At 38.3% G+C, this 102,732-nt stretch overlaps 4 protein-coding genes and 1 long non-coding RNA gene across 17 annotated transcripts in view; 3 read left to right on the top strand and 2 right to left on the bottom strand.

The window, feature by feature from the left end:
• The window catches only part of prim2 (DNA primase subunit 2), a 19,507-nt gene extending 4,700 nt beyond the window's left edge, over positions 1-14,807 (top strand). For both annotated transcript variants that reach the window (XM_077495310.1, XM_077495309.1), the window contains exons 6-14: positions 230-325; positions 761-898; positions 5,161-5,228; positions 6,907-6,979; positions 7,065-7,250; positions 13,774-13,900; positions 14,062-14,144; positions 14,302-14,370; positions 14,467-14,807. In XM_077495310.1, coding sequence (XP_077351436.1) covers positions 230-325; positions 761-898; positions 5,161-5,228; positions 6,907-6,979; positions 7,065-7,250; positions 13,774-13,900; positions 14,062-14,144; positions 14,302-14,370; positions 14,467-14,709 — 1,083 coding nt within the window. In that variant the 3' untranslated portion in view covers positions 14,710-14,807. The remainder of the gene's footprint in view (positions 1-229; positions 326-760; positions 899-5,160; positions 5,229-6,906; positions 6,980-7,064; positions 7,251-13,773; positions 13,901-14,061; positions 14,145-14,301; positions 14,371-14,466) is intronic.
• Positions 14,808-27,733: 12,926 nt separating this feature from the next.
• On the bottom strand, positions 27,734-78,823 carry khdrbs2 (KH domain containing, RNA binding, signal transduction associated 2). 2 transcript variants are annotated; one of them, XM_077494922.1, is made up of 10 exons: positions 78,420-78,823; positions 66,685-66,812; positions 58,355-58,471; positions 53,220-53,366; positions 45,280-45,407; positions 41,273-41,462; positions 31,397-31,479; positions 31,120-31,175; positions 29,430-29,526; positions 27,734-27,780 (listed from the first exon to the last, which is right to left on the bottom strand). In XM_077494922.1, exons 1-9 carry the CDS (start codon positions 78,523-78,525, stop codon positions 29,432-29,434), a joined length of 1,050 nt encoding a protein of 349 aa, XP_077351048.1. In that variant the 5' UTR covers positions 78,526-78,823; the 3' UTR covers positions 27,734-27,780; positions 29,430-29,431. The 2 variants fall into 2 exon arrangements, with proteins under 2 accessions (XP_077351048.1, XP_077351047.1); XM_077494921.1 differs by lacking the exon at positions 27,734-27,780 and having other exon boundaries at positions 28,546-29,526.
• LOC144001015 (isoaspartyl peptidase/L-asparaginase) lies at positions 78,665-86,185 on the top strand. 11 transcript variants are annotated; one of them, XM_077494933.1, is made up of 9 exons: positions 78,672-78,899; positions 80,805-80,839; positions 82,637-82,694; positions 82,840-83,036; positions 83,287-83,429; positions 85,130-85,293; positions 85,402-85,520; positions 85,630-85,740; positions 85,820-86,185. In XM_077494933.1, the coding sequence occupies exons 4-9, from the start codon at positions 82,850-82,852 to the stop codon at positions 86,023-86,025; spliced, it is 930 nt and encodes a 309-aa protein (XP_077351059.1). In that variant the 5' UTR covers positions 78,672-78,899; positions 80,805-80,839; positions 82,637-82,694; positions 82,840-82,849; the 3' UTR covers positions 86,026-86,185. The 11 variants fall into 11 exon arrangements, with proteins under 11 accessions (XP_077351050.1, XP_077351059.1, XP_077351058.1 ...); XM_077494931.1 differs by lacking the exon at positions 78,672-78,899 and adding an exon at positions 80,027-80,067; XM_077494930.1 differs by lacking the exon at positions 78,672-78,899 and adding an exon at positions 80,113-80,419.
• On the bottom strand, positions 84,870-88,204 carry LOC144001017 (uncharacterized). Its single transcript, XR_013278353.1, has 2 exons — positions 88,059-88,204; positions 84,870-85,993 (listed from the first exon to the last, which is right to left on the bottom strand). It is a non-coding gene; the product is annotated as an uncharacterized LOC144001017 (long non-coding RNA).
• Positions 87,278-99,328, top strand: phf3 (PHD finger protein 3). The gene is made up of 16 exons (XM_077494920.1): positions 87,278-87,450; positions 88,359-88,609; positions 88,856-88,978; positions 89,057-90,359; positions 91,479-91,749; positions 92,566-92,617; positions 92,927-93,047; positions 93,149-93,305; positions 93,398-93,514; positions 95,063-95,191; positions 95,278-95,422; positions 95,500-95,686; positions 95,767-95,914; positions 96,359-96,448; positions 96,537-96,732; positions 96,814-99,328. The coding sequence occupies exons 2-16, from the start codon at positions 88,375-88,377 to the stop codon at positions 98,403-98,405; spliced, it is 4,866 nt and encodes a 1,621-aa protein (XP_077351046.1). The 5' UTR covers positions 87,278-87,450; positions 88,359-88,374; the 3' UTR covers positions 98,406-99,328.
• The last annotated feature ends 3,404 nt before the right edge of the window (positions 99,329-102,732 follow it).

Raw genomic sequence — 102,732 nt, 5'->3', positions numbered from 1 at the left:
ATAATAGCAAATGTATCCATCATGTTTTCAATAACATGCCCAATTTGCATTAGTGATTCCCATGCTTCCAGTAAGGTAAAGTTACACTACTTGAAATGTATCAACTGAATTATGCTTGTAACATGACTATAGAAAACATGATGTGAGCCACTCCTTGTGTACAACCACAACCACTTATTTTATACATTAAAGTGACAATCGCCTTCATAACTGACTATATTTATTTCAGATTTCTATCGAAGAGAAGCGAGCTCTGCAAGATAAACTTGTCAACTCCAGCTATGGCGTTAGTGGAATCACTGTGGAGGATCAAGATTTCTACAAAGTGAGTTCTCAACTCTGCACTACTGACAATACAACATATTGTTTTTCCTTCTCAGAATTTTATATAGCCTGTCAAACCTTTGACGCTACTTCAGGGCAGGAAAGTGACCTTTCTTGTAGCTCTTTTGTTCAACTTTCTTAACTTCTGCTAGAGTTTGTCAGAGGCAGTGCATGATACTGAAATGAACAAGGAACCCAGTCACCCACCAATGAAATTGAATTTATATTTGAAGCCTTAGCTGTGTTTATATAGGGATTTCTGTAAATGTTACCTGACTAAATAAATCCTTGGATCCAAATACAATTTTAAGCGGTGAATGCTACACAGGGATTAATGTTTTGACATATGCGTTCAAATGTTGAAATAAGCTGTGTGTTTTTCTTTTAAAAGGTAATAACGTTTTAAAATATTGTCTCTCTGTTTCCTATCGACAAGGTTCCTTTCCAAGATGCTTTAGATCTGGTACGAACAAGGAAAGTCTACCTCAAAGCGGGCTACGTGTACATCCCTCACCAGGACATCGTCACCATTGTGCTCAACGATTTTCGCACAAGGTTGTCTAAAGCTCTTGCGGTAAGTGTCTTAAGCTTTGCCATGTTTGGGAACGGCACAAGCTTTGAAGTTCTCTAATGCTGTTGAACAGCAGTCACAAACCTTTTTTTGTACAAGGCACCAGCTTCATGTAGAAAGATTTTCCACAGACAAGATGTAGAGGTACAGGCGGTTTCTATAACAAAAACTTTTGTCAGTTCAGAGCATGTAATCTGAAATAATATAATTACAGTACATTAATTCCACAGTATTTTATCAACCAACTCTCCATCTTCTAGAATCTGTGGAAGTACCAGGCTTGTTTCTCTGTAACTAATGTTGTTGGTCTCATCTGGAGGTGTCGAAAAATAGGGACACTCCATAGTCTTGTCTTGGTGGCTAATCTCAGGCTGGAAATAGGACTTTCACGGTTGTTGTGGTGATGTTGTGGAAGTACCAGGCTTGTTTCTCTGTAACTAATGTTGGTCTCATCTGGAGGTGTCGAAAAATAGGGACACTCCATAGTCTTGTCCTGGTGGCTAATCTCAGGCTGGAAATAGGACTTTCACGGTTGTTGTGGTGATATTTGGATATTATGCTTCGACCTTAATCTAGAATGCCAAGAGGGCAACATCATTTGTAACCTTGAAGGGGAGTTTGCAATAAAATTGTCATAGTTGTTAAAACTGTCAAGTGTCAACTGACCTGACAGTATAGTTAGTACATGAGCAAAATAATCTGAAAAAAATCAGTCCAGAAAAGCACCTCATTCGTAATGGAGTGTTATTCTAATTAAATTTTATCTTTTTATCTTTTGTTGCTTCTTTCATCTGTTTCTGTTTGCTAGTACCATGCCCAGTTAGCAAACGAGAGTTGGGTTCCCACCCGGAGGTGGATATTACACCTTAATTTCACAGGAAATAAAATCTGAAACCCAAGTTAGTAGCAGTGCGCAATAAATCACGTCTCGTCAGTCATCTTCTCTGTTTGACTATTTTTTTCCTCGGATGCCTAGCAAATCAAATTAGACGCACAAGATGTGATTAGAGAGGACAGGTGCAAAAACCAGAGATATTTTTTCTCGTGTACTCTTGTCATTTGTACTGACAGTTTTAACAAATGAAACAACAAATAACAAATTAAAACTGCAAATTCTTCCAGTCTCAACAGTTGTGGCTCTTCAAGTAGTGCTAGGCTTGATTCCCATGTCTTGTTCACAAAGGGCTTACAGATCCATTTACTTCCCATCCCAGAGTCTTTTGTGATTCTCTTTTGTGATGCTCAAACTCCGCTCAAACCCTTTTGAAAGCTGCGACAGGTGGTCATGCACCAGCTGGGAGACTGAAGGTGCGACTTCAGTCTCTTTTATAATCCCTGCTAGTCTGTAAAACATGTCAAAAATCCATGTGTTCGCTCTCCATCTCCATAATTCCAGTTTGCCTTTGAAAGGAGCAATCTTATCTGACAATTTGCAAACTGTTGTCTTTTTCCTTTGAAGTGAGAAATCGAGTTTGTTGAGCAAGTTAAAAATGTCACAGAGTGTTAAGTAAGTTTCAAGAACCAATCAGTGCTGCTGGAAAACTCTGCCAGTGGCGGCATTTTTTCTTGAAGAACTCTGCAGGGACTCGTAACCTGAAAACTAGCCAGTGATTTGTCTTGAGAACGTTGCCTACTTCTGTGTACAAGACAGAAGATATCTTATGTTCAGCATCCATCTCTTCAGAGAGCTGTTCAAACATGTAAATTAAGTGCAGTGCTTTGGTGTGGTTAATACCTTTAAACACATATGGCAAAACACCATTAAGCTCAGGTGACAGTTTTCAACTCGCCAGCATTTCCCTACGGATTGCACAATGTGGAGATTCACATTCAAAAGTGACTACCTTGACATATGTTATCAGACCAGAAAGTTGTCCAGTCTTTAAGTCTTCCCGTTATGTCATCGTTCAAGGACCTCAGTCGTTTGGCAGCGGTGGTGTTGGTTGGCAAAAATAGTGCACGTAACAAATCCTAATGCGCATCCTGTTGAAAAATATATAACAAAAACGAGCAGTATTGACTTTTTGTCAAAATCAGTAAATGATTCACCTGATATGGCATCCGGTGGTGACTCATTTATCGTGTGTAAAAACTACGCCCTGAGCTATTTCATCAGTTCTTATGCTTTTTTTCACCATTGCTTCTCGAAAAAGTGTCCTTGGTAGCAAGCAGAATCTATTCTTCCCTTATAGTGAGACTTCTAAGCTTTAGCAATGCAGTCAGCAACTGAGAATGATGACAAATTTGCAGAAATGGCTTCCCCCAATAACTGTTTTTGTCCTTCATGTTGATGGTTTTTCTTTTATACGAAATTCCAAGGTCTTATCTTTTTAAAGTGAGTGTTTATTTTTTTTCTCAATGTGCCAAAGCAGTTTTAAGGGTGTCATGACTTCTTTAGCTAGTCAGGCACTGCAAACAGTGCAAGGTTGGTGTGGAGCTTGTGTTTCAACTGTCATGATGAACCCGTAAGATAACGTAGGTAACCGTCTTGGTACTTTTCTTTTAATTGCAACTTTATTTTTTTACAGAAAGTCCATGAGCCTTCTATTAAAGAGTTTATTTGCGTAGCATGTGGCTACATTCCTACAATAGCTTGTACAGTTTTGTTTGCTTCTGTGCCCCCAGTGCTGGTGAAGAAACACAAGGGTTCAAGTGAGGGAAACACATGTGCACATATGACACAAGATGTCTGCAGGGTAGATTGGGCAAGGCAAGCTGTATCCGTCCCCCACACATGGATACTGTGGGCATGGAATGTTGAGACACGCACTGCATTGAACGCCCTCAGGCTCATGCAACATCATGCAATATGATGTTTTGGGGAAGAGCTGGAGGCATTTTCTGTAAAATACTGTATGTGACGAGACAACCGAGGTCCAGTTTTGTAGTGATGAGAGTTTGCAACTAGAGTGAGAGTATTATTGTTCGGAATAGATATACAGGTTCCTAGCCTGGGGTGTAGTTGTTCTGCTAGAAAGGACATTATTATTTATGTCAAGAAGGTTGTATTTTCAGCCTTTAAGCCACTGTGACCTGTTGGTTTACAGAATGAATACTTTCCCTTTATATGAGGACATTATATTGCATACACAAGTCAGCAATAATAAATTACCTCGATTAGTCTACTTGACTATTAAAAAAAAAGTGCTTACTCACAAGTGGAACTTTATATTAGCACCGTCAAGGAGGTTGTTTTCATCTGCCTGGTTTGTCTGTGTGAAAAGCTCATTACATTTGAGAGGAATTTTTCACTTTTTACATTGAGATTTATTTATTTTTTCTCAATTTTATGGTAAATAACAAATATTCTACTTCCTGTATTGGGTGTAACAAAAAATAAATGAGAAACACTGCTGTAGAGCAAAAATTAATTTCTTATGAATTTGACATGATGGAAGAAAAATACAAAATTGACTGATTATAAATGCCAAATTTATAAAATTGTATTCTGCCGCACTCTGAGAGAAACGAATAAACCTTGTTCCTCTCAGTCCGAAGCAGAATAGTACCGGTAATATTTTCTTCCTTCCATATATTAGCAATATGTATTCGTCTAGAAGTGTTGAATGGCGACTCAACTCTGGTTTGTTCCCAGTGAATGCTAAACACAACAGGGTGGATAATGTCATTGTTATTTTGTTAAACTGGGACTCACGTCTGTCAAGGGACTGGCCGTTGTCTTTTTCAAATTGGAAAAGCAAATGAGAAACTAATGTAACTGCACAATTAAGTGTAATGGCTCATGTCGTCCACTGGGGACACAGGGTGGCTGCTTTAATGTACTTGTAAAATGATGTGACTCTGCTCTTGGTTGCATCTTAGATTTTATGCTATATGAAGCTTTACGTGTCTGTGTAAGACTGACTGACTGTGCAAAATGACACTGTAGTTGATTAGACATATTCATTAAATTGTAACCATGTTTACGAGGAGAACAATCCATAAACCAAAGGGTGTTTTGAAGCAGACGTAAGGGGTTAGAATGCCAATTAATTACAAGCCAAGCACGGTGAAATCCAGATTGTGTGTTGGCTATTTTGTCAAATTGCTTGATTCTCATTTTGTTGACTCATATTTTCTTTACCCCCATCCAACCAAAAACAAAACAAAAGAAAATCAGCCAAGCTACAAATCCATGTCGTTGTGTTCCAATTAATTCTCTCCACGGTACTTAATCTTTATCCTCAACCTGCCGTGTTGGGCTCTTCTCATCCTTCGACCCACCCTGTTTACCATTACTCAAACGATGCCAATCTCTCCCGCAGCTGACGGCGCGTTCGCTACCGGCGGTGCATTCTGATGAACGGCTCCAGCCGCTCCTTAACCACCTCAGGTAAGCGACGGGATTCATAACTTTTAGCTGCCCCTAGAGGACCCGCTGCGGAATAGACTTTTGGCGCCAAGGGCCATTTGCGGTCCAGATGTTTTACACATATGCGTGTAAACAGAGAGCCCTGTTAACTATTTGCATGATAAACACAACAAAAGTTCGATAAATCACGCAGTATAAACAAACTCAGTATGATTGTGTCACTTTATTTTCTCAAAGAAATCCTGCAATCTTTAATGAGTCCCCCCTTGCTGTTGATTAAATCCATTAAAAAGCAATCTAATTGTTCGTTTAATCATTGCCTTGTATCAGTCTAACAAACTCATTTGTCTGTTCATACTGATCAAGACCACCCACTTGAAAGCAGAACAGCATCGCAAAATCAATGCCAAAGTAAGCAGCTCAGAACATGGCGAGGGTGTCATCTTTGGGATAAAGGGAAGCACATTATTAATCTGGTGGGGGACGCCATGTTGGCTCATTGTTGTGATGAGAATTAGTGGGCAGCTTGTTGCGATTAGTAGGCAGCCCCCTAATCTGTGTTGGCGGTGCACAATCTAATGAAAAGCACTGCCACTTGAGACTGCCTAAATCTACTGATAAGATTCACTGCCTTCAAAGTTGGAGTCCTTTCTCGGGTTTCTGGCAAGGTCATTGTGGCAATTCATGCCGTTCCCACCATGTTTAGCTTACTATCGCACCTGTCGGAATTTTCAAGACCACTTTATCACCCAAACTTCACACGTTTATGATTTTTTTTCTTTAATATTTAGGATTCAATATGTTGTATATTAAATTGGTCAGTCAGTATTAATCTTTTTACTCCACTACAGTACACCCATTTTTGTGTGTCAGGTTAAACACTTCCATAAAGACGAGCTTGAACAAGCTATAAAGGCCTGAAAATGTCAATTTTTGTATTAAATATATTCAATTAGTTATTATACTGCAAGAAATTAGCCACATAGAACTTTCTTAAAAGCTTTCATAATGCGGTACAAATATGCTAAAAATGTGAAATAATCCTTGAAACCTATTGTATTGTATCATGAATATCCTACCACCCAAAAATTATTTTAGTATCCCGTTGAATGCTATTTTGAATGCTATTTCTCATTTCCTCCCAAAAATGTATAAATACGTTCTATTTTAAATATTACCAGTCTTCCAAAGATGTATTTATATGTTGTTGTTTTTTTTTTCTTTACTTTTTTTTTTTTTTTAAACGCTGGAACATACTTTGATGCAGTCTCTTAACTGAAGAGAGCAGTTGAAGCAATGGGAGTTATTACAAAAACGGCCAGCAGCAGAGTATAAGAGATCAACCAGGGCCAAGCTTATTTCCCCACATTTTTAAACAGATTTGTGAATAATAATGAAACTTAGCTATATTCTAATGCTAATTGCTGCAAAACGGAAACAGATAGAAATATACTTTTTTTTTCCTGATGAAAGAATAGACTGTAATCTTTCTTTTTGTATGTTTTTATAACAATAGAACACAATTTTCTGTGGGCCTTGCAAAATCAGTCAAAATCCAGTAAAACAGTCCGGACTGAAGGGGGTTGCTTCAATGAAAATGGCTGAGAGTGAATGAGTTAATATGAAGGTTTCAGTAGCAGTAACTTTTGACATTTTTCCCAGTTAATACCTACTGTTTACATCGTGTTTCCTTTATTAGCCATTCCTATTTGGGACAGGACTACAGCATCCAGAAGAATGTTGGTAAAATCTCCTTGGAACAAATTGATTCAGTAAGTCCCTTGGAATCTCAATTTGCTTGTGTAGTCTAAGTGATCCTAGTGCGTTCGTTAACCAGTTCTTATTGTTCACCTGCAGCTGTCAGGCAAATCCTTCCCTCTATGCATGAGGCAGCTCCATCACTCCTTAAGAGAGAACCACCATCTCCGCCATGGCGGCCGCATGCAGTACGGCCTCTTCCTCAAGGGCATCGGCCTCTCCCTGGAGCAGGCTCTGCAGTTCTGGAGGTCAGAATTCATCAGAGGCAAAGTGGACGCAGACAAGGTTAATGGTTTTTCGTTTTTGTGTTGTTTACACTCCCCAGTCAAAGTCTATATCAGTTGTTATGGATGAGGCATCGTGATTTTAATAGCTGCTATGACCGCCTTCAGCTGGACTGGCCAGATACACAAAAATTCCTCTTCTTCGTCTTCATCTTTGTCCTCTTCTTCTTCTTCTTCTTCTTCTTCTTCTTCGTCTTCTTCTTCTTCTTCTTCTTCTTCTTCTTCTTCTTCTTCTTCTTCTTCTTCTTCTTCTTCTTCATCTTCTTCTTCATCTTCTTCTTTGTCTTCTTCTTCTTCTTATTTTTCTTCTTCATCTTCTCCTTTTTCTTCTTCTCCTTTTTCTTCTTCTTTTTCTTTGTCTTCTTTTTCTTCGTCTTCTTCTTCATCTTCTCCTTTTTCTTCTTCTTTTTCTTCTTCTTATTCTTCTTCTTCTTCGTCTTCGTCTTCTTCTTCTCAAGCAGCACTTATTATTATTAACAACCAATCACAGCTCACCAGTTTTCTATATCTGAGCCTATTAACTGGTTCCTGAGCAAATGTGACGTAATTTTAGGTCGCCAGCAAGTGGCAAAATGGCTGCCCCCCTGAGATGTATAATAATGGGTACACACTTTTAATCAGAATGCCATGTTTCGACTAGTCAGGCTACATAGAACATGTTACTGTAAAGAAGATTTTTGGGTTGATTTTCCCTTTAGGACATTTTGTTGATGCTGATAGTTTGTTAGTTTGTTTTACATCAACCTTCATTGACTTCGCTTTAACTCCTGGCGATGTCTTTGCTGGTTAACAAATGCTCTTTCTTTTACTGCTATTGTTTCTATTTACCTCAATGGCTTAAAAGTAAATTACACTTCACAACTGTAGGAAAGAGCCATAAAAAAAACCCTCCTTTAAACAAGATGCAGTGTGTTCTGTCTAGGCTGCGATGCATGAAAATATTGCTCGTTCTTCATTTATATTGGCAAAGAATGGGGTCTGCTCTTCTAATGTTATTTGCAGCCTGCACCTGTATTGCAGTCTAATGTAATACCTTTGGGGGAAAATAATCCCGTTGCGGTTCCATAGCTCATTTCTGATTCCATGTCAAGGAATTTCAATAGTAGTTATTTTTTGCATTTACTAAACAACACTAATTATTTTTGGATTCATGCCGCTGTGTGGCCTACTATCTCTTGTTCCAAAAGCACACCAGCAGAATAATTCGCAACTTGCTCATCAGTTTTCTTTTGCCGTCCCTCGTGTCTTCCACCATCTGGTCGTGTGACTACTTGAGTGCAGCACATTTATAGCCGTCTTAGCTCAATGCTGAATTCCCGGGGCTGCTTTTCCCCTACAAGACAGCACTGACCCGCTCGCCGTACTCACACCGTATGTGTTGTGTCAGAGGTTGGTCTTCGCGGTGGGCAGCTCAAAGCCGCCTCATTAGTATGCGACACGCGCATCGCAAGCAATGGGAGCCAACCATGCCGAAAGGGGGGGACCTGAGGGAGAGGTGATGGAATATCAGAAAAAAAAATGGATGAAATCTGTACCCGCTGTGCATTGCCGTGTCTCACAATTTGATTGTTGGATGTGCTGTGTAAAGACTGCTGTACGTTTCACATCTGCTAATATAATTGACTTAATTGATTTACACAACTCGGTAGCAATATTCATTTTACAAGCAGCATTTCCTCCAAGGTCTCTTTCCAACAGCACTTGTAAATATGCATTACACTCTCCCATAACTGCTCCCTAATGCTTTATGACCAGTGTGTTTGCATTTTTTTTTGTATTACCAGTGAGTTTGAGCACACAAGCAGCCCTTAAAAACTCATTTTCTTTCATTTATAGGACTACAACCATCTTATTATTGAAGGCCCCTTCATCTTTAAAAAGAAATATGTAAGGATGGTTGATACCACTTTCTTTCAGACCGATACAAGTACGGGTACTCAAATCTTGAGTAGTCACCCATGCTGATACCAAGTACCAGTACCACTTGTACTTTCGATACATAAGGTTTCCCCAAAAAAACAATGACAGACAATTTTAAATAAAGACTTCTTCCTTAACTGAAAAGTAGCTATTAATTTAGTGCTGTCATTAGTGAATATTTTTAGAATCGATTAATCTATTGATTATTCAAATCACAACCATCCCCATGGGCGGGCCATAGTGGTCCGTGCCAGCCCACCCAGTTGATTTGCCCGCCCATTCGAGTCATGGATCTCTAAAATGGTTCTTTTTTGTTTTTTTTTGTTTTTGTAATTATTATGTTTTTCTATTAATTTTGTTTAGCACTCTTATGTCCGAGTGTCAGTAAACGCAACACAGGTCTCGTGGTGTAGGAGGCACGTTATGTTTGTGTTGGCTGCTTCTGTTCACTGCGTCACGTGAATTGTTCTTGTTTTCGGCGTCGGCTACGGCTAACGGTACCCGTTTGTTCAAGACCAATAAAAAGGGTGACATTCCCAAGCAACGTTTTCTGGCGGCATTCTTGCAAGACGTCACAATATGAAGAAATAGTGGTATGGTTTTGTTTGATGGCCAGTGTTATCTGCAACAGCCATCACAGCCTGACTTATACGCGTACGCGACAAATATGTCAATGTTGGTGCGCAATGCGAGAGTCATGTACATTTTGTACAAGTGAAACTGCAAGTTTCTGAGGTGAGGAGGGACATACTACAAACTACATTCGTGTCGGCAACTAAAAAGCCACTTGAAAAAAAGAAACCACGGGACCCACATATCTTTTGGGCATCTAAAATGAGGTCGGATTTTGCTTTCCTTTTTTCTTTTTAATTCTGCTGCAGACACCGTTCAAACAGGTAGCCCATTCGCAGCAATATGTCAGCGCATCCGCCATATTGGATGTGGCAATTGTATTTGCCATTAGATCGGCAAATAATTAGTGAGATTGAATTTGAATGGGATAATATAATGAAAGGTAATAGTTCCTTATTAATCCAATGAGTTGTGTCTTGATGATACAAGGAGAAACTGAACAAGGCATCTTTACAAATGGTTTCACTTTGCCTCATCCAATATGGTTGCGGCGTCAACATATTCACGCCGCTGCTGCAGTCTACTGTATGTGTATGTACTGTAAATGCGGTCTATGATAATACTGTCAGTGGGCGCCATTCAATGGATAGAGGCACGGCAGTGCTACATAAATGTATCCAAATATACTGGGCAAGTTAATGCTGTCTGTAGGGTATTCATAATAATTGGGCCCATCCTTGCATTTCATGTGCCCCCGTTAAGCCTGGGCTGTGGTGATGGGTCTGATTCAGTTGATTAATCGACTAATTGGGTTCATTTTAATACTGCTTAATTAAAAGTGTATTACAAATACATTTCCCCACGATTACTGTTTATTTACCAGTGATTAGTGTTTATTTCGTACTTCATATTTGTATAGTGATTAAAAAAAAAAGAAAAAAGGTGGGCGGGGAGGTGGGGTGATGTACTATGGGATCGGTCATTGTTTTCCAAAGTAAAGACAGATGTTTGCAAATGTCGTCTTTTGATTAAACTCTGAAGATAATCAGTCTTCTTTCATGAAGGACTACAGAAATCAGTGAACAATTACTGTTCATATGCTAAAATCAGTGGATTTTGACATTTTTAATTTAAAAAATAGCTCCAAACAATTACTCGATTATTAAAATAGTTGTCACATAATCGATTACTTGTCAATTAATTTTGACAGCTCTAAATTGATTTAACAGTAAATGGTAATCAATATTAATGTTATGATATGTGGTATTTGAACAGAACAAATAATGCATGTCATGCCCCCTCTTGTGAAACAAGCGCAATATATTGAGAGGAGAGAAATATGTTTTTGTGATTCTTTCTTATAGGATAAGATATAAATTTGAGCTCGGGAGTCAGTGGCTTGCACCACGTGTAGTTGGAAATTCAACTTTGTAAATAGTGCAACTTGTTAGCAGTATGTTACTCTCGGACCTTCTGTTCTTCCTTCTATCTTCTATTAGAAATGGGAGTATTTTAATGAAATTACACCCAAGACGGATTGGACCTCGAGGGAGATCAGTCACTATGGACTGTGCCTAAGAAGCCATGCCAAGTGTACTGGATACACACACGCACATACACATACACATGCACATGCACTTGCACATAATCCCTTTGATTGTGTCCTATTTTTTTCTGTCTGAGGCGCCGGAGGATTTTGTGAACGCGTCCTCTTGGTTCGGATGATCAAGAGCTCATGAGCCAAGATGCGCACAAGCTACGGCTCTGCTCTTTAAATACGGCTTGTGTGCTTGTGTTTTTATTTGCTTCTGCCTCTGAGATCTTCTTAACGCTGCCAGTTTGGAGGTCAGCTATACATCCAGGATTATCAAGAACACAGATGGAGACTAAATGACAAACTTTAAGGCTGGGCGTTGAAATTTGTTTTTGGCCCGTGTCACATCAACTTGAAAACCACAGTATTCACATTTTGGGGTAGAACCTCGTCACATAGTTTTTAAAGCATGTTGACATTATGAACAGAAACCACTAACTCATAATTTTTAGGTAGTTGTTATTGTGTGCTAGAATGGTCGGAAAACTTACTAAATACAGCAACAAAATCCCTAACTTGGCAACACTGATGTTGCTTTTGTTCACTTGCACCACAACAAAATAAAAGCAGCACAAGCCGTACTTTCCATTTTATTTCAACTTGATAAAGGATGCAGAGACTTGGACATGGTATGTGGCTTTTACCATTTTTATTTTTGTGTTTATCACTAAAAAGATAATTTCAGTTGAGGAGCATCTCATTAATTGTTATTGAAACACAATGATTTTGTTCATTATCAAAGATGTTAGTTGAGGGCCGCTGTGGGATGGATAATTTGCATTGCCTAGTGGTATAGTACATTTGATGAGCACTTGGTTTTCCTTTTGGGTTTTTGTAAGGGATACTATTACTAGTCATGGCAAAGATGAAACTTATTGATGATAAAATAATATAGGAAACTACAACATAAAAAAAAGGTACACATGCTTCTCTCATGCTGTTCAGTACACTATTGCTAAAGTCTGTCTTTTGGTTTGTACTAATTTGTTACACTTGAAAGGTAGCAATATTAAATGTTACTCAAGACACTGCCATACTATACAGTTAATGAAGGTTTTATGCTGGCAACAACTTCCATCATTTCTTATGCAAAATTGCTTTTTCTGAAATCCCACCAAATCGAACATCATTGGACTTCCCATTGCTGTACAAAAATGGGAAATCAACCTCAATTTTTTTCTTTATATGTTCTATGCAAGTCTAAAGATGACATTCTAGTTTATATATTGTGTTTGTGAAATATGAGTTAAGCATGAAAATCAACATGTTTTTATCAATTTTTAGGGGGGTTGCTGCTGTCAATTGACAATGACATAACAGTTGCTCAGATAACAACCAATCAAGGCCCACCTGTTTTCTGGGTTTGGTTATGTGACACTCGTAAGCTGAGCCGTGATTGGTCATTACTTTATTGAGCTACAGTGATGTCATTTTCAGTCGACAGCAAGTGACAAAATGGCCACCCCGAGATAATAAAAAGGGTGAATTTTGCTGCTTAAGTTAATATTAATTGAGACAAGTGGGACTGCATAGAGTACATATTAGTGCACGGGAAATTTTGGGGTTGACTTCAGCTTTAAAAATCAAAGCGGTTGTCGGTCAAACTGACTTGGTGGAGAAGATTTAAAGAGACCATAGAAAAGGCAAAATGTAATTTACACAGTCATTTTATTTGGTCTCGTTTGAGGGTCTTTCCTGCAAAAAAAAAAAAAAAAGTTACTTTTCACATGATAGTTAACTCGCTGTTTTTAGGGCGTTAAATAATACACCCTAATGATTCCGCCTAATAGCCATTAAACACACTTAAGTGGGAGCAGAGTGTCAGTGTTCGTCTTCATAAAGGAGGTGGGGTGCCTCAACACTGGAGATTACCTCATGAATCCTGGGCCTTTCAATAATTAATAAGAGATTTATTGTACTTGGAGAAGACTTGATGTCTTTTAAATTGCTATGCCGGATTGTTACATTAGCAAGTTCAGGGATTTTATTGCAGCGTGAATGTGTTATCGCGTGCGCGAAGGTAGGCGCGCGCCGGGTGTTTTACTGGTTGAGTTTTAGAAGCAGGCAACCTTAATTCACTTTTAATGTCTGTACATTGCTGCGTGGTGTTTGAAAGTGATCCATTGTGTGGCGCTTGAGTGAACCCCGCTCCTGTCCCCGCATGTTTTTTAATTTTTTTTATTTATTTATTTATTTTTTTATGCATTTTATGCATCTAAATTCTTTGGGCAGACAAAAAAAAAGCATTGAAAGGCAACTATGTCCTTGTTAGCCATAATTCAACTAACGTCACTTCCACCACAGGTTTTCTCTAATAGCGCCATATTTCTTTGAGGGAAAACAAAGTGTCAACAGTGGCATGATGTATAACAACGTCTCTTTTCACCCCAACCTTGCTCCGCCCAACACGACCCTCCTTTCACTCTCTGTTTCGTAGTTTGACAAAGCCTACGCTTACAGCATCCGCCACATGTTTGGCAAAGAAGGCAAGAGGACGGACTACACCCCATATAGCTGCATGAAGGTGATTATGTCGAACCCGCCCAGCCAAGGCGACCATCACGGTGAGTTGACAGCCGTTAGATGGAAGGTTCACATAAGCAGCGTACCCGAGACACGATGAAATAACAGCAAGATGTCCCAATACATTTGTCCAGATCGGCTTTTCTTTGTCACGCTCCACATAATGTTTTTGGAAGAGCTCATGTTCATTTTGTATTTGTAGGGTGTCCGTTTCGTCACAGTGACCCGGAGTTACTGAAACAGAAGCTTCAGTTCTACAAGGTGTCCCCCAGTGGGATCAGTCAGGTGGGTCCTCAGGCCAACATCGTCACTTCTGTGCTGCCATTATAATCACTATGAGGCAATCCGTCCTTCCCATGGTGTTTCATGTGTCTTTCAGCAAAAATAAAATGGTTAAAGTTAATTTTAGAACATTCCAACGTCCTTCTACCTTTCCCTGCAGATATTGGACCTGGTCAAAGGGATGCACTACCAGCTGGCCTGCCAGAAGTACTTTGAGCTGACTCACAATGTAAGTAGACTTTTTGGGAAGCTGGAATTTCCTGTTCTATTGTATGAATGGAAAATTTCCATCCATTTTCTATTTTTTATTTTTTTTACATACCAGGTGGAGGATGCCAATTTCTCCCTCAGCCACCCCAACCAATATTTTGTGGAGAGCCAGAAGGTTTTGGGGGGAGGCAAAGATGCCAAGCGCGAGACGGTGGACACCCAGCAAAGGTCACAGGGAAATTCTGCGTTTAAAAACTCAGCTGCAACTCGAGAGAAGGCGGTAGCGGCGAACACAAATGCATCGCAAGATGTGGCCGAGATGACGGAAGATCTGGACTCGTACTTCCAAGACTCCTGATTTGTTCTTTGTAGTAAATACAAGTCTGGTTTTATATGTAAAAATGTTTTTTTTCCCCCCTTAACTACAGTACATTCACCTTCACAGTTGCTCCTCATTAAACGTCTTTTTCAATATGTTGACTCTGCATTGTCCTTGTTCCAAGTTGACTTGATGGTGCTTTGGCGTGTGTCCTGGTTCTAGTGGTGCTAACTAGAACATTTCCCAGCTGCCTCAGTGATATCATTGTTTTTACTGGCAAGAATGCGAATGAACGGTGGCAGCTGGTTGGATGAAAATAAACAATTCCCCCAATTGTATTATACTGCCTGCCACAGGAATATCGCTTCACAGTGCAAAATATTTTCCGAGCATTTTCCTGCCCACAATTTTTTTTTTTTTTTTTTCCTCTTTCCTAATAAGATGTGAAAAATGGTGGCTGTCTAAAAGTCAGAACCTTTTGTCCTGCTTGAATATTTGGCAATTCAGCCTTAGCTCGCTTTTTTTAGAAAGTGCAGTTTGTTCTCATCATTTTTTATTAAAAAAAAAAAAAAAAGATTAATAATGTGAGATCCAATTAGCAGCTGAGACTAGTCAGTCCTTGATTATATGAATATAAATATGCTCCCCCAAAGGAAGAATGGTGCCTTGAATGGTTAAAGGGCCTGTCAGTAGGTTTGACAGTTTCTGTTAGTAAACGAACCGTTTCTGTTTGTAAACAAACAATTCAAAATGGGCGCCTCCCATGGCTCAACCCACACGAGATCAACGTTCACACCCCCTGCCTCTGCCCACCGCCCCCCTGCCTCTGATCACTCTAATCACTCGACTCGTAAGCAAACAACCCGTCTCCAGCCACGCCCACTCCCAACCCCCGCTCTGCGATTGGGTGGAAGGGGAAACAACTGTCTGTCCACAGACACCACCCAGAAACGTCCCGTTGTTGACAAAACAAACACAAAATGGTAAAATATAGGCTGGAGGTTGGGGGTAAATTAAAAAAAATCACAACCATACATTAACTTAAGCCTAGAGGAGTAGACTGAGAAGGAGTTAGTGTGTGCATCCTGTATTTAAAAAGTGCCTTTTCCAGAGTGAAATTGGCAGACAGCGCCTTTAAGTGAAACCTTATATAGTTATTTTATTTTTTATTTTTTTATTTTATTTTTTTGTGTGATTAATTTAGTAACTCCTGATGGTGCATAAAATTCAATATGTTGTTGCTGGCCACAATATTGTTAGTATTCCTTTTTTTTTTTTTTTTTTTTTAAAGAAAAATAATAAACATGAAAGAAATACATCTAATAAAGAAAATTTGTCAACTGACACACTGACTAATCCCACTAGTACTTTTACATCAAATTAAAAAACAAAACTGAGATAACTTTCAAGGTTGAACTATACACGGATGTTTTAAGTAACATTTTAACCTCCATGACAGTTATGCATGGATAAGAAGAAGTTAACAAAATAAGAAAAAAAGTAATTTTGAATTTGAAATGAACAGTCCAAGCAGCCAAACACTTTCCTAGGTCATACTTAATTCCAATTTCTGGATAAATCGTTATCATCGCTTCTCTGTTGCCATCACTGACATACGGTACCATCTGTGCTGGCTGAATCAAAAGCCACAAAAATCCAAAGAAAAAGCAAAATACATTTGAAGCTCTTGCTCATATGATATCTTACAAGACCTGTTGATAAGTATGAATTAACACTGTCTAACGGAACATTTAATTCAGATTTTAGTGTAATATAAATGGGAAGTGGAATAAGTTTGCAGTTCAATGGTTTTCTCACTTTGTCACAGTGGAGAGGTTAAATGCAAACTCACTTGTCATTGGAGGGACGCACATGTGTATGTCACGGGTGGGCATACAGTAATGGCCCCAAAAGTGTAGCAGCTGAATGCATGTGCTGATTCCCTCCAGGGGTTGTCAGGTAGACAGAGCACAAGAGCTTGCTGATGCGTCATGAATTGACACAAGAGTTAGTGGCCGAAACAGACAGCAAATAAGAATCTGTGTGATAGCCTGAGGGGGGAACCTATGTTGAAAACAATTCCCTGGATTTCCCGTTTGACATTGATAGATTGATGAGCTCAAGCTCAAAGCCGTCCACCAGATTGCCACCTGGAGATTGATGGATGAAAAAAAGGAAGTTTTCATTTCTCTGTATTTCCAGGTTAGATGTCTTCATAGGGGGTTGCTTCCTTACATTTTAATTAAATATAGATGTAATAAAATTATATTTAAAAGAATTAATTCTAATAATTGTAATTGTTAGTGATAATAGGCCTAAATATCAACAATATTGAATTGAGTATATTCCAGTTTTTCAAAAAAAAAAAAGAAAAAAAAAGTGCACAACGAAAAGGAGTGTAGCAGTTAGTATTATAGTTAATTATTGTCAATCAATCCCCACAAAGCATCCTTCCCAATAATATGTCTTAAGTCTGGCCCTTCACGCAATGCTCAATTTGTACACAGCTGAAAAATGAAATTGTTTTCAGAGCTTCACACTTTCCAAAACACTGAATTTATCATGGCGAGAATGGCCGGCCTTTCCACACAATTTATTCGCGCCATTAAACCCCACCTGACACTGGACATGTATTGAAGAATGAACAGTTGCAGGAATGATAGCTGGGAGACGCAGCGTTGAGAAGGGAGGCCTCGTCTCTCACACAGCTGCGCTGGGTAATCTCTTTCTTGTGGTCCGTAGATTCGCTCCCTCGTGAGGACGTTTTTTTTTTTTTCTCTCTCTCTACTGCTCACATACATTTTTCATCTTCACAGCTCCACCAGTAGCTTGCACAAAAGAAGTGCAATTTTCCCTTTCCTCGTGATTGTCAGTAGCTTGCCAGTGCAGGTAGCTTGTGCACGTGGGCAGATTTTGTGGCTGCAGCGCAAGCTACAAAAGCACTGACACCACGGGATTTGAACTGAATAGGTTTAAAAAGTACATACTGACTGATGACTCAATATTTTAATAATCGTGGTCCGTGGAGGGATACAGCCTCAAATATTTTAATTTCATTCTTTGCAGGAGACAGTTCATACGAATATAAAATCAGATAAAAAATAGCGATAAAAGAATCTGATGAATGAAATTCCGCATCATCCTTGTCTAAGACTCTTCCATATAAATACATAGGCCTATATTTGAGCCTTTTTTTTCCCCCATCCCAAAAAAGAAACACTAATGCAACCCTGCGGGCTGCCACTCTGATAAGATGAGGTAAACTTGAGCTCATAATTGACTTCAACAGTTTACTGCTGCAGCCCTCCAGGGCACTTTACCACCGCAACAAAAGCAGCAGCCTAGAAATAATCCACTCATGTCTCAACTATAGCCTGTAGAATGCTTTTGCTGTTCGGATTTTGTCAAGGTTATGATGACAATACTGTATTGCATCAAAATTACTGCACTGAAACCAAATCTATATTTTTATCTAAATCTAATTCTAACGAGGCACGTTCGTAAATATGCTCTGAATGAGCATGCATATTTTCGGAGAGGTAAAGTATGCTCCGCTTTCGGCCATTATCTTCCGAACAACACATGATTGTGTTGTGTTAGCAACACTACTACTTGTGTTTCATTGTAGTTACAGTGGCTGCTCCGTAGCAACAGCTGTTCGCCTGTTAAATTAGCTATAATAGCTGGTAGGCTATATTTAATAGCGTTTAAAGTTAACCAACAACAACTCGGCTCAGTAGTAATAAACTTGCTAGCCCACATAGCTAGCTAACACTAACAACCGTCTTGTATTATGTTAGTCCCGTAACATTTCCAAATCTGCGTTTCCGAATGGCAAATTCGAGCAACGCATCAAGTTTCTGAATGATCGGAGTGAACCAGTGTGCGCTTGGTGCGTATTTCCGAATGCGTCCGAGGTCAAACAATATTTAAAGCTGTTAAACCCAGGTGATCTTTATAATTGGTGGACCAGCCCAGACATGGCATAAAATGTATGAGCTAGGGTTGCCAACTTTCTCATCCTGAAATAAGGGACAGGTGCACGGCACGGTGCCATGGTGGTGTGAGCATGATGTGTGAAATCAGTGTATATTCTGATTAGATTCGAAATGCACAAAGTTTGTACATTTCCTTTAATCCTTACTGCAGGCCATCATTATGTAACCTCATAGAAAACCTCAAAGAAACCACAATATGCCGCTGTACCTAAAAAAAAAAAAAAACAGGTGCAAAAAAAAGAAATGCAAAACAGTAGCGTGACTCACCAAATTTACTTTTTCCATGGAGACTTTTCTTTCTTTTCTTTCTTACAGGTTTATCCATTCTCTCTTCCTAACCCACCGGACAACACTACACATTATTATTACATATTATTATTTTCTAGCCACTTACACAGTGTAAACCGCTACAACAAATGAACGTGACGATGCCTGATGCCTGTGATTGGCTGACAAGTGCTTCGTGACATTGCCGTTTTAGCTGATCTAGGACTTGTAGAGTGCGGTTTGCTGTGTTAAGCGCTGATTGCGAAACTTGCCAGCAAGCTAAATTCTTGCAGTATTTGTTCATAAATAGTACGAGAATACATCTTGTATTGCTCCCGCTGATACGTTCGCAGCCGACCTATTAAGATCGGCGTTTAGCGTGTAGTCGACATGAAGCTGTGACGAAACCAGGAAGTTCCTCTCTCTCTCTCTCTCTCTAGTTGCCTCTCTTACCTTGCAAGATCTCCACATAACGTCACACCCAGCGACTCATTTTATTGGCTACGAGCAACTTCCTTGTCACTTGTCAACCTACGGGAGCAGCCGTGGTCCAAAAATGGCAAAGATTCCGTTTGCTGCATTTCATGTAAGAATTGAGAATTATTTTATGGGACTTTTGAAGTCCCATAGGGGACATAACAATTTAGCCCAAAATACGAGGCGTCCCGGCTAATTCGGGACAGTTGGCAACCCTAGTATGAGCATTAGCAAAGGTGCTAATTGAAGTAAGAATTTTTGGAACCAGTTAGACTTAGACTTTTTTTTGGGGAGGGGGGTTGACTTCCCCTTTAATAACACTAAATTGCTTTACCATTGAAATGGAGCCTTGGAGGAAAATCTACTCCACACTCAGCATTAGCTGTGCCTGCAAAGTCTAATAATGCCTAAATGCAGCAAATTCCAAAAGCTTCTTTAACTATAGAAAAAGATGGCTTCTATCAAATTTGGCACTGGTTGTTAAGTAACATGGATTTAACATTCTAACATGACCTTGATCATCTGCTGGTGCTGAATGGATTATTATTGTTACAAATGTGGGCTGAATGGCTTATCTAAACTATTCAAATATCATTTCAAGTAGTTTCTTTCATTGTCTCATTTGAATCCAACAACTCAGACACGAAAGGAAATAAACAATTTGTGCTAAACCAGTAAAAACATCTCATTGAGGACATTGGTGATGCTGAACTTGACACCCCCATCACAATTGCTGTCGTCTGAGGCGTTTATCTGACATGTCATTGTGCTGACCTCAGAGGGGGTGCGCAGATGAAAGAAATGAAAAACAACATTGAAGCCCGCCGCGCCTTCATTGTCTGCCTTGTATACGCCACATGTAAGCTGATTGGACTTGCACGATTGTAGCGCCTCACCTGAAATAATGACTGGGATTTAATTTGCTTTGTGAGGAGGCTGGGAAGATGATCAATGAGGTGCCAGTGAATGAGATGGAAGCAGCATACATAAGTGAAGAGCGACGCATGTGGTAAACAACTGCAGAGAAGTGATGAGAGACTTATTTTCCATCTTGGTATGCCGTGCGTTAGCGAAGGCATGGAAATTTAACAGGTTATGACGATATAATGAGAGGACAAATCGTCTTGTCAATTTTAGGTTGCTTGAAAATGAAATGAAATACAGTGATACAAGAGAAACCTGTTGCACTTAGCCTAAAAAAATGTCAGCAGAATTATATAGATTTTTTTTTATCATCATGAATTCACAACTATAACGTGGTTTATCGTTCTTTCTTTCTTTCTTTTTTTTAAGACACATTATAGTATACATACTTTTATGCTCTCACATGTGGGAATGGAGAGCTAAGGTCAGCAATGCACTTCTCAGCCATGTAGAACAGTAAATTGTTATAATTTACATGAGAGAAAATATAATGGGAAAGTATAAAGTTGATAAAGTAGTGAATGTAGGCCTACCAACATTTAGTGGAAGAGGTTAGAGTGAATAACGGCATGTATTTATTGTCTGTTAAAAAATGTGTTTAAAAAATGTCTATCTATTGTATATCGTAGATTCACACCGATTGCAGGTGGACCTCAATAAATTAAAATTTGTCTCCTTTTGTTCCCACCATTTGAATATTGCCTTATTTCACTCAACCACCACCCTTGAGTCTTTGACCAAAGCACATGTAGGCTTATGTGATTATAAAAGTGTGAAACTGTGATAAAATCACAAAGAATGCATATTCAGTTTAACAAATAGAAGTGCTCGCGATATTAAGCTAGCATTAGCACGGCAAAGCAGCCAACGTTAGCCACAGCTGCTATGTTGATAGAATGACTGGTTTGGGATGGAGTATCATGTTAAGCAATAAATGTTATAGGTTAAAGTGTTTTATTTTTTATTTTATTTTTTTAATGTGCAGTTAGTTAAAAATCCAAAAGCGGTAACAATCTTAACTTTAAACGAGAAATGTTGCTAATTCAGTGTCACTTATTCTGAATTCTCCCAGCTGCCTTAACGTACCTGTTTGCTGGCTAATTTGGTTGTTTTTCCGAGATGAGGCCAGAGAGGGCTGATTATTTATTTATTTTACACAGACCACTTTACACTTGACTTTTCTTACTTAACTTTACACTTACATGTACAGGTAGGCTATGTGTTATCGGCAATAGGCTACTAAATGTTTTTATAGCCAACCAACCAAGTGGCATATTCTTCTGGTTTTCAGTTTGTGGCTTTCAGGAAAACACTGCACATGATATTTTTTGTTGTTTTGTCCAAAAGCACACCATTTTAATGTCAATGTTGCAATATCTGTATTATGTATGAGAGGTCTTGTTTGAAGACATGAGGCAGAGAATCTATTTTCTTTTTTAAATGTATTTATTTACAGTTTAGTCCAGCATGAAGTCACAGCCTGGACCTTAAGTCTGAAGATTATTTCTTAAGTGGGAGTTTTGTACTGCATTGCATTGTTTCAACACCTACAACATTCTTAAACTGCATGAAAACCAGTGCTTTTTTTGTGACGAAATGTTGGCGCAGTGCTCTCACCGATTAGTCTATCCACGCACCAACAACACAACATGTCAAAGCTCATCATCACTGCAAAAATAGCTCTAATGAGCTCGGGGGGTGAGAAGGCTTTCATAGCAAATAGACTTTGAGATAGCAGACGGTCTGTGCGGTGGTGAACAACTTCCTAAAACAAATGTGCAGCTCAAGCTAAACACCCTTACCTTCTGTCACCTGGCTTAGATCCCAGCTTGCTGTCACAGCAAACAACATGAAAATCATCAGAAACCGCTATAAGTCTACACTCAGGTGATTATAAGCCCTTTTTTTGTGGGGTGTGGGGGGGGGGGGGGAATTCTGGCTCATTGTGCGGCTGCATAAGCAAATCTGCTAAAATAAAATTGTGATTGTCATTTGTGATAGTATTCCTAATATTCTGCAAACTCAACATCAGATGCCAAAAATACAATAATTGATCCACCTGTTGAAATGGAATAATGGGCAAAGACTATTTTCCGGGCATTTCTAATATTTCTGCAATACAACTCTTAATGCAAATGTTTTCTTTACACCGTGAAAACAACGTATTGTATTACTTTTGCCTGTGACTAGCATACAAACAAGACAGATTGTTATAAAGGTCAAATGACATTTAATCACATTTTGAAATCAAAATAATCCTCACAAATCAAATTCCAACAATCCAAAGTCCAATGCTTTTCAATGAACGGAGAGCTTCCTTTCACTTTCACCGCCAATTTGACAAGTTGTGACGTAAGCTGGAAATTGTCAATTGGTAATGCCAGTTAGCTCGTTTATTGGCTGAGAACTGGGGAAACTTGTGTGATTTGTCAAATTGGGCACCAAATATATATTTTTAGGTTAAAATAAAAAACATCAACAAGTTTTGTTATCTTATTAATTAGCTCCTTTGTGTTACATGACCAACAAATCTTACATTTAGCTTTTACATGACGTTTGACATGACTGGCATGAGTACATTTATGTTCATCTGTTCTTGTGGAAATAAGCTGTTATGTACATTGATAAAAAACAAAACAAAACTGTCATTTGTGCACAGTATGCACATACAGCAAGCCTCTGAGCTGCAATATTCTGAAATGTAGTCTTGCGCTGCTAATTCCCCTCAATCCACTGCGCGCCTCCGTGGATCCTGCAGTTACAATGTGTCAACACACATCTGACATCTCGCGTGATGCTCTTGATTGAGAGGCGGCCTGGAGAGCCAGAGACAATCAACTCGTCCTTGAGATCCTGATGGAAAGAAAATGACCTCCCTCGCTCGCTATCTCATCTAGCTATTTCCAAAGAATCATTTTGTCTCTTGTTAGGATAAAGTAGCTGTTTATTTGAGGAAATGCCATGGAACGTTATTACCCAAGATCAACGAGCCATCATTGGTTGTTAACACGTGCCCGCTTGCATGCATTATTAGCGAACAACCAAGTAACAGCATGCTGCGTATTGTGAAAACGTCTCCTGCTTTCTCAGCCAGTTTTAAACGCATAAGCAGATGGTATCATCATGCCGGTGCACAATGTTGCAAAGGAATATTTTGCAACCTTTGGTTTATTCCTGTTGACATTAATATTTCACATGTGCTATTTCTGTGTCACTGTTAAGCCAGCACCACAATACAAAACATCAAATTATGAAAGAAATACATGCAATTCTGGACACAGAGCTTCAAAATGTAAGCCAATATAAAAAATATATAGAAAAAAATGAATTTGGGATTTCAGCCATTGGTTTCATATCATACTTAATTGCATGTAAATTAGAGTCGTTCCGATACCGATACTGGTATCAGCAGAGGCGCTGATACTGCATTAAAACAGTGGTATCGGTATCGGTGAGTACTCACAAATAATATGCCAATACCATTAATTCCAACTCTAACATTGGATTTTAGATGCAGGATCTTGTGTATTGCTCGTGCACGACATTCACTGATATGTGACATGTTCACTGCATGCCGATCTAAGATATCCTATTGTCCCTTGAATGCTCTGAACCAATGGCATGACAGCTTTTTCATGTTGAGGAAAAAAAAACAAAAAAACATAGGTATCGTATCGGCCGATACTGCAAAGCTGGGTATCGGGATCGGTATCGGGGGCCAAAAAACGGTATCGGAACAACACTAATGTAAATACAAATCATACATTTTACTAAACAAACAAACAAACTAGGATTACCATCGACTTTGACCTTAAAATGCAAGGACAATATGGTGAAAAACAGGTTAAACAATCCTAATTGTTATATTTATTGCTTACGCATCGTCTCTATATATATATATATATATATATATATATATATATATATATATATATATATATATATATATATATATAACAAAAAAAGTCATCAAAAATAAGGTTCCCAACTGTTTTTAAAAAAAATTGTATTCAGGTACAACTAGTAACAACAGTTGCTTCTTTTTTCACTCACATGACAATTAACTATACTAAAATAGTATTTGAAAGTTGAAGGCGTTGCACAATTCATATTATCCATGGACCACGTGAAGTTTCCCAGGGCCCACCAATGGTCCTCTAACCACAACTTGAATGCCTTGCTTATGCCTGGCAAGCCACTGTCAGTCATTTCCATCTCATCCATACATCTACAAACCAAAAACGGTTGTTTGTGTCAACAGAAAGGCCCCGTCCACTTCTTTCATGCTGCATTCTGTGCCCGGCGCTGAATAATGGGGGAGAAAAAAAACAGTGACTCTTTGTGTGGACTGAAGGATAAAGAAATGTGATGACAGCTGCGAAGTCTTTAAGCACCTTAGACTCGAGTATTTCTGCAAAACAAGACAAATACACAGTGAGTAGAATGATCCTTTTGGAAAATCCTGCATGTAATCTGAATGGGAGTAGAGTTTCATCAGTTGCATTCACACCCCCATAAAACTGCAGTGACAATCTTGTTGTGAAAAGGATTTAGAAGGTATTTGCAAATGGATGCATGCATAACAAACGACATACAGTACGTATACTGTATACTCAGAGACTCCAGTCACACTTAGGAGGGACTAAAAACTGAAGTTATACGGTAACTTCAGCATATCGTTGCTGTCCTATGAAAAAACACTGATGCCCGTTTATTTATTTATTTCATCCATCCATTTTCTTAACCGCTTATTCCTCACAAGGGTTGCGGGGGTGCTGGAGCCTATCTTAGCCAGCTTCGGGCAGTAGGAGGGGTACACCCTGGACTGGTTGCCAGCCAATCGCAGGGCACACAGAGACGAACAACCATCCACACTCACAAGCGCACCTAGGGACAATTCGGCGCGCCCAATTAACCTCCCATGCATGTCTTTGGAATGTGGGAGGAGACCGGAGTACCCGGAGAAGACCCACGCAGGCACGGGAAGAACATGCAAATTCTACCCAGTACCCAGGAAGGCCAGAGTCTGGACTCGATCTTGCGTTTTTAGTACTGGGAGGCAGACGTGCTAACCAGTCAGACACCGTGCCATCCTATTTATTTATTTATTTATTTATTTATTTATTTATTTATCTATCTATCTATTTATTTGTAACATTTTTGGGAAGTCTGCATTCAGTTTAATCCCATAAACATAAAAAAAAAAAAAAAAAAAAAAAAAAAAATGGACATAAGCGTTTTTCACAGGAGATCGACGATATGTATACAAATTATGTTATCATCCTTTAACGTTTGACAATTTTGAAAAAAAATGACATTTTCCATCAAGGAGATGCTTGAGATCGCGGAAGCAGAAATTTATTAGTTGGGGAGATGCGATTGTCGCACGTAAAGTGCTTTTATACAGGTAAACTGCAAGCTCTCTTGTGGATGATGCAGCTCAAGTTACGCGTGCAGTTGGAGACCGCCCCCGATGGTCCATCTGTGTGCCACCCTCTAACCAGTTGTGACGCATGGTCAGGGGTGCTATTCAAAAATTTTTAACATAATGTTAATCATTTATTCAACATTTCTACGATTCAGAGGGATTGTCCCATGCTGTTGTCAAATTTCTGAATGAAATATAATTCACCACGCACGTCGCCACCTGCACCACTATTTACACCAGTGGTGTCCAAACTACGGCTCGGGGGCCATTTGCGACCCGCCGTCCATTTTTTAGTGGCCCGCGACATATGCTAAAAATGGCATTTGACTCAGTTCAAATAAAAATAAAAACAAAAATGTTTGTAGATGGTCAAAGTAAGAAGGGAGGGTGTCAAAAAACACAGGTGCTATTAAAGATTATTTTAGTTAACTAAAACTAACGAAATAAACTAAAATAAAAAAAATTATTAACAAAATAAAATAAAAATGAAAACTAACTGAAATTACATTTTATGTTTACAAAACTAACTTAAACTATAGCAAAAATGTCCTTCGTTTTAGTTTTTGGTGTGATTTTTAGTAGATTTATTTTGATATAAACGGGAATAATGACGTTTAAAATATACAACACAGAAATGACGTCATCTAGCAGCTGCCAATAGAAAAGCACCAAAAGATGGCGTCGCTCCCATGGCGTTGTTTAAATATTGTGCACAAGTAATACACTTAAAAAACAAAAACAAAATACTAATACTAATACTGAAACTAACTAATACTAAACTATAACTAAGCATTTATTAAAGAACTAAAACTAATAAAAACTAACAGAACGACACTGAAAACTAAAAATAAAAATAAAAAAAATAGCTAAAATGAAAAATTCCAAAACTATAATAACCCTACTGCCATATTACAACTAAATTGGTTTACATACTGTAGCATTTTTCTAAATATGCAAAAGCACAAATAAATTAGTTGTGTACTTTTTAGGACTAAACACAATTTCTCTTCATAACATTATGTGGCCCTTGCGTCCTTCTGATTTTCTCTATGTGGCCCTCAAATGAAAAAGTTTGGACACCCCTGATTTAGACACTTTTTACGAGTCTAAAATCAATCATTTTTAACATATGAAAATATGTCTACTATTTCTAGTTTTGTGTAAAATGTATTTGCATACATACCACACTGCTCTCTTGACCAATGATGAGCGCTGAACCCATCCACTTGCAGCAACTTCTGCAAACTACATTGCCCTAAAAGAAAGCAATTACAATACAAAACATCACTATACAATTAAGTATTATACACGTACAGGAAAAATGTTTAATGCTAATCTTGTATTGAAGCGGTATGAAAAAAAAAAATGTCTGCCTGAGTGTTTGTACAAAAGTGTTTTTCTAGGTGCACTGAACTGCTGGTGGTGAACTAATAGTGCTACAAAACATTGACACAATTTTAACTTCTGATTGATTAAGGTTCAGTGCTTCCAATCAAATTACAGTATTTATTTGCCCTTGTTTAAGCTGCTGTACTTTATTGCAGGCCGGGGTTCTATGGTCTTTTGATGGGCTGTCAGAGTTATAAAAGCAGCTCTTTGCAACCCTGTAGGAAGTTTCAAATGAGCTCATTTTTTGCAAAGTATATTTCAGTCCCGCAGCATGAAACACAAAATGGGCTCATTCTTTTGTAAATGTTGCTCAGAACATGCACCTTTTCAAATGCATTTAAAGGTTTGGTGCTGATTTTCAGCCCACTGTGAAGGAAAACAAATAGAAAACCTTAAAATCATTAATTGGAATATGATTTAACCTTCAAAAAAGATATGAGCCAAACCTGATAATGTCTGTTTATTACCTGTCCAGATAAATGTGAATAACCGCAATGTTGCACAATGATATGCCTGCAGAGTTGAGTTTTTATTGGTTTGTTTTATTGTTTTATATGGTCTGTGTAAATGCATCATCTCACCTGTTTTACAACCCATACGTCTTGACCACTACAGTGCTTTTTATACCTAAAAAGAAAGCAAACACATTTTAGGTTGTATCAAAAGTACTAATGTGGTAAATCCTTACATGCTTTTGAGTCCATCACTGTGAAAAAAGTAAACCAATTTAAGGTAAAGGTGAATGATTTATAGTTTTGAACTTAATTCATGTGACATTTAGAATATAATTTTAGTCTTGTTTATCACTGGTAACAATTTATAAGCATCTAATTAGAGGAACTTTTAAACCAGCAGGAATGTTTATTCTGGGCAGGTTTACTTTTTTGTTAGTGGATGTTAGATTTGAATATTAAATCAGTATTTTAGTTACCTGTTTAGAGTTAAACTGGTCAGCAGCGATGAGGTTTAAACGATGCATTGCAAGAGCTTAAATTCAATGACAAAAAAAAAAAAACGTTAGAGACAATGAAGAGTGGTTACGTAGAAATTAAAAGAAGTATGTTGGTTGTGCTCTTAATTCACAACGTGTATTAATATTTAATATAACACAATATAAGGGACGTCTTACCTCTTTAACAGCATATGATTCTCAGTGTCAATCAGTCTGTTTACTGATGTCAAACTTCACAAGATGGATTAAGGGGGAAAAAAATGTTAATTCCTACATAAGGAAGTTATCATATAAATGTCAAGGATGTTTACGCATAAATTTAAATGATAAATAGGACTGCTTTGTGGGCTCTTATTGTATAAACAGTATGACATTTTGTCAGCGTGAAAAGCCAAACAAATGTGCATAGCCATCTACTGTATTTAGAGTCTTACACATGGTGCAGGGGTTTATGTTAATTTTTATTAAATACTTTATGTACAAAGACAGATTGGACACACAAAATAAAAGCACTAATTATAAAGTACACACACTGTACATTGCTTGATTGCTTTCAACCACAGAGAAAAACTGTCGTAAATGAAAGAGATGTGATTAGACCTAATTAATCCTTTTTAACACGACATCTTCATATAGAGGGAAACACGGGGGTGATTTAGAACTGTATTTTATTCCGTGATTTACTTTCTCCTTCCTATTGCTTTTTTTTTTTTTTTTTTTTTTTTTTGTAAACCATGCTATACAATGAACACAAACCTGCAATTACAAAATGGCGACCTTTGCAAACTAAAAGTGGTGTACAGAAATCTTGTTTTTTTTTGTTTTTTTTTTGGTGACTCACAAAATGGCAGGTGGAAACAATTGTACCACATGTTGCATTGGTGGTGTTCGATTATCATCGGATTAGAGGTAATAAAGAAATGAAAGTAAGACACAAATCTAAAAAAAAAAAAAAATCCCCACTTATGACGCAAACAGACAATTTACAATATGAGCTAGAACAGGGGATTTCCAAAGTGTTTTCAATGTGTCACTTTACCAACAAAAACTTTTTTTTTTTTCTTACTAAATAATTCATACCTGCACACCGTACAGAGTACTACTTATCAGAAATAATACCTGATCTCTTTAATGCTTTTCCCCCAATTGAATGCATGCAGAGCCCTGCTCTCCCCAGTCTCACCGAGCTTGCCTTTGATATATTGCTTAAGTATCACACTTTGAAAAGCCACTGCTTTAAGGGCTTATCTGAATGAAATGGACAAACAATATTTGAAATCAATATAAATAATGAGACATAAATTGCAGGTCACGTGTGGAGCACCTTCAGTATCGACCATAGGGATGTTTTCTGTATCCACCTCTTGTCAGCTGTAGAACTGGAGCTTTGAGACTGGGACGGGAATTGGGCCACTCCTCTTCTGGAAAAGCAATAAAAGCATCTGAGTTAGTGTGCACAGGTACGCGTCCTGTCACAGTGACTGAATGCATGAACACATTTCATCTGAAGAGATTCTACACAAAATTAATTTTACAAGGACTTTGGCCTCTGTCGGAGCATTGATGTGCTTTGACAGCCAGCAGCTCCATCCTCCCTTAAAGCCACATTACAAAAAAGGCGGCCACCTCTTCTGCATGGCACATTGAGCAAGCTTCCAAATAGGAAAATGTTTATGGAGCAGAAAATCCAATCATTGCCCTCTTGGTTTTTGGTCATCATCGTCATCAACACTCCAGTGTGAATTTGGTTGTGCAAAAAAGCCTGCAGAGCCACAGAAACCAGCTGACAGTGACACAGCCATCATGTGACAAGCAAGTCAAGTTGGTGTTTTTGTTGTAAAAGGCTTGTTGCTAGCATCTTTTTTTTCTGGAATGAGCCATTGAGGGCCGACATCCAAGAAGCAAAACGCTCCACCTTCACAATGTGCAGCCGTCATTTCACGGAGCTCCTTTTGGCACACTGACTGCAGTTGGAGCCAAGAGGGAATCAGTAGTGGGTTCCAAACATGCCCCCGCCCAAGTACCCCAAAATACCAGTGCGTATTAAACATTTGATAACGATAATAGGATCCTCAGCAAAAGTAGTTTTTCAGAATTAATTAAAATTCCAAGAAATATTGTTCATAAAGATGATTGGATGTTTATCAGGGGTGTCAAAATTAACACGTTCATAATCAGTTAACGCATAGTCCCTTTAACAAAAAAAAAAAAAAAAAAAAAAAAAAAAATGCTGATTAACATACATCCCTTATTTGGGCTTATTTCCATTACAGCCCAGTAGGAGTTAAACTACCATCGGATACTGCACTGCACTGCAGCCAATCTACTTGTCTAAATAGGAGAAAGAAATATTAGAGTAGCTATTTTTTTCAACTATTTTTCAACATTAATTTGACAAGCATAATTTGCATCATGAATGTCTAACATGAAACACTAATGCCACCTAGTAGTTGAACAATTCGATTAATTTAGCTCAAAACATCCATCCATCATATTCACCATGCATCCCGATGGTCACTCCGCCCCTACCTATTTCATTACTTTGAAATAATGGTATCTTATTAAGCTTTCCTATACTTAGGAAATTTAATCATACTTAATATTAGTCTCTCTACTTCCAGTTGGAAGAAAAATATATATTAAAAGTGTCATTCGCACTAATAGGTGATGAGTGAATTTCTTTGAATTGCAATGAATTAAATTCCACTTCCTGTCATTCAAATTCAATTCAGCATCCTGTGGTGTGGAGTCAATTCAAATTCAAATTCACCCATTGAATTGAATTGAATTCTGAATTTTGCCCAGCTCTGGTATACATACAGTATTTGTATATTTATATTATTTAAATATTTAGATTTAAACACTATAAAAAGGTGGCATACACTAAACCAGTAAAAAATAAATAAAATAAATAAAAAAATAAAAAAATAATAAAATAATAAATAAAATAAATAAATAAATAAATAAACAATAAAAAGTGTCAAATAATTTATTAGTTACCGTAGTCCACTTACCATAGTTGTAGGATTCGTCATTTGTTCCTTGTCCATATTCATAATATTCTGAGATGCTAAATGAGAAAGACATCCACATTACCAAATGTATTGTACAAGTATGTTTATTAGCTGCATCAAGTTACGATAACAAAGCTTTTACTCCTTTTAAAATATTCGCTGCCTAAAAATAACATTTGGATATGTTTTGTGTACATGCTAAATGCTGTGCCAACTGGAGATGCACGTGAGTAAACAGCAGACAATGGCTGATTATTGAACAGCGTGTAAACGCCACCTTTTCGACTGATTGCTGTAGTTATCGTCATAGGCGTCATAGCTGTCATCATCGTATTCGCCGCCATATCCATCATCGTAGCCCTGTGAGAGGAGAGAGTTTTAGCAAAACAGTTGACTCATCTACTCATTTATTTGCACTCTAAGTGAAAACAATCAATGTTTAGTACCGCAGGCAGTGTCCGTAATGCGTGAGGAAACAGGAAAAATGCATGCCCAGTCGCAATTATTGATTAAGGTTTGCAGGAGAACATGTTTCTTTATTGGAGCAAAATGAACACCTTCCGAGGTTTCAATTTCAATGTGGAGCTCAACTACTGATAAGCGGCTATAAAGAGAACATGCACAAACATCCACTGACAACACTGCAAATGCCAAACATGAATGCCAGAAAACAAGCAATACGTTCTCTGATATGGTAGCTTTCATCTTTTGGTAATGACAAAGTTGTTCTGTGCTTGTAAAACAGTGGTGTCCAAAATACGGCCTGGGAGCCATTTGTGACCCACGGTCCAATTTTTAGCAGTCCACAGCAAATACAAAGTCAGATTTGTGAATATTACCATAATTTCTTCAAACTAACATTCATTTGTATCGTGTGGAAAATTATAGAGTCTATACAATGTGACAAAATTTCATAATTTCACATCTACAGAGTAAATTCTGTAGAGTCAATTTGACTCTATTTAGATAGGGACCAAATAGACTCGGTTTTAGAGTACCGTATTTTCCGCACTATAAGGCGCACCACATTATAAGGTGCACCTTCAATGAATGACATATTTTAAAACTTTTTCCATATATAAGGCGCTACAATAGAGGCTGGGGTTACGTTATGCATCCATTAGATGGTGCTGCGCTAAAGGGAATGTCAACAAAACAGATATGTCAGTCAAACTTACAAAATTACAAACCAGCTTTCTGAGAACTCCATTCACTCCTAAAATGAATAAACGGCTGTTTTATTATTTTCTCTGAAGTAAAGTATTAGTATTAGCTAGCGATCCAAGATGGCGGGATCTTCTGCGCATGCGCGTTACTGATCGTGCAGGGTCACCGATAGCGTCTTGACAGCGAGACCTGTTGTGGCTCAATATTGATCCATATATAAGGCGCACTGGATTATAAGGCGCATGGTCAGCTTTTGACAAAATTGAAGGCTTTTAGGTGCGCCTTATAGTGCGGAAAATACGGTAATTTTTACACTTGGAAGAGAGTAAAATAAAGAATTGGACAAAATTTAAAAAAATAAAAATAAAAGTGGACATCCAACTTTCACACATTAACTGCCATAGACGGTTTTAGATGTTAAAGATTTTTTTATTTTTATTTTTTCCTGGACTGGCAGTGAATGAGTTAATATACAAACATTATATATAAATAAGTATTTTCCAATCCACACAAAGCAATGCTGTTGGCCTTGGTACAAAGTGGAAAAACATTTTTAATACATTCAGAGGACACCTTTTGATTGCAAGGACGTAACTAGATCAAGCGTGGCAGCCAAAAGAGAGACGCACATTCACCACGATGGGCGATTTCTCTTCTCTTCAATTAGTTGAACAAGGCCAAAGCTGAGAATCAAGCCAGACCCTCCAGAACTGTGAGGCACACATGAATCACTAAAATTAGACAATGCTGCCCATTTTACCCAAAGATTTATGTTGAATTTTACTTTCATGGTTCCGCTGTTCAAGTCAATCCCTTTAAAAAAAAACACTATGAGGGGTGACAACGTGCCCTTGTGTCCTCTAATTAATGAGGCATGGCTTTTTAGTTTGACACTCATCCGTAAAAATAAAAGAAATAACACGGGCCCTTTTATGCAGGCAGGTAGGAATAAATCAAATGTTAACACAAAGGTGGAGGGTTCTTATTGGGCATAATTAGGACAGCAAGGAGCTGAAGGCCCGTAGCCATGTGCTTCATTATCAGTTGACAACCTGCATTTCCCCCGACAGTGACGGATCTTCACGCCGGGCTGCCTCTGAATGTGCCGCCGAAAAGCAGGATGGGAAGGAAAATGAGATTTGCGCCGTTTTTTTTGTTGTTGTTGTCCCAGTCAATAGTTGTCGCTCTTCACGCTTTCCACCTTTGCAAATGCACCTTTTGTTCAGGCAAATTCTCATTATTTATTCATACGGCCTGCTCAAATCAAACCCTTATTATCACCTCAAAACTGTGATATGCTGAATTTATTTCCACATGACTTTCTCGGTTCCATTGTTTGAGGCTTGGGTGAAAGAGGTTATAAATGCAAAACAAATCTGACTGAAGTTGAACAATTTGTTGTGATTAAGTTGTGCATTCAATTAAATAACCTTGCACATGAAGAGTACGTCATATGTGTTTGAATAAACAGAAAAGGGATACGCAGAGTTCTAAAGAGAACACATGAGCATGTTGTCCTCAGAAGTGGCCTGAGAAAGTGCTCGCCTCCTCGAAAAACACAAATCTGAAACATCTTTTCGAGAAAAGCTAAACTGGGAGGATTTTTCTTCTCATTTCAAAAGGGTGTCTTGCAGCTTCCACAGACGATGGAGTTTCTTTCTTTTTTTTTTCCCCCCTGAAAGCCTCCCAAAGCTCTGTGTTTAATCACATTAGCGTTTTTCAGCCCTGTTATGGTTGCAGGGCTCAGGTTTTGCAGAAGCAAGCAATGCATTTCAAATTTGACCAACAATTTCCACACTCACCACATTATAGATGTAGAATATAAGTATAATTATAACAAAACCACAAGCCAAATTGTTTACCCTAAACCAAAGTACTTTTGACTTGACTTTTTCTGTACACTTCAATGCTGTTTATCAAATATACAGCTTTGCTTTGTCGATCATTAAAAAAAAAAAAAAAAAAATGCATTAAATTTTCTTTACCATACGTCTTTGCTTTTGATCCTTTTTAAAACATCAGAATTAAAACATTTTCTATATTTTACTGGTGACTTTACTTTCCTTACTTGTTGATCAATTTTATAACCAAAGCTTATTGTACATTTCTTATCCTGTATACATTTTGCGTTTCTCCTAAAAATTTACATTTTCATAACATCGCAGCATATATTTTAACGCACAATTCTTTTTGATGCCTTTCATTGCCATTTGTCTTTCTGCATTTGTTTCTACTATATTATTTATAGTATATTTGACAGTATATTGTACTATTATCTTTCACATTGATTATATTGATTGAATAAATATTGAACATCCGCACACACTCAGCTTATCAAGATATAATTGATGCATAAATATGAATATAAATCTAAAGAATTCATTTCATACTCTTCATCCAGTGAGTTATGGTATATAAAAACAACATCATATTTATGATGTATTTATTTATTTTATTAATCGTAGTTATAGATACCAATACCAAGAAACAGTATTGGGCCGATATCCAGTCTTATTTCAAGGTAATGGGAAGGCGGCCAATACCAGTGTCGGCCACTCTCAAGTTTTATGGCAGTTTTACGATCAGGTACTAGAAATTTTAAATAAGGAGAATAGAAAATTGCCATTAAATCCATGCAATTTTTAAGGGAAAAAAATAAGATATTTGGATATCTTGGTCTTTGTTTAAAATTGTCTGTCTTTTAAAATAAAAATTAAAAAAAAGTCTCAAAAGTACTAGTGGTATCGGAGCTTGATCTCAGTATCGGTGACTACTCAAAAGTCGCATACTCGTACTTGTATCGGTCTGAGGCAAAAAGTGTTATTGAACATCCCTAATCATAGTGTTTGTCAGTACTATTGGCACACAATAATAATAATAATAATAATAATAATAATAATAATAATAGATTTTTCCGACTGATATCAGTACGAGTACTCAACTCTTGAGTATATCCCAATATAGTATATATTTTTCCTAAAATGGCATGAAATTAACGTCAATTTTATATTCTTCTAATTTCTAGTTCCTGATCACAAAACGGCCAGAAAGAGAGTCACGAGAAATAAACCTAGACATCGGCCCGATATTAATACCTTGTATCAGTACTCGCCCATCCCTCATAACAATACATAGTATTTATTATGTATGTTTTTTTTTTATGTTTATTGGTTTAATGCCTGTTTTTTGTTTTTTTAACTTGCTCGTATGCCATTGAATTGCCCCTCGGGGACAAATAAAGTGTTTTTGAATTGAATTGAATACATTAAGCAATTATAATCCATAATTGTTCAATACCTTGGTAGTCATAGAAAGACGCTATTGGCTCTTTCTTTGAATGTGCCTTTACTCTTCCTTTCATGCTGTTCTGCCACATTCAACAAAAAGAACACATATTTAAAGTACCAGTAAGTAGCCCCAAATTATCTCCCATGCTGTTGTAGCATAGTGTGATAGGGAAAAAAATATATTAATATTACATCTTAACAGCGGAAACATCAGCCGATTGCTGAAAAAGCAGATATGTTATCTCTGGAAAACAGTCCTCCTTTGACTGGATAAGAGATCTGCATTAGAAGCACTTTCATATCATAGCAAAAAAATTGAATTTTGCAGCTTAGTGAAGATGAGTGACTGATGTACAGAAGTAGGAAATGCCAGCCCACATCAAACTGTTTGAAAATTGAGCTTGAATACCAAAATACGAATGCAAATGCTGACTTTCTGTTGACCGTCAATATTTTGATTGTGTGCCAGGAAAATAGTATACAAAATGGATGGACAATATCTATGATGTTTGCTTGACAATATGAGTACAGTATGTATGTGGACAGTATACAGCTCTTAATTGATGACATCTTCCATGACTGTGTAAAGAATGTACTGCAAATAATGTTCGTCATTTTGACATATAGCCCTTAAACAACCCACCCGCACCCACTCCACTCATTGCATTAATGCCCTTCATTCCTGATGGTGTACTTTTAAGAGCTAGAATGATGCTCTCTGTCATTTAACTACATGGCGGAGCGACAGGGTTCATTAATCCCAAATAGTCTCTTGAGAGGTTTTGTGTTGACAACCACACTCACGCCACATAAAGTGGAAAACAACTATCACGTGATGAGTTATTCACAAAAGGGCGATGACTACTGTATAATTGCATGCATTTGTATGTACACTATGTGGGGGTTATGAATATGAAATATTTCTATCCACCAGTCACGTTTGCCTCTTGAATAATGAGTTTGTAGAATGGAAATTAACTACAGAGCCCCTGTTTTCATTCTGATCAATATTACAATTTTGGAATAAGAGTTATGAAGCAAAATCCAGCCATTTTTAATCCAATTCAGGGGGCGGCCATTTTGCCACTTGCTGTCGACTGATGATGACATCACAGTTGCTCAGGGCTCAGGCAATGACCAATCACAGCTCACCAGTTTTCTGAAGCTGAGCTGTGATTGATTGTTACCTAAGCCCTGAGCAACAATAGGTGCGATTCCATTACCCTTTTTCGCAAAAATAAAAGCGATATTGTACTATTTCGATAAAGTACAATTTCGAATTGTCGGTGTTTCCATTGAAGAGAGTTTCGCTTCTGAGGCGCAATTCTCGGAATGTCCCGTCTCGCGAGACCTCGCTGTTCTGTAGGAGGTGCTCATGATGTTTACGGAAGACTGACGCCCGGTGTAGTTATATTACTTTAAAAACACTCACCCCTCATCGCCATCGGCGGTTTCGGGCATTTAGTGTTGGTGTTGTTGTGTGTATCCCTCGGCAGTCGGCAAGCAGTTCTGACACGAAAGCGAGTGGCACCGTACTTCCTACTTCCTGTAATCCTAAAATGTTGTTGTTGTTCCCATGCAGAAGCTGGGTAAAAGGCGGGTTACAAATTGTTACAAGTTTATGATGTTTTCTGCTAAATTAGCCAGACATGGCAGGACAGGATTTCAAGCTCTCCTCTCCTTCAACTTTTCGAAGGCGGCTAGCTTGATTACACCTCTCTCTCTTTTATGCTCATGACGTGCAGTAACCGATACAAATCACTTCAGCATGTAAAACTAAAATACAAACCCGAAATTAATAATTCTCAAAACAAATAGTAATTGTAAGTTTAATAAAAATACACATAAACAACGTGTTACATTCCTTTCCTCCGTGACCGGGCGGGTGTCACATGACTACTAATGCACAAAAAGTGTTTCCATTACCCTTTTGCAAAATACTTCTTTTTCGATACGTCTCAAAAACCACCTCATGAGAGCGCAAAAACTTTTTTGCGATATTTGAGTTTTTTCGCAAATCCAGTGTTTCCATAATCAGCTTACTTTTGCGAAACATGCCTTTTGCGCAACACTGAGGGTAATGGAAACGCACCTATTGATGTCATCTTCAGTCGACAGCAGATGGCAAAATGGCCACCCCTGAGATGGATAAGTAAGGTTGGATTTTGCTGCTTAACTCATATTCCACTAACACAATAAAAAAAAAAAAAAATGTATTTAGACTGCATAGAACATATTATTGTTTTTTTTTAAAAAAAAGGGGTGACTTCCCCTTTAAGCTGTGCCGTGATTGGTTGTTATCTGAGCCCCTGAGCAACTTTGATGTCAGTCGACAGTAAGTAACAAAATGGCCTCCCAATCAGATAAAAATGGGTGGATTTTTCTATTTAATTTATAGTCCACAAATATAATATTAATAAATCAGCATAATGTGTTTCGACTATTGGGGCTACACAGAATATATTTTTTAAAGAAACACTTTGGTTGACTTCCCCTTAAGTCTTTTTGTCTGCAAAAACGAAAACATCAGCAATCACCTGCTCAGATATTACATCAGATCATCAATGAAATCAATATGGGAACTAAAAACATATAACAATGGAACTTGAAAACAACAATAGAAATATACACTTATGTTCACACCTTGGGACAATTTATAGTCATAAATGTGCCTTTGTAGCTTCCATCAGGCAGATGTAGTACTGCCAGAAAGGTTATAGCAAGGTGAGATTTGTGGTAAAAAGATATAGGGAAAGATTCATAAATTATGAAAAGGCTCAGAAACATGATAACCACCAGCTTGCTTGTACTTTCTGTTGAAGTTTTAAATCAATACCACCCTCAATAGGTGCCATTATGGACATGGTATCACTTTTAGGAGACAGCCTGACACTTTGACAGCGTCCATCAGTCATCGGCCTCTGGAGAAATTGACACAATATCCACACAGGGTGCATCTTTGTAAAGCCAAACCTGCTCCTGCTGAGCGATTATTCTTTCAAAAGCTCGGGTTTGGCATAGAGAGAAGCATTACACCGACCCGAAACTCAATCATTGGGGGAAAAATACACAACCCTTTTGTTTAAAATAAATAAATAAAATAAAAGCTCTTGCAGCCCTCGGAATACGCTCGAGGTAAACTGTGTAATGTAGCAGAAAAAAAATTCCCGCCAAAGTAAGATATGAGAGAAGAAAATGTTCAGGACAAACTCATCTTCTTCCTGTAATCCCCTCGTCTCTGTGCTCTCAACCTCCTTTCCAACCTCCAATTACAAAGAGAAGAAACGTTGCGCTTTTTCACTTTGCAGAAATACGCAGGCTCCAACATCAGAACTCAATTTGGTTTGGTAATGAGACTGTGCGTGTGCATCTCCCTGTGCAGACAGCCCAATCTTCACATGCCAGCACACAAGGGGGCCTCTGCTTAGCAGGGAGCCTCGGATGGGCTCGGCTGGTGAAAGGCTTCTTTTTATGTTTGGGTGGAACTTGGAGATCACCTTGAGATCTAAAACCACCTTGACAAAATCTCAAAATCGAAAGACAATCGCACTTTTGAATTGAAGTGTTTTTGATATGAATCTCTAGCGTGAGCGACTACGAGTACAAGGCAGTTGAGGTTTTTAAAGATGTTCATATTAAAACAGCAGTTCTGAACCTTGGTACGGCAAAGGTCAATATACACATGATGATACGCCCAGCTTGGCCTATCTTTGCTGCATGGAATTTGGTGCACCCAGTAGTCCATTTGTGACTGTTGTGATGTGAGTTCTTTATTGTTGGAATCATTTCATGCTATGTTGAGCAACAAAAGAAAGTGGTCGAACGAATATGTACAATATGGATTTACATGTGTAACGGAACGTATGGCGTTCCACAGGGTTCAATTGTGGGGGCTCTTCTGTTTTCACTGTCTTCCATCTTAACTCATTTGCTCCCAAAAACGTATAAATACATCCTGTTTTAAATATTACCACGCTCCCAATGACATATCTGTACGTTTTTTTTTTGTTGTGGTTGTTTTTTTAAATTCTAGAGCATACAGAAGGCTTTGATCCAGCCTCTGAACTGAGAATGCTTGAAGCAATGGTAGTTATTACAAAAACAGCCAGCAGGTGGCACGAGAGTATAAGAGATCAACCAGGGCCATGTTGCAAAAGGCTCTTTTCCCCACTGTTTTAAACAGATTTGTGAATAATGATGAAACTTTGCTATATTCTAGTGCTAATTGCTGCAAAATGGAAACAGATAGAAACAATTCTTTGGTAGGTTCCATGTGTTTATAGCAATAGAACACAATATTCTGTGGGCTTCACAAAATCAGTCAAATTCCAGTAAAACAGCCGGGAGTCAAAGGGGTTACTTCAGTGAAAACTTTAACAACTTTTTATAACAAAGTTGTAACTTTACAACTGTACCTCCAGCAAAGGTAAGAACCACTGTATTGTAAGAAGTTTTTTTTCGCAGGTCCACATTGTGCTTCCCTTTAAAAAAGCACAAGAGTGTGGCTTGTTTTTTTTTTTTTTTGTTTGTTTGTTTTTTGTTGTTGTTTTTTTTACATTCCCACCTTCCTCATGTTTTCTTTTGTTCCTTTTGTTTTTACATCTAAAAAACTTGGGGCACTAATTAGCGAACCACCAGGCTTCCTGCTCTGTTAGTCTGTTATTTTTCGTGGTTCTCGGACGAGTTGTGACTGCAAAGCCAAATTCCTTGTGTGTTTGTCCATTCTTGGCCAATAAATCTGATTCTGACATTCAACTAGTGTACATTGAACCTCTTTATCACAGATATATTCCAGACCCAAGTGAAAATCGAAAATACAGTATACAAAGACCATATAAATGGATTATTTTTGATAGTTTTATCTCCCTCACACTCTCTAAACATTTTTAAACTCAATAAAAATACACGTAAATGGATTAGAACACACTTTCGATACATTGTAAATGTATTTGAACACACACACACACAAAAAAATGTATAGAAAATATCATGTGTTAAAGTGTCTGGTTTTATGGGCAGCAGCAGCTCCTGCATGATTGTGTTTATGTCTTTTACTGTTACCCTGGAGACTCCTTTACCAAATGTTAGGACATTAGTACACTGTAAAAACCCATTTAAAAAAGATCAATTGAAAATCCATGAAATAGAATGGGCACAAATGATGAGCAGCAATATGGCGGGGAAACCTGATACATCTATTTTGACAAACTTTCATAGTAAGTAATGCTTTTTGTTCTAGCGTTGATTGTTTTGCAAACATCCATTTTCTGCCCCTAGCTGCTATTATGGATACGCAGACTCCACTAAAAATGTCCACGCTAGGAATTCCCTTTTACACATTAGCATTAGCAATACAGATTTTTCGTTATTGGACCTGATCAAAAATGAAATCCATTTTTCCTGGGCCTACCATGACACCATTTTCTGGGGAAGTAATTTATGCAATTCAATTGAAGTAATTACTGTAATGAAATGAATGAAAAATAATGAAAAAAGTTGCGGGAATTAATTGCCTGCTGGCTCCAATTTTTCCAAATCATGATTCATGCCTCAGTTTGCACTACCTCGCTACATGTAACATGTAAGACTCATCACATTAACGCTGGATTAAAGCAAGTCTGATTTACAGTTCAACAGCAATTAGGATCAGTTTTACTTTTTTTTTTTTTTTTACTTTAAGCAAAGAGGATTGGACTCACATAGTCGTCGTATGAGTCATGTGTGCCGGCTAACAGTGGAGGCCGGTACCCTCCAATTGCCGCTACTGCTGCTCCCCTGGTTCGCGGGCTTTGAGCTTCCCTCGTTAAAACGGATGCAGCCAGCTTGCTGTGTGTGGCGGTGGCCGCCCCCCGAGGTGTTACCGTGCTCCTTCCTGTGTTCCTGCGGGCCCTGCACAGAGCAAGCGAGTAAGCAGAAGAGCTTGACAGTGATTTGCCTTGGGAATCTACCCTGCGATTTCCGCGAACAGTCTGCAAATTGCTGTGAAATCAGTGAAATCGGTTTTAGCGCTGCTTGGGTCCAGGCAGCACCAGTCTGTGTATGCCTGAATGAAACCTGAAATGAGCACAAAATCTCAACTGGCATTGAGGCATTGTAGAGATCGCAGACTGAAATGTGTCACCATTGAGGGATTGCAACAAAAGATTGGGGCCTATTCACTAAAGGTTTGCGTCGCCTTTGCACCGTGCTAACCGGCAAAAATGGAGCTATCTGGGAGCGCCTAATTGACTAAACATGCGCAGGTGGGGAAATCACTAAGTCACTAAGTGCGCTGCCAAACAGATTGCGTCATGGTGCGCCGGTGTTATTTGCGCATATGTAAATTAGGTAATTTGCATACATTTGACGCAAAATATGCCCACCCCAATGCAAATGTGACTCAATAGGCGTTTTTCCACCATCGGAACTTTTGGAGAACTTTAAAGTTTACCTTAGTAAAATTCAGTTTGCGCGTTTTTCCACCAACAACAATTACCAGGGTAATTAAATTCTATCTCAGAAGCAGGGTCTTGCTGAGCCAGGCAGGCTGCAATCACCAAGGCTGATTGGTCAAATTTGGGGGCGTTGTTTTTACATCGGCTGGACTCAGTCAAAGTCATTTGAATTAATTACCGAGAACTGCAACCTAAAAATTTTTATTTACAACAAAATATGTCTGTTCAGCTATCTATGTCAGTGATGTATTTGTGACAGGCAATTACATAACAAGGTACATCATTAATGTGTGTAGCCACCAGTTGCCATTTATACATCAGAATAAGCAATAGCAAAGTCAATTTCTTGGTAAATTTTGTGGTGTGTCATGAGACTTATTAAATTTAAAGGAGCTGTCTGCCGGATTCACTCAGAAAAATGCACTTTTTAAAAACAGGATGTACACACTTGAACTTTCTCTCAGTCTACACATCTGTGTTTTTGTTAACCTTTTGTGGTAATTTCGTCCAGCCAATCGCATTTTATTTGATTTTTTTCACTCACTCACTCACTCACAGAAGCTTACGTGTGTGAATGAGTGAGTGGAGAAAAAAAATCCGTGCGTGCTTTCAGATTGCCGCGGGAGTGACGTCACGCAGCTGACACGTTCGCCCGGCCCCGTTTGCGACACGCCACCCCCCGCTCTGCGATTGGCTGGAGGGTTGTAAACACGGTCTTTCCACTGAAACGTCCCGCTGTTTACAAAACAAACACAGAATGGCAAAATACAGGCCTGGGAGGTGGGGGTTTAGGACGAAATCAACACCAAAGATTAACATAAACACAGATGTGTAGACTGAGAGAAAGTTAAAGTGTGTACATCCTTTATTTAAAAAGTGCATTTTCCTGAGTGAATCCTACAGACAGCCCCTTTAAAATATGTGCCTTTGCGTAATGTTGGTTGGAAAATACTGATGTAAGCAAATGTTTACACTACATGTGTGTATACATGGACACAATGATGCATGTGTGTAACTGAACATACGGTTCAAGTGTGGGAGTTTATGAATGGATGGACATACAACAGATGATTACAGTGTGTGTTCATGTGAATGGAAAGACAGTTGCTTATACCGTGATTGTATTTTGATCGACAAACACATGTTTAAATGATGAGTGTATAGACAGAGATGATTATTTCTATTTGGGTTAGTTAGCAGGGCGGATTCAACATTGCAAAATAAAATAGCCTTTATGTCCTCTAACTTACATTTGAACGTGATGTAGGGTGGGCTGGCTTCTTTGCTCTGGTGTGTTTTCCTCTAGGTAACGGCCTATTGTGAGCCAAAAAACAGCACCCCAAAGGGGTATTAGCGGTGCATATTTTTCATGGAGATTTACACTAATTGCTTATCAGTGTGCCATAAGCAGTAAATCTGAGAGGGGAAGTGCTGCTGGTGGTGCTGACTTTTTTGTTGGTGTTATGAGGATTCCTTGATACTGCTGGAATAAGCACGTCTCCGTGCGCTGCCAAAATTTCACAGACCGTGCCGGTTTACACAGACCACCATCTGTTATATTGTGGGCAATTTGCTCTAATGAATAAATAAATAAATTAGAAAGGGCGCCAAAAAAGGGGAAGAATTCCATACAAGTAACCACATGCATGGCTGAGCTAATTAAATGCTTTGTTTGATTTACATTTTATGCACCTATTAGGGTTAGTTGTTGTTTATTGTCCTCTTCAAACATGTTCTCGATCTAACGAGACCATAGATGGGTGCTTTGTTGGCAATGAGCACACAACTCATATTAACTGCAGGTTAGGGGCGTCAAGCGCACCTTGAGGAGGCTTGCGGCAATTTTAGGAGGGCTTAAATGATGCTTACAGTAGATAAACCTTTGATGACGAAGCCTTCACATTTTTCTCATGACGGTTGAAAAGCTTGTCCATTTCAGTTTTATCTCTCATCTTTTGATTAGTTTCTCAGAATCCAAAACGGATTAAAAAACATTTTTTACTATAGCAAACTGAGAGGTGTCTAGCTGTAGCTGAATAAAAAAAACTAGATGTATGGAATGGGATTGTGCAGATGCAAAATACAGTGGTGCCTTGACTTGAAAGTTTTTTTTTTCTTCAAGAATCCTTGTCTTATCAGCTATATGGCATTTCTTACTTAAAACGCATTAATTGCCTTTCCATTCAATGGGACAAGATGATTTGAGATTTCCACTGTACGACCGTGCTTGGCAAATACTAATGGATTTTGAATCTGGTAGCTGAATACTGTAATCAAACAATTGGATTTGATTCAGTTCTTCACACCTGCCAACCTCACATATTAATAATGAACACATATCAACTCGTGTTATGTTGTTATGCTATGATATTTATATGAAGTAGTTCTTGTATGCTGTGTGAGGGAAAAAATGAATAATAAATAAATGTTTTTTGTTTTTTTTTACCAATCAACAGACACAAAACGTTTTTCTTCTTCTTGGCATGGCTACTTAAAATTAGTCAGTATTAACATATGGTGCCTTTGAGACTTTCCCATTTCCCTTCAAAAGTTGAGATTTTCTACTGCACTCGAGTAGATGTTGCGCCATTAGAAATGCATATTTTTCCAGATCCCATACTTAAAAATAAATAGACAATGACAAGCAGACAATGTACATGCAAACAGCAAAACACATGCAGTATATGAGCTTGATGACAGGGTGGACACTAGACACGTTTGGCTAATGTTAGCGTTTAATGAACACATGGTTGATCTTCACTTAGCAGCATGACTCAGCAAGCTCTGCATTTTTTTTTTTTTTTAAAGCTTTTAAATGATGTCTTTTAAATCAATTGATATTTCACTATGACAGAGTGGACATGTGACTTAAACACACAATATGATGAAAATTAAGACATTATCAACTATTATGAAACAAGCATCCATTGTTTCAGCCTCAATGAAAGGTTGTGATGTCACTGTAAAGATTTGATGGTTACTTGAAGTGGCAATTATTCTATCATGACAGGGTGGACAGCATCATGGAGAGGAAAAAAAAGGTATACAATGCAAGAAACACATTTTGCGTTATCATCAAACTGGTATGTGTGCAAATCTTTGTCCAATTGCAATAAGACCTCAGAATTGAGTTATTCTACTATACGAGCACTAAAAGCATTTTATGGTGATATTGACTCAAACCATAAAATAAGATCTCCCACCCTCCCGACTGTATAACCTCAAACTGCAACCTAATACGCCTGTTTATGCATGAGTAATTACTGAGTTACCTGGTGGAAACTGTTGTTGTTGCCCGAATGCTTCTTCCTTGTGCATTCCTGCCTCTGCTGGACTCATCAGAACCGTTCAACAGCGAAAGCTCTCGTAGTTGCTCCTGTCTGATCTCGTCATTGTAGTCCTGTGGAAGCGAGAAAAGCAGCACGCTTGAAATATTAAAAGGAAACAAGCATTTGTGCTCGGACGCTCATAGAAATTGTCAACAGAAGCAGCTGTCATCAAATTAACATCGTATTGATGGATGTTTTCTTTGGGATGAATAAAAAAAGCAATTGTATCGCTTGTGCAATTTCCCCCCCTAAATTGTCCATCGCAGACCATCTTCCTATTTGTCTTGGAAAAAAACAACCTCTAATTGAAGGTTTCGACATTCTCTTTCACGTGAAAGATAGCTGAGAGCCATTTTAGTAACATGATATTAATAATTACAGCGAGAAACAACATTCATTAGCTTATCATTTCTGACAAAGCAGACATTTTATTTCAAAAGAAATGCCAAGCCGAGTCGACATGATTGCACATTTTCAGCTTCAATGTGTTATTGACAACAAAGAAGTGGCGACAACTGCTTCTGTTATTTTTGTGACAGACATGTTTTCGCACTTGTCCTTTTTAACTGGAAAAGTAAAAACCCCGCCAACGTAAATATAAGTGCTATGAATAAACAATACTGCGATTGGCTGGCAACCAGTCCAGGGTGTACCCCACCTACTGCCCAAAACCAGCTGAGATAGGCTCCAGCACCCCCCACGACCCTTGTGAGGAATTAGAGGTTAAGAAAATGGATGGATGGATGGATGGATGGATGGATGAATAATAGTAAAAACAACTTGAACTGTTACCTGCATACAATTATTAACATACTTCACTGCGTATAGATTAATTCACCACTCTGGCATTAAATATCACTAACCAAAAACAAATGACAGAATTCCTCCACCCAACATACATCAATTCTTTTAAGCTATTTCAGTGAAGTCACTGAAACATTTATTTGACTTCACAGACTGAAATCCTGAGCAATGTTTCATGGGATAACATCAAGATGAGATGGCAATTCACACATGAAAAATGTGCTGCCTTTACTCTTCATATCTTGCTTTTGTGCAGTTTTTATGATCACAACTATAAACCCACCAACGCTGCGCTTAGTCATCAGGATAGCACAGAGAAAATCTCCTCCTTACAATCATTTCTTTCAACCAAGAACAGATTTTCATAAAAAAAAAAGTATGCCTTAAACGATTCTTTATAAATATGCGTATTATGACTTACTTTTCAAATGTTTGGAAAACCCTTGCAGAATAATTACCTACCATTAAAAATACCATAATGATAACAATAAATCATGTTCACCTAGTCATCGTTTGGATTGGAAAATTATTTTCTGGGCGCACAATGCTCATTTTCAGGTTCAACAGAACATTTGCAATAAAGAATGAATAATGAAGGTAAAAGTTAAAATAACCGATAAAGAAACAGTATATTTCTTTCAGATACAAAGCATACTGAGCTCCTTTCAAAATCAATATTTTCTATGAAATCCAGACTTTGTAGTGGATCTCAGCACACAAACTACCGTGACAACCCCATGTTAAGTTGTCACATTATTATTATTATTTTTTGTATCTGATGCCCAATAACTCTGCATTGTTAGTCATGTTGTGTACAAGTTGAAATGAAGAGTGATTGCCATTATTTCCTGACCAGTCCAAGGCCCATTCGATACATTTCTCTCACAAATTGAGAAACGTGATCTCACACAACTGAATGTCATTTCCGAGTGCTCTTGGCAATGTGAGACATTTAGGATAAACTGATAACAACATGCTAAGAAGAATTGTTTTACTACGACCATAGAGGCACTGCTGATTTGGTTTCCATTAGATTGTGGTCCAAAGAAGAATTTCGGAAACTACATTTATGAAAACTGGTGTAAAAAAGATTAAATAATCATTGTGGAAAACACTAAAATAGGGTAGAATTACAATTTACACCGATCTGATGGACTTGATTGGGGTCGGACGATATTTAGCATTTTATGCACAATCCGCTGTAATTCTTAATTTGACTGATTAATCAATCATTCCATTGACAAAATAAGAATTTTTTTTCAATTGTAGTCAGTATATATGGGGTTTTATTTTCACTATTCACTATTCGTAGTAGGGCTGGATATTGCCGCAAACTTCACGATACGATACGTATCACAATACAGGGGTCACGATACGATACGTATCGCGATACATATGTATCCCTATACTTGATCTTCGAGGCGATACGTATCCTAATATACTACATTAATTTTCTTGCATTTTATAATAACAGTCATATGTATACCTAAAGGATATGTTTGTTATGCTTACTGACAAAAGTATTTTTGTTAGCAGCTCTTCTGGTTTACCACCTGGTCTAAATGTGCACGCACTGCAGAGCAAGAAGCAGTTTTCACAGACACACCGGGAACATTTATTAATAGGCATGAGCCGATATGAGCAAAAATATCAAAGTATTAAAATTACAGCTGTAAAATGTGCTTATTTGAAATATTTGGGGAAATAAAAACAGCATTTTTTTCATGTAACACATTCTATTTAGTTTTTTAAACAAAATATATGAAAATTGGTACATTACGAAATGTGCCATGTTAAGTTTATAAGTATATAAATGCTGATATTCTTCCTTGCTTTCATTTATCTTAGCAAGACACAGTGTCCAATCACTGGTGAGCTATTTTTGCATTAATTGAAATCAATTAACTTCAAAGACGCTGCTGGTTTTTATTTTTTAGGTACAATGCAAGCTGCAAAGGCAAACGTTAACTGCCTATTTAAAGTTAACGAGCAGTATCGATGACGCCTGCGTATCGATACGTGTATTGTAATGAGGCCCGTAATGATATATTTCCGTATCGATTTTTTGAGCACAACCCTAATTCGTAGGCGAGGCCAATCCATTTATATTTTGTAATGATCAAGATAAACGTTAGAGATGGTTGAGTACCAATACCAGGTATTGATATCGGGCCGATACTGGGCCCTGTTTGAAGGTTGCAGACCTCGTATCGGCTGTCCTTTTTGTGCCGTTTTACAACAGGAACAAGAAATTTGAGTTTATATGCAGTTGGAAAAATGCTATACTGTACAGTGTATTGGCAGATCGGCCATGTACGCCACTGTTGGCTTGCAAAAAAAAAAAAAATGAGAACAAAAAAAGGGACTTGAAGTCCACAGGTTTACTTTATTAATACTTAAAAATAGGCTCCTTGGCGCCACTACAAGTTATGATTAAGCGTACAAGTCCACGGCATCAAATACACTGATGACAAAAAAAAAGTGGCATGGTGCCATACTGCGGATTGTTACAATAGGGTATTGACATATACTGGAAGTCTTTCTTTAAAATGTGCTGTCATTTTTTTTTAGGAGAAATGTGATGTATCCAAAGTAACTATTAGTACTACTCGAGTTGAGCACTCGCACTGGTATCGGTCTGAAAAAAAAAGTAGTATTGATCATCCCTACTAAAAATGCATTAGCATCTGTTTTTCTTTTTTTTTTTTTTTTTTTGTCAGTCTTAAATGTGTGCTAGAGAGCCGTACAGAACGAGAGCAACATACAGTCTGAGCACATCAGTAGCTACTTGATGCACTTGTACAGTTTGAGTTAAAAATTTAAAAACGATACGTCTACAATAGGGCTAAATTTAAACATTATACAAAGTAAAAAGATCTCTTAAATCTTTCTTAAAGCTGGTAGGCCCTAAAAGACCGAACTTGTGCCACACCAGAACAGTTAAGCAAACGATCTACAGTACAAATTTTAAACCACATGCCAAGCAGAAGACACCTGCAATATGTTTCAGTCCAGCAATAAAGACTGTGTCCATTTTTCACACTAAAATTCTAGACATGAACATCACGCACGAACGAAAAAATCTTCATTTGACACGCCGCGCGCTTGTTCATGAATTAATATGGCCGACAGCATTCTGTTGGTTTGAACTCAGACTGGCAGGTCTTTTAATTGGAAAGCTGGCAGTTTATTCAAAGCGCTATAAATGTGCCAGACCTTGTAAATGTTGACTGTTGACAGAGGCGTTAGCGTGAGTACACAGAGATAAACCGCGGCGAGGCGCTTTGGGTCAGACTGTTTGCTCGCCGAGATTAATTTTGACCATGCGTGATGCGCCCAGCTCGAGACGGATGTTGAAGGGGTTAACACTGCAGGCGATGCCAGTCACGTTCAGTCAAGACAATCTGGGGCTTTTTGTCAACTGTTTAACCTGCCTGCTCCTCGGTGTGTTCTTTCATTTTGAGTTCAAACACAGCAATCTGCTCTCTCCTAGTATATTATAAGACTATACAAATGACGGACGTTCACTCCTTGCGTTCTGGGAACCAAAAAGCGTACCTCCTTGGCAGTTGTAATTAATGAGAAGCATATCACTGCAGTCCTTTAAAAAAAAAAAAAAAGTGGCCTTTGTTGTACTCTCTACAAATGCAGAAGAGTGACTAAACTCCTGTCAGCTCCATCGACAAGCTATCGCTGCTTTATGCACTGCAATTACTCTTCTTGATCTTATTATCACATTGACACTGGTTAAGACTCTTAAACATACTGCTTGGCGAACATAAATCTTCGCAGAGCACAGCAGGCATTGTTCATGAAGCTTATCAGCCAAAGGAGCTTTGCAAAAATCCCCACAATACGTGCCGTCCCGCATAACTTCCCGCTGAAAGATGCTCTCGGAAGCACTTTGCGACTGTTTATCTGCACGCACACGATTGCAGCAGAATTGTGTTGTCACTTGCCAAGCTGTTTGATATGATAAGTTCACTTCACAACAGTAGGTTGTCGATTTGATGGATACAGGTTCTTATGGTTGACTTTGTCCAATTGCTCACTTGATGCTGCTCAGGGGTGGCGAACGCTGGTCACGCTGGTGATATCAATGCAAACATTTGTATGCTGTTCCTATTTTAGTTTTGACTTTATCCTGGAACCTGGAACTTGAAGCGGTCTTTTGAAAATCATTTGTTGTACAGCTATTATTATTATTTTTTTTAATAATTCAGTTTTTCTGTGTACTGTGCAAGGTTATTTTATTTAACTAAAACTAACAAAAAACTAAAACTAAAAAAAAACAATTTCGTTGACAAAACAAAATAAAAATGAGAATGCTTTTTAAAAAACAACTAACTGAAACTACATTTTATGTTTACAAAACTAACTATAATTATAGCAAAAATGTCCTTCGTTTTAGTCTTTGGTAATTAATTTAATGCATGAGCCTTTAGGGATGATTTTAAATGTGATTTTAAGTCGATTTATTTTTATTTTAACCGGAATAAGGACATTTGAAAGCGTGTCACACAGAAGTAACGTCATAGCAGCAGCACTCCCATGGTGTTTTTTTTAAATATTGTGCACAAGTAATAGACAATAAAAAAAAAAAAAAAAAAACTAAAACTAATACCGAAACTAACTAAAACTAAACTAAAATGAAACATTTATTAAATAACCAAAACTAATAAAAACTAACAGAACCACCCTAAAAACTAATTAAAACTAACTAAATTAAAAAAAAAAAAAAAACTCAAAATGAAATAAAAACTAACTAAAAACTATAATAATGCTGGTACTTTGTTAGCTGTGTTGTCCTCTGGGCATTGTCGGATTTGAGTCAGTAACAATGAGAATCTTGTCCAATTTTGAAATTCAAATATTTCAGGCTCCAATATGTTTTTTTTCCCCTGAAAAATAAACTGTAAATGTCGTATTACAGTGTTCCACTTTCCCTGTTATAGACTCATCCTCAATTATAATTGAAGTCAGACATTGTAGTGTTATTTTTCCACCATCTGGCAAGAACAACAATAACTTGAAAGCAGGGGTTTCCTTTTTCTCTGGCCAAAAGAAAAGGCAGAGGTTCACTCTATTATAAGACAAATTGAACACAGGGAGCCAATTTGACACAGTGGTAAAAATCGTGTAATTACCCATGATGAACAATTTCTTTATTGCAGACTTCCATGACGGAATGGAGCCACAAATCTACAGACATATCGAATCGCCTTTGCACTGTACCTCCATCGAGTTTATTTTATATGTATAGGCTACTTTATACACTTATTAGAGATAGACCGATAAGGTTTTTTCGGGCCCGATACCGATACCAATTATTAGTAGTGAAGGATGCCGATAACCGATATTTGGAGCCGATATTAAATTTAAATGTAAAATATTTTAAAGTTTTGTTTTTTTGTTTTTCTTTTTAAATCTTAGTCAATAGACAAGTTCTGGGATCTCCCAGGCGCAGTAGCATGTTTTCAAAAGTTAAATAAAAACAAACAATTATTTTCTACACAAAATAAGTCTCCCAAAATTTCAAAATATCCAAATTATTAAATTTTTACTTATCTTAGTTTTAATTTCAATTAAAAACAGAAGGTGCAGAGAGTTCCCAGGGTCGACAAAAATGAAAAAACTAACTTTTTTTTTTTTAATTTACATTTAAATTAGTTCCCTGAAGTTAACACTTAAAAAAAAAAATGGCTCTATTATCGGCCATGTGATTCTTCAAAATGGCCGATGCCGATATTTCTCAAAATGCTGAATATCGGCGCCGATAATCGGCCCAGCCGATAATCGGTCTATCCCTAACACTTATGCTGCATTTTAGGAAGGTTGGAAGTTGGATTTATCCCAGTTGGCTTTTCCTAGTTCTGACCAGAAAGTGTTTGAGGCTAAAGTAAACAACCAAAATGGCGGATAGTGGTAAATTGCTTTTTGTTTTGGTCCTCAAAACACATTTTCACCTCCAGCAAACTTGCCTTCTCGCAATTTTGCCTCATATATGTATTTATCTTATTTCAGAAGCAATCCAGTTCAGTAGTTCACCGTATAATTTCATGCAAGGAGATAGCGGCATACTGTCACGTACGTTGTGTTACTTGAAGTTATGGCGAATATTTATGAATGAAGAAAGATATCTAGTTTTCTACTCGAGTAAATTGCGCTTTATCATTGACGGTATGTGTTTCCATTGCGGTCGCCATTGTAGTGTGACATCACATCGAAGTCGGTCGGTGAAGTCGGGGTGAATAACAGAAATCTACATAACAACTACATAACTCATTCACCGCCAGCCCAGTAAAAATCTTTGACGTCTATAACCGTCAATGGCAGTGAATGAGATAAAAGTCTCATTATATTATTATTATTATTATTATTATTATTATTATATTACCCAGCAGTGGCTTATATTTGTACCGCATTGTAGTCCGGGTTCAGGAAGGGCAAAGTGTGCCAAACAAATCATGTCAGTGACTCTCTGTGGGACCCCTGAAGAGACAAGCCGAAAGTCGCAAGACAGCAGGCTTGTATTCCATTGTGATCCTAATGGAACAGTATGCTTGAGAGTTCTCTTTGACAAATTTGGTTTCTGTACAATTTGGCTCATTCCAGCATAATGTCCACTTTACATATTTGTGCATTTAATATATTTTATATCTAAGTGCTCAGTACATATTCAGCATAATTATCTTCCTGGCACAGTTGCAAAGATACTTGTAAGAAGGGGGAAACAGCATGAACTCCATGACAAAGTTTGATTAATATTTACAGCGTAGACATTACACGCCATGCTTATTAGTTATGGCTAAGTTCTCCCGGCTGTTTCATACTGCATTTAAATTGCTGAATAGAATGTTTTTATTTCTCAGTAAGCCCATCATGTAGTCATGTAGTTTTTGGATGAAAACATCAGACCAATATTAATCCCTTTGCTGCAAACAACTCATACTGTACTTTTTCTTTTTGTCAGTAAGCCCGGCTGAGACAACAAAGTCAAATGCGGTGACATTGCAGCAGAAGTTCTACAAGAGATTTAAGTTGTGCTTTGAAACAATGATGTAAAACGGTTCACTTACTGGAACAAGGAATTTTTTAATCTCCTCCAAAGCGTGGCTCATACGGGAATAGGCCTCACCCGGTGGAGCAAAGACTTCAATTAAAACATGAAGATCGTGACTCAGATGTGCGTATTTGGCCTCTCCGCTGTTCCTTAATTCTTCTTCCTGTGGAAGAAAAATTAGAGCAGTTAAGCTGAGTCTACAGTATATGCGAAGTTCTATATGCATTGTGAACTTTTATATGCATATGCATAAGATGTGTCTGAACAATGTCGCCAGGACAAATTTGTTATAAAAATAGCCTTTTAAAAAATTAACATGTATAATTATGTTTATACGAATTGCAAAATACATCATTAAAAAAAAAAAAGGAACTGCTATACATCACACAGGAATGGTTACTTGTTTACCATACAACCAACCAATTGATTTAGGTTGAAAAATTGTAGGACAACAATAGACAAACAACCATCCACACTTACATTCACTTCTATGGACTGAAAAGACTGAATTAAATTAACCTAAGAAATAAGAGAACAAGCGAGCAAGCAGAACGAGAACATGCAAAAACTCTACACAAGAAAGCAGAAGCTGTTTTTCGTTGATACAACTTCTATATTTGATTGTGTATTAAATTATTGGGATATTTGATCACTTATTTAGGATACGCTTATCATTTATTCATCAAACCATGGGTGAAGTGAGTAATTTGAGTACCTCGGTTCAAACATTTTTTTTTCCGATATTTTGTCTGCCTCAGGCATAACGACCCTAGTAGGTTTCAAATTTTATCAATTTTTTTAATTTTTTTTATTTTGTATGCTATATGCACGAGAGTAATACGAAGCCAATGCCCTGAGAAATCCAACTTCAAAGTAAACCTTACCTTACTAAATTAAAAGTTGTTCCCAACAGCGTGTCACGGTGTAACGGCTGAAAACATCCTGAAATTAAAGGGGAAGTCAACCCCAAAAAATTTTCTTGACAATAATATGTGGAATATGAGTTCAGCAGCAAAATCCAACAGTTTTTCTCAATATCAGAAGGCGGCCATTTTGCCATTTGCTGTCGACTGAAGATGACATCACAATTGCTCAGGTCTCAGGCTAGGTAACAACCAATCACAGCTCAGCTTCAGAAATCAGGTGAGGTGTGATTGGTCGTTGCCTGAGCCCTGAGCAACTGTGATGTCATCTTAAGTCGACAGCAAGTGGCAAAATGGCCGCATCCTAAGATGGATAAAAACGTGGGGATTCAACTCATATTCCACAAATGTAATTTTAACCAGAATGTCATGTTTAGACTAGTGAGTTCACATATAACATATTATTGTCGAGAAATGTTTAAGGTTGAATTCCACTTTAAGTGTATGGTGCCTTTAGTCAGCATTTAGCAACAGTTCTAGTGTTAGCAGCTAGCAGCTAACCGCTAAACAAGTACTTTTTAAAAGCAGTTTAGGAAAAAACATACTTTTTTTCTCAAATCCTGCAGTATTGGATAGAATTTTCAGTAGGAAATCGGAATACTGTACCAAAATATTCTTAATGTCGACAAACAAGACATAGCAAAAATGAGTTTATTTAACAGGACTCAGACTCAGATTACAAACGTAATTGCTTACTTTCAAATTAATAGGAACATACTACTAGTGTGAACGGTCGATATAATTGAGTGTACATGTACATATTTGATTGAATTAAATGAGACCCTTACCGTGGCAGTAAAGTAATCAATTAAGGTACAAAACTGGCAAAGCTATATACATTGGGAAACAAGGTTAATGAGAAAGCTGAGTAAGGTTAAACAACAAGCTCAAAAGAAGCGAGTCGGGGATTGCGCTGAGTGGCTTTGCTACTTCAGTGTAACATCCTTGGCATTATTCATTTCAAGTCACGTTTGTCATTTGTAATCATATGTCTTATTGATTATGTCTGCTGTAGTAACTCAGAATCTAATAAGAAGATGGAAAGCACATGAAGAGATCTGACAAGACCTTTGTCAGATGCAAACAAGTTAGTGATTTTTTTTTCAAATTTAAAGACCATTTCTCCCTCACTAGATCCGTATGATTTTCGTCAGAACATGTAAATTATGACAATCAACAGTATGACAATCGCCCTATCGACAGTTTTGACCCACTAATACATTCCTCACTACGCTTGCGGAAAGTCTGGAGTTCAAGAGTTGAGATGTGGTCTCTCTTTGAGCAAGCGCAGCGTTAATCCGGTTGATCCACAAGCACAAGGTGTAATATTGATGCGCCCTCCGAGCTGAGCTATCACCCAATTGCCGAGCTGATGGACCCGAGCGGGTCACAGCTGAATGAGACGGTAGAGACAAGCACACCACAGTGACTTTGCCTTTATGTCAGCCTTTCAGACAAAACCTCATGTGTCAGCTCCTCCCAAAAAGGATGTCAGGGTGTAGACAAAATCAATATCACACAGCGAAGACACAAGCACACTGATTCTGCTAGGCTGGTAACAGAACCACGGCAGATCCAGGTAGATCATCTTTTTGCTTTGTACATAAAGTGTCAGCCAGGAATTGAAATCCCAGGAGAGACTCTTCAATTACTTAAAGTGTTGCTAGTTAATTAACTCAGGAGGTTAGCTAAGGCACCAAAGATTGTTCAAGGCTTGGGGCAAAGTCCGCAGGGAGCTAACAATTTGATTTCAATCAGTTCTGACTCTCAACATAGCTTTATATTCTGTTTTTGTCATCGACTCATTTAAAAAAAATAATAATAATAACCTTGACAAACTTATCCATTCCTCTGCCAAGGCCACTATGATAAAACAGATTTCTCTATTTCAAAGTTTGAGAAAGAACTTTCAACATGATATTGTAAAAAAATATATATATATATATTTAATAGGGCTCAGACGAGACTGCATTTGAAGATTTTTGGCATAAAAACTGTTGGGGTGTTCTCAGAATCTCTTAAATTATAACTCAAGGTTACAATTTCATATTCTCATATGCTCATATTCCGCAAGAATTTGAGATAGGCTGCAGTAAACGCTCCAGGCTCAGTTGCAGATCATGAAAATATACGAATATTTGATGCCCCAACTAAAAAGGTTTATAATTGCCACTGAAGTGACAGCAAAACACTGATTTTGTCTAAAGGAAACTCTTAGCCCACTTCAAGATCATTTCTTATAGCATCAGGATGCTATAAGATGGCGGCAAAGCAACAACAGTGCAGATTCCGCCCATAAATTTGGAAACGTGAATTTGTGAGTGCCAAACCGCCAATATATAAGTTTTCACTATACTCACTCTGTTCAAAAAACTTCCAAAGTGATTCTTTTGGTTTTTGCTGTGTGTTTCAAGTGTTACAGTTTAAGTGGCGTAATAATTGGGACTAAATGTATTGCACTCTCTGCTGGTTGCTCCCAGCTGTTTTACTGGATTTTGACTGATTTTGCAAGGTCCACAGAATATTGTGTTCTATTGCTATAAAAACATGGAACCTACCAAAAGAAAGATTAAACCATCTTCTTTCATCAGGAGAAAAAGTATATTTGTATATATTTCCGTTTTGCCACAATTAGCATTAGAATATGGCTAATAGGGGTGTGAATTGCCTAGTACCTGACGATTCGATCCGTATCACGATTCATAGGTCACGATTCGATTTGATACCGATTAATCCCGATATGAATTTACAAGTGGATTGTTGCGATTTTTTACTCAAATTTAGAAAATATCATTCAGTAAACTTATACATGTACACTGTAAGATTTGTCTGAAAATTTATTATTTATTAATCTGAAACTTCAGTCTTATAACTGTAAGCCGCTGTATTTAACAAACAGATTGTAACATTTTTCATGTTTGAACAGCATTGAAATAAAATATTAAGGCTTAATGTTCTATTAATACTGCGATTGGCTGGCAACCAGTCCAGGGTGTCCCCCGCCTACTGCCCAGAGCCAGCTGAGATAGGCGCCAGCACCCCCCGCGACCCTTGTGAGGAATAAGCGGTCAAGAAAATGGATGGATGGAAGGGTTCTATTAATATAACATTCTTCCATGCTTAAGGTGTGAAAGTTAGACGTTTTGTTGAATATTTTTCCATCAAAAATGGATGTTAAAAAATCGATTCGGCTGCCTATTGAATCGATTCGAGAATTGTGTGCTCTAGTATCGCGATATATTGCCAAATCGATTTTTTATAACACCCCTAATGGCTAAGTTTCATCATTATTCACAAACCTTTTGAAAACACTGGCAAAAAGAGCTTGTTGCAACATGGCCTTTAGCTGATCTTTTATACTCTGCTCCCATCTGCTGGCTGTTTTTTTTTTTTTTTGGGGTAATAACTACCATTGCTTTAAGCGACCTCTTCATGTCAGAACCTGTATCAAAGCTTTCTGTACTGTATGCTCTAGCATTACAAAAACAAAACATAAAACATGTATAAATACATTTTTGGGAGTGCAGGACAACGTATTAAAAAACGTATATACATATATGTTTTGAGGTTTGAATGAGTTTAGAACAAAAAAAGATAAGGATCTATTACTTGATTGCTACGAATTCTGTCAATTGATATCTTGAACAACTGAGGCCAAATTGAGTGTAATACAGCTCAATCCAAAAGTGTTATGAAACAGGAAGTCAGAACCTTCACACAAAAAGGAGAAGCCTGTTAAATCTAAAGTTATTAAAATCAATACAAATGTCGTGGTGAAGTCAACAAGAAACCTGTGCTTGATTTGTTGTGTAATGGGACCCAATTGAACCAAAGGCAGCACTTTTTATGTCACGTAATTTGATGTTGTGTGAAAGCGACGTCTTCAGCATTAAGAGCAATGAAACCCTATAGGACGACATTGAGACCTGTCATGATGGCGGGCTGACTGCGTGCATGCTCGGCTAAGTTTAGCTCCAGGGGATGACATGTCAGCACGATAAATGACTGGAGCAGAGTGCTTCATTATGTTGCGCTCACACACATGACAATTACACAATATGCTTTTAAATTATACATGTCCTCCCTTGCATATGTCTGTCAGCTGAAAGCTATTCATTTCTGCCAGTGCTTGGATATTGTTATTTTAAAGTTGCTATTCATATTGGCATTTATTTCACGTGCCAAACAAACCATACAGCATATTTCAACGCAAATCGATTTATATTACCTTTGCTTTATCCCTCATGGACCCTTTTCCGAGGATGGACATCTTGACTCCTGTTTCCTCTTGTAGCCTTTTCATAGAATTTCCCCGAGGCCCCAGCAGCTTTCCAACAAAATTAAACTACAAGAGAAGTGAGAGGAAAAGCGAGGCGTCACAAATAGGAAAATCTAAATTGTGACATGAACCAATGATTTACACGTGAGGACCAGAGCAGCACAATACACCAATTTCTCAGTCTCCAAGGAAATGAAATGTGATCCATTTGGGGAAAACGGCCAACCGCAGAAGGTGTTTACCGGCCATTAGTCATCTTTTATCAATATAATCTCAGATTCCTTTCACCATCCGTCATATGGGAAAATATCGTGTAATGCAGCCTGTAATAAATCAATATAATTGTGCTTTTTCTGTTGCACATTAAAGGTGAATGGGACTCTCATCTCATCTATGGTTAAGCATAACATCTTGCACCTATCTTTGGCTTGAACTCTGCCCTCGCTGGTCATGTATCTTATTGGTTTGAGGATCGTCTGTGTCGTGCGGAGGGAGGAAAAAGATGGCGAAACATGGGATGAAACCAATAACATCCCTGAAATTGTTCTAGAGGTCAGTGTTGAGATAAAGTCAGAAATAATGAGTTCCCTCCCTGTGGAAATTAAGCAATAGTATCCAGATGACAAACGATCAGATTCGAGCCTCGGGCTCTATCATTTCTCTCGCTATGTGCACCAGCCTATGTGTTCAAAATAATGTCTTGCTTGTTTGCACAGATAAGCATTTTTTTTTTTAAATCAGAACCTGTGGTCAGCTGTACATAAATTTAGATTAAATTCTAACTGTAAATTCATCATTTCACCCACAACAACCTTGCATTAAAGAATTGTACAGTGAATTGCAGGAATAGAATGCGCATATATGTTTAGTGGTGTTTTTTTTTTTTCTTCGACTCATCCTTCTATTACTGAAGTCTCACATTCAAGTATCGTGATTATACTAGCCTGTGAAAAACAAAATAACAGTCCTTCAAACAAATACACGGCATTCCTATTTTTCTTTTTTTTAACGATAACCTTGGCAGATGTCTTGTCTGTTGCAAAGCACAATTGGTTTTTTTTTTGTACCTGTGCAATTATGCCTGGCAATAACTGGGAACACAAATATGTGATGTGAGAACAAAAAAATATATATATATATATATTTTTTTTAACAATAATGTGTTTAATGTGTCCAATTAATATTTTGTTTGTGAAATATAAACAAAGCAGCAAAATCCACCCGGAGTTAATCCATCTCACGGGGCTTCCATTTTGCCACTCGCTGTCGACGGGAAATGACATCACAGCTGCTCATTGCTCAGGTAATGACCAATCATGCTTTGCTTGCAAACAGCATGACCAAACTCAGAAAACAGGTGAGGCGTGCTTTACCTGTGCCCTTAGCAAGTGGCAAAATGGCCGCCCCCTGACATGGACACAAACAGGTGGATTGTGCCGTTTAATTCATATTCCACAAAAGCAATATTAATCAGAATGCTATGTTTAGACTAATGGGGGCATATACAACATATTGTATAGATTTTTTTTTTTTTTTTTGGTTGACTTGCCTTTAATATTGATCCGTTTTTTCATTGCCAGTGAAGTAAATAGGTACCTAACATTTTATGTATCCCCAAAACAGTTTATACGACTGTGGACCTTGCAGGTTGAAAATCAAAGAAAAAGCTGTTAGTAAAATATGACATTGAACAAAAATCTATCTCGTCACTTGTACAAATGAGGAAAAAATGTGATAAAGCCCACAGAGCAGGAAATTTCCGCACAAAAATACAAATAATAAGAATACTTATGTACGGGATAAATTGTGCTCAACTTTAGCATATCCACTGTATTGTATCGATCCAGATATGTACATAAAGACTACGTAACACCACTGCATTTGACCTTCAAATGTGTGATCTCACTGTGAAGAGACCACCTTCAGAAGTGAACAGGTGGTCGTCAGCCCACCACCACTTGACAAGCCTAACCCAAATGATATTAACCTTCTCACAAAACAACCTTCTCCCGCTGCGGCCGAGCTGCTAATAACTCCTGTGCCAGCTGTGTGGCTGCTGCGACTCAACTCCGACAACTGCACACTCAGCCCGTTTGATCAACATTAACATTGCGCCGAGGGATGCCCAAATGAAACCATCCTTAAGAAAATAAAAGCATCCCTGCTGTCCTCGCTTGTCCTCTGATCTGCGTAATGAAGGCACCTTTTGGACGCCTCCCTTCACGGGGGCCGCTTTGACAGGACAATGCCTTAGCTGGCAGGGAGCTGGACAGCAGATGGCCATGGCAGCCATGGTGGAAACATACTTGCTGGGCACTAGAACGAGAGTGGCCTGTTTTCATTAAGTTAATGTCTGGAGCCATTCTGTAGCTCCATGGCGGGCAATTTAGGCTTTGAAGAGGGGGCAGGTACCGTTGTTAAATGAGCTTTGAAATGATCCAACGTGCCCCCTGCTGTCCCAACCCTGATAGTTATGTAGATATTAGAGGGAAAGATGCTGGGGGTGCTACAATTGTGCACACAGAGGGACATAGAGGAACTACACCTGCATGTATTGTAATGCAATACTAAAAGAGCTGGACTGAACTGGAAACATGAAAGACAAGAATGACCAACAGAGGAAGACAGGACGGAAAAGCCTGTCGATACTCACTTATACACAGCAAATTGCTCAGTGTTAAATTTCCAGTGTTTGATCAAATATACAGTAAACAGTGTTATTTTAACACTGTCAGAGTAAATTTCCTTGAGTGTTGGCATGGATGTTGGGTGTAACCTGGATAGCACTACCTTTTCAATTCAATTCATTTTTTTTTTTTTCATTCTTTAAAAAAATAAAATACAATAAATAAAATAAAATAAAATAAACAAAGGGAAGGGGACAGAAACAACTGAAACTTGTGGTATCTGCCCCAATCAAAAATAAATAAATAAATAAATACAATAAAAATGAAAAATAATAATACTAATAATAATCAACACAAACTAAATGACATGCATTAAGGAGTCAAGATACTATCATGGTAACAAACAAAATGATTCAAGAGCATAACCCTGTGCTATACATATATGTGTGTATATATATATATATATATATATATATATATATATATATATATACATATATATATATATACATATATATATATATACATATATATATATATATATATATATATATATATATATATATATATATATATATATATATATATATATATATATACATTGTTTTTGTTTGGTTTTTTTTCTGTATTTTTCTGTGTTTGGAAAAGAAAAAATCTGTTCCTCTTACTTTGTACATATGTTCTCTTTTTTTTTTTACTTGATTTGCATGTTAAATGGTAAAATTTCATGATGGGCTTTATACATTATTTTAAGGCGGTTAAACATTAATTCATGCCCTGCGATAGTATAAATATTGGATAAGTGTGGTCACTGTATCCACATCCAGACACGACACAAGCGCATTTCTGTAAACATGTTTTTTTTTTTTTTTGTTTTTTTTTTTTTTTATACTTGAGTGTTAAATTGACCACACCCTCATTTCCAGTGAAGGAGAAACTTTCCAATTTTCCAGCGTGCTGTCGACATTTCAATAGAGATACATCCAGTTGTTGTTGTTGTTGTTGGGGCGGCTTGGCTCAGTGGTAGAGTGGTTGTTACCTGACCCTGAGAGTGTGGGTTCAAGCCCAAATCAGTGTGACTCTGTTAAAAATCCTTGAGAAAGTGTAGTTTGAGTTAAATTTTTAACACTGACTGGTGGTAGAAATTTGAAGTGGACTCACTCGTTAGTGTGGACCCATATAAACACTTTTCTAGTGTTATATTTAACACTCAGGATTCAAACATTTGCAAAGATTACAATCCATAGTTTTGATTGACAATATAGGTAGTTGTAAACACATTTTGAAATTAGAATCATCAATCAAAACTCAGCATTGTTGATTTTAAAGGCATTATTTTCCAAATAGCATATTGCAATAGCACACTATAATATCACGCATACTCATGTTTAATTCACACCGTGCATGCTGTTACACTTATCAAAGCAAAACACCTTCCCATAATGAAACGTTTCTTTGGGATAGACAGAAATGGAATGTCGCTGTCGAACGGAGCAGAGCGCTATCTAAAGGTCACAATAACGCAGGATGGATGTACTCAAAATGGTGCTATTCACAAGGACGCTTCATAAATTAATTTGTCATGGGGCGCTGTACATGTACCTGCAGCAGATCCTCATGCTATGTACAAACTAGCTTGTTAAACATCCGATTTTGCTCAGCGCACGTGCAGCAAAACCCAAAACTGCTTATTCAAAACTATGCGAATACTGTCTCAATCTCAATCATAAATGGCACCAAGTAAATTCTAGTCAGCAATTGGTGGTTGTTTTGAAAAGTTGCATTTAAAAAAACTACCAAGGTGCATACAATCTATCCCAAAAGGTATGACAGATTTACTCTTTAAACTTAAGGAAACACTGAGCCAAAATGTCCTTATCTTGAACGGCTCTAAAACTGACAACAGATCTAATCTATCACATTTTACAGCAAGAGGTGCACAAAACAAAGTCCATGTGATTGATGAAGAAGACCAGGACTGCATCATGATGCACCACCTCTCCGATTTGATCCAAATAGCTCTATTCTAAATGTGTTTTTAACAAAGGTAGCATACTGACCCACTCAGTTTACTCCTTACCCATACACTCCATTTCCACTTTTAAAGCATTTTAGCTTCAAACAAATGACAGAAATTTCCTGTAAATTGTTGTATGTTAAAGATTTTTAATTTTATTTTATTTATTTATTATTTTAATTACAACAGGTCAACAAGTGAGCACATTTTTCTTGATTTTGGAGGGTCCACTGTAATTTGAATTACAACTCAACATAGTCAAAATTATTCATCAACTAGATATAGCATAATAACTATAAAGTAATTGAATTTTCCACATTTATATTTTCATAATGATCTTATTTGTAATAACACATCAGTCCTCCAACTACCTGTGTCAACAAATGCATGAATCAATAATCCAATCTATTTTATTTCTATAGCACATTTACATAAACAAACGTTTCCCAAGTGTTGCACATTGAGATCCGCACACTATCATACACATAAAATCTAATAAAACCAACTACAAATTAAAAAAGTCAGTAAAATACAAAAATACAATAAATACAATAAAGAAAGGAATACATTAAAATAAGTTTCAAACAACTCAAATAAAAAATAAAAATAATAATACAAAGTTTTCCCTAAATGACCATTCCTTTGCTAAATTGTGGTCCGTTTATGGACATTATAGAAGCTGTCGCTGACGCTGCCAACGTCTGACACAGATGGTGCATATCAGTATTTTTCTGTTATGAATTGAAGTGTGGTGGAGGCAGGTGCAGGAGAACAGGGCGTGGAGGCAGAATTGGGAGTAGTCAAATTGGGATTTAATTAAACAAAACAAGGAGGTAAATAAGGCTCTAGCTGAGAAAAACACTACCATCCAAAAACACGCAAGGCAAACCGTGGGGGGGAACTTAGTGACATGAGGGAAACACAATGAATTGACGCGGACAGCGGGCAGACAAGAAACTAAATACACATACACGAATTCACTATTAGACACAGCTGGGCAAGACACAAGTGGCAGAGGATGCTGATTGGTTAACACATAAGGAAGGGCAGGTAAACAGGTGGACATGACAATGCTTGACAATACTAGGGAGGCACACAAGGACAACAAAACAAAACACAGATCACGGCTGAAACTTAAAGAAACATGAGGATGAACTCAAACAAACCCCACTCAAAACAAGAACCCTGACAAAAGTAAAAACAAAAAAACAAACCAAAACCCAACCCACACCATGACATTTTCAAAGTAGATGTACTTTTTAAGCACCAAATAACATCCGTGAAGATGAATTTCGCTCAGTATGCCATCATTCTTAGCAGACCTTGACCATAACACATATTTGGATACCGAGAAAGGCACGAGCGGAACTATCAACAATGGCTTGGCTTCATTCAATCACCTTGGGATGCATTAACAAAGCATCCTGCACCAGGCTCATGTAATGCATGACTAAAACAAAATGTAGGGAGGATGGGCTATTTTACTGCAAGATGACATTAATCTTCCATGCATCAATTCAGCATATCAGAAAGTATGTAGACGACTTTTCCTAAGTAATAATGCAATTAATTTACATTTAATTACGTTCAGGCAGGAGGGCTGCTGTAAGCAAGAATGGGCACTGCGGCACGTCCAAAACCTGACAGAGGAGATTTATGATGTCTTGTAAATTTCTCTACTGCTCTGCCACCAAGGCAGGACGTTATTGAATACCCGAGGAAACAGCAGCAGTGACAAAAGTGAGTTGAGAGTGTGAAATGAAAAGAAGCCAATTAGTTGTATGCCTCTCAGAGAGAGACTCTTTGAAAGAGGAAGTCAAAAACACAGTCCCGGTGCAACATTGTAAGAAAAGTGTGTTGTCACTCGTCCATCCAGCTATACCGGAGTTAGCTAGCTAGCTGGCCCGTCAAGTGTCACACCATCCACAATTTTACTTATTATACAGGACACACCGTATTGTCTATATCAGCTGCTGAATTTATAACCGAGAATACACATTTTGTTTTGTATGTGGTCTGACCGACCTCGATAAATGTCTTTGAGGTCCTTTAGCTCTTACTGCCACATGTTATCAAAACACAACCCCCATTGTGCCAGCCGATTTCAAGCATTTTAACTCATCTGTCAAGGCAAACAGAATATTGTGTACTTTTACTACATATACAATGTGGGTACCAAATGAAAGATTGCATGCCATTCTTTGATTAGAAAAAGAAGTATGTTTCTACCTTATTCCGTTCTTTAGTAATTTGGAAATAGGTAATTTGACTGAAATTGAGCGAAAATTGAAAAGATAAGGCGAAAACAAGGTTTTTGTGAAAGATACATTTTCTCCACAACAGTGACTGACACTGTTTATTGAGGCTCTGTGAATTAGGTTTAATGTGACAAAGGGTTTGATTTTTCATGTCATCCTTGAAAACATTAAATTTCATCAGGTTTCATCAGATTCCGTCATGTTTCATTGTAATTCCATACACTGGCAGCCCATTGAAAAGAGATGCAATGCTGCCATCTGCTGGCCATAATTAGTAGGTGTTTTTGATTCCACAACCCCAATGTCCAGGCAGCGCTTCATTAGACGTTGCACTTCCCACTGATAAAAAAAGAAAAAAAAAAAAGTAGTTGACGTCATTTAACGTTTATGGCATCATACATTGTAATTTTACTCAGCGTTATTTACCGTTTTTGGTGGTCAAAGAGTTAGGATTTGCATTTGAGTACCAGTACTTGTGGTCTGGACATACAAATCTGGTGCTGCAGCTCAATAACACACTAGACTAGTCAGATAAGTCCAACATCCACAGGAAATGACAGACACATCTTCGCGAGGAGGCTGTCCTCATTTTACATCTGTATTAATCTGCTTCTGATGTTTTACCTGGCTGCTATTGCCTTTAGGTTTTGTATTTGACTACCAAGGGCTGTGCATGGAATTGTTCATGTTTCCTGATTGTGCTCATCACGTCGTTTCCCCGTGCTTTTTGTGTTTTCATTGATTCCATATAAAGTTCCTAGCTCTTGTTATTTGCAGGCTCTGCTGCACTTTCATTAACTATCTCATCAAGAACTGATTTACCTACTGGAGCTAACGGACATCACCGGGTGAATTTAATTAAGCAGCATAGCGAGGAAAGCATGCAGCACTTAATTCTTCAATAATGTCTACTTTTCAAAACTTTTCAAAAGTTTTCTCTCTTGATGATGTGTCGCCCTCTTTTTAACTGGATCAACATTGCCTTTGCTCTGAATTCACAGCATATTGAACGGAACGGGAAGTAGAAGGCATTCTGTCATTTAATGATTTACAATCGATAAACAGAGTGGAGACTTCCAGAACATACGCTAGATTAATGACTTTCTCAACACTGATCCTGAAACTAAAAGTTAATTAATGTATGGATTCTGGTAAAGGAGCTTACTGGGCTGTTGGCTCTCATCTTTGGGCCAACAGTGAAATACAGAGTTAAAACATAATAGCAAGAGACATGGAAAGTCCAGCAATTTCTATAGGCCACGGAAGGACGGGATCGAGGATTGCCATGGCAACGACAGACATTTGAGGCTGTTTTTTAAAGTAAATAATTGCTGAAAAAGTGGACGGCATGTAGACATCTTATTGACAGCTTCTTACCTTTGGATACTGCTGCACTGGGATGAGAACTCTTTCCGACAGCTTTATATTTTTATTGCTGATAATGTCAAGATATTTCTTCATTATGCCATCTTTTTGCAGCTCATCACCTTCATTTTTTTCAATTTCTGCAGCGAAAAAGACAGAGGAGATGATTAGTTAAGATGTGCATCAGTCTGTGCGTTCTAGTCTGGTGTCAGGGTCACTGCAAATAGCCACAACAAAAAATGTCTGGTTCTGGGGACACGTTAGGAGAAATGTAACTACACGCAGCCTCACACAGCTGTAACTAGGAGCACATTATGATACGAGTTTACCCTGTTGGTTGATGTCATTAGAGAGCATTTGTGTGGAGTGGTGCTGATTAGATCTACAAGCTCTCATATTAAGATCATATTTGCAGATCATTGATTTCCATCAAAAAACACTTTGTCTCTGTATCATTTACATGAGTGGGAAATCTTTTGCAAATTGGTCTAACAGTCATCAGACGTGTCCAAGCTTTATGGAAAAAGGATCAGAGGTGCTGCATACTGTATCAGCGTAGCCCAAAAAAACACACTCATTAATGACTTCCTGGAGGGAGCCTTTAAATGCAGTTGAGCTACAACAGTCAAACGACTCTGAAGAGCTGCAAAATTAAGACACTGGTGGGAGATCCAGAAATGAGATAAACAGCCAGTTAGAAAATGAAATGCAGGCGTTTTGTCAAGTACGACTGCTCCTTTAGATCCTTGTCACACACTGATTTTTGTGTATTCTTGCAGAAGTGGAACTAAAGAGATTGAAGAGCCCCTCCAACTTAAAATGTATATCGTTAACCCCCACTAATCACCAAGCCCAACAGCAAGTAGCGAAAAGCTGAAAATAGTAGATGCTCCTATAAAAAATAGAATTGAAAAAAAATGCCAATATTGTTGTGAAAAAAAGGGAGCCGCTTCAATTGGGCAGTGTCATGTTTTGGTTTTGTGGGGGGTGGGATTTTGTTTTCTTTTGGTGTTTTTGGTTGTTTGTCATGTGTTCCTTGTCTCTTCCCTTGTCCCGTTATGTCAAACCACGTCCACCTGAGTGTGTCTTCCCTTCCCAGTGTATCCACCAATCAGCTTCCCTTGCCACTTGTGTCTTGCCCAGCTGTGTCTAGTCATTGTCAATTAGCCTGTGTGTATTTAGTCACCTGTTTTCCGTTCGGTTCTTGTGGAGTCATTGTGCCTGTTCATGTTCATGTCCCTGTTTTCCATGCCATGCCTTGTGTTTGTTTTTGATCTTGTTAATTTTTTCCATAGTCCCTTGTTTACATTTTTTTGTTAATTAAATCCCTTTTTTACTTGCATCCCTGCCTTGCCCTGTTTTTGTTGCCCCCTGCATTTGGGTCCTGCCTCCAACACCGCCACATCGTGACAGGCAGGAGTCGGCTGCATTCCCTCCCACAACGGCACATATACTCAATGGTGGAGTCAGAGGGGGGGCCGGGGTGGCACGTGCCCCTGCTGAAATGTGATTGGACCCAGCAGACGCCAAATGATTGACATATCACGGCACCGGCGCAGTGACGTCGCACGCCTGGCCGATGCAGCCTGCCAGCATTTTTTTTCCACCCATACGCCTACTAATTGTTATGCCCCTCCTGAACAGTAGCTGGCGCTACTTACGACAAAGCATTATAATCCACCTCACTAGGAGTCTGGAGAAGGAGAATCATCTGTTTCAAGGAGCAGTCTCCTGAGTACCGAGAATGCATGTTGGCGTTTGGCTATATCATGTTTGTTTGCCTGTGAGACGTGAGTGACTGTTTAAAATAACTTTTATGTTCAGATTATGGGTGTCAAAATTGTATGTAAATTATCTCGTTAACTTAAAGTGCCTTTAACGCCACTATTATTATTTTTTTAACGCTCGATTAACGACCGCTCCTTATTTGGAAAGCCTCTACTCAGGGAATTCTAGTCACCACGCAGTAGAAACGCCCACGTCAAAACTACCCAATAGAAATGCACTGGAGCTAAAATACAGTGTTTAAGGGGCAGAATATAGGTGGAGGAGCCATTTGGACTGTGTCTCACCACTACCACCCGTGCCTTGCTTTGAAAGAACGCACTCGGTTAGCCGTTGCGTTCGCACCGAGCACCAAGAGGCGTCCATGGGCACTCTGAAACCCCTGTGAGAGTAAAGTCGCCGTCTTGACAGTTGGAGTGAGCACAAGCCTATTTATCTTTAAATGTGAGGCGTATTTTATTCAGCATCTCCACAAAATATCTCATCAGGGTGAAAGTGAAACTACCGATGTGTTCGCTGTAACAGTAGCGCGGCTTCAGCTGCGTCTCGCATCCGAGAACTTAACAAAATAAAAGCGTCCGACGTCATAAAAAGGAGTCATATAACACAATTGAGCAGTAATAAATTAAATGATACTGCCTAATGTGTGGGGATTAGCGTCAAGTTGTATTTTACAATTTTAAAATGTGCAGAAACTCGCAAGTTACTTATTGCTTAAAATTACAGAGCTATTAATATGAAAAGAACACATCGGTCGTTTCTGGTTCCTATGCAGTAAAAATTCGTCATTTTACAATGCACATCCTATTTCACTTCACAAAATAAAAGCTTAGAGCGAATGCATATATTTGTGGGGACTGTGTTGTATTTTACAGTTTTAAAAATGTGCATAATTTCACAATTTACTTCATGTTAAAAATTAGGCAGCTCCTAATATGAAAAGAGAAATGCATTGAGCTTTCACTATTGTCTTACAAATGCAATTATACCATGATGTAGTGAGAGAAAAATGACCAAAACAAATCAGTCACGCTTTGGTTTGGTTTTACAGTACAGCACATATTTTATTTTTATTTTTGTAAACTTTTTTTCTTGAATTGTTATGAAATTACTCTATCAATGATTTTTTTTTTTTTTTTATTGAATTATTATGAAATTGCTCTATCAATGACTAAAAAAATAAATAAAATCATATTGAAATTGGGGGGGGGGGGTACATTTTATTGTAAATGTAGGTATAAATTGAGATATAAAATGTGCAATTAATGTGTGATTAATAGTCAGTTAATTATTGAAGTAATGCGATTAATTATGATTACAAATTTTAATCCACTGACACCTCTAGTTCAGATAGATTGTTTTGGACGGACATCAATAAGCAACGTAGTTTTGTGCAAGGTAAAAATAAGTATGTTGTTGTTGTTATGCAATTCAATAGCACCCTCCAATGGTTGAAAGTTCAAACCGACACTAACTGACGTTTGCATTTACAGGTAGAAGGGGAGGATTTATTAACATGATTATTAATTAATCACATTAATAAATTATGTGGTTGTAAATGAAGTAGTAGTTGGAGTAATAAATTTATTTTTCATAGGGTGTGTGGAAAATGAAGTTTGGCACTTCGACAGGATCTTTAGTCATACTGTAATACAAATTTGCATTATGTTCATATTCTAATGTTGTTGATAAAAGTACTGTAATTGCATGAATACAGTATCTGCATGTGCGTGCAAGTTCATTCAAGTTAAACAGTGCTGAATTATTATTTTTTTGTACATTTTATACATTCTTAATAAACGGCACATTATGTGCAAAAATCTCCCCTGTGCTTAATATGTACTTAAATATATTTGAACATCGATAGAGACTCCGATTGAAATTAATTTTCATGAAAACAAATTTGGCATTATCTTTGGATGAAGTATCCTTGCCCCCCCCCCCCTGGCCCCCCTATTTATAAAAGTCTGGCTCCGCCACTGCATATACTGTGTTTTAGCTATGCTAGTATGGAGCCACAACATTGACAATATGATTTGGTATTGAAAAAAAATTGTTGGGGTGGGGTATCGCCAGCCAGGTGATTACTATTATTATTATTATTAGGAGAGAGTGCAAGCCGTCAAAATGACTGCTCCTGGAGATCTAGCTGTTTTAGAATTCTAGTTGGCGGGGCGGGGGCGGGGCTTTGACCACAAGAACGCCTTCCAGCTTTTCAAGAGAGGAGAGAGGAGCGCCCTCTGTCGGCTAAAGGCAATACCTGAATTCCCTGTGGCATATCGTCAGAGATTCATGTATGAAAAAGTTCACCAGGAACTCCAAAACCGCCTGTAAGTCTGTGTGTTTTCTACATATAATCTTGTGGCGCCGGTGTTAATGTTTCTGTAGTAAACCACTTAGTACGCTAGCAAAATATATATCATATTTGCCACAGGGAATTCAGGTATTGCCTTTAGCCGACAGAGGGCGCACTCTCCTCTCTCCTCTCCTGAAAAGCTGGAAGGCGTTCTTGTGGTCAAAGTCCCGCCCCCAACCCCGTGCCCACCCCTCCACGTTAAAGCACTGCCAATAAGTTAAAACTGAAAAAAAGAGAAGTGAAACTGAAAATCAGAGGGTTGAAACTGAAAACCCGTGACACTCGGAAAAAAAAAATCTGCGGATTGGCATTGAAAAATACATCATAATACAAACAAATATGATTAAAGAAAATAGTTTTTTTTTCAATGTCTGTATTTTATTTTTCAATACAACCTTTTACAATGCCAATATTCGTTTTACAATGCCAACACTTGTTTTAATGTCAGTGCAGCTTTTTCCACAATGACAATATTTCTTTGTCAATACCAAATCTTATTGTCAGTGTTTTGACTCCATACGCTAGCTAACCAAAATACAAAAAGGAAGAAAACTCCACCCATGAGCACAGTTCGACTGCTCTCTGCACTAGACTTAAGTTAGGCACGGAAATAGGGCACTTAATGTCGTAATGGCAAATCTCAACATTTATAATGTATATCCTCCTGCAGGCACACAATCTGGTGGGACCTTATCTTAAGCTTGAATGCATACTGTGCTGCGATTCACATTCTTTTTTTTATTTGATGTAGTGTCATTGATGCTAGATAACACTGTGTGCAACAAATCTTTAATAGTTTTGTTTCAGCTAATACAAACTAAAGATAGTGACTGTATTTTCAGCTTGGAAACGCAAATCTCTCTAAATATAATATTTTTTGTATTTATTAGGGGGTGTCAAAATTAGTGTGTTAATTTAAAGTTCCTTTAATGACACTATTTTTTTTAATGCAAGATTAATGAGCCCCTTACTTAAAAAGCCTGTACAGGGGGGATTCCAGTCGTAATGCAGTAGACATGTCCACATCAAAATTTAGCAGTAATAAATGTGATGATAATAATGAATATATTTGTGTAGACTGGGGTTGTATTTAACTATTTTAAAAATGTGCAGAATTTCACAACTTACATCATGTTCATGATTCGATAGCTCTTAATATGAAAAGAAAAATGTCTTACAAATGCGATTATGCCATCTAGTGGCAGAAAAATGACCTCAACACAAATCAATATCACACATCACATCATTTTAATTTTAACTCAATTTTTTGTATTATTATAAATTTACTGTATCAATGACTAACTGATGCAGCCATATTTCTATTAGTTTAACATTTTTGCCACATTTATGTTAACAAGTCTGAACATTTAGAAAAAAATGTTTTATTGTACATTTTAGAACAGATGTAAAATTTGCGATCAACCGTGAGTTAAATACTGAAGTCATGCAATTAATTATAAAATAAAACATTTTAATCACCTGACACCCCTAATTATATTTATTTACCTCCTCGAATGACCACAATCATTTTTTACGAAGCAGTAATGTCTTCAAAAGAGCACAAGGAGTTTTGTATTCCAGAACAGTGCATCTCTTGTGGTCTGCAGCCTGCCACAAGAAGATTGTGTTTGTGTGAAAGAAAAGTAAATCGGCTTACAGTTGAACAAATGTGGCAAAACATTCGCACAAGCATCGTCGTTTTTCAAAAAATGTGAACGGGAGCAACGGGAGCGCAGAGATCAGAGGAGCAAGAAAGTGAATTGAAGGTCACTGCTTTCAATTCTCACACAGGATAAAAATACAAATAAAAAATCTCATTGGGGGGAAACGAATCATTTCAACTCGGAGTTACTATTCTGGTGCTCTTGATCCGCTCTGATGCAATGGCCAAAACTGCTTCAGCAGTGCTGCTCAGAGGAGATGAATTTTTGAGAAAAAAAAAAAGGAAGGTAGGTTTAAATGGTCAACTGTGGGATAAATGTGTCTAACTATAAAATTCCGGAGTCACACAGTGTTTGAACTGTGAAAAATAAACAAAAGAAAACTTGGACTGCTGTGTCTTTCCTCATTTCTTTGGTTAAAGTAACGTTTATGGGGAAAGTAGGATATTACCGTTGTTTAATATGGGATGGGGTGAATGCTTGATGCAAATGCAAGAATGGCAAAATAAAATACTAAAAACTTGAAAATTAAAACTTGTTTTATTTGTATTTTCGTTTTAGTCTGTCAGCAAGCTACTTCCTGGTTCGTTTAGAATTGTGTCTGACTTTACATGTTCTATAGCTGAAGGATGTTTCATCTTAACTCAAATGCTTTAAGAGAACATTTTTTAAAAATCATTTGTTGATTTGCTAACTGTATTTGTACCAAAGTGTTTGTCAATTTTTTATTCTTCGAATTTCTAATTCCTGATCATAAAACAGCCACAAGAGAACGGCCAGTACAGGAATCAGCGACTCCCATGAGTACCATTATGGCTGATAAATACTCTAAGTTTGGTATTTTGTGGAATTGTTGTTTGCGTAATTCTGCTAACTAACAAAAAAAAAAAAAAAAAAATCCGATACCCTTTTTGCAATAGTTAAAGAGTTAAAGATACAAACAAATCATTGTTCTTTATTCAAAATTAACATAATTTTACATTGATCTGCTATAACATTTGGTATACTTGCCCATTATTATATTGTGATTAATAATATGGTTGCATCAAGGGAATTCATTTCACTGCTGTCCAGTAGTTTTACATCCCACGAGTGCTACATTTTGCAAACTTGCATGAAAAAACCTGACACCCAACTTCATAAAAAAAATACAGTGCATAACATTAGTGCATTATGCATCATCTGAGGTCAACCATGCATAACTAAACGTGTTTAGCAAGTCAGGTTGAATTAAACCACACCACGCACCAGCTGAGCATATTAGCGGAGGCATAAAATTAACTTTAAAAAGGCTCTGAAAACAAACAGCCATTGTTGGAAGCTGCAATTATTGACTTTTTGAAGCCTACTGTGGAGGTTCAACAATGCAGGAAAAGTTAAATAAATCAAATTAGCCCAATAAACCGATCGCTTGTTCATATCAAAGACAAAAAAAGAGGCGTGCATGTTATGATTTAAAGCACAAATCTGTTTGCTGTAATGGATTGAAAAGAGCAATTAGCGTGTCTTTTTCTGTTTTGGACAGACAAATGTAAATTGGCGCTCGACAATAAACGAGTGTTTAGTCTCTTGCTGTTTCTGTTTTGACTGAGCTGCACCCTTTGATATCTGTTTGCATTGTGATGAAGTAATGATTTACAAATCAAATTGGAATGCCTTTTTTTTTTCTCAAATTCTTGACGGCAGTGAAAAAATGATTTTAAAAGGCGAGCAAAAACCAATTACTGCACACACAAATGAGATGTGAAAAAGCAAATTATGGAAATGTAATTATGATGGCTTTTCAATAATCTGCAATTTGTCAGAGATGCGTTCAATATAAAATGCTCTGAATGGGCCTTTTTTTGTTATCTACACTGGTGTTGGCTCAAGTTGGTAAAAAATGGCCCAAGAGGGGCTGTATTTGATTTATTTTTTTGTTGCTGTTATTATATTTCTAACAAACAATTTGTTATATTTGAGGTTTCAAGTTTACAAAAGCCCAAATGATAGTTTTAAGGGATACAAAGCAGTGATTAATTAGTGGCCACAGCCCTCTGGGGGGCACATTTCTCCCTCTCTGTCATAATACAGCCATTTGTAAAGTATGCAGGATCAGCATTACACTTTGCCAATTTATTTTAATGAGTAAATGCAAAGCAAACACCCCAATTTAGGTGCTTACAGAATATATAATGTATGATTTGCTCATTAATGCAGCAAGTGTTCACCAATTCCTGAGGTGAACACATACCTACTCTTTGTTGCTTAACTGCCCTGCTGTTAGTAAGCTTTGATTTTTACACATCAACAATCAGAGTAGGCCAGACATACCACCAGAGTATATATGTGTGTTGAACACAGCTGTCGTCCGCTCTCCCGCTCATGAGCGAGCAATGGACGGTCTGTCGATGCAGGTGATTAATGGCGCCGAGACATCAACACGGCCGTGTGATTCGGGCATCGTGATAGGTTAGTGGTTCGCTTTTGACAGTCATGTGACAGGCTATCAGGTTCACATCGAATCCAATTTGTGCTTACAGGCTGCAATACCATTTGCTGCCTTGTTGTTATTGTGTCACTATTGCGGAAGTATGTACAAGGCTTATACGGGTCAAAAAAGAAATCTGTTCTTCACATACATTCAGACAAAAGACGAAATGTGGTTTTGCCACTAATTTCTCACATGAGATTAAAAAATAGCTGCTTTGTTCGCTCCACACCACAACAGAGAAGACAAAAAAAAAGTGCGAACATTGCTAGTCAATCAGGTGGCTAATGCTAATTGCTAAGTATTATTGCTTCAAACTTGAGCAAATATGCTCCCACGCAAATTGCACTGAGACTATCGATTATCAAATTAATCAACAACTACTTTACTAATCAAATAATCGTTTAGTCATCCCTACTTTATATGTAATCATATCGCGAGAGTAGCTAAAATCTCGTTTGGTCTAACCGCCGCATTAGAGTGTTGAAATGTTAGCCTTCCTCTTGTGGTTGACATTGACGCAGCATTTAATGAGCCATTCAAACCCTGAAGAGGTACACTTATTATCATCTGTATGCCCGTCTCAATTCTCTGGCTCATTCACTCATTAAAGTTGCTTGGAACGCTCCAGACCTTGAAAGTGAATGATAATGGAGCCAAACATTCATTGTAAGTTGAGTTTGATAACCTTGTCAGCTTCATGCTTAAAATGTAACGCAGAGTTTCACTTTCCCAGGATATAACTTTTGTGTCCTTTTGATGGATCACATTACAAGGTTATTTTTGCCTGTCACCGTGGTGGATACTGATTTTGAAAATAAAATGAACAGAAAATTGAGTGAACAACAGACACATGCTATGTTAATAAAAATGTTAGCTGACATGCTAATGCTAATATTTTATTTTGTAATGAACACATTTTGCCTGATTGCTATAGAATTAATGAAATCATTACAATAATTAATCATAAAATGTGTGTTTTTAATAGTTGTTTTGTATCCAACTATGCAAGTTTTGTACATTTCAGGAAACTAACAATTATTTTAGTTATCGATTAATCTGTTATTATTTTTTGTCAGTTAAGCAATGAATTAAAAAAATATTTGTTAATCATTTATTCAAACTGCAGAAATTGTACAAACAGAAATGGATTATGATTCAGTTAGCCGAGTTCAGGGGTCTTCAAGTTCGGTCCGCGAGAGCCCCTATCCAGCCTGTTTTCCATGTTTCTCTCCACTAACACACCTGATTCATGATCGGGATCGTTATCAGGCTTCTGCAAAGCTTGCTGATTAGCTGATCATTAGATTCAGCTGTGCTGAAGGACGGAGACATGCTAAACAGGCTGGATAGGGTTTCTCGACGACCAAACTTGGAGACCCCTGGCCTAGTTGGATCCGTAACATATGTCAGAAAATAGACAGATCAGTGTTTTCCAAAATAAAAGCAGGTGTTTGCAAACGTCTTATTTTGATTGAAGACAAAGATAATCAGTCAGCTTTCATGGAGGTCTACAGAAAGAATATTTACTGTTGAGAGTGTGACATTCTGCTGATTCGGACAATTTGGGACAGTTTCTGTTTATGGTGTTTGGTAGCAGACATTTTACCTCTGGGAGTCACAGCATCAGAAGTGATACTTCATTTACAGGTTCTTAATGAAAACACACAAATTCAATTACTGTATCTACCATCATTATTTTGAAATATTTTCGGCCTGCGTGACACTTTGGATTGACAAAGTTAAAAATGCGACTTGATTGATTAGAAACAATTAGGTAGTGGATACATTCAGTTTTAGAATGTCCATCAGCCTAGAATGTTAACACATTTTAATTTATTCCTTCTATTCTGTGATTTAAAAAAAAATACAGCACACAGACCAATTTAAGACTACAAATTGCAGTTCTCTGAAAAATAGTATGCAAATACGGAGTCATGCTGTCACTGACCTGAAATGCCAGAGACAAGTAAAATGAGCATTATCAACTGGATAGCTGTCACAACATAACAGATAAGCAAAAATGGTACATGCATAACTTTGGTGTTGTGAGGAAGAGAGCACTGATTGCAAATGGGTATAAATTGCGGTGAAACTCATCACATCATTAAAAAAGGATGAGCACTTCAAAATGCAAATTCTTCTTGGATGGATAACTCCACATAGGTTTCACCTGCTGGCAACTAGTCTCAGCAGCAAAGTCAGCTGGGAGGGGCCTCAGCTCACCCTAATGACGACACGCACTATATAGAAGATGGATGGATGGATGGATATGTTTCACAGGTCACAAATCCTTAGCCTACAAGGAGCTCTGCAGTCTCTCGGTGTTAGTTAACAAGAAATAACCCAGACTCAGTGTAATCAATTGTTGTTTGTTACATACAACTTCATGAATAAAATACACAGTATCTTTGTATGCAGCACAAAGCCTGCACTTAATATGATAAACAATGATGATGTCTGTGGAAATTTAAGTCCACCTGTTGTGAAAGTTGTCTGGCATACTGCAGGCCAGATGATCCTAATTGTGATCCTATCTGCATGCCGAGTGCAGGACAGTCAGGTGTTTCATCAACACATTCCCTAACACGCTGAACGCTTCCCAGAGGACACGCACAGTTGCCTATCAACAGTATGCATGTGGGTTATACTACACCGGCATATCTTTGACTTGAGTGTTTATTGTGTCTATTTAACATGACACATGAATGCACAGCAATTTGCATACATACAGTATATTGCATGCACATTATATGGTATGATAATTTTTTTTAATGTTTTTCCTCTTCCCTCCTTATCAAAATATCCTGACTGCAATCATTTGAGTAGATGACCCTTCAATATGAGCATTTATTCATTAACTTACCTTAGTTTATCTGTGCCACTTTAATAGCCATTCAAAACAAAAGGTAAAGGAGCAAGTATATCATATATTGAACCAGTTATTGCAATATTTCAATTTTTTGTTTGTTTGTTTTTCCACTTGTAAGCATGCTATAAAGATGACACAATGCCTATATGCTAATGAATCCCAAACGTCTGGTCTGCATGTTTACAGAGTAAATCACTGCAAAGCACCTGTCTCTGTGTTTACACTGTGAAGAGGAAATGAGTGCTTTGTTTAAAACGTAATTTTACTCTGCATGCAAAAAAAGAGCTAGTTATAAAGTTGACCTCACATTTTGGGTTGCATAATAGTCAAGAGGAACTGTATCATTTTTGTGGACACGTTAATGTGGCCTTTCTTATGTTTTTGTGTCATCTTAATTAGAAATCATTCTGATATGTCTGGAGAACATTAACCTTATTTTGATTAAATGACAACACATACAATTTCGGTTTTTGTGCACGTTTGAGGTTCTGGACTCTGTGTCTTAGGATAGAAGCCCTATAGGTTTTCCATAGTTCATCATAAACTTTTCTTACTTAGTGGGAGTAAACATATGAAACATGAAGGAGTGATGGAGTGACTTACCTTCTGCAAGCAGGCGTAAAGCGTGCCCAAATTGAGGCTCCAAAGTGTTTTTCTCAGCTACCAGTTCAGGTAAGTAATTATTTTGATGCATTCTATCAGTACACATGTGCACGCGGCAGCTCGTGCAGGCGTCCGATATGAAGCTCCTTGCTCCTGGTGTTGGCAGCTGGCAGCTGCAGACTTGAACACATGCAGGATTCCTTCGAAGAAGGGGGGAAAAAAGAGAGAATAAAAATGTGTTTCGTCCTCCAAGGTATCCGGGATGTTTGCCTGCAGGTGGGCTTGTGATTCATAGAAGTGAGCCCATCTCATTCACCGCTGGCTCTTGCCTCTCCTCCTCTTCAGCTCCACGCCAGAAGCTCACGCTCACACAGGGTGCGCACCGCACGCTGCTCCCCGCCCCTCCGAACATTATTGGACACATGCTGGGACTGGAGGGTGCTGCAGAACAGACACCCCTCCTCCTTCCACATGCATACAGTAGGTGAATATTGAAAATAACAAGGGGGCTTGCCCCATGTTGTTCTTGCACGAAGAACACGTTGATAAAGAGAAAATACTGGTAGTTTAATTAGTTATCATCATGTATATATATATATATATATATGTACATATATGGGATAATGAGAACAAAGGAAGAACTTCATTGTTTGCATCAACCATTCAGAGTATTATTTCAGTATTGTGAGTCGGGACTTTCAGAAGTTAGGTTTACATTTCACAGCCATTGTTTTTTGTTTTTTTTTCTTTCCCTTAAGTGCTTTGCTTTCCATTTCGTTGTTGATGTTTCTGATCACTGGTTCTAATGATGCAAACCAATCGGAGAAGCACTCGGAAAATATACCGTATGAGAGAAAATTTATATTCTTACTAGGGATGGGCGAGTACCGATACCAGGTATCGGTATCGGGCCGATACCAGCCTTTTTTTCGAGTACTCGAGTACTCGTGACGCGGACGAGTACAAGCGACCGATGACAGAGGGGCAAGACGTTAAGTGAGTCCTCCTTGCCTGTAACTGGCGCTAGTTTGCAGCAGTTTTTCACCAAAACTTCACCGGTTTGGAAATACTTCAAAATTGTGAATCTTAAACTAAAAGAGCATTTTTGTGTTTTATTTTGAGTGTTAAGACTATTGAAGAGTGACTGTGCTGTTTTTTTTTTTTTTTGGGTCAAAATTAAAGGAAATATATTTGTTTAAAAATATCTTTGAGTGATTTTTTTTTTATTTGTCAAAATGTACTACTGGTATTGGCAGTTGGTATCGGTATCGGTGAGTACTGAGGGTCTGAGTATCGGTATCGGTCTAAAAAAAAAAGTGGTATCAAACATCCGTAATTCTTACTGATGAAATCTGCATTTAGAGCTTCTCCCACACTTATTTTATACTTATTGGTACAACCGTCCGCCACACACAGTGGTATTTTCCTTATAAAGGAAGAAAATAACGTGGAAAGTACAGAGCGGAACATTCAATAATGTGTTCAACTTACAGTAGGTCAGATGGGTGTGGCAACGCAAGATGGCCGCCGCATGCTTCATTTCTCGATACAGCCTGAGCAGCCGTTTATTTTTACGTCCTTGGTTGTAGAGCCTGCGAATCCACCGTCTGACCGTAGTCTTTTTGAAGCTTTGAGCTGGGACAGCATGGTAGCGTTTTTATTTCATTTTCTTTACTCAAGACCGATGGTTCAACACATGCATTCGGTTTCGCTAGCATCACGTTTACAGCGGCCGACATGAATGATGTAGGCAGAGATCTGTAAAAGTTCTGGCGTATGCGTGCACGTTAATGTGATGAGCGCAGGACTTCCATACTATATGTAAGTCCGTGGATGAGCGGCGCTGGCCGCAACAGCTTTTGGGTTGATAGTACGTTCTTTGCATGTTGAGAAGTACCTGAACGCTCAAGTGAGATTTTTAGAAGTGCTGGAGCTTCGTACCGGTGCGTTCCCGGCCCACTTAAAGCACTGCGAATGAGTGAAAAATATCAACATTCAAGGTTTGACATTGACTTAACTTTTGTTAACTCGTGCATGGCATGATGGCCTGATAAAAAAGTTAAATCACAGTAGCTGTACTGGTTGGGTGGGCTGGATAGCTTCTTACTTTCAAGTAAAGACATTCAAACTACAGCGGTAGAGAAAGCTAAAATCATCATTCAAGCCAAACATTTGCCCTTCTCAACTGGAAAGGTTTGTTTATTATTATTATTATTATTATTATTATTATTATTATTATTATTATTATTATTATTATTATTATTATCATTATCATTATCATTATCATTATTATTATATTAATTAAATAGTATTCTTTTTTTTTTTGCATGGGAGGTTTGTTTACAAGTTTTTATTTATTTTTACTTTTTTTTTTTTTTTTTGCAGATCGTTGCCATGCAGTCTGGTCCGCATTGCCGGCAGTAAGTTGGATTTGTTTCCAGTGAGGGTTGGACTCTGCCAAGGTTGCCCTTTGTCACCGATTCTGTTCATCATAATTTTTAGGGACAGAATTTCTAGGCGCAGCCGAGGTGTTGAGGGATTCTGGTTTGGTGGCCTCAGCATTGCATCACTGCTCTTTGCAGATGATGTGGTGCTGTTGGCTTCATCAAGCCGTGATCTCCAACTCTGACTGGAGCGGTTCATAGCCGAGTGTGAAGCGGTTGCGATGAGGATCAGCACCTCCAAATCCGAGACCATGGTCCTCAGTCGGAAAAGGGTGGCGTGTCCTCTCCGGGTTGGGGATGAGATCCTGCCCCAAGTGGAGGAGTTCAAGTATCTTGGGGTCTTGTTCACGAGTGAGGGTAGGATGGATGGGAGATTGACAGGCGGATCCGTGCAGCGTCTGCACTGATGCGTGCTCTGTATCGGTCTGTCGTGGTGAAGAAAGAGCTGAGCCAAAAGGCGAAGCTCTCGATTTACCGGTCGATCTACCTTCCAACCCTCACCTATGGTCACGAGCTGTAGGTCGTGACCGAAAGAACGAGATCCCGGATACAAGCGGCCGAAATGAGTTTCCTCCGCAGGGTGTCCGGGCTCTCCCTTAGAAATAGGGTGAGAAGCTCGGTCATCCGGGAGGGACTCAGAGTCGAGCCGCTGCTCCTCCGCGTTGAGGAGCCAGCTGAGGTGGCTCGGGCATCTGGTTCGGATGCCTCCTGGACGCCTCCCTGGAGAGGTGTTCCGGGCATGTCCTACTGGCGGGAGGCCCCGGGGACGACCCAGGACATGCTGGAGAGACTATGTCTCTCGGCTGGCCTGGGAACGCCTTGGGATCCCACCGGAGGAGCTGGTTGAAGTGGCTGGGGAGAGGGAAGTCTGGGTTTCCCTCCTAAAGCTGCTGCCCCCGCGACCCAACCTCGGATAAGCGGTAGTAAATGGATGGATGGATGGATGGATGGATGGATGGATGGGCGTCATGGTAAACCAGTTTTACCGACTTATAAATGGTATTTTACTAAAAGTATAGGTCGCCCAATACAACAGTATCTCATATGTACAGTTAGTTATTGCGCTTTAAAAAACAGTGTACTATATATATAACCTGTAGGCTAATTCAAAATGCTTTTTTTTTTTTTTTTTCTTGAGGGGTGTTGGCGGGGTGGAACAAATTAATAGCTTTCCAATTAATTTTAATGGGGAACATTCATTTAATATACAGTACAATGAGTTACGAGTTTGGACCCGAAACGAATTAAATGCAGTCAACTTTTGTTGTCCCTCACGGGGTATCGGTATCCTATGGTGGATTCCTGTCTCCCTCAAGTGGCCAAAAACATTACTGCATATTTTGAAAACGTTTGGCGCCTCTTTGTGGCCTTCATTTATTCCGTACTGTTTATCATGATATACTGCAGCAGGGATTGGCAACTCCAGGTCCTCGAGGAGCTACTATCCTGCATGTTTAAGATGTGTTCCCACCTCCAACACACCTGATTCAGATCACCAGGATAGTGGCCCTGCAAGGACCAGAGTTGCCCATCCCTGAGTTAAACCCTAGTCAACTTAATTTTTGCATTATCCTCATGTTTGAACTTTAAGAATATTAAGAATCCAAATGCCAGACAACCAATGTATGACAGCAAATGTATGGTGGGGAAACTTCCACAAAGAAAGTGGGAGGGACAAGAGGGGAAGCAAAGTTCACTTGTTACATAATAAACACTCAGAGGTCTTTGTGTTCAGACGATAGAACCGTAATTGAACCAGCTCACGTCTGACAGGTATGTTGATGGGAATGAAGAAGACGAAGAACAACAAAGAAGATTAAGAGCAGGCCAGGTCAGTTGACAGTTACAGATAGACGTGTAGAGAGGAGGTGGATTTAGTGGTTATGTGGATTTTAATGTGGTCTTTTGCTTGTGGAATCAAGACTTTCCATTCATCCATGACAGGTAAGCAATTCAATGACCTCATGTCTTTGTAGGAATTCAAAGATGTCAGCAGTCATAGTTGTGCACGGTGGAGCGTGGGCCATTCCCGATGACCTCGCCAAGGCCTCAGTTGATGGCGTAAAGGCGGCAGCTGCTGAAGGCTTTGCTGTGCTGCGAAATGGAGGGGCGGCAATGGATGCTGTCGAGTCAGCCGTACGGGCCCTGGAAGATAACGATGTATTTAATGCAGGTAAGCACAATAATCCTCGCCTGTGTGCTGACGCTTTTGGAGCCATCTGCTGCGGAAAACCAATGAATCAACCATTTTTGAGGTGTACTTAACTGTAGTATGCTCTTTTCTCATTGGCTGTTTCAAGTGCAACATCTGCCGCACCCCCATCTCCATTATGTGCAGCACTTCTTGCTATTATAAGCTGTAACTTCAAGACTGAATCTGAAGTTGTGTTCATGTGGCTGGAAAACGTGTGATGTCGTTAAAGGTCATGGAGCAACTCTAAATGCGGAAGGGGAAGTGGAGATGGACGCCATTATCATGGATGGAAGGACGCTAGCTTGCGGTGCTGTGTTGTCGGTGAAAAACATCGCTAACCCTGTTTCACTGGCGCGGGCAGTGATGGAGAAGGTGCTGACATCCATAAATTCATCTTATGACTGCTCGATTATGGAAAAAATAATAATCCCGATTATTTTGGCAATAATTGAAATCACAATTCTTTTTTGGGGGTGTACAAAACAAGAAAATGTTTAAGCATTTAAACATATTAAGACCAATTAAAACAAATAGACGCTCCGAATTGTCCCTAGGTGTGCGTGTGAGTGTGGATGGTTGTTCGTCTCTGTGTGCCCTGTGATTGGTTGGCAACCAGTCCAGGGTGTCCCCCGCCTACTGCCCAGAGCCAGCTGAGATAGGCGCCAGCAGCCCCCGCGACCCTTGTGAGGAATAAGCGGTCAAGAAAATGGATGGATGGATGGATAAAACAAATAGAAACTCTATAATTATGTAAGTTCCTTTTGGACCACACATACATAATTTATAACAATATAACAAATTAATATTTATTTATGTTGGCAAAAACTTAAAGTTGTAATTGAATTTTGATTAATTGCACAGCCCTAATTCATCTTGTAGGCTATAATGTGGTATAAATTATGACACTAGGAATAATTATTACTGGCATATGGACAAATTTGTGAAGGACAGCAGGGTGGTCTTGTGGTTAGCACACCTACCACAGAGTTCTGAGGTTTTCGGTTTGAATCCCGGTTGCAGCTTTTCCTGCGTAGTGCTTGTTCCCCTCTGGGTTTCTTCCAGTGCTTAGGTTTCATCACACATTCCACAAACATACATGTTAGGTCAACTAAAGACGCTAAATTGTCCATTGTATGAATGTGAATGGTTGGCAACCATGCCAGGGTGCATTACAGCAAAAAAAAAAAAAAAAGGGCTCTAGCGCACCCATGGACCTGATGATGACAATCCTCATAAAAAAAAGAGATGGATGGATAACTTGTAAATCAATTACATGTGGCTTCAAAATCATACATTCTGCCCATGTTCCCATCTGGTTGTCGTGGCCATTTTTGGACACAGAAGGTCAGGGAGACTTTCCAAATCCACACCAAAGACCCATAATAAAAAAAAAGGGAAAACAAAAAAGAAAAGAAAGAGAGCAACAAGAAAACTACCAAACCAGACGAGAGGCTCTGGTATCCTGGTAGGACTCCAAAATTAAAGCCCCACTCTTTCCCGGGGTGCATTTTATTGTTTTTCTCTGTTGTCTAAAATCTGCACTTCCATCAGGGGTTCACGACCTCTATTGAAAACACAGCCAGGGGCCAGGAACATTTCCAAAACCACCCCAGGGGCCCTGGCTAGAGTAAAAAGAATGTCGTTAAATCCCACTTTGGGGTACACAATCAGCCACATTTTCAGGGATGTGGCTAGCTTGGCCAAGGGGGCAAGGGGGAATTAACCCACTAAAGTCCCATTTTACCAACACTATTTTTTTTATGGCATAATACTAATAAAACTCGTAAAACAAATCTTTCGTGATAAAATCAGGTGGATTTATTTTTTATTTCTTCTACAGTCTTTTCGTTTTTAGGGAGGAAACTTGCTGAGCCTAAATTCCTTGCGCCCTCTGCTGGCACATGTCAAGTAGTGAAATTGTGGTACTAAATTATGCTACGAAAATGTAATGATTTTCACGTCATGCCCTACCCTATTTGAACACCAGTAATCAATGCAGTTAAAGCAACGTTTTATTAAAAATATTTTTTTCCGTTTCTTTTTTTGTTCTCTGTTGTCATGGAACCCCCCAGACTGATCACGTCGCGTTGACAGACACGGGTGCAAACATGTTTGCTCAGAGCATCGGCATGGCCACAGTTCCCACTGATGAACTGGTGACCAGTTACCAGAGAAAAGAATGGGAGAAGCACAAGAAGTATCTAACAGGGGTGAAAGAAGACTTCAACACTCAGTGGTAGGACTTTAACTTTAACACCTCTTACCAGTTTGTTAAAGATGTCAAATCCTATTGATATTCAATGCATGTACTGTACAGTATGTGACCTTGTAAGTGTCATTCTAGGGCCCATGATACTGTCGGTGCTGTTGCTGTGGACTGCTCTGGGAATGTCGCCTGTGCCACCTCGACTGGAGGGATCCGAAATAAAATGGTTGGCAGAGTTGGTGACAGTCCTGTCATCGGTGCGATTTAATTCTACTTCTTTATAAATGGCGTTTGTGCCCTATAATTTAAAATTGGAACTTGAGATTTTGTGAACTATAGTTAATGTGTTTTTCTGTTGAAAATAAGGCTGTGGGGGATATGCAGACAACCTCAGTGGCGCAGTGTCTTGTACTGGCCATGGAGAGTCAATCCTTAAAGTCACACTGGCCAGACTCATCCTTTCACATGTCGAACAAGGTTATTCACGCGTGACATTTTTGACACTTTGCAATGACATCATTCTTCACTTATTTTCTCCTCTTGGCGCACTCATCAGGTAAATCTGTGGAAGAGGCTTCAAACATGGCTCTGCAGTACATGGGCGAGCGTGTGCGTGGCGCCGGTGGAGTCGTCGTCGTTTCTCCAAAGGGTCAGTGGGCGTCAGCTTTCACCACCCAACGAATGGCTTGGGCAGCTGTGGCAAACGAGGTTCTCTACTATGGACTAGAGCCTGGTGAAAAACGGAAAGAGCATTTGTCCTAATTTACTTCATTTAATTGACTTCATGTGGTTAAATTCATGAAAGAGCAATGTTTGTGTATGAAATACTGCAAAAGATGGAATGCTGCCTAGAAATCTGTAAAGTCGAAGCTTTTTGGATTACTTAAAAAATAAAAATAAAGTTTCAAGATTTATGGCCTTGCGCATGATGTATTGTGATCTTTATCTTTTTCCAAAATCCCAAAAAACAAGCACTAAATTACATGTTCCATCAGCAAGCACTACTGATTTTGAAAGCTCAGATTAGATTTACATGGCAGCACACAAACCCTGAAATCTGATTGGACAAAACAACAACAACAAAATCTAACATCCACATACGTATATTGTGTATGCATGTGATACAATGTTTCTTCTCTTGAGGCTTTTGTTTCAAATTTGCAGTTTCACATTTTGTTGACTTGCAGTGTGCTCTCATTGATTCCAACTTATTATTGAATGGTTGTAAAACTTAATGTCACCCATGTATTTGTTCCATCGAGGTTAATTCAATTTTCTACTCTTGAAGGTAGCCTATACTCATATTGAGTTTCTTGGCTGCACAATAATCTTGATTTTAAATATCATGTCAGTGCTTTGGTCAAGTAACTCAAGCTCAAAATTGGTTTCTTTTATAGGGTGTCATAATTGTTGACATTTTTAGATGTACTTGTTCCATTGCCCCAGCCTACCTGCCACACCATGATGCAGCTCTGAGATTTACCCATTACTCTGTTGTTGGTTCATTTGCTACATGGAGAGTGCAGCACTGCAAACGTGGTGACGTCATGCATGTTGAGCTCACGTCTCTGATCAACTGCTGAAAGGAGACTGATTTCTGTCCTCTTTCATCTATAACTGCTTCAAACATCAAAGCGTCTGTAGGAGTGGAAGAATGTTGATTTGTTGTGATTGTATTGGTGTGTTATTATGTTATGTTTTGTTGTTGTTGTGTGTTTCTGTAAAGCGCTTTGTGACAGCTCAGACTGTTTGAAAGCACTATACAAATAAAGTTGAGTTGTTATGACGTGTGGCCAGATCTTTAAAAAAAATTCAATTGGACTTCGTTTTCTGGTTAAATTATGCTTTTGAATTTTGGTTTACGTCGTATACAATATACGGTTTTTATGTTGGTATCGCTAAACTGAAAATAAAATAGTCCAAAAACAAAATTACTGTAGAACTTTTTTGTTGTTGTTTGTTTGTTTGTTTTATGCGAAATTACCTCCTGTCCGCAGCTGCTAAGCTACCTGCTGTAAACAGAAACCACGTGACTGGCAGCGCTTGCCGTCAGGAGCTTTGCAGCAGCGGGACGAATGACGGCTTAGCTGTAGAGGAGAGGAAGTGAGTGGAGGCAGGCAGGCAAGGAGCCAGCCGCGTTACTATGTAACCTACACGAACTGGACACATCATTGCAGTCAGACAGAGGTAAGCCTCCACGTATAAACGCTCACATGTTGAACTGTAGTGTGCAGTGAGCCAAAAGTGAACTCGATGCTCGTGGGCGTGTTCTCGCAACGCCTGTTAGCTGCGGTCAGGCTACAAACAATCCTAGGCCTTTGCTAGCACGACCTAGTTAGCATGTCTGACATATTTTGACTCGCGTTTGACGTTTACATGCCGTACACGTTATAATATTATCTTTAGAACAACCAGGCTGATTTGCCATGTAGGTATGGCACGGTCGCAGGGATACACGTATATTTAAAGGAGGAATAACCAAACTTCCTCTACAGGTCATCATCGTTAGCTTGCTAACGGATATGAGCAATGGCTGCAAATAGATATTAGCAACGCGTGCTAACTAACATGCAACTTATTTTTAGTCTGTTTGGGAAAATAGTTAAGGTAACTAAAATTTTATGTTAGTTTTCAATTAAAAATAGTAATACACCGTAATGCTTGTCCAATAGCCACCCTTTGGTCGGAATTAACACACTTAGTGCATCCGAACTGGCTTGCTGCAACTTGTGGACACGCTAAAACTTGAATGAACAATTTGCATTTGGTACTGGTCGGAGTTTAAAATGTCTTACCGATACTGACTGTACCTTCTAACTTGTTCGTGGGCCTCCGCCATTTGAAGCAAAAACATTGTTGACCAAAGTAAACAGCTTCGCTAGTTGATAACTGGTAATATAGGAAAGTAACGTGCAGTACCGATGGACATTGAATTGTATTTTGTCACATACTTAACCCCCGCCCCCCAAATGTTTACGTAAACTCTTAGGTTCAGTTGCGGACTTAATAATTATGATGCTTTGATGATGTGCACGTGTAGTTGTCATCATGTCTGTCATCTAAATGTTGCTTTTACCTGTATTTTCCCCATGCAGGAAGGTAGCGGCATTCATGGATATTGTGGACACTTTTAACGTTTTACTACCCAGTGACCAGTTGGACGACACCCTTGTCATAGGTCAAAATCTGGAATGTGAAGCCAGTAATGAGTTTGGGCCAGGACTCTGCCTTGAAGATTCGCTCAAGAACATGTTGAGTGACAAAGATCCAATGTTTGGATGTGCAACTTCTCAGTTCAACCTGCTGGATCATGAGGATTCCACTTTTCAAATTTCAGGTTCAGCAGGTACACGGTCCCATTTATTATTCTTTGTATTTTATTATAATTTTTTAAATAACATTTTATATCACACAGTTTCAAACCTTATGTGCTCTAAGTCAAGACCCTGCCCAGGCAATACACATTTCAAACAGCAGTGAAGCATTTAACTGAAGTCCTAAATATGTGATGGTGATGAAGGCGTCCACTTTGCTTTATTTTTACTTCTACACTGCCGTTTACACAAACTTTTTTTTTTTTTTTTTTTGGCAGAAATCAGTGGGGGTGCCACATCCACAGGCATCAGCGGTGACCTGGCGGTAACAGAATCCAATTCAGTCCAGATCAAGAAACCTGTAGCCAGACCCAGGAAGCGTCCATGTAATCTGGAGATAGGTAAGATGGATGTATTTTTCCACATGCTGTATTTCAGCAAATCAAGAGAGATGGAGTGACGTGTAATTTGGCTTCTAGATACTGAATCCAGTGATGGGCCAAAGCCTGCTAAGATTTCCACAGACGCTGTTCCCAGAGGACGACCAGGGAAGAAACCTTCCAACAGGCTACAGAAGTCGTTTCTGATCAAGAAAGGAGTTAAAGGCGTAGAACTAAAGAAAGAACTAACTCTGGGTGGACGCATCAATATCAATGATATTGAAGGTGCATTATGGTTAAGACCATCTGTTGTGTTGAAACGACTGACTGTCACAATTGGAGGATTCAAAATTGAACTTCTTCCTGGACCGTCCTATCTCCATAACACTGAAGCCAACTTTGACAGTAGTTTTTCATATGGTGCGGATATTGGGTTTGCCATGTTGCCAGATGATGGCGTCTCTGCACAGGGTCCTCCTGTACCTGAGAAAGTTGCAGACCAGATTATAACTGAGAAGATATGTGTTGATGATACACCACTTGGTTTGGGCCCATATGTGAACCCCAACGACGTCCAGGCGGCTAATGGGACAGAAATGAAAAGGTGCACTAAAGATGACAATCAGACTCTTGTGAGAAAGAAAAAACCTGTCAATGACAGAAAATCTGCCTTTAAATCGCCACCTAGCAACGGGACCGCTGCAAGTAACAAGATCGACAGTAAAGAAAAGAAACCAATTTTAGCCAAAAAACAGCTCCAATCTAAGCAACCACTTAATTCCAGTAAGAAAGGTATGCTTACAAGTGAACAAAGCAACATGACGAAAGGAGCTACGGTTTCCCAAAATGTACCATCCAAAGTGGTCCAAAGAGATGACCTTCACAAAATGAAGTCTCTGAAAGAGAAAAGAAGCAGCGAACATTTAAAAAGACGGGCTGAAATCACCCTAGCTGAGCATGCTCCTAAATATCCAAAGATGCAAACAGGTGATCCCAAAGTGAAGCCCAGCTCGCCAGTGAAGAAGATGCCATCTAGTGGCAGCCGAGTAGTTGATCAACACAGTCCAACCAAACAGTCTCATACCCTCAACACCTTGAAAGCAGACGCTTCAAACTCTTCACACGTCACCCGTCCGGGTCATTCCTCCAAAACACCAGAAGAAGGAGTGCAGGAGAAGCTTAAAATGAAGAAGCCTGGAAAGATCCTACAAAAGCAAAGAAGTAAAACGAGGAACATCTCTGTGGATGAGCCGCAGCTGTTTATCCCTGACAACGCTCCGGCTATTAAGAAAGAAAACGTTGAGCAACAGGTGCAACAGCAGCAGGAGGAACCTGCCAACAGCGAGTCGGTGTGGGATGGAAACAACTGCTGTGGTCAGTGCAAGAAACACCACAACAACATGTAAGTCTTCTCTCCGATAAATAGTTCTCAAACTTTGTATCCATTAAAATTTTATTTCAGTCTTTAAAGTAAAAGAAATGAAAGGGAACAGAAAAAAGTAAAACTTGTTTTGTCTGCCCCTGATCAACACACAAAATCAACACAAAATGAATGACAGTGAGCGGTCAAGACACTTTCAGTGTAACAATTAGTGATGCACGATATGAAAAATTTCAACCGATAACCGATAATTTCCTGCTTTGTATGGCCGATACCGATAACCGATACGTTTTTTTTTTTTTTTATATTTAATATAGCCTTGATATAATCTGCAATTTGTTCATCCAGGAATGGAAAAACTGATGTTTTAGTATGCATATTGCATGGGCTAATATTGCAATATCGATATGTTTCGATATATTGTGCAGCCCGAGTTGAAATACATAATTCTTTTTGTTTTGTTCTATATTATGGTTTGTCTGTTCCTCTTAATTTGTACTCACTTTCTCTTTTTATAAATTTGGTTTGTATATTGACTGGTAAAATGTCATGATTTCACGAACTTATTCAGCTCATAACACAAATAGAAATAGAAATCATTGTGAATAGCATAATGTCATGATTTTATTACTGCACATATATTTCAAAGTTTGGCAAGACCATTATGAAAAGGAACCAGGTGACTTCCTTTTCTCTAAATGAGCAACAAGTGCAAAATATGGACCCAATTGTGCCAGGCTGCCAGTTACTATAATTTAAGAATTTTCATTAGTTTTTATTTAATTTTGAGTTTTGTTTTTCAAATATAGTTTGAATTCATTTTCAGGGATGCTTTGTTAGATGTTTTGAAAAAAAAAATTTCTTCAAATAAAATGCTTAATTTTAATATTATATATATAGTATTAGTTTTTGTTTTAAAAAATAGTGCATTCACTGCATTGTGTGTATAACACCATGGTAAGTATTGTGTAGTAAAAAAAAAAAAAAAAAGTAAAAGTTGTTTTATATGACTGATGTATACAAGAGTCTTTAGTTTTATTGTAGATGTGATAGGAGTAAAAAAAAAAAAAAAAGATTAACTTTTTAGGACAATAAATTGCATTAAGAATTATTACATTGAATGGCTTTCCCCCCTTCCAGGTTCATGGTAGGCTGCGGCCGCTGCGATGAGTGGTTCCATGGTGACTGCGTCGGTCTCGACCTGCTCAAAGTACGCGAGATGGAGGAGGAGGACCAGATGTACGTGTGCTTGAAGTGCTGTGAGGAGGAGAGCAAAAAGGTGGAGCCCGAAACCCCTGCTATACCTGCAGCCGCAATAAAGACCGAGGCCCCTGCTCTGAAGCAGGCTCCCAAACCCAAGGCAGGAGCTTCTGAGGAACTCGCATCTGGTGGGGTCCGACCTTTAAAGAAGGTTAGTCTTAGAGCATTTTTCTTAAGTTGTTTAACAAAAGTGTATCTTTAATCACAAAGGATGTTCCGCTATGTGTGTTCCCCAGCTAAGTGATGCTCTGATATTAATCATAGCCAGTCTGTCCACTACACAAGGGTTTGTTGTCTATTCTTGCTATTACTTTCCCTGGACACTGATGGCTTGCACATGGGGTGTATGCTTAATGTAGCTCCGTGTACTCGCCAATATTTGCAGCTTCTCATAAGGATTAGACATACACTACAATCACCCATTGCATTGCACAAAAATACACCCACTGGTGCACCTGCACAGTATAATGAGAAATTCAGCTACTAGAGTGATATTTTTGTTTGACACCGTTGGAGTGGTTTTAAACAGTTTTTCGTTGTGGTTGTCGTTTACAGTGGTGTAAAACTGTGTAGACTCTTTAGGTAACCATCATATATGGGGAAAAAAATAAACATTTGTTTTATGTCTTTGAATATTCTCATTAATCCAAGTAATTTCATTCTCGGAATTGAATTGATTGCAACTGGATTCTGGAACAATCCAGTTGTGATCAATTTATTGCCCTGAGAAATATATTTTAGCATAATGATGTGCCATTCTACACCTCTGCAAATTGCAAAAACAACTTTTAATGAACTAGAATTAACGTAGGAGCACTTAGTAGAACATAAACCTCGGGGCCAAACCTTCCAATTTTATTATTGTTGCTTGTATTTTTCCATGTTAATTTATTTTTCAAGTTTTAGTAAGTAATATGAATGTTAAAATGTTCCTGAAGTAATTTGTAGTTCCTCTCTTCTAAAATAGGAACAAGGTAGAAGATTATCTGCAGATGTCAAAGAAACTCATCACAAAACAGGTATTTGCCACAATGCTTTAATAAGAAAATTCCGTGAATATGTTGACGCGAGTCAGTGGCCTGATTGAATGAAATATGTCAGATATCATATTTTACTTCTTAACTCTTAAAGACTGAACGTATGCATATGAATGAGAATTGTTCACATTTTGTGTATGTCCTTTTATGTCCATTTTCACAGTTGAATTTCAATGTTGTACACCAACAGAAAATATATTTGGGAATGTTTGAACTTTCAATACTGAGGAAAAACGTTCCTTTTTTTTCTCTCCCTTGCAAACTTCCTTGGTATTTGTTCTGTCCTCACAGGCACTCAGCTGAAACTTGAGGCAAAAAGTAAAAGTGCATCTTCCACTTCTAAAAAGCCTGCATCTATCGAAGAGATCAGACGCAGCGTGCGTGATTCTCTGAAAGATATCCTCGTTCAGAGGTACGAAAGTTGTGTAAATTTACATGACACAGCCTCTTCATCGAACAGCTTTTGAAAAACAGTTTTGTAAAGGTGCTGAATGTGCGACGCTCTCATTTTAGGTTGAAGGAGTCTGATTTGAATGTCCCGGTGGAGAAAGCTCCAGAAGTTGCCAAGAAGATTGAGAGAGAACTTTTCCACATGTATAAAGATACCGATAACAAATACAAGAATAAGTATCGAAGCTTGATGTTTAACCTCAAAGATACTAAAAATAATGTAAGTATAGTTGGAAATGTCTCCAAATGAGTACAAACATATCAGTTTTAGTACAATTTATTTAAACAATCTGCTTTTGTCCTACTACTCAGGTTCTCTTTAGCAAGGTTCTGAAGGGAGAAACATCTCCTGCTCATCTAATCCGAATGAGTCCCGAGGAACTGGCTTCCAAGGAACTGGCTGCTTGGCGGCAAAGAGAGAACCGACATGTGAGTAATACTCAACATTCATGTGTTGTCATCTAAATTTGATAACCATCAAGACGCTCTCACAGTGGTTCTTAAGCTGGTTTCGATCGAATGCCAGTGGTTTGGTCAGTCAGTCTCGGGAGTTCAGGTGGAGGTCAACACACATACATGACTCATATGATTCGTGATGATACATCTCGGCTGGCCATGATATCTGTGCTGAAGGGAATTTGGTGCGCTCAGTAGTCGACATGTGGCTGCAGTATTCCCTTCCATCCTATGTTGAGCAAAAAAAGAAAGTGTTTAGATTAGGGGTGGGCAATATGACGATATTAGATCGTTAAGGATCGTTAAGTGTTGACGATCTCATAAAGCTGAAAGATCGACAAGATCGTCTGTAGGGCACATTTTATACAGTTCAACTTTATGTGGGCTCAAGCTTGGTTTATGCTTGATGCATCCGTGTGGTCTTTTTTTTTTTTTTTTTTTCCACTCACTCACACAAACTTACTCCACTCCTCTAGTCAGCATGCTAATGAAAAAAAAAAAAGTCACTCCACCTGAAGCACGATGCATCCGTGAGGTTCACACGACTCCCCAAAGCAAATGACATTCGAACGAGAGGCGGCCGTGGATGGAGTCGGACGCTCGCAGGAGCTCCGCCCAGCCGGCCGCGGCGGCCCGGAGCCGCGGGGAGGCGGGCTGGCCGGCTCGATTTGCGCTCCCTCCCGGCCTGGGGCCGCGGCCGGTGCGGGGATGCGGCCCGGCCACCTCGGAACCCTGACAGCCGATGGTTGCGCAACTCTCGCTGCGACACCGACAGCCGACGAGTACGCAACTCTCCCCGCGCTGCGACACGTCCACAATCCACATTGCCCACATGCGCACCTACGATTATTTGTAAACTACGCGGAAGCACGGACGAGCAAACGCTGTCGTAAACAGTTTTCTACTTTTCAATTCTGTTTTATTTACTTTGCGAACTCATTGCAAACTGTTTTTGTCGATAGTTTGAGGAAAAATTTCTATTGTGGTGTTAAGTGCTGTTCATACACCGTTGGCACTGTAACTAAAGTAACCGAGGCTGTTCATTACCATTTATGTTTACATTCATTGCACTATTTAATAAAAATTGCACTATTTCAATTGAAACCTGTTCAGAAGCTTAGTTGGCTTAAGATGTTTTTTTTTTCTTTTAGGGTTTTATATACATTTTAAATATGTTCTAAATTTTACAAAAATGCTCAGAAATGTGAAGATTAGTCTTAAAAATATGTTAAAAAAAAAAATAAAAAAAAAAGAATCGTGATAAAATCGAGATATAGTATTTTTACCATATCGCCCACCCCTAGTTTAGACCAATGCATGCAGTTTGCATGTATAACTGAACGTATGGTGTTCCACAGGGTTCAATTCTGGGGCCTCTGCTGTTTTTATTGTAACTGCTGCCCCTGGGTTCCATCTTAAGAAAACAGCAGTGTTTTTGTTTTGTTTTGTTTTTTCCAAGTGCTCTATAAATAGTTGTGTTGAGTGATGGGATGCTTTGAATGGCCGGTTATTTTTCCACAGACAATTGAAATGATTGAAAAAGAGCAACGAGAGGTTGAGCGGCGTCCAATCACCAAGATCACACATAAAGGGGAGATTGAGATCGAGAGGGAAGAACCAAGGAAGGTACCTGAACCTGTGGAGGTGGAGGTAAGAAAGGGGACATGACCTGACATGTTAAGACTCTCGGGTAAACGTGCCACTCATTTGTGGGCCCCCCCCTCATTTCTTCACAGGTTGAACCAGCAGTCAAAGTCCCAGACGTGCCAGCAGAACCTCCGACTGCGCCGGAGAAACCCGCAGAAAGCACCGAAACTGAGACAGACACCACCAGCAAACACAAGTCTCACTTATTTGACCTCAACTGCAAAATCTGTACAGGTGACATCAAACTTGAGCCCAAGTTGTGACCTCATACATCAAGAGCTTCAGTGACTGACTTTTTCTGACCAATTCAGGCCGCATGGCACCCCCAGTGAAAGAGGCACCCACCAAAGTGGTTAAAGTTGCTACAACAGTCGCGAGGCGACAGTCTGTCAAAAGCGAGGAGGCGAACACACCGACGCCCTCCGCTGTTGAGGAAGACCTGCACCTCACCGTCTTAGAGGAGAGCTTTCAGAAGGCTCACAGCAGTTACGAGCGAAGGTGAGCAGTCATTTTGCATACGCTTCTTCTGCAGCTTTCGTGTCGGAATGGCGGCTCAAGTGCGACTCTCTCCATCCCAGATCTGAGCATACAGCTAGCCGAGATGATGACGCATCGTTCCTCTCCAGCCTGAAGTCCTTGTGGCGAGGGTTCCTTACTATGAACAATGTGGCTAAACTTGTCACAAAAGCTTTCCCTGTGTCAGGCATTCTGGACGGCTTGACTCAGGTACGACAGCCTTGTTAACGACCCCCGACAGACACACTTTAGTGTTTCAGCTCCACCTTATTAACATTCTCATAAAGATTTCAACTCCTTTGCCCACCATTGAAATTGCTCCAATTTACATAAGATTGGGTGAGGAAGAGATTTTTCTTGACAACACTCTACTATTCACAAGTCAGCGGAAAAAGTTTATTGTATAACTTTTTGAAATTTTAATCCTCCAGTAAAAAATAACATTGTAATACAGTTGCATGATTTATCTCGGAATGTAATCATATCAGTCATATATGCAAATAAGCAAAAAGAAATTCAAGCTTTTGGAATGGCTCAAAAAGAACACAGACCTAAATCCAGTTGAAAATGTGTGGTGGCAACCTAAAGTTTCTGTCCATAAGACAGAAAGTATAGAAGGCAAATTCTATATCTATTTTTCTTTTTCTTTGATAGGATCTTCCTGACAGCATTCAGGTTGGCGGAAGGATAAGTCCGCAGACTGTGTGGGACTACTTGGAAAAGATCCGTGCTACAGGAACTAAAGTAATATTTTGACTTCTTAACTGGAATGTTGAGGCTTTACGTGACATCTAACGTTGCTTTTGTTTGTTTTTCCTTTTTCTACATAAAGGAAGTGTGCCTGATCCGCTTCTCCCCTGTAACTGAGGAAGACGAGATTTCCTACACTCTGCTTTACGCTTACTTCAGCAGCAGAAAGCGTTTTGGCGTGGTGTCAAACAACCGCAAACAAGTGAAGGACATGTATCTCATTCCTTTGGGTGCTTGTGAAAAAGTGCCGCATCAGCTTGTGCCTTTTGATGGACCAGGTGACCAAAACGAGCTGATTCCTCTACGCGAAGAGAAGTCATTCTCGTGATGTAAAATGTAATTGTCATGTCATTTGGCAGGTCTGGAAAACAACCGAGGAAACCTTCTCTTGGGTCTTATAATTCGTCAGAGGCCGAAAAGAGATTATATTCCCGTTGACGTCAATGAGACCAAAAGGATGTCTCCTGAAGTCAAGCCCGTCCCAGTTTCTGTCCAAGAAACTCCCACGGAAGAAGAAGATGAGAAGCTCTTCCTGGCCTCCTTGACTACTCCCAATAAAAGTGAGAAGGATAAACTACTCGAGGCGACAGAGGCCGAAGAAGAACCCATCACACAGTCTTTTGAAGAACCATCTGCTGCGGGGAACAACAGTCAGGAATCCCACAAGCCGCTGCGTTTTCTTCCAGGCGTGCTACTGGGCTGGGGTGGAGAATTTCCGCCTTTGCCAGATTTCGGAGAAAAGCCTCACAAAGCCAAACCTGCGCTGAAAGTGGCGGCGCCAACCAGCGGGGGCTCCAAGGGTCCAGCTGCTGCCGTCGCCGCCGCCCCTCGAGAACGCTTTGTCATCAAGAAAAAAGAAGTCAAAACCGTCCAAGCCGAACCGCAGACGGAGGCTGCGAACACATCGGTGGAAAAAGACGGCGAGGCGGCACCCCGAGCTCCTCCAGTTTCCCTGAGGGATAAACCTCCAGATGTTTCCACGGAAGCTTTCTTGGCCACGCTTCAAAAAGAGAGCGAAACAAGCAGCGGTGATACCCCCAAGAAAGACAACGCCGCTCTTCTCCCGGGAACGTCGGGATCGCAGACGACCGCGCCAGAGCACACAAATACCTCCAAACCTCTAAGTGGGATCTTGAAAAAGATTTCGACATATTCAAGTGTGCCGGAAAACAAAGCCAGTGAACCGAGCCCTGTTGTTGAGGCTAAGCAAGCTCCTGTATTGAGTAACAGTAAAACCAGCCCGGTGACAACATTTCATCAAGGCTTTCTCCAGATCTCTCAGGCCAAACACAAACTCAAAGAGCCTGCCAGTCAGTCTGTCCCCAGCGAGCGTGCCGATCCTGCTGGAGTCCAGCTGAGGGCTTCTGCAGTACAAGACATGAGGATGACGCCAGCTCTCCCAGAATGCAACAGTGCCACGCCTGTCCACCAGTCGCAGCAGCAACCTCAGGTACCAGGCAGCGACCACGACCCATCTGTCCCCAACTCTTTCCACAACCCAATCGTCCAGGATCAGAACCACACCACGCCGGAGGCCCAGGAGAGCGCCGCGCTCGCAGCGGACCACCAAACTCCCCCGCAAGCGGCCGATCAACCTCCAACGCAAGAGATTGAGGAAGCCCAGGAGGTGATCTATACTTACTGTCACCCGTGGGAGGAGAAGCAGAGGTCCAGCGAGGAGAGGGAGTACCACGGGAGGCACGGCCAACGCAGAGACTCGCACCACGAGAAGAAGAGCAGGCACCACGGCAAAGAGCGCAGCAGGAAGCACGACCACGACGACAAGCACAGGAACAGGCACCACAGACACTCGGAGGACCGCCACGGCGAGAGGCGGAAAGAGCGGTATTACAGTGACGACTACAGCGGCCGCCACAAAGAACGCTACCGACACCGGCGGGACTCGGACTATGACAACGGGTGCAGGAGCTCAAAAGACAGCTACTCGTAATAATTATGTTCTTTTAAAAACTTTTTTCCCTCATCTTTTTAAAAAAAAAACAAGCCCCAGTAGTATGTGTTTGGTGCTCTCAGAAACTCATTCTCTGATTCAAACCACTTCAGCTTTTTGAGGATTGTTTCTGTGGTCTCCTCATTGTGCAGCTTTTATGTCACTTCCCTTCTGAGACTTCTGTTATGATGAGCTGAGCTGTTGTTTTTAGTGGAGTTATAAATTCTCATCACACTTGCTTTTCAATTTGATACACCTTGTCAAGCAAACAATGCTGCAGCAAAACATCAAAATGTTTTGCAGCATCAGTTAATCCATACAATGGAAAACAAAAAGTCAAATCCACTTTCCTTCTAGTTTAAGACTTTCTCATTGCGGTGTGACTAAGAAATTGACTAGTGGGTGTAGATACATTCTTTCCCCCAAAATCAAATGAAAATTTTAGGATTTTTTTTAAAAAAAAATTTTTTAATTTTTTTTTTTAATTTTTTTTAATTTTTTTTTTAAATACATACATACATACCGGTAGTAGATATATCATTTCCACCCACCTGCTGCATCATGACTCCAACCTCCTGGTAATAGTTCTGTTTTGGAGCAAAACTCACAGTAGTCACAAAAACAAACAGGCACCCGTTGAGCAGCATCTTCTGCTTTCAAGGTTCCTTTTAAATTGCTTTAAATATTTTATAGTCTTACTTTCTACTGGAAAAGCATTGTACATTTTTGGCTTGTAATATACCTTAGAAATGAAGTGTGCCTTTGCACGTGTGTATGTACAGTTGGTAATAAAGCTAATTCTTTTTTTTTTTTTTAATTGTTATAAAAACTTCTAAAATTTCTGTGTACAGTAAATACAGTATATTAAAGATACAGTCACCTAAGCAACACTGCTGTACTCTATTAAATGCACATGAAACTGATTACCGATAATTTTGCCAGTATAAGTCAGTCAAGTCTAAGTCTAATTTGTCTATTAACAAAAGATCCATGTATGAAATGTAACAATTTACAGCATTTTTTAAACGAATAACTAAATTAACACATTTCCTACTGAATATAATGTAAATTTATCCCACACGTAAACTGTTCTCAAAATGTTTGGCACTCAGACAAGGTTGTAGTAAGATTTAAAATTTTTCATTAAAGTAAGTGAAGTTAAACATTAAAAAATGTGGAGGGAACAGATAGCTGTTTGCCAAATATATGAAAAGTCCACACCCCTGTTTAAAGGAGAAGTCAACCCAAATATGCTTGCGCCAGTTGTTAAACGCCTTACTACACATGGTCATTTTAAAGAAAAATGCCTTTAAAAAAACAGCTTTCTATACATAGTCTTTGGGAAAAAAATGGTTGTTTAAAAAAAAAAGTCTTACTCTACATGGTCATGTTAAAAAAAACAACAAAAAAACGCGTTTTTTTTTGTAAAAAAAAAAGCCTTTCATGCATGGTCTTAAAAAAAAAAAAGTCGATTTAAAAGAAAAGGCCTTATGTGGAAGTTAAAAAAGAAAAAAAAAGTAACGTCTTACTACTATACATGGTCATTAAAAAACATACGCCTTACTATACATGGTCGTTTTTGAAAAAAAAAAAACGCTTTACTATACATGGTACTTATACATGGTTGTTAGAAGAAAAAAAAAACCCCACCTAACTATACATTGTAAATAAAAAAAAAAAATAAAAAAAATGCCTTACTATACATGGTCATTTTCGTTGGAAAAAAAAAACCCTTTCTATACATAGTGGTTGAAAAAAAAAAACACCTTACTATACAAAATTGATAAAAAAACCAAAAAAACCTTACTATACATGGTCGTAAAAAAAAATCCCTTATGGTTGTTTAATTAAAAAAAAACGCCTTACTATACGTGGTCGTAAAAAACAAAAAAAACGCCATGGTCACCTTAAAATGTATGGTCGATTAAAAAAAATCCCCACCTTACTATAAATTGTCGGAAAACAGCCTTACTATACATGGCCATTTAAAAAAAAAACAAAAAAACGCCTTACTATACATAGTCGTCAAAAAAGTGTTTTTCGATACATGATCGTTAAAAAAAAAAAAAAAAAAAAAAAAAAAAAACGGTTGACTATATGTGGCAATTTATAAAAAAAACAAAACAAAAAAAACCCCACCTTACTATATATGGCCGTTTTTGGAAAAACTAAGAAAAAAAAAGGCCTTATTATATATACATGGTCGTTAGAAAAAACAAACAAAAAAAAAACACCTAACTATATATGGTCATTTAAAAAAAAAAAAAAAAAAAAACGCCTTACATGCATGGTCGTTAAAAAAAAAAAAAAAAAAAAAACGCCGGTTGTTTAAAAAAATAAAAGGCCTTACTATATGTGGCAGTTAAAAATAAAAAAATTTTTTAAAAAAAAGGAAACATCTTACTATATATACATGGCCATAAAAAAAAAAAAAAAAAAAAGCCTTACCATACATGGCCGATTTTGGGAAAAAAAAAAAAAAAAAAACGCCTTACATGGTCGTTGGAAAAACAAAAAACACCTAACTATACATGGTCGTTTAATAAAAAACAAAAAAAAACAACGCCTTGCATACATGGCTGTTTAAAAAAAAAAAAAAAAAAAAAAAAAAAAGGCCTTATTCTATGTGGCAGTTAAAAAAAACAGAAAAACGTCTTACTATACATGGTCGTTAGAAAAGAAAACACTTAACTATACATGGTTGTTTAAAAACAAAACAAAAAAAAATGCCTTACTATACATAATCTTTTTTTTTTTTTAAATGCCTTACTATACATGGTCATATTCGAAGAAAAAAAAAACCTTTCTATATATAGAAAAAAACACCTTACTATACAAAATTGATTTAAAAAAAAGCCATGGTCGTAAAAAAAAATGCCTTATGGTCGTTAAATATAAAAAAACGTCTTGGCTGTATAAAAAAAAAACAGCGCCTTACTATATGTGGTTGTTTAAAAAAAAAACAAAAAAAAACAAACACCTTAAAATGTATGGTCGATTAAAAAAATCCCCGCCTAATTATACATGGTCATTTAATTGTTTAAAAAAACAAACAAAAAAAACTTTCTATACGTACATGGTCGATTTAAAAAAACAAAAAAAGACAAAAACACCTTTCTATACAAAATTAAAAAAAAAAAAAAAAAAAAGCCTTACTATACATGGTCGTAAATAAATGCCTTACTGTACATGGTAATTTTTGGAAAAAAACAAACAAACAAAAACAAAAAAAACGCCTAACGATACATGGTCATTTAAATGTTTTTTTTTGTTTTTTTTTAAAAACAACTTTCTATACATGGTCGACTGAAAAAAAACGCGTTACTATACAAAATTGAAAACAAAAACAAAAAAAAGCCTTACTATACGTGGTCGTAAATAAATGCCTTACTATACATGGGCATTTTTGGAAAAACAAACAAAACAAAACAAAAAAAAAACGGCTAACTATACACGGTCATTTAAATGTTAAAAAAACAAAAACCCTTTCTATACATGGTCGATTGAAAAAACAAACAAAAAAACCCCGCCTTATTATACAAAATTGAACAAAAAAAAAGCCTTACTATAAGGCCTTAAAAAAAACAAAAAAAGCTATACTATACATGGTCATTTTTGGAAAAAAAAATCCCAACAAAAACAAACCAAAAAAAACCTCCTAACTATACATGGCGTTTAATTAAAAAAAAAAAAAAAAAAAAAAAAAAATTATACATGGTCGATGAAAAAAAACAACACCTTACTAGATGGTTGTAAATAAATGCCTTACTATACATGGTCATTTTTGGGGAAAAACAAAAAAAAAAAAAAAACGCCTTACTATTCAACACTGAAAAAAAAGAAAAAAAAAAGAAGCCTTACTATACATGGTTGTAAATAAATGCCTTACTATACATGGTCGTTTTTTTTAAAAAAAAGCCTTACTATAAATCTTTTAAAAAACAAAACAAAAAAAAAAAACATAAAAAACAAACAAACAAACAAAAGCCTTACTATACATGGTCATAAATAAATGCCTTACTATACATGGTCATTTTTGGAAAAACAAACAAAAACAAAACAAAAAAAGCAAAAAAACAAAAACAAAAAAACGGTCATTTAAAAACTAAGAACAAAAAACGCCTTACTATATTAGGTTGTTAAAAAACAAACAAACAAACAAAAAACGCCTTACTATACATGGTTGTTAAAAAAAAACGTCTTTCTATACATGGTCGTTTAAAAAGAACGGCTTACTATAAATGGTCATTTAAAAAAACAAAAAAACAAAACGCCTTATACATGGTCGTTCAAAAAAAAGCATATACATGGTTATTTAAAAAAATAC

Source organism: Festucalex cinctus, chromosome 14, assembly GCF_051991245.1.
Source record: "Festucalex cinctus isolate MCC-2025b chromosome 14, RoL_Fcin_1.0, whole genome shotgun sequence".
Lineage (NCBI taxonomy): Eukaryota > Metazoa > Chordata > Actinopteri > Syngnathiformes > Syngnathidae > Festucalex > Festucalex cinctus.
The sequence above is the reverse complement of the archived record's forward strand: the minus strand, read 5'-3'. Positions and strand labels throughout refer to the sequence as shown.

Coding starts and splice junctions, on each gene's coding strand:
- khdrbs2 (XM_077494922.1), bottom strand. CDS start 78,525: ATGTGTACTGATAGAATGCATCAAAATAATTACTTACCTGAACTGGTA. Junction 53,367..58,354: donor CCATGAGGGATAAAGCAAAG/GTAATATAAATC, acceptor TTTCTTCCACAG/GAAGAAGAATTAAGGAACAG. Junction 31,480..41,272: donor ATGACTCATACGACGACTAT/GTGAGTCCAATC, acceptor CTCCTCTCACAG/GGCTACGATGATGGATATGG.
- LOC144001015 (XM_077494924.1), top strand. Junction 80,840..82,839: donor TCTGGTCCGCATTGCCGGCA/GTAAGTTGGATT, acceptor ATGTCTTTGTAG/GAATTCAAAGATGTCAGCAG. Junction 83,037..83,286: donor TAACGATGTATTTAATGCAG/GTAAGCACAATA, acceptor ATGTCGTTAAAG/GTCATGGAGCAACTCTAAAT.
- phf3 (XM_077494920.1), top strand. CDS start 88,375: ATGGATATTGTGGACACTTTTAACGTTTTACTACCCAGTGACCAGTTG. Junction 93,306..93,397: donor TCAAAGATACTAAAAATAAT/GTAAGTATAGTT, acceptor CCTACTACTCAG/GTTCTCTTTAGCAAGGTTCT. Junction 95,192..95,277: donor CTGAACCTGTGGAGGTGGAG/GTAAGAAAGGGG, acceptor ATTTCTTCACAG/GTTGAACCAGCAGTCAAAGT.